Source organism: Anguilla rostrata, chromosome 11 (assembly GCF_018555375.3).
Source record: "Anguilla rostrata isolate EN2019 chromosome 11, ASM1855537v3, whole genome shotgun sequence".
NCBI lineage: Eukaryota > Metazoa > Chordata > Actinopteri > Anguilliformes > Anguillidae > Anguilla > Anguilla rostrata.
Genome location: NC_057943.1, coordinates 27,192,011 through 27,336,189, shown reverse-complemented (window position 1 = coordinate 27,336,189; position 144,179 = coordinate 27,192,011). Strand labels below are relative to the sequence as shown.

The 144,179-nt window shown below is 46.3% G+C and overlaps 3 protein-coding genes and 1 long non-coding RNA gene across 7 annotated transcripts; 2 read left to right on the top strand and 2 right to left on the bottom strand.

Annotated features, from left to right (window-relative positions):
- Window positions 1-300: 300 nt before the first annotated feature.
- Window positions 301-7,793, bottom strand: tac3a (tachykinin precursor 3a). Its single transcript, XM_064299124.1, has 7 exons — window positions 7,579-7,793; window positions 5,375-5,492; window positions 4,953-5,052; window positions 4,510-4,539; window positions 3,738-3,791; window positions 2,955-3,027; window positions 301-694 (listed from the first exon to the last, which is right to left on the bottom strand). Exons 2-7 carry the CDS (start codon window positions 5,474-5,476, stop codon window positions 676-678), a joined length of 378 nt encoding a protein of 125 aa, XP_064155194.1. The 5' UTR covers window positions 5,477-5,492; window positions 7,579-7,793; the 3' UTR covers window positions 301-675.
- A 31,149-nt stretch (window positions 7,794-38,942) lies between these two features.
- Window positions 38,943-128,362, bottom strand: znf385a (zinc finger protein 385A). 4 transcript variants are annotated; one of them, XM_064299122.1, is made up of 8 exons: window positions 127,977-128,362; window positions 83,188-83,333; window positions 70,714-70,824; window positions 62,184-62,355; window positions 50,964-51,305; window positions 45,843-46,027; window positions 45,526-45,618; window positions 38,943-43,887 (listed from the first exon to the last, which is right to left on the bottom strand). In XM_064299122.1, exons 1-8 carry the CDS (start codon window positions 127,987-127,989, stop codon window positions 43,660-43,662), a joined length of 1,290 nt encoding a protein of 429 aa, XP_064155192.1. In that variant the 5' UTR covers window positions 127,990-128,362; the 3' UTR covers window positions 38,943-43,659. The 4 variants fall into 4 exon arrangements, with proteins under 4 accessions (XP_064155192.1, XP_064155189.1, XP_064155190.1 ...); XM_064299119.1 differs by having other exon boundaries at window positions 38,943-43,908; window positions 127,977-128,361; XM_064299120.1 differs by lacking the exon at window positions 127,977-128,362 and adding an exon at window positions 118,416-119,218 and having other exon boundaries at window positions 38,943-43,908.
- On the top strand, window positions 44,408-69,147 carry LOC135234472 (uncharacterized). Its single transcript, XR_010324115.1, has 4 exons — window positions 44,408-45,140; window positions 55,277-55,444; window positions 61,688-61,883; window positions 62,339-69,147. It is a non-coding gene; the product is annotated as an uncharacterized LOC135234472 (long non-coding RNA).
- Window positions 128,363-134,600: 6,238 nt separating the features above from the next.
- birc5b (baculoviral IAP repeat containing 5b) lies at window positions 134,601-139,127 on the top strand. Its single transcript, XM_064299118.1, has 4 exons — window positions 134,601-134,947; window positions 136,610-136,719; window positions 137,217-137,334; window positions 138,860-139,127. Exons 1-4 carry the CDS (start codon window positions 134,813-134,815, stop codon window positions 138,968-138,970), a joined length of 474 nt encoding a protein of 157 aa, XP_064155188.1. The 5' UTR covers window positions 134,601-134,812; the 3' UTR covers window positions 138,971-139,127.
- The last annotated feature ends 5,052 nt before the right edge of the window (window positions 139,128-144,179 follow it).

Below are 144,179 nucleotides of genomic sequence, written 5' to 3'. Positions count from 1 at the left end.
GCAGCCATACCTTATGACTTAAACTTGTTAGTGCCTCCTCCATGTTTTCTTTAGGGTGTTTTGTGTTTTGTTATGGAGAGCTAGAAGTCTCAACGTTGAAGTTGGACAGGTCTTTATTTTGACTGAGCCTATAGGGTCAACCCAGCGATTAATACAATGGCGCAAACATGTTCCATGGGTCCTGTAATTAATTTTCAAGTCAAAGTCACCAACCACACTTCTGTTCCATTCAGTGCAGTTTATAAATGTCAGCACATGTTAAATTTAGTTCCCTTGTCATGTAGGGTAAATAAGTCAAAATATCAATGAAATAGCTTGTTTATTTACAAAAAATGTACTGTTATTGAACATTTTTGAAGAAAAAGGTAATTGGATGGATATTACTGCAGATATTATCTTTGTGTTTTCAGATAAATATCTGTTACATACAAAAATATATACAAATTTCAGACATCTTTGCTACCGGGCTGCAGTCGTGTAACTGGGCTTCTGGCAAATTCCGCATCGAGTTTTAGTCCCGCAGTCATTTCTTTCTTTCCTCCCCAAAAGAAATGGAAGCTCTTCTTTTTTCACTGCACATAATGACATCTGAAATCTGGAACCAAAAGAAGGAGCAAACTAGGCAGTATGCTAAGACGTTTCTGGTGAGAACCGCTGGGAGCTGCTGGGACTGGCCTACACACCGCGCTGAAACCTGAAACACAGAAAGAAAGGAGCATCAGTCTGACTCGCCTATGACACAATACTACCATCTACTCATGAAGAGCACCTAGGGGTGTCATTACTTTATAAAATCTAGGGAGGGCATTCGGGTGGATGGACCAAGCTCTTTCCATCCCGTTGAGGCCAATTGGCTTCATGGACACTCAGTAATGTGAGTTCAATTGACAACGATTTTGAAAATAATTAGACCACCTGGGTTTTCCCCAGAAAAGGGGAATTCATTTGCACATAAATGTGAAATGATGACTTGTTAGATTAGCTAAATTACTTGTCTGTCACAAGCCCTGTGTGCCTTTTAGAATCGTTCACGGTGCAAGAAACTGCAATCCATAGAACCCAAGTGAGACGAATAACTTTGTAATCAACTGCTTTAATTGATCAATAAATTGAGTATAAATTAAACCGGGTGAAAATCCAAGACACTTTGTGGCTCTCCAGCACTAGCCGGGAATCTCTGCTTTAAATACTCCACTAAAAGGAATCACCCCCTTATTTCCCTTCTTTCCATGTTCAGTGCTGAAACTGACTGCTGGGGGTGGCAGTGTGGTGCAATGGTTTGGCAGTTGGGCTTGTAAAGATGGCGAAAACCACTGAGAGTAGTAGGGCTTCAATCCTTTAATGGATGCTACCACAGTCTAACTTTGATTAAACCAATCAAAGCACTGCTATCCATCGCAAAACACTCAAACACAAGCTTGGCTGTGGGCTGTGGTGTGAAACAGACTGGTGACACTGTTTGACGGAGAACTGCTGATGTCAACACTCTCCCATATCGGCAGTAGGGATCATGCATGATCGCACCTGCAGTGGCATTCCAAATGAAGGTAGGAATTGGACATTTTCATGTTGGGTGCCAATATAAAAAAAAAGAAAACGTGAACTGGAATTAGGAAGGGTCAGCTATGGATTTGTGCCTGACTTGTACAGGAGCAATGAGATTGCATCTTGGGATTTGGGCCAGGGAATAATTGTTCCAAATGTGAAATCCATTGAATGACTTGGGTGTGTGTGAATGGGTGGATCTGCAGGTCATTCTTGCTGTGTGCTCGTTATAACTGGTTTTCATCCCAACTCAGTTCTTAATTAGACCTGCTTGAGCTGCTAAATTGAATAATGATTTTTGGTTTTGTGTCATGAGACAAGCATGTGCTGTCTGCCCCTTTGTGACAAGAATTTGTGTGTGGTTCATGTGAAATATAGAAGTGCCTCAATTCAAGATATTTTTCTCCTTATTGCTCGATTGGTAACTTAATAAATATTGTAGTTAATCTTAACTGTCTGTCAACAGCCTGGAATAACAGCCCATAAACTCTGTTTAGACCAATACCTCCTGACAGCACATTACTCAAGAGAGTTGTCCTTCCAGTAACTGTCTGGTGAGATAAGCGTCTGATGAAAAAGCGTGATCAATCCTGATCGATTATTAGTGGCTAAAAAGATGAGCGTTGTGTAAATGCCTGTCTCCCAGGACCAGGAAGCCGAAATCACGCTGTAACAGAGTCCAACGAGCATCTGGTGAGTAGAAATGTCTGCAGTGGGTCTCCTGCAAGTTCTCCTACCCTGCAGTGTCTCAAGGAAAGTTTTGCTATTCTCTATCTTTGGGTTTTGTTCTGTTGCTTGTTTTTTCCCAAGTTTGGAATTCACTAATGTATTCGTGGCTCTGACTCAGACAAGCATATCCTCTCCTTGAATAGAAATGGCAGCCTTTGCTTCCTTTCACTCCAAAGTCCACCAGTCAAGTTGTGCGGTCTTTGTCTTTGGAAGGACGGACTCCAACCCCCGGTCCCAGTTCACCTCCTGAACACCCCCTCTGCTTTAAAATACGCTTCATTGTAAGTATCACTCACAAGCAAGAGCTATCATCGAAGCGATAGGGAGCCCAAAAAGCAGCATTTGTGTGGGACATGCTTTTGGTCTGCTTCGACGAGAATTTGGGTCAGAATTTACAGACCGGAATTGACAAAGAATTAATTATTAACAATAATAAAACATGACCACTTAAAAGAATGTCACACAGCTACACACTACTCTATGGGGTTCTGGTCAGAACAGCCAAGATTATTACATTTCTGGAACAGTATTTTAACAGGATTAGGGCCAAACTAGGCCTGGCCCTTTGTTGGCCCTGGTGTTAATGCTGCTGCCTGGCACGGCGGGAAACCAACGTTCAGCCCCAAATCCGCCAAGTCAGCTCAGAGCCCCCAAACCACCTGGAAATAACAGAGCCTTACCTCAGTTTGCACTTGTTAAAGAAGAATCCGCCTGTCCGTGCTGGGCTCTCACTCCTCCATGGCCTCGTACTCCCTGCATGCAAGCACACTCAGGCCCATCAACCCTTCCTGAATATTCATACGTTAATGCAATGTAGCACCTGTAACTCCACTTGACACCTGGAACCTTGAGAAGCAGGTTAGTGTGCCAGAAATGTCTCTGGTCTTTGTTGTATTTGAGCTTGATTGCACAATTTGATCCCTAATAGTCTGAGCATGAATAGAGTCTGAATTGTGGAACATTTTGGAGCTCCAGTCTATAGTCTTCTGTGTTCATTAGTAAAGAATCTAGTTATGTAGTTATGGGTTCTGTAGTTATATCCAGTAGGCGACTGGAGAAAGCAAGAACCATAAACATTTTTGGTAGACCAGGTCCAAGGTTGTCTAGTCTTGTCCTAGAGTAGGAAGGAAAATGCAGGAGCTAACCATCTGGTTAGTATAGAGGAGTGTGGCACTACAGTGTAGGAGGGAAGGATCTCCGAAGACTGTATAGGACCCAAGGATGAATCTACCACAGTTTGATGAAAAAGCAATTGACTGTTTTGTATGATTCCAATTTGACACAGAACTGGCTAAACACACAGTAGTGAGGCCAATGATGGCAGCACTGGAGAGGTTTTACTAATGGATGGATGCTGCTGAGGTTCAAAGTAACAAATGGCGGCTATAGCCTCAGTATCCCTAATCAGGCTCCCAAAGATAAAGACTTGGGGTGGAATAGGTGGACCTGCCTTGCACACTTACCAGACTCTGAACTTCTCCGACCCATCAGGCCAACAAAGAAATCATGCATGTCTCCTGCAGAAACAGAAGAGCCAGGTCTGTGCATCTCATACTCGTACTCAAACACTGATTCATTAATGCTCTACAAACTATTCATTTCAGAACATTTCTTTACAGTGTTGCACTTTTGAACACTGCATGCATGTACATACAGTTGTATGCAAAAGTTTGGACACCCCAGGTCAAAGTCCTCCCACATGCACCCAAAGAAGGTATCCCCCAAAACTTCTCACGTCTCAAAATCAGCCATGATGTTCTTACAGGAAAGAAAGATGTCGGAAAGGTTGTCATAATCCCCAGGCATTATATTATGGAATATCCATGCAGAGATCTCAAACATACATGCAAAGACACCTACAAATAGTGCTAGCTATTTTCATGATTTCTGCAGAAAAAAAAGAATGGGAAAAATCCTAAAACCATGATTAGTAAGACTCATCTTGTTACAGAAATCTTTGGAAGTTGTTATAGATCTTCCAAAATCGGTTTTACTGAGTACCAACAGGGTTCCCAAACTTTGTTTTATTGTTTCGATTCTAAAATACAAATAAATCGTAATCATGCATTAATATATTCAACTTTGGATGATGTAGATGTCTGATCAACTTCTGTTAACTTAAAAAATCAAATTTAGCACATGCTTTGACCAGGAGTGGACAAGCTTTTGCAAACAACTGTACTTGTATATAAACAGGCAACAGACAAATGCAAAATGTTAAGAAGTTCCTCTTACTTTTCTGTGGAGGGGGTAAGTCATTTGAACCTGAAAAAAAGATCAGCCGACAGTCATGACTACTACAATGTTGATATGAAGATATTATAAAAAATATTATTATTGTACTTAACTGGTAACAATTAAACAATATATGTATATTACAATATATCCATGAACAAATAAATTATGTGCAAGTAATGTTCAAAGCCAAGGCAAATTATTTTATTTCATTTTCCAGTTTTGTAATCAAAGATCGTACGTAGATCATAGTAAGCAATTATTTCAAATTAGATGGATCGCCCAGTTTGGCTGATTGGCCCCACATCTCTTGTATAGCCTCCTAATTATCGGAATGAATGTAATGTAGTCTTGGTTCTGTAACATTCTTTATGTTGCTCATTCACCCAGATAATGCAAAGGATCCATCCAACCAATGTTTCGACACATCCCCGGGTTCTTACCGGTGCTTCTTCTACCCATAAGGCCCACGAAGCTGTCATAATCTATACCGTTATATCTCTTCAGAACGCCACGCGGGAGGTTGGAAAAAACCGGGCTCTTCTGAAAACGAAAGCAATATATAAAATGCTATTAATGATTTTAACTGAGTGGTTTCATTCATAACGACGACATCAATATCTATCATTTGTTTAGTCCTATATGAATATATAGGCCTTTTTGGATACCACTTTCCCACTTAATTATTAGCTCCCTTGTTTGGACATTTTAACATCAATTTCATTTGTTTGGTTTTGTCAAATGTAACATCTACTTGATAATATATCTAACAAAAACACAATGCTTTCGTGAATTTATGCGCGAGATATGAACAGGTTGCAGATATAAGTAGGCACAACAGCTGCGGAAGAAGCGTATTGCCCACCTGCGACTCCGGCTTGTGCGGTTCCTGCTCTTCGCAGCTGGACTGGCATGATCGGATTGTCATCATAAGGGACAGGATCGCCAACAGCAAGCCACTTCTCATCGTTTCTTTTGTTTTCCTGAGTTCGTTGAGCGCATAAAGCCACAATTACAATTCCCAGTACCACTATCACAACCAAATAATGACCATCTAGGCTACACAGCTAGCTGAAGAAATATAATTTGTGTGAATAAATAACTAAGACGTTAAAAAATGGTAGCATTAAACTACATCAATTATTAACTAGAAACCAGAAGCAATATCTCCCCAGAAAAACTTGCATCCGGTATTCGAGTCCCATACCACCGTTTTAGTCTAGTTATGGTGCACAATATGATATTTTAATAGTGGGATACTAACAGGATTCACTGGGCTATAAAATTAGAATAATGATATGGCACCGTAGCTACTATTTGTCAGCTATTATGGCGCTTTCTTCGCGTTTCTGTGTAGCAGTTAAACAGTTTAGAGTGCGTAAAAGAGGCTTTCCAAATTACGCACTCAATGGATCAATGGAACAGGTTTTTATCGGTTTAGACGTTGTATTCTCATCTCAGATTGCACATTAGAAATATTGGACGAGGAGGGGGCCAACTTGACGGTCACAGGAAAAATAAATATTTATATCTTTTATTCTTCAAGGCAAATGACCCATTTCCTGAATGTCCAAAAAAAAAAAACATGTGCAAAGCAGACATTAGGTTACAATGTCACAGAATAATTCCACTATTTCACGTTTTTTAACATTTGAAAATAGATTCACTTTCATACTTTGTAACTTTGCATAATGTATTACCGGGTTACTGAAAGCTTAACAATACGCAAGTACACTGGCAAATGGCTCACCAGTGGAAAAACGGGTTCCGAAAAAGGTATTTTGCGACCAACGGTTCTATATGGAACCACTTGTCTCCAAGGACCCTTTTGTACTTAATATGGTTTTTATCTGTTCAGAGAAGGTTTTATTTCAAATGCACTTTTTGTCATTAGAGTCGGTTTATATTAGGCCTACTGTCGACAGTTTATTGTAAGCCTAGTTTCCCCTAATATTCACAAGATAATGTTCAACATGCAACAGATTATTTCAAAATTTTGCTTCACATTACCAGCTCACTTTTGAGAGTTTATCTCAGCTATTTGTCATTTAAAATTTAAACAGCTCGTGCTAGTAAAGACAACCGTTAGAGAATGTAATGCCACCACAGTTAGAGATGGGAAAGAAATGCGCCAAGTGAATGTATTATCTAATTAATTTCACAAATGAACAAAGAAAATATTGTTATGATTATGCATGTAGTCTACTGCATTTTAGCCTCAACGTTATGTGATGTACTATGTAGCGTTGCCTATTCCAGAACATGGTAACGTAGCTAATAGCTAATGTGGGCCTATTGTTTTCTTGAGGTCGCCATCTAACATGGGTAGTGTGATGACACCCAGAGGGTCTGAACATCCTTTAGTGACTGTGCTCCAGGTAAAAAGATAAAATGTTTGCACTTTATTGGTAAGTACATCAACAAGTACTGGATGTCTTACCCATGCTATTGAGGTTTACACAGCTAGAAATACTTGTCAATGGCTGGAAAATCAAATAGTGTAAAATTACTGTATCTAATAATCTATTCTGTCCTCCTTCCATGATTAATGAATAAAACGTGTTTAAACGGTAAACGCATCAAAATTTGCACCCAGATTCAGTTGTCTGAAAGGTACAGCATGCAAACATGTTGAGGTGTTTATAATCTATATATTTCAGCTTGTTTAGAACATTAGCACGTTTACATATTATTAATTCTGATAAGTATTTACATGTGTGTTTATACCTTTAACATATGCTTTTGCAAATTTCTATATGAAACCCTATCCTTCAGATCTTTCCAAAAAGGGTCATTTATAGAACCATATGAAGACTGTCCTTCATAGTCCTAAAAAGGGTTCAACCATGATGACAAACCAAATAACCATTTTTAAAGAGTGTATATTCCTGTGAAGTGGCAATACAGACAGAGTTAATATTTTTAGAACTGACAAAATGTGGTACATTAGTGATAAAACGGTAAAGCACAGAAACAATATGAACAATATCACCCACAAACAGCGCAATTGCTAACTAATAATAATAATAATATTAATAATGATAATAATAATAATAATAAAACTGTTACCTGTAGATTGTGTAGCTCTTATTGGTGGCAATGACAACTCAGCACTGGTGCAGATAATGCGCGCGCTCTGATGTGGAAGCGGAGAGTTCAACTCGGCAGTCTTCGGGTATACAGTGAGAGCTGCACTGCCATCCGAATGCTGAATTTTAAAGCCGAGTGTCTGCGTAATTCCAATCAAACGCGTCAGTGTAGGTGTGGTTTCTGCTTTCTGGGCACTTTGGTTCTCACGTGTCACCGATGGGCAAGTCGTCGATCTGACATCAGTTGCGTTCTGACTTGCGTACATTCTAGAGAAAAATGGGTGATAAAGCAACTGCACTGGCACACTCGTCCGAAGGGTTAATTTACGGACAGCACTCAGATTTAGACGAGGAGTCCACTTTTCCCTCTGAGCAGTCTACATTTGACATCACAAGAGGTGTCCCAGAGTCGTGATGAAGAGAGCATTGGTTCCCCGGACACATCTGATTAAAGTTTTTTTGCATGCCTTCCAAGTACGCGCATCACAACGTTAACTTTTGTATTTAAGGTTTAAAAATGACTTGCTGCCAAGTGAGAAAGAGTTAGTTGCTCAGATATTATGACTAATATACAGTATGCCGTTTTACTTATAGTGTATTACGTATACTCTGACGTCACAATTTATTGTTTTGTAGTAGGGTAGGCCTACCATCACAGTGCGGTTTTACCAATTTCTTCTCTATATTTCTATGAACTACAGTTAACAGTTGGCTAGGCCTGAGACAATTTTGCTGGAAAAAGTAACCATGTTGTTTTATCTCTATTGGCTTTATAATGCTGCTCTTTGCCAGGTTGTGATTTAAGAGAGTGATAGCAGAGATCATTTTCATGTTATTTCTTTTTATGGCTTTATCCAGGCTGTGTACTTTGCGGAATAAGTGCGCCTGCTAAATTACTGAATGCATAATCAGACTACTTTTTATAGTTAGTAGCATTAGTCGTTATAGTAGAAATATCATTTTATACTAATACATAGTGATAATCGACATCTCAAATCTGAGGGAAAAACATTTCCTTTTTGTTTTCTTCCTCTTTGTTGCCTAATTGGAACTTTTATTGAAGAAACCATTGCTTCCAAGGAAGCAATTACACAGATAGCAGCTTTAATAAACGCATGCAGGCTATTGACATCTTGAAGGCATTTATCTCCTCTAGCCTCGTGCAGAGTTGATTAGCGAGGATGTCCATCATTACGCGCCAACAAAGGAGAGACACAGGGAGCAATTGTCCGGTTATAATCGTGCCCTGTGTATGTATTCTGTTCGCTCCACGTTGGATTCATCTGTCGGGAATTCACCGTGTTCCTTTTTCGTGTAATTCAAATAAGAGTTCTTCTTTCTCTTCTTCTTTAATGATATTGAAGTTAATTGAATATAATAATACTTAACAGTTAACTAATATGTGTTGATAACATGTATTGATATGTTGAACCATGCAGATTAGGCTCAGCGCTTTCCTAATCTAGTTGGTATCTAATCTCTGGTATTTTCTCTGCAGCGCGGCGTTTTCATTTGGCTTCGCTCACCTTTTTAATAGCCGAAACAGTGGTCAAACGTGTAATTAATTGGTAGTTTGCGCAGCAAATTTCTGGGATTAAAAAATCTGGAGTTAGACAAAAAATGGTAGGTTTCTGGAGTTTAATTTCAGACGTGTATTCCAGCTTGTGTCCAGGGTTCATCCTTTGCGGTGTACTATTTTGCTGTTTTTGGCGTTTATGAGCCTGATTAAACTCCACACCGGTGTTGATTACACACCTCATGCTGTGCTGCGCCCAGTGAACGTCATGTGCTCTTCGTGTTGTGAGGCAAGCAAAAGTGAAAATTTGTCTATGACCAAATAGCTGTCTACTTTGTAACGTCGGGCACATAATAATTCCAAATTTACACTTTGTGTTCAATGTAACGTTTGCTAGCAAACAGTTATCTTAAACTTTCTCGTCTCTAAATTCTCGCATAGCATTTAACCATGTATTGCTCAGTGGTTTGCTAGGGTTATTTTGCTGGTTTACTCAGTAATATTTTCCTTTGTTTGGAAGTAATATTTTAACTCCCACAAAAATGGTCACACATGTAGTCTAGACGCAATTTGAGTTGATTCTGACTCTTTAGGAGTTCATTACAAAGACCAACATTTGTTGTGCGGATGCATGGCGGCATTCTAAAACTCAATTCCTACTTGCATTTTTCTTGTTTAGAAATAAAATTGTTATTCATTATATTAGCTGGGATATCATCGCACTTGGCTCTTCATAATCGCTAATGAGAGAAATCGAGAAGTGATTATGCACTTTCGACACGCTATTACTCTAGGCGACCGTGTGTCACGTGATAGATATTATTTCGTCCGGGCGGAGCCGAAAATGTGCTCTGAGCGCGCGATGGAAGGGATTTGGTTTTTATGCTTTACGCACATCTCTCCCCGCGACAGGGATTCATGTTCCTGCAATGCTGCCCTGTGAAATTGCTTTTCTTGCCCTTAGATTTATACCTTAAGTGGGTCTGACAGCCATCGAACTGAACCCACAGAATAATTATTGACCTTTTCCCTTCAGTGACGGTGGATATATTGAAGTTATATTTTTCTGACATTTAATAGCAAATGCACAGAAACGTGCGAATATTTAATTCAAATACCCACTTGGAATAGAGAGCAAGTGCTAAAACCACAACCCAGACGTTTCTATTTATTTGGCAGATGTTTTTGCCTCAAGAGAAATGGAAGCCCTCAAATCAATAACATATTAGAAGATGAAGCAGAATGGAACACTGTAAAATATTCTGTTTCTGTAATACAAGGAATCTATTTGGCAAACTGTTGGTTATCAAGAAACTTTTCTTAATTTCTTCACTTTTGTCAAGAAATGTATCCCTGCTTGTCACAGACTACTCTGACCGTTAGTGTCCTCTCTGTGCTGTCGAAGAGCCTCGGTGCTGAGGGTTGTACAGACACTTCTGACCAGCACTTGACTGCTAGAACATCAGGTGTCATACAGCCTAAGTACTGAATCCATCATAAAAAAATAAAACATATATTGCCCCATTGTCCTTATATTTCCCATTTGGAATACTCATTTGTAATTGCCAGAGGTGGGTAACCCGGCTTCAAAGAGTAAAAAGACTGACCATGTATTTGCTCCACCACCATGCACTAAACCAGCTGATTCTAATTAGCATAACTCTTCAGCATGATAGGAGAACGAATTATTGTAATCAGCTGGTTTAGTGCATGGTGGTGGAGCAAATACATGGTCAGCCATACATGGTTTACTCTTTGAAGCCGGGTTACCCACCTCTGGTAATGGCTAGCACATGCAATCGCTTCAACCTCTGCGAGCTCGCGCTATTCACCGGCAGTACAAAATCGCCTATATACAGTAACGCGTGCAGTTGGCGCGGCGCCATTTCGCTCTGCAATTCACCGGCTGAGCTGTGCCGGAGGACTACAGAACTTCCGCGTCTGGCGCAGGGCAATAACAGAGACATCACAGATTTTAAAGAGATTTTTAGATGTTTTCAAACTCAACCGAGGCTAAGAGAATTTGTGATTAAGAATTTTAGGCTGAATGTAAATGCACTACCTCTGGCCAGCCTCCCTTCTACAAAATACTGCTTCTTCTGCCAATTATCAGTTAATTTTTGTATTAATTACATCCAACCAAAGACTGTGCTGTCTCCTGAGATGAGTAAGTAGCAATAAAAACAACTGTTTATTCTGATTCAGCAGACATAATCATAATCATAATCATAATTTATTGGACTGAATAAGCTTTATTGACTAGAATGTCTAGAACGGCAATACACGCTTGAGCCTGTCTCAGTTCCTTAGCCTTGGGCCTGGGGAGCTGGTTTCTATCCTGGTATTTTGATACTGTTTTTAATGAATCAGGTTTGATTGATTTGTTTGTTTAATTATGAACCATATTTTAGCTAATCTCCCCTGTCCTGCATTAGGTAAATTAGCTTTCACATATATTCTTACAACAACACAATGGTTGCTTGATCCATGTACTTGGTTTTGATTGGTTAGTTCAAAGAAAATCAGTACAGTCCAGTGAGGACAATGTTTTTTTTTATTTTATTTGTTTTAAAAAAAATTATTTATCTAGCTGATAATGCCACCCAATTAAATTGTTGTTTTGTGCCCCTGATAATTGTAATATTGTCATAGAAAAGGTATAAACAAAATGAAACTCATGTATTTACCACAACGTGAGAATTTATCTGAAATTCTCACAGCCAAAGGCGTCCTAGGTCATGAGACTGCCTGTTGACTGGCTATGCACATCTCCTATGGAAATCCTGCTGTTAAGGGCATATTATATTGCCCCATAGCCTGAAGGTTCTTTAAGGACAGGACGACTGATTGCTATTTCCTTCATTTATGTAAATAAACTCTAATTAAAATTGAAAACCAAAAATTCAGAAATCCTGCCAAATATTTCCTCCACTTTATTTGCCAAGACTTGACGCTGTTGGAGGCTTTAGGTGTTGGAGTGGTTGTTCTGAAATAGAATAGCTAGCCTACAGAAATAGATAGAATACATTTATTGAAACCATCAATACCATACAATGTACACTGTTTACAGTTATTAAAACCACACTGTACTCTAAACTGTACATTGTTTTATACAGGAAAAAGAAAATCTGCATAATCAGTATGTACCTACTGTACACGCTGTAACTGTTATGCTTGTGTTAAAACATATGTGAGTCAATCAATCAGATCAGATCCTGACAAATCCTGATGTGTTTAGTGCTTATAGAAGCCTGTAGCCCCCTGGAGTAACATATGATTGGCTGTAAAGTCACCCAGATGGGAGGTGACCTTACCGCCACTTTGTTGTGCAATAGCGACTCCTTATCCTGTTGTGATTAGCGCTGTGTCTGCAGTCTGCGTGAGCCCTGTGTGGGGCCTGTCTGTACCTGCTATATCTGTTGTGCAGGGTTCTATTGGCTAATGGTTAAAAATGACAATAATCAAAAACTGAAGGGTCTAAAATGAAGGGCCTTTTGGTGGTAATCTGATCTCATTTTCTTCACAGGTCAAAAATATATGGGTTATTTTTCACACTGACCTCTGGCTTAACTCCCATTTCAAACCAGTTATAAGAAATGTCTTAATAATTTTTGAAAGTTCAAGACACCTACCCAATGTCTAAAAAGCAAAGACGTAGAGCTGTTGCTCCACTCCTATATTTTGGCCCATCTGGTGCATTGTGATTCTTTGTTAACTAGATTACCAGACAGTAAAATGAATAGCGAGAAATAAGGCCAAACACACTTCAGACCGTCTAATAAGAGGCCGAAACAGGGGCTCGCAGCCACCTCAGACCAAGAAACATAAGAAAGCTTGCAAACTGGGTTATTTTACTGGGTCGTCCCTGAAATAAGGAATGCTTGAGTAGTCAAAACTCAGAAATACAACACTTTTAATAAAACAGAGTGACTGATGCTTCAGCATCTATGCCTCCATTTCACAAAGCAGGATTAGTGAGTTAGCGGGAAAACTGCACTGAGTTAAACTCGGAACTGTCCCAAATCTACAACATGGACAGAAGTAAAAAAGAGCTGTTCTGGGTTTTATTCAGCGCAGTTATCCAGCTAACTCAGTAATCCTGCTTTGTGGAACAGGGCCCTGGGACATATTCCTCAGAGTCAACAGAGAAGCTGAAATACAGGGATTGCACCAGGAGGTTTCTATATAGCCTCTTACCAACTGGCCCACGTAAAAGCAGCATGTCATAGCGAACATCGACGAAAATCATAACAAAAATATAAAACATATGAAACAGTCCTTGTCAGAATTTCCTCAAAGCAAAATAGTTTATTCGTAATGAGGTAATGAAAGAAGCAAATAATAGAATTAATGCTGTTGTCCAAGAAGAGAACCTATCACCTAAGTCTATAAGGCTAGACATGTAGTCATACATTGTACGTTTCTGAACTTTGAGAACTAAAACTGTTTATATTTAGTTTTAGTCTCTGTGGGTAATTTGGGTAAGGATCCTTCTTTATGCACACTCATTTAAACTGAGTACCTGTATTCCAAATTGCAGCTGCTAGGTTATGGGTTGTCTGAGGTCCTTCACTTGCTACATTCTGCTGTTTGTGGAACTCTGTTCCACCCTAACATCAGAAGTGCTGAAACAATTGTCATTTTTTTAAAAACCAGCTGAAATTATTTTTCTTTGATTGTGACTGACTAAATTGAGCCTTTCCTTTTTTCTATTTGGTTTTAACTGTTCAGTGGCCTGGGACACATTGGAGTGCTATATACAAATACAATTGATTGATTGATTGATTGATTGATTGATAACTGATCAGCTGGTGGGCTGCATTGTGAAAATAAAGGATTGATTGTCTTTGCCTGTTTCATAGGGTACGCCCACTGGCCTGCACCATCCAAACTGATGGAGGGCGTTGCCCCAGTCAGACATGATTACGTTGTCACTGGCCATTCCTACATGAAGAGTTTTTCAAAAATTGGTCTTAGAACGCAAACAAAATGGATGAAGCACAAAGTTTACAGCACAAACAGAGACACCTGGCAGGATGAACAGGCTAACGCCTCCATGAGAGCGCGAGTCGCTGAAAAGCTCGTTCCAATCAGAGATGCAAATCCGTAATCATTTATGCCATCGTTCCGATAATCGTAAACAACTCCGAGCAAAGGTTATTAACGCATGGCGGTACACGGATGCGCATGACATTAATTTTTCAAAAGGGCAGCGATGTTAACTTTGAACCGATCTCTCTCCGCTGAGGGAACGGTGAAGTAAACGGGCTTCCTCCCTCGGGACGATCATGTGACCAAGGACAGCTTGCGTAGAACAACAACAAAGGACACTCTGATGACTTTGGGAGAGCGTATTTGACAAAAAGGTTAACAAATCATCATTTCAATGATTTAATAATGAAAGCGCATCCACGTCTGTCAGTGCCTGGATCCAGTAGGGTTTCGGTGGCGGAGGGACAAGTGGGGAGGGGCGGGGTGGAGCAGGGGACTGAAAGATCTAACAGGACCGGGGGCGGATGTGAAATTAATTGCATTTTTTGCATCATTTATGACTGTTCTTTCCCTTAATCAAAGAGCCGCCTCCCCCTACACTGTCAGCTGTGTCCCCAGGGGTGATTCACGCAATCTGTTTATTTGCAAAAGCCAATATAGGAATCACTTATATTCTACAGGTAGAGAGCTGAAAAGAGTGATAAAGAGAGAGTGTGTGTGAGAGAGAGAAAGGGAAAGAGAGAGAGAGAGAAGAAGCGACGGTAACTTAGTGATTGAGATGAGTTCAGGAGAAGACACAGGACATGCTTCTGCCTGTGGTGACCTGTTTCATTTCCAGAGGGAAGCCACACAAGTGTCCTGTGACGGTCACTCAAACCCTAAAACATGGGTCACATCCGGCTGAGTCCACATCCAGTCCCATTACTTTTCACTCCTCACCTCCTTTTCACTCCTCCTCCTGAGGAATGGACACGAGTTTGAAGCCACTTCGCTAACACAGTTCCGTGTGCTTTGCTTGTCTCCTCCAAACCTGGGACGCTGGAGGGAGGGATGAGGAGGGATGGGATGGGGCGCAGGGGAAGGCGACATGGAGAACTTGGTTAATGTCATCCATACGACATAGAGCCGCACAGCTGCGTGGAGGCGGTGAATGTTTCTGAGTCAGGCGCGGTGAGGCTGTGACACCTTAGCTGTCGGGCCCGAGAGTGTTCAGTGCCAGACTGGCTAACGGTATGTGAGTCAACCCCAGATATGAGAGCAGGCCAACCCAGGGCCCAGGTGAGCCAATGGGAGTCTTAACCATACCTTTTTATTAGTAAAGTAAAGGTTGTGGGTTCAATTCCCCAGTGGGGAGCACTACTGTTATAGCTTTGGGCGAGGTACTTACCGCTTCAGGAAATATCCAGCTGCTTAATTGTCAAAATTTAAGCTTGTTAAGCCATCTACCAAGCAAATACAGAATGCAGCAAATAGAGGAATGGGCCTAAGTTTAATGGAATTTAAAGAGAGTAATAATGTTCAGGTGTTTTGGGGTATATATTGTTTGCCTGTAGGAATGAGGTGAAACCGACCTCACAATATATGTCACTGTTTATACACCTTGCATGTGAATGTTCACCGTAGCTGACAAACGACATGTCTCTGATGAAGTCAGCGCGCCAGACCTTGAATCACTCAGCCGGGTCTTTATATAAAAAAGTGTTGAATGGGGATTCTTTACAAATTCAGGAGTTAGGAACTCATTAACTGCCTGTCTGAAAATGGAGGCACTGATTGGCTGTGTCTCTCTTATTAACTTGTAGAGTTGTGGAGATGCCTATGAGGCAATCATGTAAAGGTTTCCAACAACACCTTTTGCCTGACTGAGGCTGTGTGCCGCTATGTTTGAGCCTTTATGTCTTGTCTTCACAGAGTGAGAGAGACAGACAGAGAACGAGGGAGAGAGAAGGAGAAGGAGACAGAGAGACAGATAGACAGAGAGAGAGAGAGAGAGAGAGAGAGACCATAAGACATTTGGACATATTTAGTAATAGGATCAAAATGGACAACTGTGTGTGTCTGTTAAGGAGAAGCATGTCCTCACAAGTTCTTCTGTGTGTATACATAGCACAGAGCGCAAAAGCCACAAAGTCAGTGAACGATGTGAAGACATTCTCAAAGGCGCTAGACTTCAGATGCAAGAATAGCCCATAATATGTTGCTGCCATACTACCAGGTCTGGTCATACATCCCTTTCCATCACCATGGTGAGTTGTCAACCCATTGACACCAAGGACTTCAGGCCTGGTTGCATTCTCCAGTCTGAAGTTTTTATAAGATTTTATGGGGGTGACCATCTTGAAAAATATCAGCCTCTACTCCACTGAGGAAAATTGGGCTGCAAAGGTCAGCTTTGACATAAAGCTGTCACTTTTGAAGTTGACTAGTTTGCTGTATTGTCGATCTGGTCTTGTGCCCTTTGCATTGAAGGTTGCGGCTTGACCACAGAAGTGCAAAGGGAAACATTGCATTTATTTTGCAGCCCCTCTTATAAAGAACGATTTACAGTGCAAACGAGAAGATATGTGCATCAGGTAAGCAAAACTGGCTCCAACTGTGCAAATTCTCACAGGCTCGCTATGCCGGTAGGTACAGTGGCGACTCTCACATAAGCCCAAACAAACTAATTTAAAATGCTGCGGGTGGAATATCGTTCACATTTACATTAGTTCATTTGCTCGATAGTTTTGCCAAAAGCAAATTACAAGGCCATTTTGGGAAACAACAGTAAGTGCAAATAACAACTGGTAGGGAGCATTTAGAAATGTAATTGCAAAGCTAATTTGACTCAGCTGCTATTCAAGTTAATGGCATGAAATGTCAAGTAGCCACACGCAGATATTGCATACGACATAGTGTTGAATAGGCAGCGGCCTTGGTAGGCGGTCCGGGGCTCTGTGAGGAAGGGTGGAGGGTAAGAGAGGATACAGCTACTGCTATCTGTATCCCCTCTACAGTCACACAGGGATGATATGTCTGTCAGTAGGAGGGTGCTCTGTGTGTGTGCATGTGTGTGTGTGTTTGGAGGGCGGGGATGGATTGCAATAACATACAAATAGGCACTCTCTTAGCAAATGTGAAAAAAGGCAGCTCTGAGGGCTTGTATTGCTGTGCGTCTTTAGCATTTCCCACAGACACACATTTAAGGCCTGCAAAAACTGGAGTGACTCCCCTTCTGCTTCGATGCACCCCCATTCCCTCTTTCTATCCAAATCAGATCAGCTGATGTGGAGGGCGGGAGGGCACTGGAAGATAAGGAGTAAAAGGATGAATGGAGTAGAGGATGTCGTGAAAGAAGATGAACACTGGAAGGCCCTGTAGGAGGGGACAGTTCGGGGGCGGGGGGTGGCGGGGGGGGGGATTGGAGGGTCTCTTTGCACGCAGGCTGTCAGGTCAGCAGTGCGTCGGGAGGAAGCCGAGGAGGCAGCTGTGTGCGGACATACCTCCCCAAGCCCCTTGTGTCGGGGGGGGGGGGGGTGTCAGAGATGCGCCAGACTGTAATAACTGCCCACTGACCCCCCCCCCTCCCCCCCCCCCATGCCACGCCACCCGCTGCTCATCTGTCCCCCTCCCAGCGATGACACGCTGGCCCAAAAATAAAAGCGGATGAGAAATGCCCGGTTCATCCTCGCGGCACGACACCCGGGCCCCGGCACGTCACCGGGCGCCCCGTGATAAAGTAGTGCCTGTTTATGGGCTGCCTTTCGCACGGAGGTGGGTGCAGGGGTCCTGCCCCAGGCTCTTAGCAGCTCATGTGCGATTTATCACACTTTTTTTTTTCTTTTGATTAAAAAAATAATAATCTCGGACATGAACGGAAGGGACATTGCTGTGGAACAGTTAGCGGACTGGACCTCTTACCAGAAAGTAAATGAAGTCCTACATGTGTAAACATTTACCTCTGAGCTAAGGTACATAGCTCTGAATTTCCCAAGTCTACATCAAGCTGCTTATTTGTGTGAATGTCAATTGAAAGATAAGAGTAAGAATAAAAGAAATGGCTTTTTTTGCATCCTCATCTACGATTCACATTCAAGTGTTTTTTCATAAGACTCCTCCCCCCCCTTCAAGCTACGAGTCGCTCTGTGGCTCTGTCTTGGCGTTTGGGACATGCTGATGTTACGGTTTGCATGCTGAGTGCTGAGTGCTCAAACGGCAGAACACAGAACGGGGGAAAAGGACACTTCTGATTCCGCTCCTCAGAGCCCTATTTTCAGAAAGATGCTTCTGGTAACACGGCACTCTCATTGTTCGACACGCACTTTGTGAGTAGAGCAGGCCAAGAACAAGGGACAAGGCAAGGCTCTTATTGTGTCTAGTTTATGCAGAAGGCAATCAGCCTCTCTCCCTGCATAATTTTCCAGTAACACTGCACTACCTACCATCTCCCCATACGCAAATGTTTGGGGATAACCTTCCGTTATATTTTGTGCTCCAGATCCAGACATTGTCACCAAATATCTAAAATATTATCTCAAACATGTCCAAGAATATCACATCACTCTACGGTTGCCTGTACCTTTGACATCACGCCTGAAATGAGTAGACTTACTGGGTCTTACTGTTCCACAAGCCTTTAGAAATCAATAATAAAGAATTCAGCTCACATTGCTCTGGAACAGCTAGCAGACTGGACTTCTAACCAGCAGATAATTTGTGCGTATTTGTGTGAACTGTCAAATGCAAACTCAGAGTAATAATGAAAGAAGTTATTTCGATACATGGTCCCTTTCATGGTATCAAAGAACTTTACAGTCAAGAAGACAAATGCACCTCAGCCACCACCAATGTGCAGACCCCCCTGGGTAATACTGGGCAGGGACATGCACACAAATCGTAGGATGCAGGGGCTCAAAAAGAGGGGAGAAAGGCAACCATGATCTGACATCGGTCCTTTTCACCCCTTTTATTGAGTAACACATGCGTATAGTCAAGTAAAGGAGGAATGTGCACACACAGGACAACTGTACGCACCAACTAGAACTTACGCTGTACCTAAGCTCAACAGTTCCTCTCTCTTTGATGACAAATGGGGTGAAACCATTTGGGGTGAGTGTGGAGGTGCTAGTTTTTATTATGGCTACCCTTCTTTTAGTCCACACTTTCTACTGATCATGATAATAAAGACAAAATGCATTCCAAAAAAAAAAACCCATCCAGGAGTGTACTTTCTGAATGATAAGTAGGGACTTCATATGCCCCAAAGAATGGTAGGGACTTCAAATGCCCTCTGATCTTTATCAGGATGTGCCTGCCATTTTGTGCCAGAGAGCTCACCACATATCAGCTGTGGTAGAGAGGGAGGAATTTATTTAAGCCAAATAAGGTGGTGGAAAATGAAAATGGACGGTTCATGGTCATCGGCAGTAGGATGTGTGCAGGGGATATGAGGGGTAGAATGTCATTCTTTTCAAACAGGTCATGTTGAGCTGCTAATTAGTACTGTCAAGTGTGCCAAATTAGGTCTAAATTGAAAACCTACAGCATGGTAGATTTTCAGATATACAGATTTGCTTACCAGGATCTACAGGGTGTGTCTCTTATGGTCCACTTAGTGTCAGAGATGGGTGTAAAGCCTTTTCCATACCTCTCCAAAAGTCTCATCATTTTGGCAGAAGCTACATCATCGTCCTCTTCTTGCTACAAATAACAGCACCATTCATTGTTAAAAATGAATTTTTGGGAGGTGTGAATGTTTTGGTTTCAATGCACATGACACACTCACGTGCTTACAGTGTGCAGTACCGCTGACAGACTGTAGGTGAAGCCCTGAGTGACACAGCTGCAGTATCGTTACGGTAAAGCTATTTGGGTGCGGTGGAGTGACAGGTGACAGGGATCTGATCTCCCCATTTCCTTGGGCTGGGCTCTGGGACCACTTATTCGTCCTGCTGCAGATCCATAGGCATCCCATAATACTATGACTGTAGGAAAAGAGGTGACTAATGCACACCTGTGGAGAAGGTGTTGCCTGGCCTTAGATATCTGGAATGTGGCTCTCTATTAAGGAGGAAATAAAAAGGCGATCAATAAAGTCTGCGTGGTTAATGGTGGAAGGGATTTCCACTCCCGATACAAGCTGTCACTGACGCCAACGATAAATTTGAGGGAGGCAAAAGCGTTGCTGTGTTTTACCACAAACAGGGTTATTAAGGGGGGTAATTAGGGTTGAGACGAACTCAGGAAATAAATCTTGCCATGTATTGAAAAAATGATGTTGCCATAACTAGAGGTGCTTACATTATGTCTTGCTTGTGTAAATGGATGTGTTGGAGTCTGCCTGAAAACCCTGTTTTAATAACCCTGATCATAATGAGGAAGTAAACTACCTGACTCAGTGGGCAAAGAAAGTGCCCCTTCGTAGGTGATGCAATCCCATCATGCCTTTCATGGGCACTCAAGAGGTGACTTGACCCAAAAATATCATGGGTTCTTTAGTTCCCTACACCATCCCAGACTCTGGTCTGGGACCTCCAAGTGAGTTGGGGTAATGACTGAAGTTGGTGGTGACTTGTGAGGTACGCATGGATAGCAGTATGATTATGTAACAGCATGACTACGTATACCATTATAACTACGTGTAACAGTATGACTATGTGTAATATTATAACGATGTATACCTGTTTTATTCAAGTGGCATGTATGTGCAGGCTGTGCAGGCTCTAAACTGTGTGTAGGAACTGTTCTGGAGGTGCATCTCCCTCGGTAACCCCCAGGATAGCCCTCTTTGGGGGGTTGGGAGGATGTGTCTTTGATCTGCGGTACCCTGCAGGAAATTAGCCATCTGTTTTCATCAGAATTGGGAAAGCCCAGTTTCCCCCCTCCTGAGCTCTGACCTCATCCCACCCCTGCTGCCCCAGTTTCAGCTGCAGAGCTGCTCGTTCTCCCACGGCGAGTCAAAGGCCTTCCGGGAGCTTCCGCAGCGTGCACCCAGAGCAACTGAGCAGGGTTTCCACTGTGCTACTGCTTCTCTCACATCAAAGCTGTACTGAGATCTCCTCATTTCCTCCTCTGTAACTGTACTCAGGGATCTCCTCACTGCCTCCTCTGTAACTTTACTACTGAGAGATCTCCTCATCGGCTCCTCTGTAACTGTACTCAGGGATCTCCTCACTGCCTCCTCTGTAACTGTACTGAGAGATCTCCTCCTCGCCTCCTCTGTAGCTGTACTGAGAGATCTTTTCATCACCTCCTTTACAACTCTGTAAAGCAAGAAAGAAAGAAAGGGATAGGATGGGGTGGGTTAGTGTCTTTATCTGCTCTGATATTGTTTCTCCTGTGTGGTATGCGCATCAGATGTACAAAGAGGCCTGCTTTGCTCCTTGATTTACAGTACAGGTATGTCATAGCGGGCAGAACATGATGTCCCATATCATGTGGGCGGGAATGACATGGCTTTGATGCAGCTGGAACAGTGAGTTTCCAATGCACTCAAAGTCTGCACAGATGAAAGGGCTCAAAAGCCCTCTCTCCTGTACTACAACATGCTGGTCAGATGCATCCTATGTCTGTTATAAACAGTTTCTTTGGAAAGTTTAAATATAAATAAGACTCTTCTGTTTTTACTGCTGCATTACTTCGTCCTACGGACATTGCAGTTAGTGTTTGTCCACTTATTGTCTAATTTTCATGTACATTCTCATTTACATTTACATTCAAATTTAAGAGTCAACCGCGCATTGTGTTTCTCCCTAACATTTTCTTGTACTTGCTGTTTTTATTGCTTTTTTTTACTTTGTGTTGTTAGCCATAATGATGGTGGAATGTGTCTGGACAATAACACCTGCCAAGCAAATTACTGAATGAATGTAAACTGCTAAAAAAAGATCCCTGCTTGCTCCCTGTGCGTGTGCCTGTTCATCTGTACATACATATATGTGTGCATGTGTGTATACTTGCATTTCTGTTGTGTGTATGTGTGTGTGTGTGTGTGTGTGTGTACAGTGAAGTACCAGCAGAGCTCTTGATCGGGGCCAGAATATCTGAAGAGGCTTTGTTCCATCTGGACGAGTGTTTGGGGTGAAATTGATTCAGAGCAAAGGGTATCATTTGTGCCTTGCAATTTCCCTGCAGCATTCTCCCTGCAATCCTTTCCAACTCCTTCAGCATTTGATGGACAATTTGTCCTTGGAAGAATATTTCTATGATGTGCCTTTTTGGTCATAAGTTGGATTTAAGTTTTCTGAGTCAGGATCCACAGTGAGCGTACAACAGATTGTTGAAGCATGGCTGTCTTTTATATAGTTTAAAAATTCAGCATTATAACACCTTTCTCCTGAATTGTGAACACTTCTTTCAGCTACCTGGAGAAAGAAGGATTTTGTCTGAGGAGAGAATGCACCCTGGAATTTAAACCAGTGGTTACATAACATTTACATTACAATCACTTAGCAGGCACTCTTATCCAGAGTGAAATACACTAGTGGAGAACATCAGCGTTACTCTCAGGAATACAAAAATGTGCTATAGCCGGGAAGGCAAAGAGGCCCATTTATAGCCATAAGTGTAAGTGGTACCCTAACCACAATTTATGTTGTATCTACAAAAAAATACAGTACCGCTAGACAGATATCTTTACACAGATATCTTACACCTACAACATTATCCAAAAGAAAATCTAAAGAAAAACAGACATAAAGAAAAGGTACCTAAGGGGGTCCGGGAAGCCATTGTGCAATCTGAAGAGGTGAGACCTCAGTCTGCAGGCTGTGCCAGAAGATGGGCAGGTTCTGAATTTGATGCCAACTGTACTGCAACAAATACTTCTACTATGACTACTGCTATTACAACAGCTACAATTACTACTACCAATAATACTAATACTACTACAACTGCTACAACTACTACTACTGATACTACAACTACTACTACTATTACTACTACTACTACTACTAATAATAATAATAATAATAATAATAATAATAATTAATAATAATAAATATCACTCATCTGGAAATCCCTGCAGTGATGTGGGACTGACCCAGTTTAACCACCACCAATGAACTGCACACTGCACGTAATAAAGAGAGATTGCGTGTTTGTGTGGCCGTGTGTGCGTGTGTGTGTGTGTGCCTATGCCTTTTAATAGGTAATGACAAAGACAGTGTTGCAGAGAAAAATTCAGGCTTCAGGTAACTGCTGTGTTGGGTCTGCTTCAATGACCAGCTTTAGGTACATGTGTTAATACCTCAGAGCTCAACTGGGAGGCCAATGTGCAGGAGGATACATATGTATGCCCCAATTACTAGTAATTCATTAATTGCTAGTATGTCATGACAAATGTCTGTTCTCTGGCTGAGCTGGTGACTCACCCATTGATTACTCAATATTATGCAAACTTAGAGCTTGGTGATCACCATATGAGTTGCCTGGCTTGATAAATGGCAGGTGAAGGTAAGTGAAGGTCCGAAAAAGAGAAATTATCCAATGATCGGCAGTTCTCTGGGCGAAAATGCCTTGTTGATGGCAGAGGTCAGAGGAGAATGGCCAGACTGGTTTGAGCTGATAGAAAGGCACCAGTAACTGAAATAACCACTCCTTACAACCGAGGTATGCAGAAGAGCATCTCTGAATGCACAACATGTTGAACCTTGAAGCAGATGGGCTACAGCAGCAGAAGACCACACCGGGTGCCACTCCTGTCACCTAATGAAGTGGGTGTATATGCAACAGTATACAGTATAAATAGATGAAATGTAAAGGCTATGTAAAAAAAGTTGTGTAATTATAGTAATTCCATTTTCATTACTGTTTATCCAAATGCCAGTAATTGGATAAACAGTAATGAAAATGGAATTACTATAATGCAGGTAAGTGAGGGTTGGAAAGTAAAGTGACACAGTTAAGTGAGGTTAGGGAAGTCCATGATGTAGATTAGTGAGGGTAGAGAAGTATAGTAGCACAGTTGAGTGAAGTTTGGGAGGTACAATAAAACAGGTATGAGAGGATAACAGGGTAGGTAAATGAGATTAGGGATGTAGAGAAAGTTAGAGAGTTGAAACAGGCAAGTGAGATGGAGCAGGTAAGGCAAGTAATTGATGATTAAAAAGTAAAGTAAGATAAGTAAGTGAGGTTAAGGAGTTGAGACATATTAGAGAATTGAGTAAGGTAAGTGAGTTTAAGCAGGAGCAGCAGGCAAGCGAGGTTAGGTAAGTAAGGCAGGTAAAAGAGTTCAGACTGGCAAGTGAGGTGAAACAGATAAGAAGGTGAGAGAGCTGACATCGAAAAAGCCCTGGAAATGTGAGTGACAGCTGTCTGTCGTCAGCCCTCTGAGCATCGTGCCTCCTCCAGGTGCGGATGAGTCACCACGGAGCCCCGTGGAGCCCCGTGGAACCCTGTGGGGTCCGTGCAATCACACTTCTGCCCCAGCAAGTCTCACTCTGTCACCACATCTCACCTCTGCCCTGGAGTACAGAAGTACTGCACAGCGCACTGGCAGAACCGACTTTTACACACACACGTGCGCACGCACACACACGCATGCATACACACACACATGCACGCACACACCCACATACACACACCCACACACATACACACATACACCCACACACACACACACTTATTGTGTGTGTTGCAGCCAATGTCTGCTTTTAGTGCAGAGCTCTGTGAGTCTTGTGAGTTTTAATGTTACTGGAGGTCTCATTTCAAACACTGTTGCCATGGTAATCCGTCAGTTAAGACTCCAGAGGGAGTGTTCTGCATAATTACTGTGATGCTTTTGGCAATAATTCTACTAATGATGCTCTCACAGCAATGTGTAAAGCACACCATCCCCAGCACCAAACAAACAAGATACATTCATTAAAGTCGGATACTGTGAGTGTAAAACAGAGTACCAAGACAATGGACCCAAAGTCTCCCCCCCAAGTCTGTCCCTGTCCCTCTAGGTGGAGGTGAGGTTACTTTTTCCATTGACTACATGCTTGGTGCCTGTTAATATACATGTGGGATTCCATGATCCAGCTTCACACACGCACACACACACACACACTCACACACAGATATGAGGCTCCTGCCCAGGCAATGGCAGGAAGCAGGAAGTAGAAAACACATGTCCCCTCAGCCAATCCGCTGTGTCAAACTGTTGCCAGACTGTGGTCTTCCTGTTTGATTTCCTCATTTATTTCCGCGGTGACCAGCGCTGAAGATAAGAGATTGGCACGATGTGACGTCCAAGACTCCCGGCCCCACAGAAAGCCCTGCAGCCTCCCTCCTAATGGACAACATTTCAGGGAAAATTGATGCGTAATGGAGATCGCTGTGGGTCAGGTAATAACCCTGTACGAAATAGGAGTGAACCAAACATGTCTGTGTTGAATTATACATGGATTTGTTGCAAGAGCAGTCCATGGTGTATGTGTGTGTATGTGTGTGTATATGTGTCTGTGTGCATGTTTGTGTGTGTATGTGTGTGTGTTTGCAAGTGGGAATGCCTACACGTGTTTGCGAGCGTGTGTGGTGTGAGTGAGTCTGTGTGCTTGTGAGTATATGGGTGTGGTTGTGTATCTGCATGACTGATTGTGTGTGTGTGTTTTTTTGTTACAGCTTGTATGTGTTCAAGCTTCTCACTGCTTTACTGGTAAGCCTGCTTTGCTTTGACTGAGACTTTGAATTGCATTACAGAACCATGGGAGTAACACATCCAGCTGAAATCACATGCTGCTAGCAAGGCCTGCTCCAGGAGGACTTGGACTACGGGGAACAAGGGCCTGTGTCCTGAACCCAAACTGAGCATGTACCTCTCTTCATCTACAGGCTCGGGTTTTCCGTGGACAGACGGAGACGCAGTTATCTCCAGTTAGGTCGAAACATCGTCCTTTTCATGCCTTGGAAATCACTGGAGGTGTCTGTCGGGCTTCCTGGCAGTGGGTAAAAATCCCAGAACCCTCAGGGTCAGAGTGAACGCAGGGAGGACGTTAAACAACAGCAACGACAAACCGCAGGAGAGAAACGAGAGGATGTTGTAATGGCTTGCCGAAAAAGCATCACCATGGCAACATATTACCCCTCACGGGGGCCAGGGGTCAGGCACCTGCAGGTAATTGCGGAATCGGGCGTAAGTCTCTCTCTTACTTATTGCTGTAAATATTATTGCGTTTCGCTCCCTTTCGACAACGGGCAGAATGCCGGCAGAGGTCTATTAGACGTAATTCACGTTACTCAATTTGTGGACCCATTATGGCTAAACAGTGCTGGATATTGCTTTGGAAGCCCTTTGAAATAACTGCTAATGACTTGCAGTTCGGCAAATGAAACGCCCTCCTCAAACCTCGGTGGGCGAAAGGCATTCATATGCAGTCAGTGCCGAGGATGTGCGTGCCTCCGTGCGTGCGTGCGGAAGTTTTACCAAAGTTTTGACTCACTGGCCACATTTTAGAATTGAAATGACATGCTTCTACTGCCCCTATTTAAAAAAAAAAATTCCCCCAGATTTCATTGGCCAGTTCCATTTGTGGGTCTAGTCCACTGATATACCCGTGTTAACTCACAGGCAAACACGCGCATGTTTCACCAGCCACTGCTTCTTTTCTGTGTGTGTATGTGTGTGTGTGTGTGTGTGTGAGAAAGTGTGCATCTGTATGTGTGTGTGTGTGTGTGTGTGTGAGAAAGAAAATGTGTGTCCCTATGTGTGTGTGTGTGTGTGTGTGTGAGAGAGTGTGTGAGAGTGAAAGTGTGTGTGTGTATGTGAGTGTAAGAGGTGGCACTCTGTTGTGTGTGATGTCAGCATGATGCTGTACTCTGCGGATGTGGACAGGAGCTCTGGATTAGACTCCCACACCCGTCAGTAAGATGGATGGGTCTCTCCTCATGCACCACCAGAGCAGACAGCTGCCCCTCAACCACAAGCCCACGTTTCCCAATCAAATTACTTTTCATAACTTTCACTGTCTCTGTGAGCACAACAGCCTGATTACTCTGTCCTGCCTTCTTTTCCCTGGACATTCAAAGCAACTCTATCAGACACACAAACACCCACAGACACACACACACACACAGACACACACACACATACACTCACGCACACACATGCACACAGACACACACACACACACACACACACAGACACACACATACTCACATGTGCACACGCACATACACACGCAAATAATCACTTACAAACACACACACATACACACACGAGCACAAATACACACACACATACATTATTTCATCATTCTTGTATTCTCAATGTGAAAAATGTGTCATCCCTTTAGAGTTGCATTTCTAATTGTTTATTTCAGTTGTGAAATAAAGGATGATTGAGTTGTATTTTGTATGCAAAAAGTTTGCAGGCAGAGAAGGTTTATTTTCAAAATAGCAAAAAGAATTAAGAGAGAGTGAAAGAGAGGAGAGAAAGAGAGATGGGTCTAACCTTGCAGACTGACAAAATCACTTGTGTGTTTCTTGAGATGCTGTATTACTTAATTAAAAATGATGTGCAGTTTTTTAATAGCTGTCAAACATCCAGCAACAGTATAGCTCTCAGCTATACTGTCATTTCTTAACCCCCCCCTCCCCCCATGCCGCTCCATATTAAGCTGCCAAGAGCTTTTTTATTAATAACATCAATAGAACATGACCTGAGAGACACTGTAGAACTCACACAGTCGCAAGTCGCAGAGATAACGGAACACATTTGTATTTGTGTGTGCAGGTGTGTGTTTGTGTGAGTGCACGTACACTATTGCTTGCCTTTTATCTCTCTGTTTTCTGTTGTTGCTCAGTTTGTCCTTATTTTGTCTTTTTTATTTTACCCCTTTTTTATCCCCACCCCCACCCCCCTCCTCATGCCTTCTCTCCTCTTTTGACTCTTGCCTGGCTGTCATCGTAAATAATGTTCCCATCTTAATTGCCCTGCCTGATAAAATAAAGGTTAAATAAAAATGTGTGCTTGTGTGTGTTCAGGTGTGATTGTGTGTGTGTGTCTGTGTGTGTGTGTGTGTGTGGCAGTGTGCCGGTGGGAGTGTGTGCATGTGTATGTGTACTAATGTCCAGGTATGTGTATGTATGTATATGTGTGCAGATGTGGGTGTATGTGTATATGTGTGTATGCAGTACATTATATTTATTTGGCAAACGCTTTTATCCAAAGCAACGTACAATAAGTGCATACCAGAGGTCATTGGAATTATTATAGAACCCAGTTACAATTTATACAGTAAGCATAGGCTATGTCAGTAGAGTTATGGCAATTCAAATTAGAAGTGGGCCATGATTACAAAAGAGACATTATAAAGAGGTTCTGTACAACATCAAGATGACAATACAAGTGCAAAATTAGTGCTAGATGAAGATGCAAGTGTAACATAAATAATGCAAGTGGCATGAGAGTAATCCTAGATTGGGAGTAACCCTGTGGAGGAGTAGTGTTAGAGTTAGTCAAGGTACAGTCTGAAGACATTCAAACCATGGCGAAGAATGGGCAATGACTGAAAGGAATGAGGAGCTATAGGGTGGAGAAGCTCCATATGCAGTGTCGTAGCTAGGAATTCTGGGTCACCTGAAAGACTATTGCCCTGGGGGAGGGGGGGGGGAGCATTTTTCAATAAACCAAATTCAGACCTGGGGCTCCCCAGTGCAGTTTGGTTTTTGTATTGTATTGCTCTTGATTGATTAAGGTTGTTAAAATATGGACGTTGAATTTGATTTATTCCATCATTTTTCACTCATGAACACAATACAGTTTTGGTTTCGCTTTGAGATTTTTTATTTATTTATTTATTTATTCATTTGGTTTGTTTCGATTTTCCGTAAGCAGTGCAGTTTCAGCGCCTGGATCGACACAGTCTCTGCATTTAGGACCCCACTGTCACCTCTCAACATGTCATTTAATAGATTAAAAATGTACAAAAATTGAAAAATGTGTCATCTATAGGGATGCCATTTTGTCTCTATCACGTGACCTGCAGGGATTTAAACTTCAGTCGTATTGTAATTGTTATCCTCCAGGTGTCCCTGGAGGCACTTAAGCACCACAATCAAGTAACTAATTGTACAAATGACTGGCTAATTGTGACCTTTATTAAAAATTAAAAAAAAAAATAGTCGACAAGGAGTGTGGAAGGAAGGAATGATTAGTGTGGATGGAATGACAAATGCACATGCGATGAAAAGCACGTCTTTGAGTGAACAAGTGAAAACAGTAGGCCCCGCTCCCTGGTAGACTGCACAAAACACTAATTTTATTTACTTTACTAACCTTGCAACTTAACAAGAAATCACAAAGAATACAACAACAACAACAACAACAAAAAAGCCTCAATTAAGGTGTGAGACTGACGCAGAGGGAGAATTGTTTGGCAGTGGAGAAAATGAGTAGTGGCTGGATGTGGCTTAAAAAATTAGAGTTAGATATGAAACCAGAGCTAACGTGTTGAAGGCATTGTTGTTGTCCAGCTCTCATTAAACCCTGAAAATGGCCAACCGACAGTAAGACCTGAACTTCTTACAAATTAACAAGGAACTACCAGTGAGTCAAAACATTCAGTGAAGTTTCAGAGAAACTCACAATCTACGACAGCCCTGGTCCAAGAAAATAAGACAAAGACTGTCTAACCAGTTTACAATCTACAACTTAAATGAATCATTGGCACCAAAACACACAGAAAACACACTTCGGACTAAACTCACCAAGGACTGGATTCTGACATCTACGATTTCGATGAATGGGCTTGATAATAGCACACCTGTCAGGTCACCCATGCTCTCTCACCACACCTTACACCCTTAAAAACTACACACAGCCAGGAATTGCCACATTAGCATTTTCTCTGAGGAAAAAGCGAGATTTTATGAGATTCTTTCTTTAAAAGGATCCTTAAGTTGGCCTACAAATTCCAATATCAGCTCTAGCATAAATGCAGTTATTAACCACTCGGTCGTGACAAAACAAAACACAAAAAAAAGAAAAACAGTGGCCAGATGTTCCATGAGGTTCCAGTTAAACAAACAGTGAGGAGTGCACCAGCGGAAACTCAAAACACACCCTCGGTGCGCCGAAGACAGCGGCCGTACCGCGGGGCTAGCCCCTTGATTATAATCAGTGTAATGAGTGTCATTACAGGCGTGTGACGATGGCTCCTGTCGCGCTCACGTTAGATAGCGCAGCCACTTCTCAACACGCGGCGTAATTGCAGGAGTCGGTGAAGAGGGCGCTGCCAGCTGCCACAGCCAGGATGTGTGTGGTTCTCACCCCTTTGACACCAAACGCTTTTGGCAGCTCTGGTCTCCATCCATTGGAAGTAATGTATGGAACAGACCCAGTGACTACGTATTTCATTTTTATTTATTTATTTTTTTGCATTTTTAGCTGTTCATAAGTTGATCCTGTTTCTAAGTCAAGTTATATAAAAAAAAGATTAATGCTGTGGCGTGCCATAACCATCTCTGGCCCAAAGTTTATTTTAATGTCAGCGGAGTTACCCAATTTCATTTGTGTCTTGCTTTAAATCACATTCAGCTCAAGGGCTTAATGCCATTGGTGTGCAGATTGTAAACTGTAAACTCTGCTGGTTAAACTCCAAGTATTGATTGATTCTTCTGTTGTGTTTCGTCAGCTTATCCACATTGAGGGGTGATAAAACAACAGTCAAAGCAATTAAGACAAAGAAATGGACCCATAATCTAATTCAGACTGATTTGCAAATCTCACCTCAAAATGACCCATTTTTTAATTGCAAAAAGGAGTCATGATGAGTTCATTGACCCACTTGTAAATGATTTCAACTGCAGTTCCAAAAAGCAATGCCCCCAGTGTGTTCAATATGGGCAGGACCATAGTAATGTGGGTTGCAGTTGTAGGGTCAGGTTTTGGTGGGTGGGATTTATATAGAGTGGAGTCATTTGCAGAATGAAGGCCTCAAACATACCCTATGTAAGTATGCAAACGCAAGCACTTCAAGCTACGCAAAGTCAATTTCATGCGTTGTTGCGTTCTAAAAATGTGCCATCTGAAATTTTTAACGCAGTACAAGTCACGTGTTGCAGCGAGGGGGCGCTATAGCACTTTGCGCGTTGCGTAGGGCATGTTTCAGGCCTAATGCACGTATGCAGCCTGTGTGGGCTTACACTGGAAACAAACTTGATTTAAATTACCCAAACGCGTAAACAAGATTTCTGTCACGTGTATTCTTCAGTCGTTCAGAGCTTTGTGTACATCCTCAAAATGAACGCTCCGTGTCTGCTAAGTGCAATACCCACGTAAACCGAGGGGCCAGTACACATGTTATGCCTAGTGACGTAACAGATGTCAGGAAGCCAAGAAGGAATAGCATAATCATTTGCAGAGAAGGCCCCCTCCTGTGTAAATACCTTTTAAACCTTCTGTCAGACAAAAAGCAAGCAGACAAGTATGTAAACAATGTCAATCAATCAATGTGAAGCTGGTTTAACTCATTACTCGTGTCGCCTATAAGGGGCAAGTCAATCAATACTTCTTCCAGTGGTCTGAGCAGATTTATCTCAGTTAAGAGCACAGTTGACACCAGACTTGTTTTTGGTTAAGAGTCTTGTGTAAACATACATGAACACACACATACAGGTACGCATACAGATACGTACAGATGTGGGCTCACACATTCACAGGTATACACAAACACATGTACATTCACACACACACTCATGGACATGGGAAAGCGAGGTAGGGAATGATGGGTAAGATCATTTCATCCGCTGCTCAGAACTGTGTCGATAAGGGACACGCATCCTTCCACATAAGAGAGTGAAAAACATGCTGCCACACGCTGACTTTGAGCACCGAGATGGTAAATTGCACCAATGGGGGAGGGGGGTGGGGTTTAAGGGAGGCTGAGTGCCATGTTCAGCCCATGAGGTGGGGGTGTGGGGCTGCCGTGGGAGTCACAGTCACAGAAGAAGTGGGCGGGGCCTCGGCAGGTCCATGATGTGCCCTCTTACAGGTTGCTTGCGTCAGGCTTCATGGGCAGGGGGGCTGTATATGTGGGGCTCTTATGGAGGAGAGCGGAGATCAAATGGCAACAGATGAGGGAAGAAGTCAGTGTGGGGTGTGGGGGGTTTTGCGGGTGCTGCGACTCAACAGTTGAGGCCTGGATGACCTGCAGCGGGGCCGTGTTTACTTACAGCGGACCCGCTGTGTGGGGGCGGGGTATCTATATGGCGTGGGGCTCTGGGTTTTGTTCTTCTCCGGCATGTTCCAGCATGCCACGGATCGCTCCATTTGCCAGTTCCCCCATCTCCTCCCCTCTCTGCGGGAATTTGGGGAGACGGGCTGTTCTGCAGCCTCTCTGTGGGCAGCGTGCCGGACATCTGCGTCCGTGTGCATTTCTGCCCCCCCCCCTCCACAGCTGAAGGAGTAGTGATTAATATTCATCTCTCGGTGGGTGTTGTCTGAGCTGCTGTGTCAGGCTGCTGATGCTGTGAGGAAGTTTCTCTGAGCTCCTCGGGCAAGCCTGCAGTTATCTTGGTAGCCCAGCAGCACTGAAAGCAGGTTTACGCATGTACCGCGGTGCTCAACATCTGAAACGCATTAGCATCATCTCCATGGCAATCCCAGCTAATTGCACAAAATCTTCTGTAAGTGCGCGCAGCCCATGCAGCGTGTGTGTGTGTGTGTGTGTGTATGTGTGTGTGCACACGCACACACCTAGACATCTGTGAGTGTAAGAGAAAAAAATCTGTGTTAGTGTGAGTCCGTTTGTATGAGTACGCATGCAACTATGTGTCTGTGAGTGAGGGCATGTATATGTGTGTATGTGTGTGTGCATGAGAGAGTGAGAGAGAGATTGTGTGTGTGTGTGTGTGTGTGTGTGTGCATGAGAGAGTGAGAGAGAGATTGTGTGTGTGTGTGTGTGTGTGTGTGTGCATGAGAGAGTGAGAGAGAGAGTGCGTGTGTATGTGTGTATGCATGAGAGAGTGAGAGAGAGTGTGTGTGTGTGTGTATGTGTGACCACTTGCTGGTGCAGGGTATACTGACAGGCCTGATGATCAAGTATTCAGCCTGCTTTACAGGGATTCACTCATTTCCTAAGGGAGCCATTTTCTCCTCTTCCGGCAGTAGTTCATTTGAGAGATTCAGGCAATGAGCTGCACAGAGACACAAACAGGAAGTTACACACTCACCTCTCACATTCCTAAAAGAATCCCCCAGGACGGCCAACTTCCTGTGCCCTCCCACTACCTTGATTAAATCTCAAACTACTTACTGTACATTTAGAAGACCAGCCGCCATGGAAAATACAAAAAAAGACAAAAACGTAGATTTAAAGCCCGGCCAAAATAATAATACAGCACCAAAAGGTAAAACAGTAAAATCGAAGGAACCAAAAAATGACTATTTTTAAGAATAACAAAGTCCTCTGATGGGGGTGGTAGAGAGGCTGGGAGGCGCAGTGGCGAGATGGTAATTGTGGGAGTGCGTGGCGTTTCTTCTGCGCGGCGATCGGGCGTCGGTTGGAGAGGTCCCCCGAGACTCTCCGGCAGTGTGACGCACTCCGCCGGCTCCCGCGGGAGGGAGATCGTCCCCGTTCTTCGACAAATTGACTCTCTAACGGTTCCATTCGCGCCGCGGCGAAATTGCCGAGATTGCCGCAAGGGCCCTTCTCCCGGCAGCGCCACTGGTGGTCTGCAAAAGGCTGGGGAGAAAAGAATAAGATTTGAGTTGTTTTCTTTTCACCGGTATACCATCCCTTTCGCTCTAAAGAAGTTTCTAGAGAGAAGTGTGATTGTAAGGTACATACAAAGGCCTTCAAAATGAATCATAGCCATGATAGCAAAATAGACAAAAAATAACAGAAATACCTGGCTATGATTTAATTCTCAAAAATGTGGAGATAATCCTACCTTAATAAGGATTCAATAGAAGAATGCATATTTCTGCGCAATTTTTTAACTTTAAATCATTGGATATAATCATGACATCATTTTTTGCAACAACAAAAAAAAATTTAAAACAAAATATTTTCAGCATACAAATGAGCTCATTACCCATATTGTTTATTTTATTCACCCCTCTTTGCTCATCTTTATCAAGAGCGTGAATAATTCAGAAGGATGATGTATTTACACCACTCAGGAGAAATAATACTCACGGCAGACGGAAGTGAAGTTGAAGCTGGAAAGAATGTTTAGTAGCTTTGGGGGATTCTTTCAACTTCACACAGTCCACCAGATAATTGAACTACTAGTTTCAAAATGTGTCACGTATCAATTTGTCACGCATCAGTCATTTATTTTTGGTGCAAGTTGCGCATTTTCAATGAATAAAATTAGCAATATGCATACCTGTTGTGTCCCAGACAGACAGGATATAAAAGATAGCATGTTTTTTGAAGAACAACATGCAAGTTCATTTAAGAAAAGGTACCTTTAATTTAAAAAGCAAAATCACCACATTGGGCAGCCAAAGGGGAGCAGGTGCCCATGTACTGGGTAACGTGTTCAGGAAAGCTCGGGACCTCACACATGGGCTCAGCAGGGCAACATATCACTTCACGCAAAGCGAGCAGCCTGGTTCTTTGCACAGGTGACAGGGGCGGTTGCCAATGGCGCAATTTGTCTCAGGGAGTACAAAATGAAGGGTAAAAAAACATCCAACTCCAGCTGTTCTACTGTACCTTACAGTTCCTAGTAGGGTACCACTCCAGTGATGGTTCTTTGTACGTGTTTGGCAGGGAACATACTGCTCTCATGTGCATAGTAAAAAGTCTTACCTCATCAGTACCTCTGTATGATCTCGGTGGGTTTGGGAGAGGGAGCGATGATTTGATCAGGTGGTAGCATTGTAATTTTACCCACACTGGGTGCATCCCAGTACTCTTCACTCCCACTTCCTTTCCTCTCTCCCCCACCACCACTCGTCTCCTACATGGAGGTATGTGGAGGAAAGGAGGGGAGGAGTCGAGTTTGAAGCCGCTTCGCAATACAGTTCTGAGCACTTCGCTCATCTCCTCTAATATTGGGATGTTGGGAGGACGCAAAGATCAGTTTCCAGGGCATGGAAGAGAAGAGGTGGTAGTGGAGGAAAGGAGGATACATTTTATGAACATTAGGGCATACCCACTGTGACTCCGCAGCCCCGCCATGACGGTCAGCCATTTTGGCTTCATCTTCAGCCTTGGGCTCTCTCAGTCGCAACCTGTCTGCATCTCTGTGATGTGCAAACAGCTGCGTGAACGTCTCATTCCGAGGGAGGGGGTCTTATTCTCTGCCTCTGGAGCACGTGTCAAAGGTACAGCCTTCGATTAGATGCGTTTCGTTTCCCTTCAAATTCATCCCTTTCTTCACACTCGATCCTTTTATTAACACAATACATCTACGGGCCCAGGGCTCCACCACATAAAGCACGGTCCTCCGATGCACGAGTAATCATCGCAACAACAGTGGTGAAAGCACAGGCGGTGAAGAGATGAGTGCGCTGGGGCCACAGATGGGGCCGTTTGTGAGTCCACCCCCTCCCCCCCCCAGCCCCCCCACCAAGCGCTGGTGCCTCCGCCCCTCTGCTTTGCCTCGCTCTCCGGACTCCAGGCGGGCCATATGATGGGCCTAATTACACTTTGCGCCTGGGAAGCACCTGAACCAGCCGCCGCCGATTGTTTCTGATGGGAGAATGAAGAGTAAGACTGGGGCCGTAATTAAAGTCAGGCAGGAGAGAGAGGGATAGAGAGAGAGAGAGAGAGAGAGAGAGAGAGAGAGAGATAGACATAAAAAAGGGGGGGGACCTTTCATGCCCTTTCATTAAAATGCTATGAGAAGAACAAAACAAAACCCATTTCATACAGCGCATCAAATAATTCAATCGGAATTTTCTTTCTGAAAGGAAAGGAAAAATACAATAAAGTTGTATAATTGAGAGTGAGAGAGAGAAAGAGAGAGAGAGAAAGATTATCATCTAATTTAATATAATTCCATTTTTCACTCTGGTTTTGTCAGTTATATATGTTTGTACAATTTCATGGAAATGACTGAATTTATTATGGCTGCCACAGTCTGAGGCACTGTGATTGACTGCTTCACACAAGGCGTCTTAAATGCCTCAGGTCTGAAGCAATATTTATTTCCTATATTTGCAATGAAACACAGTAAATAAGTGTATTGCGGAATTACCACCTCATCATGATGCAAAGCATTCTGTTTTTAAGGTGTTGGTGGCTGTTGCATTGTGGGGCTTCTGCCAGGAGCCTGCTTATTTGGGTTGTTTGTTGTTCTTTTTTGTTTTTATTGAAGTTCTATTGCAATGGCTCGCTGTATTCATAAGTATGGATGCACGTTTTCATTCTGTCATTTGAGAAGTGATGCCTCACTTTCTCACACTCTCTCTTTTTCTCCTCTCTCACGTAATTACAGTTTTGGTGAATTGTGTTTGTCCAAGCGCAAAATTGTCCCTGTGTTGTTTGTGGCTTCAAACGGGCAAGAAAAAATTAATAAAATAGAATTATGAACCTGTGTGTTGATAAGGAAACATGCCGCTATTTTTCTCTAGCAAACTGCTACTGTAATCTACCGTGGAAACACACAGATATAGCTGGAGGTTCTGACCTCAGGATAGAGGAAAGTATTACCCCTTCCCCATGCTGCCAAACCCCAAATAGGAGGGGTGACCTCAGGGACCGAGGGCCTTTTATTAAAACATCCATGGTGGCAAAACAGTCACTGTTACGTGTCTCTTACGAAACAGTCACTGTTACGTGTCTCTTACGAAACAGTCATTGTGCTGTTTTTTCCCCCATTTACGAACTGTCCACCGTGCTGTGTCCCTCGTTAAACAGCCACAGCAGCGCGCCTGCTAAGTCTCATGAAGCGTGTTCATACAGTCAGCTGCTTAACCACATGTGAAGCTTGTTCATACAGTCAGCTGCTTAACCACATGTGAAGCGTGTTCATACAGCCAGCTGCTTAACCACATGTGAATTGTTCGATTACAGATCTAAAATGGTGGAGTACAGAGCCAAATCATGAAGAAATATGTCTTTGTTCCAAACATTATGGAGCTCCCTCCTTCATGAAATGTGGTTATAAGGCCCAGTGCTGCTGGAGGAGTTATTCAGTGGACCAGCAGACAGCTGCTTGGTGAGGTTAGATGATGGGCGAGATGGAAAGGGTTGGATGTGGAAGATGGCGGCAAGGCGCATATATGTGGAGTCGCGAGTGTGAAACCATCCCAGCTATCAAGCACCTACTGGGCCACTGTCAGGAGCCGAGGTGGCATGCCAGCATTTCTCAATTCGGCCCAGCGGCGGCCCTCTATCAGCAGGGCCTTCACCAAATATTTTGCCTTCGCTTCACAGCTGATTTCTCTCACACTCTGACAGGTCACCCCTCCTATTTGGGGTTTGGCAGCATGGGGGAGGGGTTAACACTTTCCTCTATCCAGAGGTCAGAACCTCCAGCTATATCTGTGTCTTTCCACGGTAGGTTACAGTAGCAGTTTGCTAGAGAAAAATAGCAGCGTGTTTCCTAAATTTATTTAAGATATATTGGGGGGGGGGGGGGGGGCCCAATATATTTTGTCCCGGACCTGAGAATTTGTAGCTGCAACCCTAGAACAATGTGTGCTTGCTTGCTGGGACAATTAACACAAAGGTCTGTGATAAACACATTGAATGGATACAGGTACGATAAAGTTTTTATTAACCTGCACCAAACTCTCACAACAGAGATGTGGTTATCAGACTCCTCTGTTATTAAAGGCTATGGGGTTGGTCTGCCAAGTGCAGCTCAGGAGTTTGAGAAAGGCACTTAGCTCCCAGGAAAAGATTGTTTTTGTAATGGAAAAATGGAAACAAGTGCAATTCACTCGACAGAAACCTAGATACATCAATGACACTAGACCTTATAGCTGGTGTGAGTCCTGCAACATGCTTTCTTGGGTTGGAGTGCTCTTCCACTTCCATTTGATAATCATGAATTGTTATTTAGGCAGATGTAAATTATGCCCTTGTTTTCCTGGAGTGTGAATTTTAGTTCCTGCACTTGCTCTAATGTGGGCATGTGTAGCTCTGAGAATGCGAAGCATTCCATTCCGTATCGGAAAGCACGTTAACGCGCTCTGTTCTTACCACAACTGCTGAGAATTGCTCTTACGCAGCAAACAGGAAGATCCTGCAGAGAAGGGGACGCCAATCTTGTGAATGTGAACAATCAGCATCAAGTTTATTGGTTCTGGATCAAAGCTATGGCACGGGGGGTTCTGTAAGAGTGAGACCCAGGGCGGTGCACAGGTGCTCTTAACACGGTGCTGACGTGTCGCCCACGCCAAATGAGGCTTCACTCCCTCATGTGTCCGCTGAACAGTTTCTTTCTCTCTGTGATCCTGTTACAGTCTTTGTAGTGGAGCGCTAGAGACAAGGTTGCAGAGCACCATCTAGTGCGCAGTCAAGGGTATGTGCCTGCATTGCTCTCTCTCTCTCTCTCATAGACACACACACACACACATATATATATATGTTCTGAAATGCAACCACTTTCTACCTCAGGGAAAGTGGTTGCAAAACTGGCCTTGAAGCAGTAGCCATACAGTATATCTTCAGGAAGGATATAAAGGGATCTCAGAACATTATGACACACTTTTGTGTTTCCAACCACTGCTTGATCGCCACTGTGATTGCTGTGTTCACCCTAAGAAGATCAAAGATCAAAGATCAAAGGTTGCACAAAAAGGGAATGAAAGGCATTTAGCCTGTAGTGGTAGTAACTTGTGGTATTGTTGCTGCTGACCTTCGTGTGGTGAAGAAGCATTCAGCCACATTCAGAAGCAACACAAGCTGAATTGAAATCAGATTCTACATAAAGCAATAAAACACAACCTTCCCCCCAAACAGTCATTCCATTTTAAAATTCTTTATTTTCTTTTTTAAATCATCAAGAACAAAGCTCTAGAGGTTTCATATTCTTATAGACATTTACAGATTTGTTTTGTATTCAGTTCCATTATGGTCTCAAGTTGCTCTTGGTAACAACATTTTTAATATTTAAATTACATCTCTTAATTTTTTTAATTCATTTATGTATTTATTGATTGATTTACTTATTGCAATAAACGAGAGTAGCCAGTAGGGGTAAAGTATTGCTACAATTCAGCAAACGTAAGTTACACTTTATTTTTCCAAAATAAAAAATAAAAACAACATCAACAAAAATAAAACACATTAATTGGCATGAGAATTTTGTTGCCAAAGCACTTTCATCTCTCTATGTCCCAGGAGACGTGGGAGGAAGGGGTTAACCCCTGACGGACTACGACTGAGATTCACAAGCACCTCAGGACAAATAAGACAACTGTCCTGGAAATGTGTCTTTTTAATTTTTTGCATTATTTTTATACAATTTCTACTTTTTTCAAGACAAGTCAGCTGCGCATGTATTATCTTTTGGAAGGCTCTGTAACAAACAGATACTTTTAAAATCATGTTTACTATGGTGGAAAACAGCCATGCTAAAGGAACTGCCATCTCTCTCTCTCTCTCTCTCTCTCTCTCTCTCTCTCTCTCTCGAGGACGGAGGGAAATGGTCAGGAAAAGCAGGTGCCTGGGTTTTTGTTTTTTGATGTCAGAACACTCCACACAACCTCACTAATCCTGGGTCCAGCGTGGTTCTGCTGCAGATCTGGGCTAGCTAGAAGCTTACAAGTTCCATCACCACTTACACCACACCAATTAATGACAAAGCGCGTGGCTAAAGTGTTGATGTTACCAGAGTCCCTGTTGCCTGCTGCGATTTGTTTCTTGCTGTGGATTTCCTTGATCCCTCACCCCCAACCCCAACCCCAACCAGCTCTTCCAGTTTCCACCAGCCCACTAGGCTCCTGTCTAAAAGAGAGGTATGTGATTGGCTGTCTTCGGGCAGATATGATCTTCAGATCCGGTTTCCGATAGGCAGGGTCCCAGAAAGGGTGAGGTCTACAGTACTGTGAAGCCAGTATGTCCAAGAATGATACACGTTTTAAGTATAAATACAGATGTGTACATACATGTATACAGTGAGCTCCATAATGTTTGAGACAAAGACATATTTTATCTTCACTTGGCTCTGTATGCTACAATTTTAGATTTGTAATCTAACAATTGACATGGTTAAAGTTTTGTAGAATTATATGTACACAGATTCTCAGCTTTCATTAAAGGGTATTTTCAATACTGTACATTTTGGTTTCACCATGTAGAAATTACAGAATTTTTTATACTTAGTCCCCCCATTTCAGGGCACCATAATTATTTGGACAAATGACTTCACAAGTCCTTATGATTAGTCAGGTGTGTTCAATTGATTCTTAGTACAGGTAGAGAGCTTTTAGAATCTAGTCTTGATGCTAAGCTTTTGATTAAGTCTGTTATTGGCAACTGTCAACATGAGGATCAGAGTTGTGCCATAAAAAGTACTGTAATTAATACATGATGAAACCAAAATGTATAAAGATAGCCTTAAATAAAAGCTGAGATTGTTCACTTTAGCCACATTGTAATAGATCAAAATCTAAAATTGTGGAGTGCGGTGCCAAATCAAGAAAAAAAAAATCTTTGTCCCAAAAACTATGGAGTTCACTGTACATACACACACAAGACTTTCCTGATCAAAACAAAGATGAAGGTTCACCATCTTCAGCCTCAATTCATTTCAAATGCCATCAGTCAGCACAGATAAATCAAAACTGAACACAGGATACCATAACTTTTCTGTTCTTACTAATATGTTTTACTAATTTTGTGTTAAGCCTGAACAGATCTCTTCAGCATCACTTCTGACTATGATTACCTCACCCGCTTTATCTGCAGGGCCAGTCCACTTGACCTTTGAACCTGTCCCATCACCTCACACTGGCTGACTAGCCTCAGGAAGGTAGGCTTTGCTTGACCATATACGCTCCTCAGTTAATTTAATTTATTTAACCCTGTACAACACATTTAAACTCAGACAATGATGGTCGATATATAACTTATAACTTACAGCTCCGCACACATCCAAACAGACGTAAGACACTGTAACACGATGCCCTTCGGCGACACTGATGCATGTAGACCCCCTGTGAGCCGACCCTCTCCCTCAACCACGGTGTGTAACATGTTGTGCGTAACACACAGCAGGCATGCACAGAAACGCACACAACCTGGTCATTCCATCCCAAAAGAGATCAGGCATTCCCCCCAGCCGGTAAGTTATTAAAAAAAGTCAATTTCTTTTATAGCTTGCTGCTTTTATGATTTTCAAATTTGCTAGCTGCTCATAACAATTATTCTAAGTTTTCTAAGGAAATACAAACAGAAAGAAAAAGATAGGCTAACCTGTGATTCTTCTTAAAGGAAAAAAAATAGAAACTATTTTAAAAAAATAAGATGCATTGCATGGCTTTAGACTGGAGAGAGAGGAAGTCCACAACAAACAGGAACAACAACGATTGACCACATTGGTGGGTTAGCGAGGCGGCAACCTGTAGCGGGGGTGGATAAACTGCCTATTTATCCATCATCCACTTGTGTGTGCATATCAGCGATTGGAAAGTGAGGCTTTCGGAACCATGAAAGTGGGCATAGCTACTGTCTGCTGTCAATCATTTGCGTAAACCAATCAGATCATTTTGCTCATTTTGTTTCCTTAATGTGATGAACTTGGCGAGCCATCTGTCTCTCTCTCTCTCACAGTGCAGGGTTGTTTGGCGGTAGACGGTGCTGGAAGGAGTCAGTGGCCTGAGCGCTGCATAACCGCCTCACTGGCCGAGAGGAAGAGGGAATAAAAGGCTGTTGAGGTTGGGTATGGTCGGCTGTGCTTCTGATTTGTTTCAGGACTGCATATATGGACACACAAAAACACGCCAAGCAAATCTGTCCCTGTGTCTGACTCACAGTGTAATTACCAGCACGGGCTAATCTCTTCCTGTGTCTCACTCACAGTGTAATTACCAGCACAGGCTAATCTCTCCCTGTGTCTGACTCACAGTGTGTTTAAAAGCACAGACTAATCTCTTCCTGCATTAAACTCACAGTGAGATTAACCGAGTGAACGGGAAAATGAGACTCCCAGTACAGGGAAGTTAGATCCACTCTGGGTTTTTACCAGCATGGCTATCTCACCAGGGCTACACAGTGTGAAAACTGCTCCTGTAACCAGACTGTTGTTTGTTTAAATCCCAGGCAGAGGCCCTGCCCATTTCTAAAAAGCTCCAGATGCAAAAGGTCTGAAAGCACATGAACCATATCAATGCCATTTTGAAGGACTAAAATCACTGTTCTGCTATGAGACGGGAATCTAATGTTGACCCATTCACTCAGCTCTGGAAGGGAATATTTTCCCCTTCCATTAGACTGTTGGCTTTGCTTACAGCGCCCTCTATTGGCCATGGTACCAAACTGAGGCGAGGAAACTAACCAATTTCCAGCCTTCCCTGGATCTCCCCACCTTTTTCACTAGCCAACATTCCTTTCTCCCTATCTCAGGCTTCATTTATCATGAATGAAAGACGAGAGTTCTCCTAAGTGGCTCACAGGTCACAAAAAATATAACAGATTATTTACTATCTCTGCTGTTGTCTTCTCTTTCAGGAACATGCTTAATCCGTGGTGTCCGTCCTGCTCTCGCCTCCCCCCTGGTGGCGGGGTGGACATGAGTCCCTTGGGTTAATGATTCAAACAGGCTGCAGGTGTGCAGTTCCGTAGTTCAGCCTCCAGTCTCTAGTGCGTCCCATCACAACTATATTCAGAAAATGGACTTATTGCTTGTCTATCTGACCCCAGAAACAGGAAGTTAATGTTTTTCTTATATTTAATACAGTGTTTTTTGAGGCCAAAGCTACACAGGGCACAAGTTTTTTACAGCAAAGATCACTTGAAGCGGCTACCCTACAGAAGTAACGTTGTGTCTTAGTGTTGAAGTGCATAGGGGTGTGCGCAAAGACACTGAACCAGGAACAATGGGGTGCTCTGCTGCGGCCTGCAGTCTGTGTGAGTGTGTGCACCACTGTGTGTGTGTATGTGCGTGTGTCTGTGTACGTGGGTATATGTGTGTGTGTGTTATCACCATGTGTGTGCTGGTGTATGGGTGTGTGTATGTGTATACTGCATCCATAAAGGTGCAGGTTTGCTGACTGATATGACTGTGGTTTGGAAATACAGGCTCCTGTAATGGTCTCACAGTGTAAGGGAGGAGGGGGCTGTGGAAATGTGGGAGGGGTCAGTGTAAATGTAGGAGGGGCCTGGCCAAACAGCTCCACCCGTTTCACCCTGCTGTTCAGACACATAGGAGAGAGTCCTCCGGAGTGTGGCAGTCTGGGAGAAGGGAGGGAAACAGCTGTGAGCTCTCTTCCCTCAGACGTCCTCTCCCCCTCTTTCTCTTCTTCTCCCATTCAGTCGTTCATTGAACTTCTCAGAATTGCTTTGTTTATGGACGACGTTCCAAATTCTTGACGTTCATTTTGTTTATTCCCTTGATTGTTTCTAGGCTGAAACTCTTCACAGTGTGCTTATTCGGAGGTGCTCCTGATTGGCTGAAGCTGGGTGGTGGGAGGGGTGAGATGGGAAGTAGCTGGGGGAAGGGTGGGGGTGTGCTGGTGTGTCAGTACGGGGAGAAGAGGATTGGCCCGTGGGATGTGCGGATGGGCCCCGGAGCAGGCCTCAGGAGGGCGTGGCTGAGGGGCGGGCCCTGCAATAGATGCGCGTGAGGGTGGTGGGCAGGGCCTGCCGCGCGTAGAGCCAGCGGGCTGGAGGAGGCGGCCGCTGCCATCGCCGCGGCGACAGCCAGGGGGCTGGGCAGGAGGCCGGCGCCGAGAGCCTTGGTGAGGTCCTTAGAGAAGGGGAGAGTGGACTGGGGGGTCAAAAAGAAGGCAGGGGACCAGAGAGATGGAGAGGGGTATAGACAAAGAGAAAAACATAAAATAAAATCTAATATTGAGTCATTTTTAAATACAAATGCATACTATATGAGTGCCACTCATTAAGCATGGTCGTCATGGTAACTTAAGGCCATGATACACAGCAGGGTTTAGACGTATTTTGCAGGGGTAAAACAAGCGCGTAAACAAAGTCATGGTTCAATCGCGAAGGACACTTAAGTTTGGGAACACTATGAGTAAGATATTAACCCGCTTCTTCTTATATCCAGCTTATCAAATGGTTAATGAAGCAATGCTGATTAAAAAGTGCTCTAGTCGCTCTGTAGAGATGACATGCTAGAAATAGCTGCCATGGAATAACATGTAAGTTGCATACCGTCTTTTTGCATAGAAACCAGAAATATGTTCAAAGTTTCACCAAAACTTGTGATCAAGTAAAAAACGCTTCGTCAGAACCAATGGAACAAAAAAATTACTTGCAATATTTTCCCTTTTTCTTTCCAACTGAAAAGCCTTAAGTTTTACTGTTGAAATCAATATTTTTTTGTGCAACATTTATTTATTTGCTCTCAATCAGAAATGCTTTGCTTTAAAATTTTGACACAAATCTTTCCGAATACATACAATTAATTTTTTGAACCAAATGACCGTCACGTGACTACCGATTACAACAAACAATCCTGCCAGCGGGGTCCTTTGTTATGATGAAACGGTTTCCTTCGCAATCAATCTGTACCTTTCACATTTCTGACGTCGAGTTAAATAAACATCGTCAATAGCTGATAGAGCGGTAGACCATTCTGTACAAAATAGGGCTATTGTAATTTCATTTCCCAAGTTGAACTTCAAGATTGGAAAACAGTAACAGTTTGATTTGGCAAGATTAACTTTCTGGCTTGCAGGACACAATGAACCGCTATCATCTAAACGAGTATCCAAAGCGAAAATTGAAGAAACATAGGGAGGTTTCATTTGGCGGAAATTCTGTTGAACACTAAGGTAATCCTGCATCAGCTGTTCTATTTTTATTTTTTAAGTCGCTGCTACTACCTGTTGACGCTACTACCAGGAACACCACTTCTGCTAGTAGCTTGGCAACTAGGCCTACACTCCACAATGAGACAGCAACGCCTGAGTGTGCTTTAGCCTACTTATAGTCCCGTGGCTTCTGCTAGTTTGAAGTCGAGGAAGAAGACGTTCAAGGGTAAGACATTTTATCTATATAATGGTGGTGGTGGTATTTTGCATAGCCTAAGACACTATATAACTAAAGGTGTCTAGACACCCCTATGTCTGGGGCTGTTTTTCATGGTTTGGGCTAGGCCCCTTAGTTCCAGCGTGAGTAAATCTGTATGCTACAGCATACAACGAAATTCTAGAAAATGGCTGCCGTACAACTAAAACAACTCTTCACTTTATCCGTGTGTATTATTAATTTTGGAAACAGGGTCACAAAGGTAATCAGTTTTGAGACATTTTTCTAGGCTGGTTTCAATGTTTGGAAGGTGGGAGAAAAGGAACAAAATGAAGTTTTTTTTATTTGATTCCACCTGGTTCAGGAACATTAAGTTGCAATGATCAGTCAGTACCGTCAGGTCCGGGGTCCTGTGCTTCTTGTGCCGGCTAAGAAGAGGGTTCGGCTTTCCGGCCACCCCATCCCTGTGCCTCCGACTCGATATGTGCTACAGACAGACAGACAGACAGACAAAAGGCAGGCAGACAAACAGACAGAGAGACAGTCAGAGAAACTAAAAGCAATTTTACAAATCAAATCCAGATGCAGAAGGTCATATACTTGGATTTAGTACTGAGAAAACTACATAGAGATAAAAGTGCTGGGAGGGGCCAGGTGGTTCTGGGCGAGGCTAAGCAGTGATGGGCAGGGCTTGGCCCCGCCCTTCCTCACCTGTTTGAGTTGCAGCTCAGAGTTGACCCTCACGTTGCAGATCTCACAGTGGAAGGTGCGTTCCTGAGTGTTGGGGTCCCCCGCACCCCCTCCCGGCTCCCCGCTCAGGCTGAGGCCCAGGCGGGGGTACGCCTTAATGGGGCCCAGCCCGCTGCGGGCCTCCAGAATTGTCTTGTGTTTGGTGCCTGGAGAGGGGTAGAGAGGGGTAAAGAGGGATAGAAAGGGGTAGAGATGGGTAAAGAGGGATAGAGAGGGGTGGAGAGGGGTAAAGAGGGAGCGAAGGAGGGAGAGGGAGGGAGAGAGAGGGGTAAAGAGGGATAGAGAGGGAGAGAAGGTGGGAGAATGAGAGAGGGAGAGGGGTAGAGAGGGAGAGAAGGAGGGAGAGGGAGAGAGAGGGATTGCAACATTAAAATTAGTTCAATCAAGTTTTTTTTTAAATAAGTTGAATAATTTTTATTCATTTCTTCATATATGAATTAAAATTATATATACGTGTGCCTTGAACTTGAAATAAGCCCCATTTTATACCCTTGTACTGTGGTATTCTTCTGTGCTAGTCTTTCTAGGGTTAAGCAGATTGCCTGTAATTAGAGGAAACTAGCACCAATGTCCTTCACTCACTCACTCACTCATTCACCCATGAACATGTTTACCAAAGTGACTGAGTGGAGCTTTATCACAAAGTCATGAAACTACTCTGGCCTTACCACTAGATAGAGAAAAAGGACATGAAGGTATGATATAGCCTATTATTTGGCAGATACTATTATCCAGAGTGATTTACACAGATGTAATTTTTTTCCCACATACAATCCATTTATACAGCTACACATTTTCACTGATGTATTTCAGGATAAGCACTTTGCTCAAGGGCACAATGACAGCACCCCAGCTGTAAACTGAGCCCACAAATTTTGAATTATTAGTCCAGCTGCCTAACCATTACACTAGACTGCCACCCAGCAGTTTTGGTAGCTGTGTAGCTGGATTTCAGTCACAGCAAATCAGATGCAAAACTAGTTCAGTACTGATTTTAAGCTACACTGCTTCTATCACATGGTCACATGGTACAAGCTATAAACATACTTGGTAATGCTTGCACTCCAGACAGTACATTTTGGTAATTAACCGCTTACCAAAGGACAGTAATAACAAAAGACACAATAAGCGCTGCATGCTCAAAATGAGGTTCGCAGGTTGACTGATGGTTTCGTCTCGGTGTAGCAGGCGCAGTACTGACTGTTGACCACTAGATGGATGCCGTGACATGTCTTAAATCACGGTCTTCAATCCAGCTTGCCCTCTGAGCTGCCTGATGTAACACAGTACCAATGACTCACTGTCCTTGAGGTTTGATAAAACTGAAAAAAATACAATTCCTTCTCATCCTCTTTTTCTCTTCCAGCAGTATATTACATTAACGTTTTGCAGGGCTCTTAATAAATTCATTTATTCATTTTATAGAGTCAGTTGGAATGCTCTGTTAATGAAAGTGTGCGTAATAAAGCCAAATGCTCCTTGGTCGTGTGGTGAATTTAAGTATCCGATAATTAGCTGCAGTTGGTCCACACCTGCTGCCTTCTGTCTATAAATACCCTGTTCATAATATTCAGATTGGAGATAATTCATTGATGTCGGTTTCAATGTCTGCTGCTTACTGGAGCCGACAAGCGGGGACTTAATTCTGAGCCCCTACGGCCAAATCCTGAAACAAAGCAGAGCAAATGCCAACGGCTTAAACGACTGGTTAAATGACTAATACCGGTGTGGTGCCCAAAACAGACTGTTGCACATTAACGCACATTATTGTTTTTCTCCTCTCTTTCCTCCCAATGTGGAAAGTTGTTTTGAGTAACAAATAGCCCCTTACACCTGCACACTGAGAGCACTCAATTTTATTTTATTTTTATAGCCAATTTTACAAAAAAATTGTTGTGGCAAAATGCTTCACAGTATATCGTGGCCTAAACCCCTAAAGTACATGTAATTCTCCAATGCACTTTTTGTGGTCACGTGGCGCGAGGAAGAGAGCTGTGAGCCGATTGGAGGACACACCTATCTCTCGGTGAAGCCAGCTGGTAGCCTGCAGGCACCTGGTGTCTCGTTGGGAGGGTCTAATCTAGCGGGAACGTGAGGAACTCAGACTTGCACCCACTGTGCCCATGGTGGGAAAGGGCAAAACGCGATCATATGACTCCCGGTCAGTTGGCTGGACGTAGCCTGGGGCTGAGACTCAAACCCGCGACCCGCGTGACCCGCTCTGACGCGGCTTTGTTAACAAAGCCACACAAGACCCGCTTCATGTCTTCCAGAACTGTTAACCGCCGTGTTTTGATGGCGGTGCAAATACCTCGTTAGCCACGAGCCGTGACTCAGACGAACACGATGCCGGTGTTTGCGTTGCAGTAATTAAAAACCTGCGCCAAATTCTTCCTTTGCAAGCGATTACATGTTATGCTCTCGGCTGAAAAATTCCAGCATTTTTTTTCGGGAAAAAAAGAGAAGAGAAGAAAAGGAAAGGGCAGAAAGCAGGGCTCGCGCTCCCCAGCGCGCCGGCTGTTTTGTTTTGGCAAGCCCGTGGCGACGAGCCGGGCTCGGGCTCCCAGCGGGGGCGGCGAGCGCCTGGCGTCCCGCCGCATCGTGTGGAAGTGATTTAAAAAAACATGCACACAATCCAAATGTTTTTCGGGTGGTTATTTTGCTGTTATTTTTGTCCTGTTTTGAAAGAAATGAAGCGTGACCTTGGGCTTTCCATCTGGTTCGGGGTTTCGCCTTTCAAGCCTGCATGTTCTAAACTCAGACAAAAGAAAAGTTTAAAAAAAGTTTAAAAGCACAGACACTGGGCACAGGAGAGTGAGACCACCCCATTACCTCAGCGGATAATGCTTTCACTTCTCTTTGTTTTCTCTCTCTCTCCCTCATTTCTGGTTGTCTTTCTGTCTATCCTTCCCTATTCCTAATCTCCCCTTTTCTTTCCATTTTTGTTGTTTCTCTCTTTCATTCTCTCTCACTCTGTCTGTCTCTTCCTCTGTCTCTCCCAGTCACTTTTAATTTGTTTTAATTTAATTCTGTTCGTTCCAAGATGTTTTACTGGCAAGATGTGTAACTAGTACACGTTGCCAAAGCCCAAACAGTCATTAATAAGCATGCGCTGTCTCTCCCTCGCGTCTGGTTTAACTGTACACATGCTTTTGATTTTTGGATCTTAGTTAATTCATATTTTTAATTCTTTTCCCCCCTGTTTTTCCAGGAGGGGTGGGGTGTATGTAGGGGGGGTATTAACTTGTTCCATACATCCAGAGTTTCCCCTGGCTGGCAGTCTGATAAGGCATCCACATGGCAAAGGTTTCAGAACTGATGGTGTCAATCAAAAGCGAGACAGATCTCGCTGACTGCATATATGTCTGCGTGTGCAGCATTTGTATATGTGTGTGGAGCAAACACACGGGGTGTGTCTACGTTTACGTGGTATGTGTGTGAGCATATGTATGTGTACGTGATGTGAGTGTCTATGTATGTGTATGTGTGTGTAAGGCACGCACACAGAGTATATGCACATGGAGTGTGTGTACGTGTATGTGTGTAGCACACACGTGAGCTCTGTGTATATGGTGCTTTGGGGCATTTGTACGTAATGTGCGTGTTTGTAAATGTGCGTGCACACGTGTAAATGTGTCAGGCCGTCATTGTTGTGATTGGACCCAGATCACTGGGTAATCATGGTTATTTCTCAGTAATCTGTGACTATTATAGCTCCCTAAATACATGTTCAGGCTAGATCTGCAGGAGCTGATTTTTGGAACACGTGGAATGCCATTAAAGAAGCATTTGCACTAAGTACACCATCGCAGGAAACCCAGTCACCGTTAAGCCTAATTTATACTTCTTTGCACGACACGACTTTTGAAGTGTTGCTTGACAAAAATTATGTATTTTGAACTGAAAGTGTCATAATTGTGTTATGTCCCAAACGCCATCATACTTTACAAATGTAAACAAATGATCAGGAGTTTGGCACCTCGTTACCGTAGAGACAACAGAACAATCTGCAGGCCTTTGCTGACGTGTGAATGGCAAACGTTGTGCGGCCTTATGTCGAGCAACACTTTTTGAAAGAATAAATGAGCCTTTCCATTCTGTTCCTGTGACGGATTCATGCCCTCAAGATTAAGGGAGCCTCCCCAGAACTGTGGAAACGTTAAAAACAATTCGGTGGTCCTGATGACATCACTTCACGTGGGAGTGGCCAGGGCCAACGTCCTGGATTGTTTTTTAGCGCGTTAGCGCTGCGGCTTGAGAGGACCCTGCAGGGGGTGGGGGGGTTGTGGGAGCGGTCGGGGGTCGATCGGGGTCCGCATGCTCCAGCTGCCCAGGTGCATTCCAGAGGGAGGCGAAGCAGCGGCTGGCCGCGCCCGTTTCAGAGGGGCTGCGCACGCTGGGCTGCGCTCTCCCAAACTGACACAGGACGTTACAGCGATCAGACGGGGCCCAAAACCACAGCTTGGCTTTCAGAATCAGGGGAACCAAACAAAAATTGTTGAGTTTTTGCGCTTTTTAAAAATGGAAAGTATGAAAAACAATGTTCGCAGGTTTATAGTAGCATTCACAGGTCGGTGGAACGGTAAATTCATTCCTCTGTACAGCTGTGTAGGATGAAATTTGGTGCCCGTGTCACTGTAACACAAAGTCATGTGGCAGGAAAGAGAGAGAGAGACCCCTTACCCTCACTATGAAATAAGCCACTCTGCTTTGGCTGATTTAGCACAGAGCTCTGTGGTAGATTTACCCATATTGCACTGGGAGGTGCGCAGCCCAGGGTCATAAATCTTTGAGGGGCGGGTTTCTTTAAATTCTCCTTGCCCCTGGTCCACTGCGCAGAGGAGCCTGTGGGCTGGTTACAGCAGTCATGCAGAAGAGGGAGGCTCAGTGAGTTTGAATGGGTCTATGTGAGTGTATGTGCACAAATGTGACTGTGTGTGTGTGTGTGTGAGTGAATGTGAGTATGTGAGGTTATGTATGCGTGTGAGTGTATGTGAGTGAATGTGACGATGTGTGAGTGTAGTGTGTGTGCGCGTGTGAGTGTGTGTGAATGTATGTGTGTATGCGCGCTCGGTAGATTACCTTTGTTGTGAGCCTCCAGCTGTGACAGAGAGTTGACGGCCACTTTGCACAGTGAACAGTACAGCAGCTTCTTGGCTTTGTCCTCCTCAGACTCCGGGGGACTGGGGGCGGGGCTGGAGGCGGGGCCTCCAGCGGGCCCAGGGGTGGGGCCTCCCTGATCAGGGCGTGGGGTAACGCAGCCGGGGGAGGAGGAAGAGGAAGGCAGGATGGGGGCAGTGGGTGGGGCTAGGGCTTGACAAACAGGAAGGAGGGTGGAGTCTGGAATGGGAGGGGTCGCCAGAGGGAGGGAGCCAGGGGCCAACTGGGGGCCATTCAGTTGTGGGAGGGGTTGTGACGTTTCATCTGTAATTGAAAAAAGAAAAAAGAAACAGTCAAAAAGCTGAGTTTTGGAAGACTGCCGTTTTTTTGTTTTGCATACATTTCATAAAGCTTCTCCGACGCTTCTGAAATCCCCGTTTTTCATTGCTGATGGATTTTACGACAGGGAGGAGTTTACATCTCCAGCGTCTCAGCCTGAGGGAGGGTCGCGTCCCCACCTGCTCCTCCTCACCGCAGCTGGAGGACACGCCCGACGCCCCGCCCGCCGTCTCTGAGTTCCAGACTGTGGAGACGGGCCCGCCTCTCCCGGGGGTAGCGGCTTCAGTCGGCTTTGACGAGGCTGCGGTCTTTCGCGCCGCGCACCCCCAAATTACAACGTGCCCTTTTTAAATTTCAGAAGGGAAGGCGATTAAAAAGAGGGGGCGGAGCCGTCCCACCGGGCGGGTTCGGCGGCTTGGCGCCCTGGCTCTGTGTCTCATGTGGTTTCTGCGTGTTGGGGAGTCTCTGAGAGTGGAGAACAAAAGTCATCCACCCACTCCCGCAGCCTGCAACATGCACCATAGAATTACGCTGTATACCCCACGCTCTACGCTCTCACCCTCTGGCCTTCACTCTGTACCCCATGCACGCACACGAAAGCCATGTCTTGCAACTGACACCCTAAAAATGCAATCCACATCCTGCATCCAAACAATTACTTCCTGCTGTAACATCTGAAATCAAATTTGTTTGTAAAAAATACGAATCTTACGAATACTGGTTGAACTCCAAATTTTACACTCCATACCCACAGCCCATATGCCACTTCCTAATACCTTCTTGGGTAGGAGAGAATTTGTTAAAAATGATCATTTATGAATCTAGGAGTTTTAAAAGTTAACATCGTCCTTTATTGTTTTTTGATTTGATATATTAGTTATTACCAAATATCAGTTAAATTGCCTAATGTACTGACAGGCAGAGCAACCTAGTGGATCAAACTTAGTGAATATGTATAGCTCACAGTCTGATTAAAATTAAGAAAAGGTTTACTAAATAATACAACATATGGACAAAAAGCATTCCACTAATCTAAAGCTGGAGGTTTAACTGCTTAAGGAACAATTAATAAACATGAGAACTAAGCGCAGTAAAATCATTCATTAATATTAATGAAAGAAGATACCAGACCACAGCTTGTCTCTCCCATGGCACTCCAACATGCGCAAAGATCAAAGGCCAAGGGTCATAAACAGAAAGCAAAATCAGAGCTTTAGGTTAGGGCCTGGAGCCCCAACAGGCCAAATAGTGTCTCCTCGGACAGGGCAAGCAAACGCATAGCTAAGACAAACGCCCTATACCCTACACCGTGTACCTCACAAAACACTTTAAACCCACGTCCTGCAGCCTACCCTATAAGGCACACTTAGGCTTTATACCTGCAGCCTATAGCCAGTAATCTACACCTTGTATGCCACCCCCCAATACTTAACCCACACCATGTGCCTCCATAGTATATATACCACAGCCATGCCCACCCTAGGCACACCCTATTATATCCAGCACTAAGTACCCTGAAACCCTGTACCACACACTATATGCCCCATGCCCTCTCACACGACACCTACCCTCGTCCGAAGCCAACCTCCCCTCACACCTACTGTGCCACTCAAACCTCAGCCCCCACCCCCTGTCACTCAACCAGGGAATCTGCCTTTGTTTTTCTTTCTGAGGTTATTCTTATCCCAAGGGAAGGAGGGAGGTGGAGAGAGAGAGAGAGAGAGAGGAGGGAGAGAGATGTCACCAGATTCTAAGAGCTAAGATGACAGATAATAGGTTGTTGCTTTCAAAATTGGAACCTTTAAACCAGAGAAATACTAGGGGGTGGGGTGGGGGGGGGGGGTGTAGGCGGCACGCCAATTTGAGTGGGGAGGGTATTATAGGGCTCCGCCTGTTACTGTCAGTGCATCCAGCACAGCTTCCTGAGTGTCTGTGGGATCTGACGGCTGGGGGGGTGGGGGGTGCTGGGGTCAGGAATATATCCCGGCCGGATTGAAGGTATTAAAGGGATATAGGGGAGTATTTCTGGGAAGAACATAAATATTGACTTTAACTGTTCAATTTCCTTTTTAGGATTACGTTCGCTGTTCTCGTTTATAGAGTCATGTGGGCAGCTCTTCGTCTTTGTTTTCTGGGTGGAGGGGGGAATCACATGCCTGGAGCCCGATCAGCGAATGAGACTTCCCTGCTTTTCGAGCGCATTTGCAGATGGTCCCCAGCGATGACAGCCGCCCACGGAGGCTCCCCACCGCTCGCGGCAGGTCTCGGGCCCCAGCTCAGAACGTTGGGTCCCTGGGGGCCCCCGCTCTGCACGGGGGCCCACAGGACTCTCAGCCCGACACCCCTTAATTACCGCTTGGCACCTCTCTCCTCGGCCCCGCCACGAACGGTGGGCCGAGAGGGAACGTCTGTTGAAAGAGACTGAAAACCACCGCGGTCCATTGCAAAACCGCCCCCACCCTGCAATCACTTATAGTAAACAGGTTTTTAAAATGTGTCTGCAGCTGAAACAGTTTTTCACGTTGTCATGCTCCTGTTTCCTGTTTGCGGTCCCGCATTACTTATCATTATGAGTGGGGCGCTGTACAGATGACTGTGGGGGGGGGGGCTTTGAGGCTGAGATTTGGGGAGGGGGGTGGTCAGACCTCTGACTCCCCTGTGCATTTACCAGACACCCCCACTCCATCATGGCCTGTCACGGGACCAAGGCCTCTGCCCCCACTGTCTCCTGTACACACGTCAATCCAACGCTGGCCATGTGGTGTGTGTTAAGCTTCGACGGGTGACAACAGAAGGGGCAGGGCAGAAATGGGGGTGAAGCAGCAAAACAGAGGAAGGTTTGTTTTTGTGTCTGAACATTGCAGGGTGTAAGATATATTGCGTAAGTATAGAGTGTGGGGTACAGGGTGTAGTTTGTACGATATTGTTAAAAGGTGTTGGTATAGTACGTGAACGTTGGGTGCAGAGGGAGTTTGTAGCATGTAGTTTGCAGGGCGTGAGTATCTAGTGAGGGATACAGGGTGTAGTTTGTATGGTGTGAGTATAGAATTTTTGGTACAGGATGTAGTTTGTAGGGTGCCAGCACAGAGTGTGGAGCACAGTGTGTAAATTGTATGGTACAGGGCGTAGGGTAGGTAATAAACAAACATTACCAAGTAAGACACTCCGCAGACAACAAAAAGCATGACTGCACTCTCCCTGCCTCGATAGTAATTATGCTGTCAACAAATAATCACTGAGCAACTGTGGAGTTGCTTTTCATTTTGCATGCTTTGCATCTGGATATCTGAACCCCCCCCCCCCCCAAAGAGCATCTAATATCAAAAGAAATTCCTTCCTTATTGGAGCTGAGACCGTCCAGCTGTTCGTTGCATCTGAGTACAGTTTTCCAAATGAAGCCGTGTCTAAATTGGAGGGTGCCATGGGTCCACAATCCAGCTCTTTTAGCGCTGAGCGACCACTTTCCGGAGCCCCTGGCACCGGGATCGAAGTCATGTCCTTGCGGGGTAGGCCCGGACAGGGTAGATAAACATGAGAACATTCAAGACAGCTGCACAGTGACTGCAAAATATCACATGCAAGGGACTATAACATTGAAAAAGCCAGGTCAGTCATCATCGCACAATGCACATACTTTATCTGTGCATCTGCATGTATTCGGTTTCTAAAATTGGATTGCCTGCCATGTCATTCCCATGAAACCCAAGCCAGGTTACGACACGCAATCCGATCCGTGTGTGTCACACGAGCTAAACGAGCAGTCCTTTCCTGTGTTCCCCATGGTAAAGCAGAACTTTCCACCTGTAGCTGTAGCTTTTCATCTTACCATCTCGGGGGAATGTGGCTATTTCCAAAGCTAGGTGTCTGATCCAACATATGAAAAGTTGGTGTGTGGTATATTACGCTGTTCGCTTTAAACATTGTTAAGTGGACTCTGTCTCTGCTGAATTTTTCAGGTGACTGTATGTGTTAAAGGATATGGGCAACTGCCAAATAAAGCAATAAGGAGACTCAGTTGGCCATCCAAAAAGTAGCAACTGAATCAACGAATCAACCAGACAAAACTAATCAACCCACTAAACTTCCAGCCAACAAGCAAGCAGCCAAATCAAGGACCAAATCAGGTATGATTGGAACAAATTCATTTTCTTTGATGTGTGTTTCTCGCTGCAGCGCCCCCCGGTGGTTTGGAGTTAATGGTAGCACTGCACCACTCAGAACATATCATTACACCACATCCATACACCGTTATCCGGAGCCACTTACAATGCAGGACCCCAGAACAGCCCTGACTAAAGCTGAATAAAAAAAAAGACATTTATAATTTATATCTCATTCATTAAGAGTGCGGGCTCCCGTCTTTCCTTTCTGAAGCTGAATAAAAGCCAGATGCCAGACAGGAGCACCGCCACACGGAGGAAAAATGCAGACGAACTGAAAGCCGCTACGAAGTAAAATGGCAGTTTAATGCAAATGCTATAAACGTCCATTTGACCCCTGAGGCTGTAGCGTGACTCTCGAGGCTGATATGGAACAGATACGGACGGGAAATGAGAAAATGCACGGCGCAGGGCAGGCTGTCACTGAACGCTTGAAAGCTGGCTCATTCGATGTGACGCTAATGAAAGACAGCACAGAGGCAAAATCATAAGTGTGCTACACCCGGAGCACTGGGACTGTAGCCTTCAGGGTGACCAGACTGAGCGTACACCGGGATGGTATCAGGGGTGTAGGGGTGACGCTGGGGGTATCGGGGCGACCCCATCAACGCTGACGACATCCGGTGCCTGCTGCCCCTCCGCTGGGCCCGGCACATCGTTAATGATTAACGAGCGGCGAAACGCTACTCCTCCGAGCTCTGGCCCCGAGGAGCAGCTGATTAATAATGGAGAGGAAGGGCGTCGTCTGTCCCGGACCGCCGAATCGCGAATGGCGGATGGCGGACAAAGCTGGCAACTGCAGGCTTTCGTCCAGCAAACGGACACGTCCAAACCCGGAGGGCCAAAAGTGCAGTATGCTGTTGCAAAGTCACCCCGCCCATGGGGACAGAGGGAGCAGAAGTGTTTTTTTCTTTTCATACTGTCTGAGAAGCCGGGATGGGTCTGATTAGGTCTGAATGCGGATCATTTGGAGCGAGTAAGCACTCAGGAAAACAGATGACTTTAATCTCTCCGTCGTGGGTATTTTGAGCCAGTCCAACGCGCGGAGTGACGCAACGCAAGTTTACTTCAGGCTTGACATCACGGCCACTCCACCCTGGCGGGTCACTGTGCCAGCACGCGCCAGCCAATCAGCTTTCAGCAGGGCTCTCAGCAACCCGTCCCGGCTAATAGCAATCTCCGGTGAGGCCGGCTGGCTCCCGTCCCCCAGCTCTGAGAGAGTGGGTGATTTTGAAAGCTTATTGGATCGCAGCCTTGCTGGTGTCAGGGCTGAGCTGTGCATGAAGCGAATGTGAATTCCCTCCGTGCGTTCTGTTAGGAAGCAGCAGCCGAACGGCTAGCAGCGCTCGCCATGTGCAGGCCGAGCCCTGCAGCCACAGGTTCTAGAGCGCCGCGCCGCCGCCCGCGGTGCTCTCTATGAAGCCGACAGCCGCACCGTGCTCAAAGGCAAAAACGGCGGTTCCAAATATGTGCAGAAGAAACTGTCAAAAAAGGTTCTCAAGCGGAGGGTGTGGTCAACCTATATGCATTCCAGTATTATCTGGCTCAAGCACAACAGGACCACCCACATTTTGTTAAAAAACAATATAATACTAACCATTGTGAAAATAAAAGAAAAGCACTGGATGCAGTATGTGCTGTGTGTGCACGTGTGTGAGAAAGAGAGACAGAGAGAAACAAAGAAAGATAGAGAGCGAAAGAGATAGTGAGAGTGACATACCCATGAGCATTTCTGCAGATGTCTGCGTGTGGTTTGTGCGGGACGCTTCATTACAGGGAGAGAGAGGGCCGAGGCGGGGTTAGGGTTAGGGCCCCGCTGCCCTCAGCCTCACCCCCGAATCGCCCGGCACACCCTGCCAGACCCGCAGCCAGTGAGGGGCCTCGGTCCACAAAGGCAACCAGCCACACCGCAAGTCCACCCCTTCCCGTCAACTGCCCCCGTCAAAACACTTCAGCCCCTCCCCTCCAGGAATAACCCTCATTTGGGGGTTCATGAGGCCTCGTTATAAAGGGGTTAGTGAAAAGCAGGCTGAAATAGTATGCAGTGTGTCGAACCAAACCCAGAATCCCGGTTCTGTTTTTGAATCCCAAATGACATGCTGTGTGTGCCGTTAAACAGGACACTCCCATTGCTACAGCTGACGGAATGTATTAAAGACAAATTTCAATTTAGATTTTAAAGTCTGCAAAGCAAATAAACTACTATAATTGAATACTCTGCTTATTCACCATTCCTGTTCAACTCACAAATTCATTAACACAGAGGTAGCTGTTAACTCACGTAGTTAGTTAATGTTCGCATATTACTAACTACCGCACATTACCTCAGAAAACTACTCAGTGGAGGTTGTGGAGGGGACACACTGTGTATGTTCTGGAAGAGAGCTGCTGTGATTGTTCCGGAAAGGAGACAGATGTCTTGTTTTGTTTCTGAGGAAGCTGACAGCCCCTCGGGGCTGTCCCCGCGTGGTGTCTCTCCGATTCTTCAGAGCGCAATCCCCGACAAACTCGGGGAGCAGAAGGCCTCGGCATCTTTAAACAAACACGATGGGAGCCGGAAAACAAACAGAGAGCGGGAGAGCGCTCTGCCGCCTCATGTAGAGAATCGTGGGAAATGCTCGGCCCTCTTTCCGCTGCGACGCAGGCCCCTGGACCGCAGCGCAGGAGCTCGTCGGGGGCTAAGCAAGTGACCCACCCTCCTGCACAGACCCAGACTCAGAACCCCCCCAAGACGAACCCCTTCCCGCCAGATGGAACCACAGCTGTTCCAACCCAGTCATATCCGCGGCGAGCCTGTTTTGGAATTGGAGCTACAGAATGACATCGTAAAAATAAAGGCCTGTTCCAGCTCACAAACAACCAACCGAGATATACCGAGGGAGAGAGGGGAGTCGGGGAGGGTGATGGGGGCGGGTAGGGCAGGGTCACGAGAGAAGCTTTTGGACAGGAAAAAGCATTCTTTTTCAAGTATCTGGTTTCAGATTTAGATCAACAGCGGCCGGCAAATTTGGCTCTCCCCTTCGGAATTTCTTCAGACTCCCCTGTTGGCGAAGAGGGGCCCTGGGGGTTGGGGCGGAGCTACAGACGAAGAAGGTCACTGCACATGTGAGCGAGACGTCCCGGTACTGACTGGCTACAATAGCACCCTGTGGCCTTCTTCAGCCTGGTAACTAAACCAATCAGGGCTGGGCTTGATTAACGCTGATTAGCACGTGGATGGGAGACTTCGAAGGCACTAGAAGTGATGTTGGTGGGCCAGTAGGAGGCGGTCTTCTCTCAAGAAGAAAACCCATGTCCTAATGCAGCCAGGGGGACACTGTGATGTGGGTAGGAGAGGGGTCTTTCTGAAGAAGCATTAAACCATGGTCCTGACTCAGTAACACTAAAACTGCAGTCATTAAAGATCTAGTTGGGCTTATTGGAAAGAATAGGGTTCCTCGCTAAATTCCCAACTAACCTCTCTTGATTTGTCCATGTAAAGTAATGATCCCACAGTTAGTGACCTATGCTGGCATGTCTCTTCATCACATAAATCAGGATTCAGTCAGAAACACCAAGCCATCTGAAGGGGAAGTACTACTCCAAAAGAAAAAAAAAACACCCCAAACCCAACCAGACTTGCTGTGTTACAACAAAGTGACTCCTGGATTTTGTCAAAACTAAAGCAGCCTGTCTTAAGAGGGAAAAAACATTCTTATCTACAGTTACACCATGGCAGATTAATCTGATACTTCTGTGCTCTTTCTGAAGAGCACTTTCCCTCAAGATGACTTCACGTGGCTTGTCAGGTGTTGATTGAATCCAGAGACCCTCTTTTTCCACCTCATGGAAGCCTTAACCCTTAACTCTCTGTAACTTATGGATATTGACCCAGGAACCTGTTCTCGTTTCTAGTACTGTGTTGAGACACCCCCTTCCCCCACACCTCCAAATGCCTAGCCCAAATTTGGATTATTTCTGATTCAATTAAGACCGGCTGTGCTGTTTCAATACGAATACGCCCTGGTTTCACTTCCCATTTGCCCTCTCCCCATGAAAAGATTGGTTTCAGCTGGAGTGGTGATAGAGTTTATGTTCTTTAACAAAATTGTCCACATGGAGCTGGAATATAAAAACATTCTTATCATCTTGATCTGTATTGATTTTTTTTACCGTGACAATACAGACAACATCAAAAGTAATCAAAGTCAATCTCCCTCCATCTCTCTCTAAGGATGGGTCGGTGCAAAGCTCAAAGCACTATGTGGAAGGCTCTGTTTCTACTTTAAGATGCTGTTCAACTCGAACATGCTGGAGTCTGTCTCAAATCAGAATTCAAATTCAAATGAGCTCTCCTCGCAACAAGTACAGGGTATAGTGTTGCCAAACATAAATAATGAAAACCGCAAAATCAATAAAAGGACACACACTAAACAAACTCACTCTCTGTCTGTCCATCTCCTTCTGCCTCACCCTTGCTTGTGATTCTACATTCACTTAATTTCAGTTGGCTTTACAAGCAACGCATTTCCTGCAATAACAAAACAACAAGAGACAGTCAACAAAGAGACCCTGAATATAGCCTGGAAAAGTTACAAAAATAAAATTAAGTCTTCATTTTGCCTCTGAATCATCACTTGCTGTCTCTCAGGCTTTGGTAAGTGGCAATATACTGCTATGCCAAAAGCCACAAATTCCTCTCAAAAACAATAGCAGCCTCTCTCTCTCTGTCTCTTTTGCCCTGTCTCTCTGTCTCTTTGTCTCTCTGGGGTTTTCACCTCATTCAGTCTCTCAACCTGGCAGGTCTGCTGGTCTCCACAGCGAAGCTGTGCTCACTTTCTTGGCGATGTTTTCCCATGTTTAGAACTGTTCATTACATCGGTCTGCCATGTTTTATCCTTTTTTCCCAGAGTCGGATGGCCTGCTGTTTCCCTTTGTGTGTTTGTTTGGGTGTCGCAGGAAAAGCTTGCGTTGCCTTCAGATCTTCTGTGATTTTCTGAGGCTGTCTGATGTCTGTGTGTTGGGGCTATCAGTCTCAGGACCAGCTGGCAGAGGGAGTTTTCTGGGGAATGATGGACTTTTATTGCTGTTCTTTTTGATGCATAAATGAAGGGTAAATATTGCCTTAGATATCTGCCCTGTGTTCTTTATTCGTTATTTTTCTTTGAACTTCTATTATATTTTTCGGAACTTTGAATGCGTTGGTCTCTGTTCTCTTCTTATGTGCTCTCTCCCTCCATCTCTCTATCTTTCACTTAGTACAATTATATTGAGAGAGAGAGAGCAGTATATTTTAATGATTTCTGTCAGAATCTTCCTTTAACAGGCAACTTGTCAGAGATCACGACTGAGTACCCATTTTCTGCTGATCTTATGAGGTCTTTATGAGCACTCAAAAAAGGATGAAAGCTTGATTATGTTCCAATAAAACTTCTTCAGTCCCGGCAATTCATTTTTGTCCTCAGTAGGGGACATGAGTCTTAATCTCAATAACCATATTTTATTATGTTGAAACTGATGGTTTTCACCATCTCTGACAAAGCCCCTCCCTCTGAGGGCTCTGTAACCGTGACCACTGGGCGAGCATAAAACTTCAACCAGCCACACCTCTTTTATACCCCGAAATGCACCGCTGCTCGCATCCATGACTATGTCAGGTTAATACTGAATAACGATCATCTAAGACAAGGCAGGGACCTCGTAGTAGTCACCAATCACACTTCACAAGCATTTAAGACCTCCTCCCAAAAAACATAAAAAGGACCAATAAATGTGTGCTTCTGTGCTGTAGATGACCGTGGCAGCACTGTGGAAATTCCCTGGCAGAAGGCTTTGCTATTGTACCTTTGAGAGAGGTACAGTATGCACTCTGAACCTCTTCACTAAATATACTGGGCTATATAAACAGATAAAATGTAAAACAATACAAGCCCTGGCCTCTGGATAAGCTCTCGGTGGGGGGTTTGTTGACCAGAGCCCTGGCCCCTGATCTGGCCACCCATAGCGAGACGGCAGACACAGTGAACTTCAGAATGTTCCAGGCCTTTTCATCCGATCTGACAAGGCTCTGTTATCACGCAGCTGTGTGTTTGTTCGCCTATTCCGGTCACAGGAGTATCCGAGTCGCTGCTGTGTGTTTCTGACAATGATGCCAAAATACAACTGCCACCACCACATCACCTGCTCCAGCCCCGCTCTCCAGGATTCAGGTTTTATGGTGTGTTTCAGGTCACCCCAGACGTGGTGGAACATTCTGGAAAAGCTCTTGCACGTCCGGCAAGAGGAGTTGAACCGACAAGATCTGGGCCCCTCTCTGAGTTCTGAGCCACCAGTAGGCACTCCCACCAAGTACTCAAGCTTCAGGAGTTACCCTAAGACCCCAGAACTACCAGAACATTCTTGAATGACACATCTTTGAGACCGGGTAGGACCTTTGAAGTCTATAGACTGAAAAATGTGTGATATTGTATGCCTGACAAATATCTGTACAGGCTAATATCCAGAGATCCACTGTAGTTGATCAGAGTGACCAGCAGTAGTGGAGAACATCAGTCTTATTCTGAGTAAAGCAGAAATGCACCATCACCACTGAGAAAGGCCATTTATAGTCTTTAGCTCCTTACAACAGCTGACTACCTGTCCAGCTTTCATACCCTCTGTTTATGTGGAGTGTAGGTGGGGTGTAGATGCAGGAGAGGGGGGTGTTGGGTGGTGGGAGACTCACCTGGCTTCCCAGGCTCAGCCTCTGGGGCAGATGAGGGGGGTCTGGGCGGGGAGGGCGAGGCGGTGGGGACGGGCGGGGCCTTGTCGCCGTCCTGCGGGCGGCTCTTGGAGGTCTCGATGCCCTTGACCCGCCTGGCGTGTCTGTTTCCCTTGTAGTGCGCCTCGGCCTGGCTCTGCCGGAGAGAGAGGGAGGGCGTGACCTTCAGCCTCGCGGGGTCACGCTCGGCGCGGGGAAGACGGGCGCGTTCGATTCGTGGAAAACACACACGGGCTACCGCAGACGCCGTGACGCACGGGGCGCCGAAATACTACACCTGCTGTCTGGCGCGTTGACGCACACACACACACACACACACACAGACGCACGCACACATACACACAGAGACACATATACACCAGAGCAAAGTCAAGCTGTCCAAATAAGGGAGTGTTACTGGAACCAGATATCTGCTGCAGATAGTCTGACTGCGACAAAAAATGTGAGACCAAGACTGCTGAGAAAACAGACCACCTTCAGTTTTACCCTCCATTATGACCTCACTGCCACCATGACAACAGGGCAGTGGAACAAGAGCCCCCGCCACTGATCTGAGATCAGCGCGGAAGCTACTCTTTTTCCGCTGTCCTCCTGGCTGAGGTTGCCCAGCCACTGATCTGGGAACAGCAGGGAAGCACCCTGTCTCGTTCCTCCCTCCCGACACAGCCGGCCTCTGCATTATTAACAGGGGCTGAAAGACACACCGGGCCAGTTGAGCCGGGGCCAGTGGAATGACACTGCATCTGCTGATGTCCCCAGTGCTTAAGCCTTCGCCCCTGGGGACCCCTATATCTCAAGCCTCTCATTGTAAATTTACTATCTGCGAAGTGTCGGGGGGGGGGGGGGTGGTTGGGGGATTGGGTAGATGGGTAGGAGATGTGACAGAAATACAGGGGTTACCTTACAGCTGCCGCTTTGAGAGAGAGACCCCAGAGAGCATCATCCAGGACAAACAAGCAGTCAATCATTTATACAGTGCACTGTAAACACTGTGCATCCATGAAATGCGTTATAGTTACAAACTACTCTAGAGCATATAGCTACCTAGCATTATGTGTACACATAGACAAACAAAAAATATTAAATTATAAGTCCATATGTGTACACATAGACTATTCCGTACTTACTATTTTGTGTTTGCTTTTCGTATTACTTATTTGTGTTGATTTAGATTTTTGATCTTCATTTATGTTAATTAGGATTGTAACAGTTTTCAGTGTTATTATTTCTTGTTTTTATTTAATTTTTTATACATTTTTCCATTTCCTCAGCACCATTGAAGAACCCCGGTGCGCTGAAACGGCAGCTGTCTGCGGTATCGGCGGCGGTTAGCTGGCCGTAGCGGTGACGCCCGGCGCGGTCGGTTTGGTCCCATGAATAATGCACCTGGCTCGCCGACGGTTCACTTGCGGCAGACGGGCAGGAGGATCGGTTTACACCGGCGACAGCCGCTCCCCGAGCTGCGTGCTGAAATTACCGTCATTACGGCTCGTCGCCGCGGCGCTGACCGTAACCACGTAACCACGCACTTAATGCCACGATGAGAAATTTATCTAAATAATTTTGGTCAAATTCTGAAAATTTTGTACGTAATTTTAAAATGATGTTCTTTTCCAGACAGAAAGTTGCTAAAGTGTAGAACAGCTTGCCAAGAAGCAGAGGCCCTTGGGCTGCGTGAGATTAGGCTCGACACCGTTCTGAACACTCTCTGCTCAACAGAAACGGAGACAAGCTGAGATGAGCTGAACGGTTTGTTCTCCTCAGCAAATATTCATGTCTGAATGTTCATTTTCCCTCAGGCAGTGTCCTCCTGCACCCAGGGCTCATAGCTGAGATTCTGTGGGGGGGGGAAACAGCTCTTTGGACGAGAGCGCTGTGAGTTTGTATTCAAAGGGTCTGAGGGGCATAGGGGGCGTGATGGGGGCACGGGGGGGGGGGGGGGGTGTTGACACTGGTATTGTGCCGCCGCTTTAATCAGACCCTCGCCTCGCCACACAGACGAGCCAGTCCGCCGGACCGCTCCTTATTGTGTTATTATTGGATTAGGACAACGACCGCAATTAAGTGACTGGATTATCATCTCTCGCTCCTCCTTTTAAATTAGTCTGGTGTGTGGTGTGGTGGTGGGGGGGGGGGTGTGCTGGTGCTTTGGGGGGGTTGGCTAACAGCTGCTGCGAGCGGGTGGATGGGCCGTTGGCCAGGCAGACGCAATAAAGGAAGAATTCGAGTGCCATCGAACCACGCTGGCACCGGTGTGGAGGGGGTGGCGGGTGAGGTGCTGGCACACGGACGCTCAGCTTGGCAGGACGTGGGACAGCTTTTAAGCTAGACGGGGGGGGGGGGGGTAAGGGGGCCCTGGGATGGCTGTAATTGGCGATGAGTGACAGAGGCGCGTATAGCCTCCCTTCGGGGTAATCGTACCCGTCTCGAGGCCTGAAGAGGTCGCGGTTCTAAAGCCTGCAGATTAAGGAAAGACAGCAGGGGCGTAGCTTAAAAGGCTGGATGGGGGACAGAGGACGAGGCGGACGGAGGGGTCTGTCCGCCGCTGGTTCAAACCGGGGAGGCTTCTTAACCTTGAGCACAACCTCTGTGGAAATCAGAGATAGCAGTGGGCTCATGGCAAGGATTTAGCGGGAAAGGGTAGACGAAGGAGGGGTGGGACTTTGGGAATTAGTCGGAGGAAAGGGGGATGGAGGGAGGAGCAAAGAGAGAGGGATGAACTGTAATAATGTAAAAGAGGCCCGGGGTGCCTCGCGAATACACTGTGGGTCATGGGCTCCACCAGCATGGTGTGTTACACTGACATTGTCAGCACTGACCACGGCCTGGCAGGTCGGCGCAGTGGGTGGGCTGCCCAGGTTGGGAGCGGTTCAGACAGCCTAAGTTCCAGCCTCTGCCTGCACTACCTGGACATGGAGCAAATTCCTCTGAACGACGGGTGCATCGTTGGCGGACCATGAAGTAAAAGAACAGATCAGCTGCTTGGTGGATCATTTGGTGAAGGCTCCACGCTGCTGTGCATGGAGGAGCTCCATAGTCTCGGATTGAATCCAGACTGCACCTGTGCCAACTGTGTCCTGCACCTCCACAGGGCGACGTGCATTTGCCCAGGGTACGAGAGGGTTCAGTCGGTTCGTGGTCCGTGTTTCATTATTCTCTAGGAAGCCCCACTGGTCAAACGGGCCCCCATGGACTGCATGCTAAAAAGCTGCATATGAATGGTCTTCCTCCGACCCCACTCTATGCAAGCTTAGCTGTAGTCAAATCGACAGTGGGATTTGCGCATGAATGCGACTGCGGTTGCTGACAATTGGACTTTCCAAATTAGGGTGTTAATTGGACATATACAGCCCCACCAAAATTACATGTAAACTAATACTACTAATAATAATAATAATATAAAGAACCAATGACTGGTTTTTTGGCTGACAGCCTGCAATATTTCCGTCTGCTGCTCTCCCGGATCATGAGATGAGACCAGCTCGGTGATACAATCAGGCATCCCAAGTTGGGAGAAAAAGAATGAACTGGGGACGAGAAATTTTTAAAAGAAATGGAGAGAGCAGTGAAAAGAGAGGTAGAGAAAAGACGGATGCGGGTGGTGTGAGTGCCAAGCGGCGGAAAGAAACGGCTCCGGATTTTTCTCGGAAAAAGTGGGAATCTCAAACAGGATTATACTCCCGCAGAAACTTCATGGTACTGAGTGAGGGATTAGTGGGTGGGGAGACTGAGAGAGAGCGAGAAGAGCAAGAGGTGAGGTGAAGGGGGGAAGGAGGATGGGAAGAGAAGAAAGAGAAGGGTGCATACAGAGAGAGAGGGAAAGAGCCTGCCCCTTTCCCACCCCCACCCCCAGGGGAAAAAAACTGAATCCAGAGAGAACTGGTCAGAGAAAAGAACAGCTGCAGCATCCCAGTGATAGACAGGGATCGGGAAGTAGATAGAGGATAGAGGGAGAGAAGGATGAGAGGGGAGAGAACAAGAGGAAGGAGGAACGAGTGACTGACAGTACGAAAAGAGGAAGAAATGGGAAAATGAGACAACAAAAATGATGATATAGAGAAAGGGAAATAGGGAGCTTTACTGAAAGAGAGGGATGGAGAAGGAGAGAGAGGGGGGAGAGTAACAGAAAGAGAGAGAGGGGGAAAGAGAGAGAGAGGCTTAGAGGGAGGGAGGCAGCTTGCTTGTGCTGCGGCAATTACGTTGGCTAATGCAGTGGAGAACTGGCTGTGATGTCACCCTCTGCAGAACAACAAGGTCACTTGAACCCCCAAAGGCAGAGTCCCTCCGCCTCCTCACACCCCCCCACCCCCACCCCCACCCTACTCCCACTCCACCACTCTCCTCAGTCCTGCGGAGAGACCTCGGTTTTGGGCTTAAATGAACCAACCACTTTTAAACCACTGTATAATTCAAAACATGGGAGCCTAGCCACTCACCGACAGAGCGCATGACCCTTTGCTGTGTGTTGTGCAGGGAGATCAGCTGTATCCAATTTGGGGGGGGTGGGGATCAAACCTTATCTCGATTTCTTTATGAGGTAATTCGATCTGTAGGTTCACCCTCCAAGCGCAGTGCCGGGCAGGGTACTTAATGAGGAGTGCCCGGCACGGGGGCAGCGGAATCTCCTGGTACTGAACTAACAGCCTTCCGGGAATGGGACCCGCCACTTCGCTTGAACCACAGAGCCACAGATCCTTCTCCAAACAAGGCCTTGCTGCGGTGCGCAGTAACAGAACAAGACCCAGACAGCAATTAAGCGGAGATGGAAGTTTAACTGGTTGTTAAATGAGAAATCCCCCCCCCCACCCCAGATGCAAGCTAACATGCTTTCGATGTGCTTTCAGAAAGGCCCTTCATCCTTGACGAACAGCTGCTGATGCAGTACTGTCACATGCACCTAAACCCCACCCCCCCACCACCCTCATGGATGTTACTGGATTTGAAGAGTCAGAAACTTGCATAAAATGTGAAAAACCCTCCATCTAAACAACCTTGAAGTGTGTTTACGCGTGCAGCTCCCTTCAGCAGCCCGTCTGGGCGAGAACAGCGTTTGATCCCCTGCAATGAAGGGACGCTTTACTTCATAATCCGCAGCTTGCCGCAAAACGCACTTCTGGGAAACAGAAAACTTTTCGGGCTTTACGCTGCCAGATTTTTCCCACACTGGAGGAAATAAAAACACAGGACTCGGTGCAAAACTTTCCTTGTTGAGTTGTACTGGTACTTCCAGGAAGGAAACAAGCTGAGTTTGAGTGCCAGACATGTGCGGAGCAGCATGTCCACAGGTTAAATCAGGCCAGACCCAGGCTTGCATCATCACAACAGTATACCAAAGGCAGACACGAGAAAGAGGAGGTTTGACAGCAGAAACCCCGATGCACTGTGTGGACTTTCACCTTTCTTTTAAATAATCAATGGGCCTCATTCACAAAATATGCGTACGATCACATTTGATCGTAAACTGTATGTAAGAACGTTTCCACGAACATTTTGGCATTCAGTCATTTTTTTCTCATCTATACTTGTTCTGTACTTGGCTGTTTCATTATGCTAATCACATGAACAGGATTCCAGAACAAAAAGAGTCTACCTTAACAAGTGTTGGTCTCTAATATTGTTATCTCAAGTAGAAAATATGTGTGGCCAAGCCTGCACTATGGGACTCGACCTGCGCTGTGAGGCTCGACCTGCGCTGTGGGGCTCGCCCTGCACTGTGGGGCCCAGCCTGTGCTGTGGGGCTCGCCCTGCACTGTGGGGCCCAGCCTGTGCTGTGGGGCCCAGCCTGTGCTGTGGGGCTCAGCCTGCGCTGTGGGGCCCAGCCTGTGCTATGGGGCCCATCGTGTGCTGTGGGGCTCAGCCTGCTCTATGGGGCCCAGCCTGTGCTATGGGGCCCAGCGTGTGCTGTGGGGCTCAGCCTGCTCTGTGGGGCCCAGCGTGTGCTGTGGGGCTCAGCCTGCTCTGTGGGATGGGTGAGGGGGGGGGGTACTGGATTGGGGCTGTGTGGTAGGAAGATAGATGTTTGAGGAGGTGGTGATTTGGGGGTGTGTAGTGGGCAGGTGGGGGGAAGGGTTTGGATCGGGGGTCCGGTTTCAGCAGCTGAGTCGGGCTCTGCTGTCGGGTGAAACCCCAAACCTGGCACGTGCCCCGTCCTCTGGCATGACCCCCCAGGAGAGGCGAGGTTGGGGGGGCGAAGGGAGGAGCGTTGGCGAAATCATTTGGAAACCCAATAAAGCCAACAGCTGTTAAGAGTCATAGAACTCCCTCACCCCTCCACCAGGAGTTAAAGTGCTTAATGGTTTATTGGGTGGCCTGCGTCAGTGTTTACAGACATGCTTATGTGTCAAACTTTGCATGGCTTAGGAGCGATACTGCAAAAAAAGTCTGTCTTAACAAGTGTTGGTCTCTAATGTCATTCTGTCAAGTAGAAAATACCTGCTTGTTTTAACTTGACAAGTGAAATTTTCTTACCCTACTGACAAATCCTGAAATGCGTCAAACTGTCACACCTCATTGGCGATCCTTTTGCCTTATTTAGCAAAAAATTTTGGCTTATTTTTTGGCGAGTTGCAGTGGACAACCATGAGCTGTCAAACGGGCTTTGCCACCACCGGATGGGCCCCCGGCACGCCTGCAGCGCTCCAGCACGTTCACTTCGCACGTGCGCTCGCTCAGAGTGCCTGCTTCTGCTGAACGGGGCGCACGGATTCCCTTCCAGCATCTCAGCGTGGGGGAGCTGTCCGCGGTTATGATTGATGTTTACTCACGAAATACTCGCCCTGATATTTTTGGTAAACACCGATGCGTTTGGATGGTGTGTCGTTTAAAACAGCAGCGACAAATGGTATGTTCCTCTATAAACCAGTGCGTTACACCGTGCATAATTTCAAATGGCCGCGACAAACGGTATGTTCCTCTATAAACTATTAAAACTGCGACGCCGCGGTGAGATAGAAGATACGCTTCGTTTAACATGCTTCGCCAAGAAAGAGATTTAGAGAGAAAGGTTTCGAGGCAACAGAACAGCACACCTCAAACACTGGGAATTATGAATATGGTACCAATGATGCAAATTCTGGAAGGAAACCCAAGAACAGCCTCACAAGCCTCTTGTTTCCGACTGTAATGCACTATATTTACCGCAGTATGACATGGTGCTAGGCCGGGGCTCACAGATATCGGGAGCAGCAGCGAATGTCTCTCCGTCTGCAGCTTTCTTTAATCCATCTCATCTTCCTCCTTCTCTCTCTCTGACATGGCTTCTCCCGTCAACGTTAGCATTTGCGTTTATTCCTCTTGGAAGACGGACCAGGCCTGTCCTCTCTACAAGCTCTTCTCCTCTATCTTATCCCTCTTTCTCCCCCACCATCATTCTCAATATTTTATTTTTCCATTCCTCCTCCCGTTAATTTTTCCCCCCGCTGGTACGAATACACAAATGTAGTGCGCTTGTCGGCCTGAGGGTGCGTTTCTCTTTCTTCCAGTAATATTTAAAAACCTTTTTCATTTTCACTCATTTTGTTGAAACAGTGAGAGGGGCGATTGCCCTGAACTTTCAAAGCGAAACCTTTCTTATTCTGTGGTGTTTTTCACGATGTAGCAGAACACACATTTCTGTCTCTACCCCTCCACAGAGTCAACTTTGTCTCAGCAGCCATGGTTTCCTGTGACAGGTTGCTCTCCTTGGTGAGGCTGGGCTATATTTTGCAAGGATCTCTCTCCCTTTTACTCCCTCTTTCTCTCCCTATCTTTCTCCCAGTCCTGTCAAGGCGAGCGCTCCGAATGTAGCTTTCAGGAAATATTATAACCAACATGAATAATCTGGCACTTGGAAGAAGTGAATGTGTGGATTCCGGAGGGAAGGAGCACTGCAGGGGAAATAATCTGAAGGTTTCAGGAAGGGCAGTTCACCGGGGTTTGCGTAATTGTTTCCACAGCGGGGTTGGGAAGGAGTGTGAGGGACACTGAAATCGGGTTAAAAACACACCCAAGACTCCAATGAGCTCTCTGCTGCACTGACACTAATGTGCGTCTGTAATCCCGGGGGGGAAAAAAAAAACTCTTATTTTTGTGAGCTGGTTCACGCTGACCTAACCTCGGCTCAGCCCCGCCCTTCGAGCTCTGTGAGGCGGCCAATCCATTTCTCCTCTGACGCAAGGGAGGTCAGATGTGCACCTGACTCACAAGAGATGTCATCACTTCCTGGAAACCGTCAGCTCCACCAGAGGCCCTCCTCTCATTGGCCTAAGTGCACACACATGTGCCATTATACCATTACTGCATTATTCAGTTACAGTGCTGCTCTGCTATGCTGCTATTTTGTTACACTGCCTTTGTGTTACGATGTGATTGTGTTACGCCACCACGGTCTCACACACATACGTGCAGGGATTCGCCACTCATGTCGGGTGGGGGTGAGGTTGGAGGTTGGGGGGGGGAGGGGGCAGGAGAGCGCAGGCGTGTGAGGTAGCCCATACCCCCGACCCTCAGCGCTCACCTCGGAGTTGAAGCGGATCTGGCAGACATTGCAGGAGATGACGGGACGCTTGGTCTTGACCAGCGGGACTCCGAAGGTGTGGTTAATCACGGCCTTCTGAACCGGGTCCATCTGCGGTCAGAGAGGGGGAGAGAGGGGGAAGAGGGAGAGGGAAGAAAAACTTCAGAGAAAGTTTCGCTTTGAGCCAGTCGTTGCAAGAATCTTTAGCCATCAGGCTCGATAAAATCAAATGACTGAATAACTTGACTGTGATTAATATAATCATATTGGAACAGTATTTGCATTCATATTGCATGAATACTTGGCTGATGTGATATGCCATGACTGAGTATGGGCGTAGGGCGGTGCAGAGTGTGTGTTATTGTTGGCTGTGATGGGGCACGCTGATGTACATTACAGGCATTTACATTACATTGCAGGCATTTGGCAGACGCTCTTATCCAGAGCGATACGTAGTGATGTAGTGCGTTTGTAGCCTATAGTGTACAGTACCAAAACTCCACAAGTGAACTGGTTCCATCATTAGAAAATAACACATTAGTTTTACAATAGAAATGGTTAATCCTACTGGGAAATCTAAGCCAGTACACATTATAATAATAATTGCAGTGAATAATACTGGCCTTTATTTGCCACGTGTACTTGCAGAGAATAAGAGCAGTGGGTTTATTCATTAATTGTTCTTGATTTATCTTAGCCAGGATGGTCCACTGGGCAGAAAATACTGCTGTTTTCCAGTAGTTTTGTGTATGATGCACAAAACAAAATTAATGCCTACAGTCACATCCATACAAAATGCACACCTACAGTCACATCCATACACAATACACATCAACAATTACAGCATCACAAAATACACATCTAGTCATAAAAACGTAGTACTGGTGGAATCTCATAAGTATTTAAACTTAGAGCACACAATTTTTTATATAATTGTGTAATTCTGCTCATTTGTCTTGTGGGCAGGTCCAAATCATGGCAGCGGTCTATGCTGCTGAAGGCTGGCTTGGTTGGCCAGGGAGGTATTTCATGAAGCAGGGTTACTGAGTTAGCTGCACTGCACTGAGTAAAACCCAGAACAGCTCTTTTTATCCAGTACATGTTTCAGATTTAGGAGGTTCTGGGTTTTACTCAGTTATACAGTTTTACTGTGGGTACCCAGCGGAGATAAGTAATCCTGCTCCGTGAAACAGGGCCCAGATATGCAGCTCCAGGCTGCTTCAGTGAAAAATGGCCCCATTGCCCTGGTCACTCATAAGCCCCAGTTTGCGCTGGTATGAGGACATGCTTTGGACACAGTGTCTGTATCTGTGCTCACTGCCTGCCTCTCGCTAACCGTGCTCAGTGCCTGCCACTAACCGTGTTCAGTGCCTGCCACTAACCGTGCTCAGTGCCTGCCACTAACCGTGCTCAGTGCCTGCCTGGAGCTAATTGCCCCTCCACTGCAGCTGTAGTCGCTCAGGTGCCAAGCCTTCAGTGTAATTTTAACTGGCTAGCGTTAGCGTCCGTGGGTAAGCCCCTGCCTCCCGCCGCCCCCAAGACCCAGAGAAACAAAGACCTCGGGGAGCTATTTCTGGGAATCCATCAGCATGCCGGAGTCTTTCATCTTTGTGGGTTAGGGGCCACGCTTTATTTTGGGGTTCGCAGAATGCGTTGTGTAAGCTCACAGGAACTCTAGCACTATTTGACTAATTATTGGCGTTATTGTCGTGACAGGTCCACTGTCTATATTTGCGTGCATGTGCACGCTGATGTCATGAGCCAAAAACTGCCCATAAGTGGGCTGGCTAAATGAGACAGTTCTGATAGCAACAACAACAAAAACTACTACTACTACTACTACTACTATTATTATTATTATTATTATTATTATTATTATTATTATCACTGCAGCCCAAGTGTGTGAGCTCCTCTGAATCATTTTCCTCTTCCCTGGATCCAGTGAGTGTACAGTATTACCCCACCCAGTCCATGCTGTACTGGCAGATGTTCACCATGTACTTTTCACTGAGAGAGAGCAGGCCATGGGCCCCAGGGCATGTCTTCAGGAGAAACTAACATGGAAGTAACCTGAGAAAGCCTGGCTCACTTAACCACACCGCGCCGCTGAGGGGGGGCCAAGACCGACTCAGTCTCGCCACCGCGGGCACCCGGCCCCGGCCCCGGCCGGCGGCGCAGCGGAGGACGCGCTCGCGGTCAGCGGCTGTACCGACCGCGCCGCTCAGCAGCCCTGAAATAGCACGCTCTCCGTCGACTCGAAATAATGCGCCATACTTTAGCCTCGCTGAAACTGAAAAGATGACAGGCATGTGTTTCTTTCCCAGAGCAATAAGTACAATAACAGCAGTGGGCAGAAAGAGCAATCTAGAGTATCTGGGGGGGGGGAGAGACAATGATGTGAATACTTCCCAAATCAAACAGAAATCAGCAGAGGGAATGGTAACCAAGCAACCACCCCCCTCTTCCCGAAAAAAAGTAAATATACAAATGTCCCCCAGATGGAGAATGAGGGGGAGGGGAGGGCGTTGGGCGAGGTCCCACATCAGGGCTGACATACAACATCTGTGGAATATCAGCCCCCCGGTGCCAAAAAATTCCCAAATTCACCCCGTTCCAGTTTTACTCGCCCCCCTGCCTAATCCCCCCCCACACACCTCCCATCTCTCCCCTCCTCCCATTTTAATAACAAATGAAGCCACACCGGGGTGTGCAGTCCGGTGGCCGGCTTTCGCTTTCGCTGCTCATTACCACGGCAACGTAAACGCCAATCCAGCCGTTGCATCGGATTTTAATTAACCCGACAAAATGAGCCGCGGTCTGAAATCCAGCAGGCTGCGTTCTGAGTGTGGGTGTGACAGGGTGGGTGACCGACTCCTCAGGGACCCTGGTGGCAGGAGGGGGAGGGGGAGGAATGGTGGGGTGCGGTTCACCTCCCGGGTAATTGGCGTCTGAGAGGCCGCGGGTCGGTACTGAGTCGGTGAATTCCTTCGGGCCCGTGTTCTGGGTGTCGCCCAGCTCGGCCTTGGCCAGCGCGGACAGAAATAGGGCCGATCGTTAGGGGTTTTTATCGTCCCTTTCATTACCTGAGCTAAACTGTAATCAGCAGCTCCGCCATCGTTTCCGCTCCGAAGCCAAAAAGAACAGAGCAAAGAAATAACAAACTCCATCTTGGGCTCAGAAGCCAAGAAACACTTTACCTAGTCGCAGATGATTACCGTCAAAAACTAACGTAAAAAATTATGAAAACAAAGACTGATGTTTGCCACCCATGTTTCTCTCAACTCAAAGTTAAAAAATTACCTCATTTCTGATTCTGTCCCAAGAAGTTTGCAATGACATTCACAAACACTTAGAAATATAAACAGTAGTGTGAGATCATAACTCTCATAAACAACATCCAGATAGCCAAGCTAGATAAAATCAAGGACACACACAATGCGTGTTTCACACAGATTAAGATATTCACAATCCTCTGCTTCAAGGGCACCATTTTCACATCCCAGTAGAGTCAGTCACTTTTTATGAACATAGCTGAACCCTCAGTCATGACCAGTACCTGTTTAATAAAGGACAGTGCATTCTGTAAGTGAACAGGGGTACATGAACAGGGTTGATTAACACGGACCAATCAGGCCAGGGGTGCTGCACGGCACAGTTCCCATGACCCCACCCCCTCCCCCCCCAAACACCTTCCTCCCCCCAGAGCTGGGTTTGACACACCTGGCTCCCTCTGTCTCTGCTCCTACACACCCATTTAGCTTCTCACTCTTTCATCTCCGAGATGTGGAGCTTTTTTTTCAGTCTCCTCTCCTCCTCCTCTCTCCTCTTTTGTTTTTGTCCTCCCTGCTAGTCCCGTGAAGCTTTGCTGTCTCCTATTCCACAGAAGGAAGGAGTCTACCTTCTGGTGCACAGTTCAAAAAGGCTATAGGACAGTAGAACTCAGGGCAAGTGCTAGGTTGCTAGCATTGCATAAAAATACACACACATACCATAACCAGCACATAAATGCATGACCTAGCATATAATGAAACAGCTGAATCCACCTCACCCTGAAGTCCAACTGAATACCAACCCTGGAGTTTAGCGTAAAATGAATGTCAAGCCGGTACATTTACATGACCGAAGACAGCGGCGAGGCACGCTGTGGACGGCAGCGGTTTTGAAAGTTTGCGCTCGAGAGACGGCCGACACCGCAGCGCATCTCTCCCCGCGACACCGGCGTGAACATTCCCTTCTCACCGGAAAAAAAACCCCTGGCATTTTCTTTCCCTTTCCGTCTCCGGTAAGATCTCCGGATTAATTTCTGCAGATGAAGAAACATTCCATGGAGTCATCGCTGAATTCCTGCCAGCACGAAAACGGTCTGATCCGCCACAAACTCTGGGAACACCCTGGACGCCGTAGCAACAAAGCGGATTAAAAGATGCCTTTTGCAGCTGAGTTTCACCCCAGAGCACCTTCAGGTTGCCATTGCCTTTAAAAAACAACAGCAACCGGCCCTTAATGGGCTCTGTCTCTGTGCCCCCCCAGCCACCCCCCCCACCCCCCCCCAGACCCCTTAGCCTGCGCTTTTTTACTCACTTCTTTTTCATCGGCGTTGCCGGGAGCCTGGAGCTGCATCGGTCCCCTGAGTACGCGCCAGTCCGTGTGAGCGTGTGATAGAGTGAGCGGGAGAGCGTGCTTGTGTGTGCGTGTGTGTGTCACTGAAACATGCTGCCTCTCTCTCTCTCTCTCCTTTAAATGATAGGTCTGTGTACAGTATAATGCAGTGTGCTGATGGTGGTTCTCTCCTCTGTCAGTCTGTCTCTACTATAAAACTTCTCTGCCTTTGCCGGGACCTCGCTGCCATTCAGTCTCTCTCTCTCACCCCCCCTCTCTTTCTCTGTGTGCTGTGCTTCTCTCTCTCTGCTCTGTTTCTTTCTCCCTCTCTCTGCTCTGCCTCTCTCTCTCTCTCTCTCTCTCTCTCTCTCTCTCTCTCTCACAAACTCTCTCACACACACACACACACACACACACACACACTGTCCAGCTGCAGTAAGTATGCTGTGTGATACTTCTCTCACTCCCTCTTTCTCCTTTTTTTCTTTTTCTCTCTTCCGCTCATCTCTCACTCTTAATCAGAATTTTGTGATCCTTGGCCAGAACTCCTTCTCCACCCCCTCGACTCCGAAAGTCAGCTCTGACCTTCTCAAGCCCCTCTCTTCCCCCCTCGCCCCTTCCTCCCTCCCTCTGGCTGAGTTACAGGTCTCTGCAGGTGCACTGGGACTCAAAGCAGTGTGGTGGGGGGTGGGGGGTGGGGGGGGGAGGCGTGGCAGGAAGCAGGGGGCACACAGGTGCAGCCAGGTGACAGAGCCTTAGCAAAGGTACACAGTGTTAGCATTTGCTCTAAGGCTGTTGCACACTGTACAAGTAGCCATCTGTTTCATTTCTGCTGTTCTTTCTGGTTTATTTGGCAGGCGCCCTGATCCGGGGCAAATTACAGAGCACAGGAGGCTACAGAGCAGAACAAAAATAGCAAGTATGCAAGTATAATAAACAAAACATAAGTTATTGCACTGACACCCATCGAGACCAAGGCAGAGCCACGTTATCCAATTAAAGCAAAAGTCCCTTTAACGTTCAGCTCCGGCACGAGTTTAGCTAAGCGGAACTCCAGCTCTGGTAACTGAACGTCAGATGTCAGTGTGTCGAAAAAGCCCTTGACCAGCTCACCCCCCCCCATTCTCTGAAGTCAGTGGGCAGATTGTGTATGATCCGACACACAGTGACCGGCTCAGCCTGAGCAGAGCGTGGGAGTTCATTTCCACGTCTTATCTTTCTCTGAGGACGCCAACCCCCGCCCCGCCAAATCCAACAAAACGCTATAAACGCTGCGCTCTCTCCTCTGGGTATATTTACAACCCTGATTATGACATTTCCCCTCAGGCTGTTCTCTCCGTGCGCGCGGGTCGTCCGGAAAAAACATTTTTTTTCATCTTTCGCCGCGAGACTTTGTTAGTGAGGAAACGATACAGGGCGTCTTGCTGAGGCCCCTGCCATGGTTTTAATTGGGTAAGACTATAAAGACACCCGGGTGGGCCTTTGATCTTTGAAGCTCCAATGAGACGAGCTCGTTAACGGGGACCGCCAGGCCTGCAGCTGACGGCTTTCTGAGGGAAACGGCCTCGCGCGTCCTTTTATGGTGGCGGCGCGACATCGTTAGACAATCGCAGGCGACATCATCGGCGATCGCGGGCCTGCTGGGAGGGGGTGGGGTATGGCTAGGGAAACAGGAAGTCAGGGTGAGGTGGATCCACAGATAAGGTTAGCAGAGCAGGGCTAGTTTGATACAGATACAGTCACTGACTAAAGGGACTGGAGGCAGATTGCTTACCTGAGCAGTCCTGACCGCTGATCTACTGCTAGCATCTCTGGATCCAGACATGAGTTAGGGCTTAGTGTGGGACTGGATAGAGGGGTTAGGTCAAGGAGAAACTTCCTTTCTCGTGTTTTTCTCTTGAATTTGTAAGTCCCTTGGGAAAGGAAAGGTTGCACTACCCGTCATGTTTGGTGTGACTCCAGCAGAGAGGTCTGTTTTGTTTGGTTGTTTCTCCAATAAAGGGATACCATTAGGCCCTGTTGGGACTCTTGTGTTTGGCTTGTTCACTGTTCTATTTCTGTCCTCTTCATTTGGGCTTAGATTTAAGGGCCAGGGTTCAACCTGTGATTCAGGTTCAAAGTACGAACGGGTCAGACCTCCCATAGAGATCTCCAACGTCCAGCAAGCTGTATCAATACCAGGCTTAACTTCAAGATTGCATGGGGATTAGCCGGTCTGGGTCAAGTGATCTGTGGGGGGGGGGGGGGGGGGTGAAGACTGTGTATTGCTACATTCAGATAGATCAATTTCAAAAAGAAAAAATGAAATCTAATTTCAGTGACCTTGAGAAGGAATAAGAGTACTTAAGAAATTACAGTAATCATAATATGACCCGGGACAACTGAAGTCTAAAATTTGTCATTAATGAAATATGGAAATCTTTTTTTAAAATCATAAAACCTAATTTCACTGAGCCCATGACATTCCCTAGTTTTGGAGCCCCAGGATGTACACCGGAGAGCTCTAGGCCCGAATGGCATAAATCCCATAATGCCTGAGGAAGGATCCTGTTCACCCACTGCCTGAGACAGCCAAGTGCTCAGCTATAAAACCCAGATCCAGAAGCGTTAAAACCCAACTCAGACCAGCGCAGCCTGCTCTCAATGGGCAACGTGTCATCCAACGGCAGTCGTGTTTCTCTTTCTCACTCTCTCTCTGTCTCTTCTGCCCTTGCCCTCTTACTCAATTTCTTCACCTCTCTTTCTCACTCAAACCCATCCCTGGCTGGCTAAACCCATCCCGTCTCTTGTTTACAGATCTCCTCCGCGGGGAGGAGTCGGGACCTGTAGAAATGTCCCCAAAGCTAAGAATACTGCCCGGCGAGCGGGCCTTCGGAGAGGGGGATTGTGGGTGTTTACAGAGTTAAGCTGCCAGGGCAGAGATCCACCCCAGCTTAAGGGTCCCACGCTGGGTCTCCGCCATGACGGGCCCAAATACCGCGCGTTCTGTTCCGGGGTCGTCATGACAACCTACGCAATCGACGTGGCTTCCACGCACCCTAACCCCCCCTCACCCCCCCAACTCTGGAACAACTAACCCTCTTTAACTGACTTAAAACTGAGATCCAAAAATCACCATTCATCAAGGGGTGAGGAGGTCTTTAGAGAACAGGGGTACCAAATTTTTTGGTAAAATTTTCTCTGTCTCTGTCATGGTTGTTGTTTTTACCGTTGGCGTTTTCTAAGCTTTGCATTAGAGAACTGCTTACTGGGAGTTTGGTGTCTTGGCTTTTCCTCTTTGCACTGATTAGCACACGCATTTTGACTTATCGTGATGTCATCGCTTTGAATGCACGCGTGTCCCTCTGCTTATAGGCACGTCATGGTCAAGGTTGTGCAAGACGGTGTCTTTGCTCGTCACACACGGCTGACCTCCTCATCAGACATTGGGGTGGACCTGTTCAAACGGCAGCCAATCTCAACAAGTTCACTTATCCTTAGGGGTTAGGATCAGGGATAGTACATAATGTGGAATGGATTGTATAGGTGGAGATGATCTTTCTTGGGCAGATACACACGTGCATGCAGCATCACCTCTGCCTGAAAACTGCTTTAACATCCCCACCTGGTGGAGATGTGGGTAACTACACCAGTTGTTCTGGCTGCTCTAAAGATAATGCAGAATGATAACAGTGTTGCAAGATCAATATTTGGCCTCTCTTTACTGGAAAGAGAGGTTTAAGGAGCCTTACCTAATGCCTTCATAAGCACTACATAAGGCTACGTACCCAAATTCATAACTGCTCATGACAGAATACTAAATTTTCAATAGAAACATGAAAAAGGGCCTGGTCAGGCCGTAAATCAAAAGTAAACTTGAGAACCTCAAAAACAAAAAATAAAGACTGTGGGAAAATATGCTTGTTTTTGTTCAGACACTGTGCAAATGCATGCAGTTGCAAAGTGATTTAAAAGGAGCATCAAGCGGTTCAGTCAGGAATGACCTTCTGCTATGCTTCTGAAGGCAGTTTCAATAATCACATTCTCTTCCAGCGCATTTAATAATAATTCATAAACATTTACAGCCACGTATCACCACTGACGCCAAATCAATGGATCATAATTTTCTGTCTTCGCTGTGAGATTTTATGTGAGCTGTAATAAGCGCGGATGAATTAAAAACACGTGCATTGTGCAAGCCCTGGCTGCAGCTCTGACGCTATGGTCTCAGGCCAACGCGGATAAATTCTGACGTTATTTTTGCAAATTTATCCGAGACATGTTAACGCTCAATGTGTAGCGTGTTAGAGGCAAACCTGGGTCAAATACTTGTATTTTAATATTTAATAATAAAACACAATTTCTTTAAAAGTTTTCAAATGCTAAAAAAAACCAAATATCCTGTTCTTACGTATTTGTATTTGTATTTGAAGTATTTCATTTTATTTTATTTCAACCTTTATTACAACCAGTTTTTTTTCCTGTAATACATTTCAAATACCCTGCAAGGACAATGAATTATGTTATACATGATTACCATATATAACATGATGCTTGAAGTACAAATTTTCCAAGACTGTACACCAGAGTAAAATTAAGCCAATGAATGGTATTAGTTATAATTCCAGATATGGTCACTGATAATATTTAAAAGTATTTTCACACACACGCTCAAACTCTTTAATTGACAGCAATGGTTTTCAAATATTTACAAATATGAAAAAGTTTATGTATTTTATACATTGAAATACCTCTTAATGCCATTTCCAGATACATTTCTGCTTTTAAGTACAAGAGGCATGACACTCGCTCTATATCATGAAATAACCATTATTACGGTACTAAAATTATGAAGGTTCGGTCATAGCCTTCACCTGATAAAGGCTAAAACCGTAACACCATGTTTTTAGTACTATAATAAAGTTTATTTTTATACTGCAGAGTGAATTTCATGCCTCTTTGGCTTCCTCTGTGCGGCTTATTTGAGGGCAGGACCCTGACTCTGGCCGTCGGAGCACAACTGATTCGTTTCCAGTGCATTTAAATTCTATACATTTTTAAATAGCACACGAAAAATACTTCCCATGATATTTAAAAGTGACTAAAATACATTGCATACATATTCTAGGTCTCATAGAAGTTAGCAACTTTTCTATCAAGAGTAATTATAACTAAGGAAACCATTGTATTATACAGACCACCATGAGCTTCATACTACTTGTCTCACAATTTCTTATCCCTTTGACCCCCCTTAACCTTTCACCTCTTCTCTGAAGCAGCCTCTAAACTCACATATCGCCCCCTAAAGGCCACTGCTGTAATACCCTACAGACCACAATGGCACAGTGAAATGCCATGTTTTTATAGTCTCATTTTATCCCTGTTCTGTGATGGGACATAGATGTCTACATGCAGCTGAGGAGCAATGTAGACCTGTGTCAGTGTGATGAAACCACCTCAACGAAACGAGACAAACAGCTTGTGTAAACAATCCATGACCTCATCAATAATGGACAAGCGTGCAACCTCATCAATAAGAACCAAAAGGATCTATCGCCCCGTTTGTACAGCTCACCGGGTTACGCAAGGCCTTGCCTCACGAGACTGACTCAGAGTTCGTTAAAATTTCAGCCAGGCCGAAAAGAAGCTTGAGAACCTGAGGGCTCGGGCCTCCCAGCACACGAACCATGGCCTGAGCTCACTGACTGAAAAAATGGAGTGATCATTCCCCAGTTTCATTGGCTAAAATATTTCTCTCCCTCTCCACCTCAGCTAATGTGCGGTGAGTGTTCAGGCTCAAAATGGCTGCTGTGCATCACTCAGGTGGGTGCTTACACATTGGTGGTGGTTGAGGCTGAGTTTTCTTCCTCATCACTTTAAACTGCTTTGAGTTTGTGAAAAGTGCTCTATAAATGCAAGCCATTATTATCAGTTCACAAGGAAGGCTGTTGGCAATAACTCCCCTGGCTAAAGTATGGCAGATGGTGTCACCATCCAGCTTGGAAGTGGAATCAACAAACATTTTGAAGAGAAAGCACCTGAAGTACTGATCCAGGACCGGCCTTCTGTATTACGGCACAGCGATCTACAAACATGTCTTCTCAACGTACATTTATGTATTTGACCTCTTTAAATGTTGATGTAGGAATGGGGAAACAATAGTCAAGTGTCCATGGCATGATTAAAATCATTAACAAAATGTTATTGAATCAGCGATAACATTCAAAATAAACGTTCTGATGGTTAGAAAAACCACACGCAATGCTTTTGGAATGCTGTGACATGCATTTGGAATGCTGTCAGTTTGTCACAGATTTGTTTATAACCGTGGCATTCATTCATCTTGAATACCATTCATTATTCAAGTGATGTCACTCTCGATTACATCAGTCTTTTAAAAAGTGCAGCAGACACACAAACTCCGCCTACTTTCTAAAGATGTCTGAGAGAAGAAACCAAAAAAGTCTCTGCCAACTTTAATAGCCGGTAACCTGGTTATCTGAGTCTACCTGGAGGGCAGGTGAAGCACGGGCCAAATGGTCGCCCCATATAAGCACTCAAGCATGTGACTTCATCAACGGGGGACAAACGGCATCCATTAACGCACAAGCACACATGACTTCATCAATAAAGGTCAGACTGCACCCATAAATAATTGGGCACGTGACCTCATCAATAAGGGCCAAGCTGCATCTATAAATAATCGGGGCAAGTGACCTCATCAATAAGGGGCGCACTTTGTCTGTGGACGCTGGAGCGCATGACCTCATTAGCGAGGGACACACCGCCTCTCTAAGCACTCGGGCAGGTTGCCTCCTTCCGCTCGGCCCCTTCCTGACCCGCGCGTGCAGCGCAGTGCAATCTGGAAATGCATAAAGGAAACGCTGACCGTGTGAAATGCTAAACGCGCCCCTAATCAAAATGCTGAGCCATAGCTCATGGTGACGTGTGCTAGCAAACGGGGCATATTTGTTATGGGCAGGACATGAGGGCCACCGATTGACCGAAGCAAACAAATGCCATGGAGGCGTTTCAGAGGCCAGCGGTGGAACTGCAGGGTGTGTTACAGTGAGCTGTACTGATCTAGGATCAGTGCAGCTGCAGGGTGTGTTACAGTGAGCTGTACTGACCTAGGATCAGTGGAGCTGCAAGGCGTGTTAGTGAGCTGTACTGATCTAGGATCAGTACAGTACAGCTCACTGATCCTACAAAAACTCCAAACAATAACTCCACCACACTATAGATTAACCTCACAAATCAAAACAGTAAACCCCACCTCTCTATAGATTAACCTCTCAACTCCAAACAGTGAACTCCACCACACTACTAACTTCTCAAGTCCAAACAATAAACTCCACCTCTCTGTAGATTAACCTCACTACTCTAAACAGGAAACCCCACCTCTCTATAGATTAACCTCACTACTCTAAACAGGAAACCCCACCTCTCTATAGATTAACCTCACTACTCTAAACAGGAAACCCCACCTCTCTATAGATTAACCTCACTACTCTAAACAGTAAACCCCACCTCTCTATAGATTAACCTCACTACTCTAAACAGGAAACCCCACCTCTCTATAGATTAACCTCACTACTCTAAACAGGAAACCCCACCACCCTATAGATTAACCTCACTACTCTAAACAGGAAACCCCACCACCCTATAGATTAACCTCACTACTCTAAACAGGAAACCCCTCCACCCTATAGATTAACCTCACTACTCTGAACAGGAAACCCCACCACTCTATAGATTAACCTCTCAACTCCAAACAGTGAACTCCACCTCTCTATAGATTAACCCACCCCAGCTCTAAACTTCGGTCGCTCAGTCTGAAGGGAAAATGGCGGCACCCTGTCAGGCGGTCTAAAGGCTGGTGGTTGTGTGACTCACAGCGCTGAAGTTGTGGAAGAGGCCGATGCTGGGTGGGGGCGCGGTCTCCATGGGGAACTGCAGGTAGGACTTCATGTCCAGGTGGGGCTGTATCATGGCTGGGGTCCGCAGGAAGGCTGGGACGGGCCCTGCCCGGTTAATGCCACCTGTTACCACAGAGAGAGAGAAAGGACAGGGATGATGAGTTTATATTAAAATGCATTACAAAATTACCTGTAAGATGCATTTGGTGTAGTATGTACAGTAAACACAGTGTTGGCCCTAGCATTTGAGGGACCCTAAGCAGGATTTGATTTGGGCCCCCTCAACCCAGTATTTTAAATAATATATATACTGTATGTTTCAGAATAATTATGGGGCCACCTGGTGGTCGCAGGGCCCTCTGCAGCCACTTATGTCATTTATTGGGTCGGGCTGTAAATACATGCACACACACACACATACCAACATACATGCATGCAGGCGCACGCACACGGACACAGTGATTCTTGCATCCCAGAATCCTTTGCACATCAATAACTCAACTCAACTCAACGGCCCCAATCCATCACGGTGAAATACTTCCCTCACAGGTCCTGTAGGCCAGCCCGATTTACAGTCCTTTAAAAGATGCAATACGTCTTATTTTTTTTCTCTACATCAATACCTCCGCGCACAGTCTGAAGTATATTGCGAAGGTGAAAATCTTATACCGTGTGACATTAACGTTTAGCCGGTTTGTTAGTCCTTGGACAACTGTGAATTCTTAGGCACCGCACGTTTTCTCCGCAGCGCGAATATGGAGTGGGCGGAAACCACGAGAGCGCAGGTGCGTCTGACGGGCACGGCGAGCCTGGCGATACGGCGCATCGAACTACCGCGCTGTCACGGCTGCGAAAGGAAATTACAGCGTCCGCATTTAAACGCAATTATTCTGACTGAGCGGCGCATTGAGCGTGCTGATCCCCTCTTCCAAGTTTTAAAAAAGTGCCCACTTCCTGCGTAATCCTCTTTTCCGTAAAACCGCAGCCAAACGCCGTCTTCAGAAGAGCGGCGCTGGAAAATACGCAGCTAACGCGTTCTGTCAGAGCCCAATCACCCTCTGAAAAGGAAGCTGAGAGTTTCATTTTATTTTCTGTCCCTCTCAGTCTCTCTCTTCCTCTCTCTCAGGCAAACACATATGCACACGCACGCACGCACACCGCACGCCAACTCCTCTGCCTCCCAAACGTCGGTGTATTCCGGTTAAGTCTAAGCAGGGAGCAGCAGACGCTTTAAGGTTCCGCTGTGCTGAGGCAGGAAGACTTAAGCTTCTTAAGTTTCTGTCATTTTGAAGATTTCAGCTTCATGGCTCTCTCTCTCAGCTCATCATTTTCCCCTGCTATTTCACGCCCTTGCTCTGATCTTTCCCTTGTTCAGCTTTCCCCCTCAGTTTTCTGTTCATTTCTGGCTCTTCTCCGTGCGTGTGGGACACTTTTGTTTGAATTTACAGTAACCACACATACACACATGCACACACACACACACACTTGTGTGCACACACAAACACACAAACGCAGACATTACACACACACAAACAACACAGCCACACAAGCACACGCATGCATGCACACACACAAACAAGCACAAGCGCGCACACACAAACACATTCACACTCAAACAGGCACGTACACACAAACAGATTTTGCTGAAGCAGTGATGTACAGCTGCTTGTGTGCTGCTGGAAAATGACAGGCCATCTGACCAAGACTGCTGTCTCAGCTGAAGGCCAGCTGCTTGGAGCATGTGCAAATCGCAGGACCTGAACGGACTTTGGCCTCGCTAACGCTTATGAAATATATATGCTGAGACATAGGGAGAGAGGGATGTACAGAGAGAGAAGAGAGGGAGAGGTAGTGAGAGGGAGTCTTTGTCATGTACGTGCATGTCCTTGCTAAAATGCTTTGGCAGCACTGAATAATGCCTGTCATGCTTGTAAAACCATGAGTGTTAATCATAGAGAGAGAGAGAGAGAGAGTTTAGGTTTTAAAGACTTTATTGTACAAAACGCAGACATAAATAAGACTAACATATTTACATATTACAAGTAAAACAAAAAGTATCCACCCACTCACACCCTGAGAAAGTGAGAGAGAGAGATAGAGGGGGGATAGTAAGGCTGTTATAGATGCTATAATGCCAGACCGCTAACTCTCTGTCTCTGTTTGTGGTATCACTCTGTTGCCCACTTCCAGTCTGCTCTCCATCTCCACTCTACTTCCTGTTTCTGCTCTCTATAGTTTACTTCCAGTCTCTGTAGCTCCTCTGCATCACACTTCCTCTCTGCTGTCTCTTTCTAGCTTACTTCCTGTCTCTTTTGTCCATTTCCACTCTACTTCTTGTCTCTGCTCTCTCCCTATAGTCTACTTTCTGCCTGCGCTGTTCCTCTCCACTCCATTTCCTGCCTCTGCACAGTCGACACCCACGCTCTCTGCAATCACTCCATCTCTACTCTCATTCTCCCACTGCTGTTCCCCAACTCCGTGAGCTAACTCGGCTGGAATTTCCCCCTGCTCTTCACCAGCTCCATACGCTAACTCTGCTCTAATATTCCCCCTGCTCTTCACCAGCTCCATACGCTAACTCTGCTCTAATATTCCCCCTGCTCTTCACCAGCTCCATACGCTAACTCTGCTCTAATATTCCCCCTGCTCTTCACCAGCTCCATACGCTAACTCTGCTCTAATATTCCCCCTGCTCTTCACCAGCTCCATACGCTAACTCTGCTCTAATATTCCCCCTGCTCTTCACCAGCTCCATACGCTAACTCTGCTCTAATATTCCCCCTGCTCTTCACCAGCTCCATACGCTAACTCTGCTCTAATATTCCCCCTGCTCTTCACCAGCTCCATACGCTAACTCTGCTCTAATATTCCCCCTGCTCTTCACCAGCTCCATACGCTAACTCGGCTGGAATTTCTCCTGCCCTCTGGGTGCCCTCCACTCTCAGTCCGCTAGCATGTTTTGCCGTGCAAGGGGTGGGGGACGTACTTTGGAGCATTTTTAATGCAGATGGGGAGCAAAGGGTCTGCCGAAGACACCTGGAGAGACGGTGTTGTTGTTTTTTTTCTTGGGGGGGGGGTGCGGGGGAGGGGCATGGCAGGATGAGTCGAGGCCGCCGCGATGGGACGACCTTTGCTCGCGCTTCTCCGTCGGTCAGCTCGCGTAAATCAGCCGACTGCTGCTCGCTGCCTCCGATGTATAATTAGCTCATTAAATGAAAGCTTGCTTTGGGGGGCGCGCTCGCACAGTAAATCTGCCCTGCCTCAACACGCTCATGCACTCAGTGCCTGCGTGTCTGCGCGAGCGTGTGTGTTCTTGAGCCATACACAGACATTCCTCGGATTTAATTACTATGCCTAAAATAATTAAGAACAGCTTTTTAAAAGAGCGCTCAGTAAACCACTGAGACAAATGCATTCATCTTATACTTATTATTACTTTTGTTAGCCATGCAGTAATATTAATAATATATAGCATTGTTATCAATCACAATTATACTACTGCTTCCATCACTAGTATTACTTGAAGAAAAAGAAGAATGCTTTTACTAGATTTCAGTATCTGTCAGTGCCTCAAACATAAATACTATTTGGCTGAATCAGCTTCAATGGCTAGATGAAAAAGGGTGGTGGCAGCCAATCTGACCAGATAACAGAGCAAAGCTCAATATTTTGAGGACTGTCAAAACAAAAATACCCCCCCCCCCAGAAAGTCTGTAACAGACAGAGCAAGCTTGGGGGAGAGCACAGGAGAGTGGACGAGCAGAGACTGGGCTGCCGTTATTTGACACGAAAGGAATGCCACCGTGCACAAGCCGGCCATAATCACACGGCTCTAACAGAGGGCTGACACCTCGCTGTAACAGCCAAGTACATCTAAATTTACAGCCAGATACAGCTAGAGCTGCGGCCAGACACAGCTAGAGCTACAGCCCGATACAGATATACAGCTAGAGCTACAGCCAGATACAGCTAGAGCTACTGCCCGATACAGATATACAGCTAGAGCTACAGCCAGATACAGATATACAGCTAGAGTTACAGCCAGATACAGCTAGAGCTACAGCCAGATACAGCTAGAGCTACAGCCAGATAGTGCTAGAGCTACAGCCAGATACAGCTAGAGCTAAAGCCAGATAGAGCTAGAGCTGCGGCCAGACACAGCTAGAGCTACAGCCCAATACAGATATACAGCTAGAGCTACAGCCCGATACAGATATACAGCTAGAGCTACAGCCCGATACAGATATACAGCTAGAGCTACAGCCCGATACAGATATACAGCTAGAGCTACAGCCAGATACAGATATACAGCTAGAGCTACAGCCCGATACAGATATACAGCTAGAGCTACAGCCAGATAGAGCTAGAGCTAAAGCCAGATACAGCTAGAGCTACAGCCAGATACAGATATACAGCTAGAGCTACAGCCAGATAGAGCTAGAGCTAAAGCCAGATACAGCTAGAGCTACAGCCCGATACAGATATACAGCTAGAGCTGCAGCCAGATAAGCAGAGCTAGCAATACAGCTAGAGCTACAGCCAGTACAGAATAGCTAGAGCTAAGACAGATACAGCTAGAGTACAGCCAGATAAGCTAGAGCTACAGCCGATACAGATATACAGCTAGAGCTGCAGCCAGATACAGCTAGAGCTGCAGCCAGATACAGCTAGAGCTACAGCCAGATAGTGCTAGAGCTACAACCAAATACAGCTAGAGCTGCAGCCAGATACAGCTAGAGCTGCAGCCAGATACAGCTAGAGCTACAGCTAGATATAGTACAGCCAAAACCTTGAACCAAAACTTTCACCAGAGACAGAGGGAGAGAGAGACAGAATGAGGGAGGGGGAGAGAGGGGTGGAGGGAGACAGAGAGGAGAGGGAGGAATAGATTATGCCCATTACTGACTGTTGATACAATTATTTATGTGCTTTGATGTTTGTCACACTATTAAAGCTGAACTGAATTTGATTTGGATTTGAGAGAGAAAGACGCCAAAATGTGTGTGTGTGTGTGTGTGTGTGTACAGAAGTCATTACAGAGATAAGAATCTTTCCATCCCAGGATGGTTGTCATGGTGAGGAGCTGGGACAGGTTTCCACAGAAACCGCAGCACATGGCCATAAAAGATGGACACCCCCCACCCTTACCCCCTCACCCCCTCACCCCCAACCCCCTCCCACCGCACCTGCACCTCATTTCATCTCGCCCTCGTTTCAGCACCCTCGGCCCCTTCCCCAGTCCCCTCGCCCCCTTCCCCAGTCCCCTCGGCCCCTTCTCCAGCACCCTCAGCCCCTTCCCCAGTCCCCTCGCCCCCTTCCCCGGTCCCCTCAGCCCCTTCCCCAGTCCCCGCGGTCCAGCCCTGACCCAACGCCGCGCACGCAGATCAGATTACAATGGGAGTCTACAGGTATTTATAAACGGGGCGTGCGCCGGGGGCAGAATTCCCCCGATCTAAAGCCGTGTCAGAGAGCAGTGCGTTCTCCCATTACTCCCCCGCGTTCACACCAACGGCCAACAGACGGGAAACACAGCCACCCGTCACGGGGCTCCATAAATCCTGCCCCCTCTCTCTTTTATTCTCCCTCTGCAGCACATCCCTCACTCATTTCATCACTTTTCCTTTTAATGCAAATGTTTGGCGAGGGGCAGATCGATGGCGGCTGAATGGCGTATTGGATTGTGCGAAGATGGCGGGGGGAGAAGACAGGACCGTATTGACCTTGAGTGTAATCTACTGCACCGCCCCCTCGCTCTACACCAGCGGCAGCCCCTCTGAACTGTGAATTACTCCTCTATCATTACACTGCAGCCGGACCACGCGCTGGATATACGCATGCACACACGTTCACACACACACACACACACGCGCACTCACGCGCACATACACACACGCACATACACACAAACACAAACACACACGCACATACGCACACACACACGTGCGCGCACACATGCACATACACAAGCACACATGCACCGAGACGCACATTAACACACACACACCGTACAACCATACACAAATACAGCCCACAAATAAGCACACAAAAACCAAAACACAAAAACACACACGATTATCGATCCCATGTGTTTTTCTGTCCCATGCGGGCTGCTGTCCAGCCTGCCACTGCCCAGCCCCTTGAGAGAAGCCTTTGTCCTCGGGGAGGGGCGTTCTGTCAGGGTTTGTCACCGTAGTCACAGTTGCACGGTTACACAAGCCCAGGCCAATCCATGCCTGCTATCCTGCAAGCTTCAGCCTCACAGCCAGAGAACAGGGTTCTAACTGCTGCACCACCGCAACGCTACAGCAAGTCACACGCATACAGAGGACTGCAGCAATATAGATATGAGTGAGTGAGTGTATGTGTAAGCACCCGAGTATGTATATATGCATATGTGTGTGTGTGTGCGCGTCCGGGCATATATGTGCATGCGTGTTGAATGTGTATGTGTGTGTTTCTCTCTATCTGTCCAAGTCCAGTGTACCTCTCCTCTCAGCCACACCCCTGTCTGTGCAGCCACAGCCTAGGAAAATTAAGAAAAACTGAAACATGTCTGAACATCATTTTTATGGACAGATAGTCACTAACCAACACAAAGCACACTAGATAGACATACTCAGGAAACAGCACCTGGGCTCACCCATGATTAACATTCAGAATCCCTGACACTTGAAATAATGATTGACTGGCATTTTTTGGCGTTTGTGAGACACTGAGCGACTGATTAACTGAGCGCCTGAGATGTCACACTTTGACTGAGATTCACTGAAAAATACACTGTGACTGATGCTGCTGAGTGACTGGAGCGCTTAGTGCACGACAAGCTGACAGACAAATGCACTGATTGGCTGAAAGTGAGTGACTTGTTCACTTTGTCGTTGACACACAGAGGCCCGTACACTAGAGGCTGACAGTGCGATTGCCCTCATTCTCTGGCACGGTGGCTTGTGCTGTTTCACCTAATGGACCCAACCCCGTCCGCCTCTCCCACTCTCTCACTCTCTCTCTCTGTCGCTCTGCCTCTCTCTCAATTCAATTTCATTTTGGTTTAATAGCAAACGTACATTCACATTTCCACAATGCACACACACAGATATAAAAATAAACCAGCATAATATAATAAAAAGAAGAAAGCAGTTTACAATTATGAGATAATAAAATAAAACTGAATAAGAACTCTCTCCCTCCCTCTCTCTCTCCCTCTTTCTCTCTGCGGACGTGAAACTGCAGGAACAGGAGATTAGTTTCCTCTAGCCGCAGCTGAATTTCCGCAGGGGGCCGGATCACCTGACCCCAGCCCCCCGCCCCCCTCCCCGGCCCCGGGGCGCCCGCGTTCCGCACCGCACGCCGGCAGACCCGACCGTGTCTCAGAGACCAGGTGCGCTCAGGCAGACAGGAACAAAGAAACCGCCGGCTTCGTTTCCCTCGGGGCTGCGCACAGGGGTACTCCGTGTGTCCAAACACGTCACTCTTCCCACCGAGCGCAAGGAGAGGAGACCCTCTTTCCCCGCGGCTGTGGGGGCGTCGCACGTGCGCTCACTGGTCTGCATCGAACCCGCCCAGCGGGGCACCTTCGCCGCTGCCCTAACCTGCGGAGACAGATGTAAAATTCGGACACGTGCCGCGCTTATGCTCCCAACGATGCCGTGGCATCCGATGCCTCTGGCCGATGCCTCTGGCGTGGGGACAGGTTTACGGGGCGTGCAGACGGTCCTCGTTCCGATGGCGGTGTCTGCCTGCCGGCGCATGTCGGGACCTCGTACCCACCAGCTCACCGCAGAGCCAGGAGGGAGCTACGTTCGCTCGGGGGGGGGGGGGGGCGGGATGCCGTTTCTAACGTAATTACCGTCCCCGAGGCCCACCTTCCAAAACGACTCTAACGTCAATGTGCCGTTCTCCAAGTTGCGCTCTCTCACGCGCACGCACACGCAAATGGCAGTTTCACTTATGTCCACAAGGGGGAGCCGGCGAGTCCCCTGGATCCTTATTTAAAGACGAGCTTCCCCCGGAGGATGAGCTGAACAGACTGGTAATCGGGGCTGCGTGCGGGGAATGCACTGGGCTCTCCGTGCCTCTGTCAGCTCGCTGGGCCCTGCCGAGCCGCATCCATTCACTGCCGTAATAAATAGCGCGATTATTATTTATTTATATGGTTGAATGCACTTAATAAAACAGGCAATTCACAATGCCTGCGCGGCGAGATACCTACAGTGCCTGTCGTAAGAGCTGCAAGAGCAAGACCGTGCGCAGAATAGCAAATAACACATCCGTGATAGATTGAGCGCCAAGCTAAAAAAAAAACACATTTTATAAACACACAGCGCCCAGATGAACTCACACAGTCTCCAGCACACTTTTAAGTGAGCATGCGTGAAGAGAAGTGAAAAGCCCCCGGTACGGTCCAGAACCTTCGAAGCCACGCATGGTTGAGAGTGTAAAAGCGGTCGGATGCAGGTGGGTAAAATGACCGTGAACCGTGAGAAGAGCCCGGAGCGGTCGCGCTGGGACAGTCTGGTCCCCAGGACCCGCGCCGCACCTGCTGTGGGGTTTTAGGCTGGGATGAGCTAGCCAGGACCACACACAGAGCACGGTGGGATTCTGAACACTGACCGATAACACACCCATACGCGGATGCTGTGCTGTTCAATGTAATGTAAAACCCTGGGGCTGCAGCTACACAGACCCAATGTACACACGTATTCCCAAAAAATTCAGCTTCCTCCTCACCCTTTCTCCCTCTTTCTCATTCTCATAATAATGATGATCATCATCATCACCATTATCATCCTCATCATCATCATCTCCCAGGAATGTGTCTCTGACAGAGAAGAGAAACTCAGCTAAAGAGCTAATGTGTTGCCTCTATTTAAGATCTAATATCAATCGCGTCTGTTTTGTGTTTTGGCTGCATCATTTAAATTATTCCAGATGAGGTTATATTTGTTTCATAATTCATTTCTCTTTCTCTCGCTCTAAAGTGTTCTTTTGGCAATTTAGCACATTTCCACTTTACGCTGTTGCCAAAGCATTTGAAAATAAATAAGATTGAAATGGAACAGGGAAAATGAAAAGAAGAAATACAATATAAGATATAGTACATATAAATGCATATGTATCATCATTATTATCCTCTCTCTCCATCTTTCTCTCTATCTCTTTCTCTCGCTCTCTTTTCCTTTCCCTCTGTTCTTACATCTGACCTTGCTGCTGAATTAGCTGATCTCTGTCAGAGATAAGTTTCTGAAAGCTGGGTAGTTTGAGGCTGCAGAGCTGCTGGAAGAAGTCACAGCATGTCTCTGTAATTCAAACACACACACACACACACACACAGCAGGAGCCACAAAATACAGACCGTTTTCTAAAATGATCTGCAACCATGATGTGTATAAGCACGCCTGAATGCGTCTGTGTGTGCGAGAAAGGTTTAAGTCGATGTGTGTCTGCATGTGCGCATGAGCCTGTGTGCTTTCTTGTATGTATGTGACTATGTGTGTTTGAGTGTGAGAGAGAGAGAGTTATGTATGCGCATCTGTCTGTATGTCTGTCTGTAGGCAGCGGTGCAGTACAATGAACTGCTTTGTGGCTCAGAGGTTGTGGGTTTGATTCCGAGCTGCTATGGGAAGGCAATGATCAAGACAAACCAAAGACCTTGAGAACACATTCCGCACCCTGCCCTTACCAGGGTCTCTAACCAAACCAAACTGAAGGGACCGGAGCATAAATACTCCAGCGCATGTCTTCTCCCGACGCTGATATTCTACCGGCGAGTAACATCCCATAATAAGCCTGCAGGAGTCATGAGACACCGTGTCATTGAGCCGGGCACCAGAGAGGGTGAAACACTGAGTCCAGCGACTCAGGGAAGTGCGTTAAGTCTAAGCACACGGAAAAAGATACGCAGCACATTACAAACTAAGTGCAAACACACAGTCACATATCTGTCTCGTAGAAATACAATTTATGGACTTCATGGGATATGAGTGCAAACAAGGGCAATGAGTGCAGGGAACATCCCCTGTCTGAGCACGCTTTCATGAGCTTGAAGGGTTTATGAAGACCTGCAGACTGAATCCCTCCTTCCATTAGGCTGTAATGTAGCTAATTACATGTAATCCCAGAGTCAGCGTTGGCAGGTACAGGACTGAATCTGGGCCCTTGGGCTCATCACAGTATTCCATCGACTCAATCGCTCATTTTCCCCCATACAAAATCTTTATAGAATTCTTTCCTTTCTTCCAAACTAACTCCTCATTCGCTCTCTCAAGTTCCAGTAATTCTTTCCCCACTGATTGCTATAATCGTCTGAATCTCGTTCCATTCCACCATCTCATTAAAGCCATTCTTCACACGCATTCCTCTTCACCCCTAGCTAATGCGTCTCTTTCTCCACACTCCCTTAATCCCCTCAGTTTACCTGCCTGCTCCTGCCATGCCAGTAACCAGCACAATCTTTCATTTTAAAATCTCATCTAATTCATTTGCTAACCCCCTGCCCCCCTGACTCCCCAACCTACCCCACGGCAAATAACATTCAGCATGTTATGAACCAGAACGTATTTCAAATTTCTAGCTCTCCGTTCTTTATTGTGAGTATATTTTAACCTTTATTTTTATGTTATCTTTACTGCAAACAGTTTTTGATGTTGCAGTTAATTATGATTAACTTCGCTATTTGTAACATTCCACAATACGGGAACTTGTTAAATCATTAAAGTAGTTACTGTCCCATAGATTTCCATCAGGAAACAGCAGCTCAGGATTCATATACAATAGGCGTAACATGAGATATAAACACTCCTAAAATTTGCATTTTTTTTTAAAGCTCCCGCTCTTATACCACACAGATGCAAAATAAAAACGTAAAGCATCTAATATACTGTAACCTCTTTCAGTAAACAAGACCAATACACAGCAAAGGAAATAAATGGATATGTTGACATGTATACACTTCTGAATTCCAACCATGGTCAGAACATGGAACCAAACCCCACAGACTCCCTCCATGCCACCATCCTGGCCCACCCTCCACCCCCATGCTGGGACGCTTGAATTTCAACTGTCTGAAACTGGATCAGGCTAGAACACCCATGCATTACATCTGTCGGATTGATTTCAGGGCTAAGAGGTAAGCTTCCACATTTTGTCGCTCGCTCTCTCACACACACAAATAGAGACCGGGATGCTCGGTTTTCAGGGTCTGGGCCCTTCACGCTCCTAAACGCTGCGCTGTGTAATGACAGCGTCTGCGGTTCTAATTACCCCCCTCGGGGATAACACCACCCTGCAAGCTGAACAGCCCCCAAAATGGACAGGCCTTGATCTCGTAAGCAGGTGAGTCGAGGCTATGAGAGCCTAATTACCCCACCGTCTCCCTGACCAGCGCTGACGCCAACTCCAGGGTATTAGTGAGAGAGCAGACAGAGAGGGAGGCAGGTTTCAGAAGATTGCAGGTTTGCTGGGTGCAAGCTCGGTTTGGCAGAGGTAAACAGCGCCTTCCCCCTTCCGCCTCCCCCCCGGGTGCCCCATCCCTGCCTCGTGCACGTGTTCCAAACACGGAGGCAGATGCGTGCGCTAATCCTCGGCTAAACCTGCTCCTGGCACCTCAGACTGAACAAGAAAACCTAGCACATGCTGGGCTTTTGTTACTGTCAGCAAGCAGGAGCAGGATGGGTGGGAAAGGGGGGGTTGAGAGTGGGGCTGGGGGTACAGGGGAGAAGCCCAGGCCTGGTGGAACCCCCGGGGCATTCGTGATAGCAGCTGAACCCCAGATCTCTGCTGCTCGGTCAGGCTAGGGCAGGACCCCCCAGGGGCCGATATGAAAGGTGTGGGGAGATTAACCAGGACGCCGGTAACAAGAGCTCATGTCCCGTACCCTGGGGGGGAAGGGGGGCGCACCGCGACTCCCAAAAAACCAGCCCTTACCCTTCCTGAATGGGAATTTGCTCATCGTACACATTTGCGTTAAACCTGTCTGTTTTAAAATGGTTATAGTTCTCTGAGTGTGTATTTGTGCTTGCTTTTGAAATGTTTTTTTTTTTTCTTAATTACACGTTTGTCGTCTTAAATTCTTCTTTGTTTTGTGTTCGTGGCCTTATCGGGGCTGTTATTATTTGTTATTAACATAAATCTGCGAGGCAGACAGTGCTCCAGTGTGGCTTACTCTACAAAAGCTTTCTATTCTTTTAAAGTACTCAAGGCACTCACAAAATCTTTACTTCTTTTACATTTTATTACCATGGGAGTGTGGAGGCATGGGAGTTATGGGGAATGCTGTGTACTTCAGGCTTGTAGCCAGAAGGTTGCGTGACCAAACCCTAGAAGGAGACTGCTGTTGTGCCTCTGAGAACGGTACCAAACCCTTCAGTAGGTACCCGGCTGTGCAAACGCACACTGTGCGAGCTGTGTGCGCTATGGTTAGGGACTCGGTAATGAGCCCTAGCCAAAAAGTGCTTCCATCAGCAGGTGAGCTCTGGTAAAAGCTGGTCTTTTTTTAAGCCCACCGTTATTAAAAGTAATGATGGCAATTATGACAGAAATATGGCTTATCGTGACGAGAACGCGAACCGGTTGTTGCGATAATAGCAGGGAACCGGAGCGACAAGAGGCACCTGGTCAGCCTCCTCTGGCATTGGTTGCGAACGCCCCCAAACTTGTTCGCACGCGCTCAAAAAACCCGAGCGCGCGAACGGCACCAGCTCCATCGCCGACGGAAACCGCGCCGCTCCGCGCCGGATGAGCGGGACCTCGTCTCAGCCAATTAGGAGTGATGAGGGGAGAGGGGACGAAGCATGGGAGGGGTTTCGAGCACTTAATGATAGAGAGGGCACTGTTATTACATTATTGTATTACTATAATTGTATATTATTATAGTGCATTAGATGGTGGAGGGCAGGTAACCGCACAGGAAGAGGTAAAACTGGTCTAACGGCACCTGGCATGTAATACCTGGAGTACTGACACAGGTAGACGCCCAGTACGGTCACATGTGACCCTCTGCTCAGGCTAGGGACACAATGGGACATTGAGACACTGTCACACACACCCTACATTGTTCTGTTGCATAGACATATATGGTGGCCATAATGCCCAAAGAGATCTTTGTCCCGCACAAACGGGAAGACAAACATGATGTCAGCGGACCAGATTTTACCTTCCATTATTTGCTCTCATCCTCCACCATTATTTTCCTCCCCGTCGCTCTCTCACGCTCCATCTCTCTTTCCTTCATCTCCTCTCTTTTCATCCGGCCTGTACGGGGCGATCTCGGGTTTCTGCCGTCTCTGTAATTCGACGGTAATAAGCGACGCCTGCCCGCGGGCCGGGGTGCGCTCGGCTCGGCTCGTAAGGAGATACGCCCGCCGCCCGCTTGCGATGCGCCTGATGGGCGGGCCGCCGTGGGCCGCTTCGGACTGAGCCGCGGGTGGGCTGCCCGGCGGCGGAAAGCACATTTTGCCCCATTTTCAAGCGTGAAAAGGCTCTGAGGTCGCCACGGGGGGAGAACCAATCGGAGGAGCCGCAGAGCCCGCGGCGTCAGTGCTGAAAACTCTCCTTCAGTATTGAGAGAGATGGGGAGAGAGAGAGACTAGGGGGGTGGAGAGGGAAAGGGAGTGAAAGAGAGTCATAAAAAAGGAAAGACAGAGCAAGAAAGATGAGAATAGAAGAAGGAAGAGTGAAAAGAAGGGAGGAGAGAAAGATTAAGAGCTAGGGAAGGGAGAGAGAAAAAGAAGGAGGAGGTTATGCTGTGAGGGAGATAGATAGAAAGGAGAGAACAAGCCTACCTTTTTACTTGAGGCATTTTTCCCAAGCTTTGATTCTCTACCACTGCATCACACCATCCCGTTCTTTTTGCTTTTCGTTCCCTTCCCCCATCCCTCTATTTAGAGTTAAAAGAGAGAGACACACCCCTGTGTCGGTACCCTTTGCTCTCCACCCCCTCCTTCCCTGTTTTCAGTGTGCGCACCATCTAAAGAACTCTGCCCCCCAGGTATGAAATTCTATCACTCAACACAAAATGGGTGGATTAACCCAGTTCAGGCTGAAAGGAGAGAAGAACAGCCCTCATTCCGCCTGGAGGGTGTGAACAGAAAGAGGGTGGGGCAGCGAGGGAGGGGAGGTCAGGTGATGTGTACTGGCTGGCCTTTGTGCCAAAATGGCTTCAGATTTATGTTTAATGTGCATAGCCTTTCCAAGGAAGAGCTAAAATCAGGCTGGCTCATTATGCCCCTTTCCCATTTTAGAGCTGGAACCAGACTGGCTCATTATACCCGTTTCTCACTGTAGAGCTGAAACAAGCTGACTCATTGTACCCCCTTCCTACTTTAGAGCTGGAACCAGACTGGCTCATTATACCCCTTTCCCACTGTAGAGCTGGAACCAGGCTGTCTCATTGTACCCCTTTCCCACTTTAGAGCTGGAACCAGGATAGAATGAGTTAGAACCCACCCAGGCTGGTTTCCCCCTCGACTGGCTAAGTAATTAGAACAGGAAGCAATTCTAATATGAACACATCTGAGCCTCCGGGAGGAAGTCTCAGGTATCTATGAGCAGCGTGGTGCTGTAGCACCCAGGAAACTCCTACCATTATAGGATTTCAGACACTGACCCCGGCTGTTCCCGCCGAGCGAATCAGAAAGTCATATAAATTCTATTCATATCATAATGTGCGCTAATAGCACACCAGTGTGGACTCAGGGCACAATCAGGCCGCACGCTTTGGTTTAAAACGCAGCAGGGCGGGTCGTCCGTCCTCACAAACAGCAGGACTTTGTCTGATTTTGTTTGCAGGAAAAACCGACAGCTTGGTCGCCACGCTCAAATGAATCGATATCCATATGATATCAAAATACCCGAAGCCGGGACGAGGTCAGGACGAGGGCGAGGGCGAGGGCCACCTGGAGAGGTGCAAACAGCGTGCCTCCGTAGTTCAGCTCCTGCAGCCAGCATTCACGACTCGCTCTCAAACATTTCGTCAAAGCGGCAATTTCTCAGTGAAATAAATGACCCGGAAAGTCGATTATCGGAAACTCTGCTGAGAATTTTCGCCCATAAAGTGCGAACTGCAACGTTTCCTCAAACTGTTTCTTACCTCATTTACCATCTGTAGTTCAAGGACTCCTCAAGATTAAAGATTAGCGCTACAAAAATAGGCCAGACTTATTAACGAACATTTTTCTGCCTTAGATTCCACTAAGTACTTAAAGGGAAAACACCATCTTTAAAAATGATCAAAAATATAATTCTGCTGATTCAGGATTCAGATTTTGCCCATTTATCCCTCAAGGTTATTTTAATTCAGAAATGAACCCTCCCTCTGAAGAAGTGCACCGACAAAGACAGAAGAATAACCAGCAGAATGAGTCCAGCTCCTCAAACTCTCTCAGCTGTCCCCCAGTCCCCTCTGTCCTCAGTGGGTAAACTGTCGGTCAGATCACGCAGCTTCTTCAGTCCCCCGGCTGGCAGTGTCACCCATAAAATCACGCCACTTTTTGATTCGTCCCCGTCTATGGTCGCGTTCTGAAGTGCAGGCAGATGGGAGCTGAGCTGTAAAGGCTCCGTATCCAGGCGGGAGGCATCAGAGACGCGCGTCCCGGAGGGGGTTTTCTGTCTCAGAAAGCGTGAATCGCAGCCTGCGCTTCATCGGTGATGTAAGAACCAAGGCTCCGCGATTCACAGAGAGGGAGGGAGGTGTGGGGCGATGAAGAGATGCGATCCGACAGGCGGGCGGACGAATAGGAAAAGTTGACGTGGGTGTGTGTCATAGCGTTCGGGCGATTGTGTGCGTGTGTGTGTGCGAGTGACCGTGTGTACGTACATGCGTGTGTGTGCGCGAGTGACCGTGTGTACGTGCATGCGTGTGTGTGCGCGAGTGACCGTGTGTACGTGCATGCGTGTGTGTGCGCGAGTGACCGTGTGAACGTACATGCGTGTGTGTGCGCGAGTCATAGTGTGCGAGTGACCGTGTGTACGTACATGCGTGTGTGTGCGCGAGTGACCGTGTGTACGTACAGCGTGATCGCAGCTGCGCCATCGGTGATGTGAACCAGCTCGCTGATTCCGGAGGGGGAGGTGTAGTAGCATGGGTGCGTCCGACAGCGAGTCGGACGTAGTGAAGTGACGGTGTGTGTACATGCGTGGTGTGTGCGTGGGGGTGACCGTGTGTACGTACATGCGTGTGTGTGCGCGAGTCGTAGTGCGCGAGTGACCGTGTGTACGTACATGCGTGTGTGTGCGGGGGTGGAGGCGCGCATGTGCGCATAAGCGTCCCCAAGATGGTGGTCGGGGGTCCTGCAGCAGCCGAAAGCTTTAACAGAGCGTGTCAGTCATCGTTATTATGACTTATTTCCTGTTGACTGTGTTCGCCTCCCCCTTCCTTCCTCCTGGAGGGCTGGCAGGGTCTGGTGTGCGCGCCATGGCGACGAGGCCCCCGCACAGCGCCGCTGACTGACGGCTGATAAAATTTGAGCAATTACCCCCCTCCCCACCCGCCCCCCGTCTGTGCCTAAGCTGGAGCGCCGGACCTGGGCGGGGTGTGCGCACTGTTCAGAGAGATGGTGGGAAGGGGCCGTTACAGACATTGGGCCGTGGCCGTGGTGCTGAGAGAGAGTCTGTGTTGTGACGAGGCAGCGACCCGCCGTGCGGACGGCGTGCACGCGCGGAGCTGTGTGCACGTGGAGCCCAAGTGCCCTCGCAACGTTTCAAGCCATGATTCATCTCCTCGCTCCTGCGTCACCGCTCCCCCCCCCACCACCACCACCACCTCGTTCTCCTGTTCACTGTGCAGGTCGCTCGCTCCTCTCCCCCTCCCCACCCCCGCCCTCACCACCGCTCGCTGCAGTAGGGGATGATTGAGCAAACAGCACTTCGGAGAACCGCAGAAAAAGATGGTTATCCCCAATCTGCGTGCCGTGCATCCCAAATCAGACCTCCCTCTCTTTCTCTCCTTCCATTCATCGTTTTTTTCTTTCTCTGCTGCTGCTTCTGTGCTACAACACATACACACACACACACACACACACACAGAGACACACACACAGGTACACACACACCTATATACTGTCTGCACATGTGGGTGAAGATAGACTGCATGACTTCCTCTTGCTGGACCATTTCAAAACAGTACCACTCCCTTCCCTTATAAACTGAAATGCATTTATAAATGCCCAGGCACAAACACTCTGCAAAGAAAAGACTTCCAGGTAATGACTGATACTATAAACACTACACAGATTCTAAACAACAGATCCTAAACCTGTTACAGACAGTAAGAATGCTAAAGACACTATAAACACTGCAGATGTTAAACCTGCTACAGATAGTAAGAATAGTACAGATGCTAAGAATTCTACAAATACAAACACAACAGCCAGTAAGAATGCTTCAGATGCTGAGACGTTAGCGGTTGGCTCGGATTAATTGGGCAGTATTAGGAGTTGTGCGTCTGTTTTTATCAACACACCTTTAAACAATCTCGCTGATGGCCGTTTGACAGGTAATGCTCCCATAGCTGCTTATTACATTGTTTGTCTGAGGAGATGGTAATAGATTGTCAGTTCAGCTAATATAAGGTACAACTATCGCATCACTGCCACGTTCCACTGACAGCAGCTGTCTTGCTACAGGTAGCGAAGAGAAAATGGAAAAACAGTGAATGAAGGACAACAAGCAAGTGCAAGGCAGAGGTGCCATATAGGTGCGGTTCATCCATGACATCCCAGCATGCATTTGGCTGTGTGTATAAAAATGCAAAGGGGTCTGGTTTTTTTGAGCTTCAGTAGCATGGCTGCAGTTGACCAGTAACAGGCCGTCTGTTGGAGTGCGTGTGCGCGTGCGTGCTAGGAGCACAGGCGTGTTTCATAAGCTGCGGCGTCTAATGTGATGTAATGCGATGAGAAAGACAGCGTCAGCAAAGGGCAGCAGTGGGCGGAAACGGGCGCTCCAGAACCGTGATGTTCCAGCGTGGTGCAGCGATCGATGACTGCTATATTTCTGCCCGTCATGAAAAAAAAAGTTTTCATCAAAAACAGTGGGGGCCCAACACCATAAGGCCATGGTCAACGGGGGGGAATCACAGGTAGCTTCTTATAAAAATACTGAAGTTAGCGGCCATGGGTGTATGACGTTAGCACTGAGGTGGCATCATTTGGGAGGGATTTAGAGAACTACTGACAACTCCAAAGCCTGACCCTGGAAAAGCCAGGGGTCTGAGGCCTGTATTGTAATGGCATTTGTCAACAACAATGTAAACATACATTTTTCTACACAATCTCAATTACATAATCTCAGGCGAATGAGTTTTGGTGACTATTTAACTTGCCAACTGTGTTCATGAAGAATAAAGTATTGCTTTTAATTATTAGTCAAAGTTAAGAACAAATATTGATTGAATCTCAGCCTTTCAGAGTCTTTGGTACAAGGTTTTATGCACCCTAACTTACTCAAGCTTTTGGACTCCAGACATTTTGCAGCTTTTAGGAAATTTCACTGTCATAACTGCCATGTTTGTTGAAGCACACCAGGTAAAGTACTGTACTTAAGGTTGGGTACAGCAGGGGCTACCCCACCTCCCAGATTTTATCCTGCAACCTTCTGGTTACAAGTGAGTTTTTGCCTCAACCGCAGCATTTGGCTGCCAGTCATTTAGCTCTCAAAGACTTCAACAGACACCTCCACTCTGATCATGCTAACTGATTGCTGTACTTCGTGGGACTTTCCCGATTGGTAGCTTATGACTCCACAACAAGTGATGCCATCACTGCTTTGGTAAATACAGATCTAAGGGCTCGTTCTGATGATGTAGCGCCCGAGTATTTCTCTCTTGAGGGAACCCATGCCCGCCCATCAGCTCTTTGGGATTTGTAGTTCTGGCAGAAAACGTTTGTCTGTAGGCCTTTCGGACTGGGAGATGAAGCGCAGGGTTACGTCTGTCTGCTCAGTGCTCTGCTTCAGTGCAAACAGTTACAGGGCAGATTAGCCAGCCAGTAATCCCGCCCCCTCACCCGCTGCGGTTATTGTAATTCGCCGCACAGCAGTGAGCAACGTGCGCTGTTCGTCATGCTGTGATGTCGCAGTGTTGCCGGGCGTGTGGAATTTGGCAGGGTGCATTAATGCCAAGTAGCAGTGTTGCCAGGTTACGATGTTGCAGGCTGTTGTGCTCTCAGGTTGCGGTGTTGCAGGCTGTTGTGTTCTCAGGTTGCGGTGTTGCAGGCTGTTGTGTTGTCTGGTTGCGGTGTTGCAGGCTGTGGTGTTGTCTGGTTGCGGTGTTGCAGGCTGTTGTGTTGTCTGGTTGCGGTGTTGCAGGCTGTTGTGTTGTCTGGTTGCGGTGTTGCAGGCTGTTGTGTTGTCTGGTTGCGGTGTTGCAGGCTGTTGTGTTGTCTGGTTGCGGTGTTTCAGGCTGTTGTGTTGTCTGGTTGCGGTGTTGCAGGCTGTGGTGTTGTCTGGTTGCGGTGTTGCAGGCTGTGGTGTTGTCTCGTTGTGATGTTGCAGGCTGTTGTGTTGTCTGGTTGCGGTGTTGCAGGCTGTGGTGTTGTCTCGTTGTGGTGTTGCAGGCTGTTGTGTTGTCTGTTTGTGGTGTTGCAGGCTGTTGTGTTGTCTGGTTGCGGTGTTGCAGGCTGTTGTGTTGTCTGGTTGCGGTGTTGCAGGCTGTGGTGTTGCTGGATTGTGGTGTTGGCGGACAGTGATGTTGCAGCGTTGCGGTTTGTGTTCTCTGGCGGGTTGCGCTCATGCAGGGACGTGCTGCTGCTGGGTGCTGCGGCGTGACCGGCCCGCGGCGTTTCGGGGCACGGCGGTGAAAAGTCCGCGCTGTGCTGAGCAGCGCTGCAAGGTAGCGCTGCGGTCATGCAAATTCACCAGGGGCGGCAGAGGAGACAGAGATGATGTCATTCCAATTATGCTGGGGGGGCTGAGGGGGTTGGGGAAAATTTGAATGTACTTTTTTCCTCTTTCAACATCTTCTATTCTCTTGTTCTTAAGTAGTGATTAAAGATCTTAAGATCTGTGCCTCTCTACCTTCACCCTCCATTACCTCACTTCATGCATCCCAAATCAGTTCTCCCTGCCTCTCCCCCTTCCATGTCCATCTCTCTTTCTTTCTCTCCTCCCCTCTCTCACCCCCCTCCACTCTCCTTCTCTCTCTTCCCCCTCATTCTATTGCTCCCTCCTGTCCCCCCCATCTCTCTGGCTGCGGCAGTGCTGGGCAGCCAGTCGGAAAATCCACTGATTGTTTCTGACAAAAATAGAGAGGCAGAGAGAGAGAGAAAGAGAGAGAAAGAAGGGGGTGAATGCAACTGCTGTGTGATCGTGTGCGTGCTTGTGCACATGTGTGCATGTGTGTGTGCGCACTCGTGCGTGCGTGTGTGTGTGTGTGTGTGCAGGTGTGCGTGTGTGTGTGTGTGTGTGTGTGTGCGTGTGGATTGTTGGGTTGGGGGTTGTTTGTACAAAGCCTCGTTTCTGTCGTTTTTTTCCCCTCCGCATTGTACACCGCATTGTTTTAACATTTATTTCCAGCGCTGGACAGTCCACTTACGTCTATCAGCCTGTTGGAGAGCGAGGAACAGCCAGAGAGAGGCTGATGACGAGGGAGCAGTGGAGCGAGGAGGGCACAAACGAGAGCGGGAGGGATGGGGGAAAGAGAGAGGGAGGGAGGGAGGGAGGGAGGAATGGGGAAAGGCGGAGAGAGCGAGAGACAGCAGTTTTAGAGGTCATAGGCTTGGTTGGGCCAAGGTGACAGCTGAGGTAGAGAAGCTTGTTGGGACTCTTCTGAGCGAAGGTGACAGAGTCCGCTGACGGCGGATTGGCCAAGAGGTCACTTCCTATGCAGGGTTACCTCTGCGTCCTCTCCCCCAAAGTCACCTTCAAATCACATCCTACCACCATTAAACCCCCCATCAATCACCCTCCAAACCCATCTTGCCAACATTAAATCTGCCAATCATATCCTACAAATCTTAGCCAACCCCCCCCCCCCCATGACCCTCCAATCACATCCTACAAACATTAGAACCCCCCAATCATATCCTACCTTGTCAGACCTCCATAATTACCGCCGATCTTACTCTACAATGGCAGGGACCCCTGCACCTCCTAAACACCTTTGATTTTATGCCACCTATATTAGACACCCATCCCCCCCAAAATACCCCCGACTGCTACCAATCAAGGCTTACTGCACCCTCCTCCAACCACCCCCAATCACATCCTATAGAATCTGGGTCAGTGGCAACAGTTAGCCACCTACCCACCCCTTTTACTGCCATAATTACAATCTGAAACAGGCTGCATTTCATCGGGGGAGGGGGGGGGGGGGGGGGGGGGGCGCTGTGAGTTCTCATCAGCAGGTCCACTTCCTCAGCTAGAACTTTGCTGGGCGCATGTTTGGAAGCCCGGAATATTCTAGAAACCAGTGTCTTCGTCGGGTGTGTGTGTTTTGACCGTTGTTTTGATAGACCTCAGGGGCCCAGGACTGGTCAAAATCTCTGCACCTGCTACAAAGAGTCCCTGGGTGAATGTGTGAATGTGACCCCTCCCCCCAATCCCCTCCCTCCCCCCCTTGTCACCTCACGGACTTTGCTCACTCACGCAGAATCGGATACTTGACCTTCAGGTGATGACCGGCGCGTTAGTGTGTGTTTGTGTGTATGGCAGCGGGGGAGGGGGGCGCAGATAGAGCCAAATTTATGAGTAACACAATATCAGAACCTTCATCCCCAAATATTCTGCAGAACTGTTATCAGGCTGTGTCACAGATAGGAAAGGTTACAAAAAGGTTTCCTCAGCTGCATGCCTTGCATAAATCCTTATGGCCAGCTTTAGAGCAAGGTCATTTTGCTTGCTGGCTGTGTGCCCACTTCCTTGCTCTTAAGATCTTAAGACACAAGCTGGCTTGGTAACTTTGCAGTGAACATGCACCATAATTGAATGCATACAGAAGTATTATGGCCAGTACAAACAATTGTCTTGTAACTGCAGTACATCTCGCGTCACCAGTCATAACTCCTCTCTGGCAAGAAAAGGTAAGAAAATTTTCAGAGCACTAATTAAATTTAGCTTTGTTCACATTTGATCTACCTTCACTTGCACCTTTATGTCCGGTTAAATATTTCAGTTTTCTTAACTGCATTCTTCCAGATTTGTAGGTCTGTTAAGTGTGAGCCTTTGGTTGCTTATTCTATGGACACGTATTGCCATGTGAAGCCTAAGATGACTGAAAAGGCCTGAGCACATTCGAGGAGTTAAGAGCAAACCCGTTACAGCCCAAGTACCCGGGCTCCAACCCTCCTTTGGTTGGGCGCTGTTCAGGGGAACTGGGTCCATAATGTAAAGCTTGGCGATTCAAATCCCAGAAATGGCGCAGCAGTTTTATTCTTGCGAAAAAAAGTCTGTGAAGCGGCACAATGCTGATGAGCTCAGCGGCCGCGTGCGAGGACGTGCGAGGTGCGGACAGTCAGCCCATCTGGCGCGCGGGGGGAGGGGGGCGGTGCTGTAACCGACGCTGGCGTCTCTGGTGGCATCGCGGGTACGGCGGGGACGAGAGCCCGTCACCGCTGTGGACCCAGCGCCTCGGTCCGCTTCTGACCTTAATTTGTTGTGTCTCGTGTCCGTGTGCCCGCGGTGGCGCTGACGCTCCCGGGGAAGGGAGGCGGGGGAACCCACGGCCAGGCCTTCTGACATGGAGGGGAGGGGTCAGGGTTGACGGAGTCGAACGTAAACAGAAGCGACACGAAGAGGAGGGCTGCAGTGAGTCACAGAGACTCAAAGGATGGAAGAGGAAAGGAACAAAATCAGAAGCTATCAAGCTTCTGTGTTTCTGAAGAAAGAGGCGGGGGGTTGGGGAGGAGGGGAGGAGGGGTGGGGGGGTGGAGTGATTCAGGTTTAGGCAAGCCCGCACAGGGAGAGGGAAAGTGTGCTACAGATGGGGAAGGTGGGGGAGGGGGTGGGGGGTAGGGTTCTCTACAGCATTTCATATTAGATGGACAGTCTTGAGACTCAGCTGTGCATTCGCACTGAAGAGATGTCATGCGCAGGTTTAAATTTATAGAGAGGAGGCTCCATAAGCAGGCTGACAGAGCAGAGATTCCACGCACAAGTTTATGTTGACAGTGAGTGGATTCCATGCGGTGGTCTAAGCGTATTAGAAAAAAATAATGCAGAGATCTGCCACGTTCGGGCTGCGGCTACATTCCCACTCAATTCAGGAGGACGCCCACGTCACGTCGCATCACGTCACATCAAAGCACATCAGAACCCGACGTGGGTGCGATTGCTTCTGTCTTTCTGCACTCTTTGGCCCAGCTGACTGGATGGAAGTCGTTTTCTTTCTTCACTTGATTTGCTGTCTCCGCAGCATCGCTTCACGCACCTGCCTGACTTACTGTGCAGCAGACATTAAAAAAACGAGTGTGTGTGTGGGGGGAGAGAAAGAGTGAGGGAGGGAGAGAGAGAGAGACGGAGACTAGGCACAGAAAACCTACATTACAGCTTCTGTTCTACGACAAGTGTATCTATCAAAAGGGGGCACCTCCTACAGCGCTGTGTCCCTGTCTCCGCGCTAAGAGAGGAAAAAGCGCCTCCTGCTGGACCAGCAGCTGTCTGCATGCGCAGTGCAGGGCCTCAGAGAAAGGGATGCAGAACCGCATAGCAACCTGCGGGGGACCAGAACAGCCTCTGACTGCGTTTATGGTAACCAGGCCCGCCCACCAGGCCCCATAGAAACCGCGGCGGCTTGAAAGAGAAGCCGCTCCCGCGTCGTGATTAACTAGCAGTGACTCGGCAGGTCTACTGCCAGACAAGCAACTCGCAGCGCTATGATGATGATGGCATTTATGGCGATCGATGATGATGATGAAGAATGGGACTTAACCTTGGATCAGCAGCTGTGCGGCAGCCGAGTGTTCGATCGAGGAACGCAGGCGCCAGATCACCTTTGTCTCCCTGATAGCCTTCCCACTCGTGGCCCAAAAGCCCTGCCCCCTCTCCCCCCCCTCCCCTTTACCCCCCAGGCAGGGGCAAAGTCAGCAGTGCTACGGCAGGCCAGGGCACAGCCCCAGCTAATTTTCCTTAACAGCACTGCCCCCCCCGCCCCCCTACTTATCCCGCTCTGGCTCACAGAACACAGAGGGCAGGTGTGCATTCCACACGCTCCGCACAGCCACCCCCACCTGCACCATTAACACTACCTGCCGGCCAAGATTTCCCGGCCCACCTCCAAACTCAGCGAGGGTGTGGCTAATGGGAGCAGGGTGGTGGAGTGGGGGTTTTGGTGGGGGGGCAGGTGTGGCTAATGGGAGCAGAGTGGGGGGTTTTTTTGGGGGCAGGTGTGAGTCTTTCTTCTTCTTTTATATTCATTTCGAATCATGCAGAAGGTGCTCAAGAACATCTGTGATTTTTGTTCTGTGATTTTGATCCGTTTTTTTTTTCTTTTTCATTAAAAGATGCAGCTGTTCAAACTCGTATTCAAAGAACATTTCTCTAGAAATTTAACTCACAAGTGAATGCAAGCTTTACACTTTTCCCTCATGAATTTCAAAAAAGTTAGATTCTCACCAAACTCACCAAACTGTATGTGTGAAGAAGAAATAAAAAATGCTTTTAATTGTCAGAGACAAAAGTTGATCGACTCCCAGCCTTAGTTTCAGTAGCCAAAGTTATTCGTTACATCACGTCACATTACTTAATTGAGTTCTCAGATTCGGTCCAGGGGGACACCTGTGTATGCTGGTTTTGGTCGCAGCCAATATCTTGCTCGATTAAGGTTGCTGAACATATGCGTTTACGTTCTTTCATAATTTTCTTCCTTAAAGTTGTTAACCCAATGCAAGTTTGACTCAAGTTTGGCTTTGTCAAATTCTTCATGATCTACATAGTGGATAATTTTAGTGTCCCGATGTCCACATTTCACTTATTAGGAGCCTATTGAGTCACCTCGGTCTTTAATTAGATCAGTTAAAAGTTTTGCCTCTTTATATGTAATCGTTACATTTGCAATATAGCAGTGTGAATATGGGGCTTTCATACTTCATGACATGCATTGCTACTTCTGACATAACAGGCTATTAATGAAAAGTTCAAGAAAATCAAGAGAAATTAACAGCTTGTTAAAATTCTGGGATTGCAGTTGTGGTTGGAATGAAAACCCGGATACGCAGGGGTCCCCCAGGACCCAGCTGGAGAACCGCTGACTTAATGACCTTTGCGCCCGGTGCACTGGCTCGCTCAGACGGGCTGGGGTGCAGCCGATGACTCAGACGGCCGAGAGGTCGCTAACGCAGCGCAGGGCCACATTGATCCCCTCGCTCGAGCCCTTGATTACAGCGAATCGTCTCGGCCCTGCGAAACCGCGTCTGTAACCTTTTAGGCTGCGTTCCCAGTTCCGCTAAACGCTACGCCGCTACGCTAGCTCCCATCCGTGCAGATCATTCCATTAAAATAACCGCTGGCGGTGTTTTGCACACAGACCGGTTATTTGTAGCCGACCGCGCTTGTGTCTGCAAACCGCCATCATCCAATTCAGTGCTACCCACAAATCTTACCCGGACCGTGGACGATGACCAGGAATCCCCTTAAGCGTGAATCAGCTGCCAGCGTGGGGATTTCAGTGCGTTATTTGGGGTTTTCTGCTAAATGACTGAGCTGTACATGCATCTTTGTGTGTGTGTGTGTGTGTGTGTTGGGAATGTATGGGTGTGTTTATATGTGTTTGTGAGAGTGTGCTGTGCGGGTAAATATAGAGAGTGTGTGTGTGTCATTTATGAGTATATTTGTCTGTGAGTGTGTGTGAGTGCTGCAGATGTGAGATGTGGTGCGTATGTGAGAGCGTGTGTGTGTGTGAGAGAGAGAGACATCCGTGTGCATGCCAGTGTGTAATGAGGTAAGGTCTATCACGGTCTTGTCCATGAACTCTAAGCATAGTGAAAAAATCTCTCCCAGGGGCATTTTCCACATTGCCCTACACACACACACACACACACACACACAGACACTAACACATACATGTCCACACATGTACGCACACACACACGTGCACACATGTGTACGTACATACACACGTGCGCACGCACACACACACACACACACACACACACACACACACACACTTGGCTTCCTGTAGCCCCCTCCGACCTTGCTGTTGCTCCAAGGAGAATCGATGGTGCCTTTCTGAAGTGAAACCTTAGCTGAATGACAGCAGGGCTCACAGGAATGCACTCCTGCAAATCTCTGCAGAGCAGTAACCCCTGGGATAAGAGCTGTCCTCCCCCTCCCCGAGAACAGGAGGCATCTCTCTCTCTCTCTCTCCCTCCCTTCCTGTCTCTCACTCTCTCAGCAGACACAACTGTAGTTCAGACTAAATCAACCCTTCAATTAAGGATTCAGTCATTTTACAGGTTCTGTCTGTGTTTTTGTGGGTGATTATGTGTGTGTGTATGTGTGTGTGTGTGTGTGTGTGTGTGTGTGTGTGTGTGTGAGAGGGCACATGCAGGATAAATGAGCCTGCACTGCTCGCCTTGGCACTGGTAATATGGAGAATATGAATATGTGCTCAGTCTTAGCCTGAGCAGTGACCTTCATGGGTCACAGCGTTGAGTAGTGGGACATTTGAGCCTCCAGAAACACGTCTGTGATTTAAATCATTATGCGGCTCCAGCACAGTAAGCACAATGCAGCAGTCAAGCTTCCCTGTCCTTCCCTTTTTAAACCTTTTAATCCGGGATTTTCTTTATACCCCTCATTTGTTCCCCAAACGTCCCGTGGTTTCCTACACCAGTCTCACTGCTGTCTCATCGCTTCCGCTCTTTTTGCGAGAGCATGTCAGGGACCTATCAGTATGCCGCTGGGGCCAGCTACCGGCATGGCAGCGTTTTGCAAGCTGGCACCACAGCGGTCCGATAGCAGCCGGACCATCTCTTAACAGCTGAAACTCATCTCCGCTGCCATGTATCGGCAGTCTGCCGGTGGGCCACCGCTGTGCCGACCTGCAAAACGTTGGCAGACCGTCGGCTGTGCCGACGGCGGGCCGCTGCATGCTCGCTAGCTCGATAGAGCAAGGGTGTAATCTGGAATCAAGCGCTTAGCGAGAAAAGAATTAGCCGCAGACTGCAGGTGAAGCCGAGGCAGTCATCTCGGCTGGACAGATGCCAGTGTTTATGGCTGAAGGTGATGCAAAAGAAAAGCTATCCAGCTCTACAGTGAGACAGGGGTATAATGAGCCAGCCTGGTTCCAGCTCTACAGTGGGAAAGGGGTGTAATGAGCCAGCCTGGTTCCAGCTCGACAGTGGGAAAGGGGTGTAATGAGCCAGCCTGGTTCCAGCTCGACAGTGGGAAAGGGCTATATTCAGGGAGTCTGATTCCAGGTCGAAAGCAAGGTGAATATTTATGAGCACAGCACAGAACGGCCTGATCATATGGTAGATTAACCAACTAATGGCAAGAATTAATCATCTAAATAAAAACCTGTACCATCTGACAGCTCGTGGCAGAGACTGCAGAATAAGGTACGAGCAAGCCAAAACAGTAACAATGACAGAATGAAAGAGATTCACCAAGATCCAAAGTCTGAATATGTGTGCGTGTGTGTGTTTTTATGTGCATGCATGTGTGTGTATGTGTGTGAGGGTGTATATGTGTATGTGCGCACGTGTGTGTGTGTGTGCGTGTGCTTGTTTGCGTGTGCATGTGTGTGTATTAGGGTGTAAATGTGTGTGTGTGTGTGTGTGTGTGTGTGTGCTTGTTTGCGTGTGCATGTGTGTATATTAGGGTATAAATGTGTGTGTTTTTGTTTTGCATGTCTGCATGTGTGGGTGTGTTAGTGTGTGTGTGTGAGTGTATGGGCGTATGCGTGTGTCACTGGGTGTGTTCGTATGTAAATCTCCGGTGACATCACTGTGCTCCAGTGAAAAGCCCGCTGAAACTCTTAGCGCCATTGAGCCGCGGACAGAGACAGAGACAGAGCTGTAAATCAGCATCCTGGTACATTCACCCTGATTAGCCCAGTTGAGCTGCAGGCCCGGTCAGCCTCCGACACAATACAGCCCCCCCCTCACGCACCCCCCACCCCCGTCACAGCGCGGGAGTTATAGCCAATCCATTACAGTGAGATACGCCTGCTACTGACAATCCACTGACACCCAGTCACACTAACATGGACAGATGGGAGGCAGGGGGGACATTAGCCAAAGTGCCTGAGGACTGCAATTAAGATCGACAACACCCCACCCCCCCCCAAACACTCATGCACACACACATACACACACATGCGCACGCACAGACACACACACCCTCCCCCATCTCCTGCCTGTACGAGACCAGGTTCCGCAATTGATGGTGGTGGCTCTGGTTTCAAAGGTCAAAGGTCACACTGGGGAGGGAACTCCAGTTACAGTAATGGGGTATGTGCCTTAGCCCCAGTGCTGCTTAAACTGCTAAGAGCAGGGGAGGAGGGGTGTAAACAGCGGGGGGGGGGGCCACAGTGATCCGGCCAGGTGTGCAACCTCCCACAACAGGGGGCGTCAGACTACAGCCCTGGAGGGTCGCAGCATCCGCTGGCTTTCAGCACTTAAGAGGGTCGTTTTAGTCACTGATTGGTTAAAGGAACTACACACTCGGTGTTCAAGGCCTGATGATTGGAAATAAATGACAAAAGCCAGTATTCACACTGGCCTTCCAGGACTGGAGTCGAACACCCCTGTCCTACGACGAAGCTAAAAATGCACACACGCACGAACTTCGGCTGACTTCTCTGTGACGTCAACAAGCAATCATGCAGGACCAGAACCTCTCTGTGAAAAAATCCAGAAAAAAAAACAAATTCTTCACTTATTTATGTGTGTGTGTGTGTGTATTTACAGACGGGCAGACGTGAATATCTGAGCACTGGGCAGAGCAGAAAGTCCTTACTGTACGCGCATTAAAAATGCATTCAAGGTCACGGAGCGTGTTTCGGCGCGGGGAGGTGAGCCTAATGGGATTCCGCTCAGCGAGAGGTCTTTGGGAAAAGTGCGGAGGAAGCAGGGAACGCTCCAAACCTCTTTAACAGCGAAAGAGTCGCTCTTTTTTTGCTGAACGGGATTGGAAAGGATAAGGGGGTATTTATAAAAGGAGTCAAGCTGAGGGGAGCGGGGACAAGTACAGCGCCAATCTGGAAGCGCTGGATAGATAGATAGATAGACGGCCGGATGGATGGATGAACGGATGTGTGGAGAAAAGCAGGATGGAAAAAAAGATATAAATGCTGAGCTGTTTCTATAAAGGATCCTTTTAGTTTCTCTTTCACCTGACCTACAAGGATGGGTGAGCATACCGAATGACAAAAGCAATGGGAGGGAGGGAGGGAGGGAGGAAGGGATGGGGGGAGGAGGAGAGAGGAAGGAGGGAAGGTGGGGGAAAGCGAAGAGAGAAATTGGGGGAGGGAGAGGGGGAGAGGAGAAAGAAAACATATCAGAAGAAAGATATAAAACAGGCAGACGGTCACTGGGGATCAGGGTAGAAAGACAGAGAATCAGACGGACAGAAAAGACCAGCAAACAGGCAGAAATAGACAGACAGACAGACAGAAAGAGCCTGGGTAGATAATGTTGTAAATGACACGGTGCGAGTGAGAACTCGGCGAAGGCGGAGCTGGCAGTTTGGACAGGTCACGCAAACAGAGCCAATCCGGAGCGGCGGCTCGCGCGCTCAAACACGCACGTCCTGCCACCGCGCATCAGCCGCGGCCGCCACGGAAACCGCGGCTTCTCCGGGCCCGCCGCTTCCTCCTGTCCTCACCAGCTGCGAGGGCACGGGGGCGGGGGGGGGGAGGGGGGCGGGGTTACAGCTGGGGTGCTGCAGCCCGGTCCGGGGCTCCGCGCCAGGCGAGCAGCGATCGGATTACCCAGAGTGCCGCAGTTCCCCGCTCTCTCCCTCTCTCCATTTTCTGTTTTCCCTCTCCGTGCGACGCTGGCGACTGCAGAGCAGGAGACGCGTCTCCGTGGTGATCGCGGGCTTGGTGCAGAACGGCACGCAGCGGTGTGGGGCGGGGGGATGGTGTAAGCACCCCTACGGCTGTTTCTGTGGTTTCGCTAAAGGGGGGGCGGAGTTCTGTTGACACCCCTCAATCAACAGCAGGACGAAGGGAGGTGGGCTGCTCAAGGTCATTTGGAGGTTGTGGGGATTAATATGTGCACACCCTCACATGATTATCAAAAATCACTCTAATAAAACATGCACACACACACACACACACACACACACACACACACAAAGGCACAAGACTCACTGAGCCCTGCACTTACACTTAAAACATCCATTTTTAAAAAAAGAATAGTTTCATTCAGGTGACACAGAGTATATGATAGTAAAAAAGAAAAGGAGACACCACATACATATTCTGAACAACGGTCCTATTTATCAGAAACATACAATAACATTATTTTAAAAGAAGATAACATTTAGATCGAGAAGAATCACTATGGTTAATAAGCAGTGCCCCACACTGCATCAAATGTTCAGGGTCCTTAATCAAACACAGCTATTACAGTAAACATGCAAATGACACATATCAAATGAGGACAGAAGAATCTAAGGTTTGTTTGTCCTGATTGACACCATAAGGAACTTTAGAGGGCACATGCGTCAAAAACCTAAAGCAGGAACCCAGGGAAAGGCAGATTTCTAATGGAGAATCGGAGGAACCACGGACAAAAATAACATCGTACAGAGCGTGTCCGGTTTTTTGTCCCTCGTCCTGTCTGTTTTCTGCTTGTGAGGGTAATTATTTCACAGCCAGTGGAGGGAGGCAGACGGTGAGATGGCTGCATCACACTGATATCAGCCCCCTTAGGGCTGTCAGCATCAAGCTAAGGATAACCTTCACATAACGCTAATCCGGAGCGAATGCCAACCCCCAGCCCACACCACAACTAACGCTAACCCACAGCTAACACTAACCCAAAGCTAATGTTAAGCTTTTGATGAAGCTATCCCAATGACACGATGCAGCTATGTTAACCCACAGCTAATGCTAACCCAAAACTGATGTGAAACAGCCAATGCTAACCCAAAACCAATGCACACTGTCAATTAACACTAAAATGCCAATAATGATAACAAAATGATTAGCTACTTCTAATTAGCAGCTAATGCTAACCTCCAAACACAGGTCCTCACATGATCAACCACTTCAATGACAAATCTAAGCACTGCATTGAAAACGTACTTAAAACAAATGCTAATTATTATTATTATTATTATGTATTAGCTTAGTGCACACTTCTACCCAAGGTAAGTCATGTGACTTATTTTGCCGTTTTTACTACGTAAAATGCATTTCTACAGCTGTATATTTTACTGCAGCTGTTACGATCAGGGGCATAGTGGCAATGCTAAACCTTGGATATGAAACTGCAACCTTTACTGGAATTTAGTAGATCCTCTAATCCGGGGGGTTGAGACATGGTGACAATTCTAGCGTCCCATAATGTTCTATAGATACTGCAAAAAGGCATTTGATACTTCAGAATAAAAATAAACCCTCTTATGCAACATGTGATGAAAGTAGTTTTCATTTTCCAATCCACACCCCCCTCCTCCTCCAACAAATTGGTTTGGTTCTCTGCTACAGCTTCTTATACTTAACTGCAAGCAAATAGTAAGATAGAGGTCATGAGTCGGGTTCATTGTAAGCTTCATGATGTCAGGCAAAAAAAAAAAAAAAAATCAGGCAGCCAGAAAAAGGAAGGAGAAGGAGGCCAAGAGCAGTGCAGGGGCACAGTTAGTGAATGCATTCTTTTCTATGAAAGGTGAGTTTATCAAGAAATATTGGCAAACAATTCAGTTAGCTAAGACAGGCTGGCTAGGCTGGCTGCTAATGTTAGCTATGTAACTTTGTTAGCCAACTTGTTAGCTAATTACCGTTAATTACAGTACACAGTGAAAATTCAATAAAAAGAAATGCCTATTCCCCATTGCCATTCCATTAAACTCTATCTTTCAAATTTGAATGATAAACTCTGATAAAAAGGGTAACACACTCAATAAAGGTGCTGAAATTAAAGAGTAATTGCACTTACTGTTTCAGCCTGGCTCCGCCTGTTACACAATTTAGAAATATTTGTGGGCAGCATCAATTTGCTGAATATCCCGATTGGCATTTATATGATGCTGTAGTACCTCTGGCAGGGCCAGAGTGGAATACAGAAAGCATTTTTTTCAAACGTTTTCTACAAGTTTTTTCTGCCAAATGATGCTATTTCAGAAATGTTGAAATAATGGCATTGATTAAAATCTTTCAGCAAAAAGTAGTCATGCAAACACGTTTACAGCTAAAATAAATTTTAAAAAGTGATACGCAATTACCCTTTTGGCACTAGCCTTAGGCTAATATTGACGTACTTGCTGGCTTGCCAGTGTGTGGGGGTTCTACCCGGCTCTCCTACAATGCAGACAGGCAGGGGCTAACACGCTCCGTGCCCAACGCAAAGTCTAAGTGCATTTATTTCTTAATTACAGCGTATTTTGGAGCGTTATCATGTTTGTGCCACACTTGCCAGAAATTAAACAGTACACATTTCAGAGAAAAGAAATAGCACGTTAGCCTTTTCTGTTAGCTTATTCTGTAAAGTTGTCATAATGAAATGATGACACTCAGGTTCCTATTTTCATTTGAGTGTTTTTTAAAGCTATATAAATAGTCAGCATAAATGCATGCACAGTGAAGCGTGTATTTCATGTACACTCATAAACAGTGATGTTGTGGCCTTTCGCAATTATCGGCTAGCAATGGCATTGATAAGGCAATGTAAACTACCTTGACACTTAATATCAACATTAATAGGCACTTCTTGTACGTCGCTTTTGATAAAGCATCTGCCAAATAAATGTAATGTAATGTAGGCAGTTGTAGATAAATTGTATAAAAATGCATTTGAGTTTTGAGCCCACATGCAAAAGCATAATTCAGTTGAAAAATATTTGTATTAAATATACCCTTTATATATTTAAAAAAATGTTTTATTAAAAAAAGGGGGGCCCCAGAGCAATATTCTTTCAGGGGGCCTAGAATCCATAGCTACACCCGTGCTCTAATCCAGAAGGATTTACAATGCAAACACAGGTGCAAATATGTGGGATTACTGTAATGTTTTACAGGAGGTAACTGTAAGCTCTTAACCTACAGGCAACTGTAACTGTAACTGCTACCACAAATTAAACAACAATCTCCCATCCAAGTACCACCCAGGCCCGACCCAAACCCAGAAGAAATAGAGTTCATGGTGCAGACATGGTATGGCTGCAAGGCCATTATCTAACTAAGGAAGCAAATTATCCCTGTGTTACTGAACTGTAATTCAGTGGCCAAACTTTTTTCAGTTTTTTCCCCTCCAAAAGGTAGACTGTCTTCCTTTGTCCACTCATGGAAAAGTGCTGAATCAGGGAAGCCTCCCTTCCCCCCCTCCACAGACACACACACACACACACATAGCACTGAGTGAGAACCCTAATTGCGCAGATTCACAACAATAACTGCTACAGTGGTGCGTGTATGTAACACACAGGCTCCCAGGTCACTCTCAGACCCTCGCTCAAAACTGCAGTTCTATGGACACTAAAGTGCGCTCCCCTGAGTATCTGCCCTGTGGAAACAGGGAGCACGGCGGAAGGTTCCCACCGAGTTTGTATTCTTATTATGTTTCCTTTCTTTGGCAGATGGCCCATACCGAGGGTCACTTACATAGCTTACATATCGTCCTTAAGCAGCTGACTGCAGACGAAAGCCATAGGGGCCTTACTCAAGGGTACAGTAAAACTGTAGTGCCCCCACTTAGCAGTCAAACCCGCAGGCACGTGGATTAGCAAACCAGCTCCTTCCCACCGGAGTTGGTGAGCAAAAAATATCCTCTTCCAAACCAGAGGTCATACAAGTTCTCCGACCAGTGGTCTCCTGCAATACATTTACAAATCATTCCTCCAACGTTTATCTTAGCTTCTCAGCAATTTTACAGTGCCCCCTCAATGTTTACTTAATGTTCCTTTAGCATTTATCTATTGCTACCCTAACTTCAGCTTAATACTCCAGCACCACAAACCCAGAATTTGCTCAACATTTACCTATCACTTCCTCATCATTGTCCTGACACCCCGCAGCATGTTCCTAGAGCTTCCTCGAAGAGCTACCTAACACTCCCACAACGTAACCCTACCATTCTCCAAGCATGTACTCAATGCTTTTTCAATGTCTACCTAACGCTCCAGCAACATTAGCCAAAAGCTCCCATAGCCCAATGTACCCAATGCTTCCTGAACATCTACCTAATGCTCCCACAACGTTAGCCCAATGCTCCGTCAGTACTTAACCTGACATTTCCTCAACATGTACCAAGTGCTTACCTAACATTCCCTCAGCTTCAACAAAACATTCCCTAACCCTGCAGGGCTCATTTGCTGATGAGGGACTTTGGTCACAGCCCCCCCCCCCCCCTCCCACTGACACCCCGTGAGGAGAGAGTCTGAAATAGCAAGAGAACACCGGTGGCGCATTTATACGGCCGCGGCACTTCCACGCAGGAGCAAAATGCTCTATGGCTCAGCACAGGGAAGCCAGCAGCTCTTCCTTTTGCCTCCATTCCATAAAAACAGAAAACACCGCAGACGATTCTGAAACACCTGAGCCACCCTTCCTAACAGTCACCTGTGAGACCCTTCCTAACGGTCACCTGTGAGACCCTTCCTAACGGTCACCTGTGCCATCTTTCCAAGCAATCACCTGTGCCACCCTTCCTAATAGTCACCTGTGCCATCTTTCCAAGCGGTCACATGTGCCACCCTTCCTAACAGTCACCTGTGCCATCTTCCCTAATGATCACCTGAGCCATTTTTCCAAGCGATCACCTGTGTCACCTTCCCAACAATCACCTGTGTCATCTTTCCTAATGATCACCTTGCCACCTGTCTTAATAGTCACCTGTGCTTTACCGGGTTCAGGCAGACCCACGAAATCTCCTGCCTACATTTTGCTACCTGCAAATTAAAGTGCGTGAGAGCGTCCCACAGACTTGCACCACACTCAGTTGCACTCCTTCATTCATACGCCTCCGTGAGTTTAACTTGAGAGAAAGAATGCACAGGCATGTTCATCTGACTTTCAGGGCCCAAAGTCGGGCGAACTGACGGCAAACGCTCTTGTTGTTTTTAATGAAGTGAGACGCGATGCGACGCCCAGACTCGACGTGTGCAAAAACTCACCCAGAATCATCCCACAACTTCTCCTCTCCTCTCCGGGCCTTTTCCTCGCTGCCGCGTTCCTTCGTTCCTCCTCCTTTCACTGCTTCTCGGCTGCCCCCCCACCCCAAAAACAAGAGCTCCGAATCCTCTTCAATGCAACTCCTTGCTCAAAGGAAGGTCATTTTTTTTAAAAAAAGAAAAAGAAAGAAGCAAGTAAAGTCGAACACTTGTAAGACTGCCTCTAACCCCCTCCCCCCTCTTCAGCCGGTTTCTGGGCACGGTGGGGGAGACTGAGAATTTTGGAGAGCTGGTGAATTCCTGCAGTTGCGCTGTTTTACGAAGGGGGGGTTTGGGAGAACAGGTAAGGAGTTAGTCCCGCGGGGATAAAGAATAGCAATAATAATAACTGTAAAAAAAGAACACAGAGGAGCCCCAGAATATTTAGGGAAAGGATTAAATCCGCATCAGGAAAAGCAGGATGTGCGGTGGTCCCCTGTTAAAGCTCGGCAGGCAGGGTCTCCCTCTCAGCTGGAGCATTTCGGAGAAGTACAGGAGAAACGACAGAGGCACACTGTCAAGCTGGTGTCTGCTTTTTTCCTTGCAGTCTCTCTCTCTCTCTCTCCTCTCTCTCTGATTCTGTTTTTTTTTTTGTAGGGTTGGGTATAACCTAAAGGCACCTTACATGCCTGTGCTCTGATTGGTGGCAGCCCCGGCCAATCGGAAAGCCAGCAGCCGCTTGTCATCCTGCAGAGTTTAAGTCATGAAAGCAGACAGTGCGGGACTAATAATGCCACTGTCCCTCGCTCCCTCCCTCTCTCTCTCTCTCTTTCTCTCTCTCTCTCCCTCTCTCTCTGCCCCTATTTCCCTTGCTCTCTTCTCAGCTTGTCAGAACGGCTTGCCTGCGTGTAGGTTTAACACCCCTCCCTCCCCTCCATTCTTTTATTGTTTGTGTCTCGCTGCCTTCCCCTCTCTCTCTTCCCTTCATCCCTGTGACTCTGAACTTGCTGAGTGTCTAATCTGTTCACATCGTCTCTCCTCCTCGTCTGTCAATGCAAGACTCTGCGCTCCTTCAACCTCTTCTGTGTCTGCCTTGGGGGTGCGGGGGGGGGGGGGGGGGGGGCTAAGCAGGGGAGCATGGGAGGAGGAAAAGGGTGATGAAATGGAAAATGACAGAGCTGGGGGGACTGAGAGAAATGAGGAGGGGGAGAGATTAAACTCAGGCTGACAGAGAGATGGAGAGGTATAGAGTGATGGAGTGACAGAGGGGAGAGAAGAGAGCAAGAAGGAAAGAGTGAGAGAGAGAGAGAGAGAGAGAGAGAGAATGTGAAGGAGAGGCTGAAAGAAATAAATAGGCTGGGGGGTGATTAATTGTGCCATAGAGCTTTTTCAGTACTTAGCTCGGGACAAAAACACGACTGTTGGCGGACTAAAATTGAAGGAATAAAACAAACAGGCCCAGGGTGTGTAATGGCAGCGTGTGCTCGGCCATGCGGGAGGGCTCTGAAGCTCTGCAGCTACTGTGTGCTCAGAAATGTGTGTGTGCAGGATCAGAGGGCCTGAGCGCTATGGAGAATCCTTCTGACAGAGACTAAGCAGAGCTATTACAGCCTCAGCTGTAAGTATGAATACGCACACACACACACACACACACACACACATTGCACAAGAACACACACACACACAAGCCTGGGATAGAGAAGATTATTTTGCCTCACCTCTCTGATGGTCCTATCATCCATCCCTCCCTTACTCCTTCTTTCTCTCCCTCTCTCTCAGGCTAGTGCAGTGAGTCAGAGAGAGGGAAGAGAATACTAAAGAGCCCCACTGCACACACACACACTTGCACACACACACACACACACACACACACACTCACACACACACGCACACACACACACACACACACACACACACACACACACACACACACACACACACACACTCACGCTTACACAGACACAAACACACTTACACGCACACACACTCGCACGCACACACATACACACACACACATTTACTAGTACATATACTTGCATATATTTCAATAATTGTACGTGTGTAGTGTCACACATTGTCAACTAAACTATGAAATGTGATTGGATGGCTGGAAAAATATTTGTGTGTCATCCATATACAACCAGTACCCCCACAGTACAGGATACCTGTGGTCCACATCTGGTACAGTACAATAGAGTTTGTGGTGCAGTAAGGTTTATGATGAAGTACCACACTATTGGGGATAAAGTGGGATTAAATGGTTCTGGTGCAGAACAGTCGATTTTGGGTTCCAGTCCAGGCGTAAAGGTTCTGGTGTGGAACAGTCAATTTTGGGTTCTAGTCCAGGTACAAAGGTTCTGGTGTGGAACAGTCGATTTTGGGTTCTAGTCCAGGCACAAAGGTTCTGGTGCGGAACAGTCGATTTTGGGTTCTAGTCCAGGCGCAAAGGTACTGGTGCGGAACAGTCAATTTTGGGTTCCAGTCCAGGTGTAAAGGTTCTGACGCAGAAGACAGCGGCGTTTGGGGCCCGGGCCGGGTCCCTGTCCGTATGAGCATGTGTGGCGGCGGCACAGGCAATGGCGGTGCTCGGGTTTCCTCATTAGTACTGCGGCTATCAATAATTCAGGGCGGGGTCGTGTCACGCTCAATGGGCCGAGTGCTAATGTGCTGTCCCACAGGGCGGGGCCCCGGGGCCTGCAGGACTTTAATAGATGTCACCGTGAGAGGGGGAAATCCGAGCCGGGGGATCAGATCTCGGCCCTCGGGGGGGTGGGGTGGGGGGGGGGAGGATTGGGAGGGTGATTTCAGCCAGGGCCTGGGACGAGTACATGGGTGGAGGGAGGGGGGGAAGGGGGGGACAGGAACATAATAATGGGAACAAGAAGGCTGAGGACAGTGGCTTCGGTTATTGATTGTTTCCGCCATTGAGCGACCGCTAGCCGGCTTCCTGGCACGGCGGTAGACTCCGGTTGATTCCGCGAACCACGCGAACGCCCCGTTCTGCAGGGTGCTGCAGGACCGCGGGAGCAGACGGGAGGGGCAGGAAAGCACGGGGGGGGGGGCTCTGTTAACGACAGCGAAGGCCAGCGTGGCTTTGGGGACGAAGGCGGTGACAGTAAGGATGCTGACTGGCGCCTAGGTGGCAGGGTAGCATGACGGCTAAGGAACTGAGCTTGTAATTCAGAGGTTGCAGGTTCAAATTCCGACTTCTTCAGTCTATATCCAGCTGTACTGTATAAAGTGATTTATATATCCAAAAAAGGTAAGCTTTTCCAAGTGGCTCAGTATAACAGCATTTATTTAATGGGAAAACGTAACTTTAGATGTCTGACAAATGACCGTCTGGCCAATCGAGACTCAGATTTAAAGCTTTGCTTTGGCACCTCCGCCAGGGAAATCAGTTCATACAAGGCGTCTGAAAACACAACAGCACAGCAGTGACCTGACAAAAGGAGACAGCACGGAGGCCTTCCCTACTGTGTGTAGTTTAACAGATTCATGACCTACAATCAATTCCTGCACAATTTGCTTGCATCCAATCAATGTTATTTGAGTTTTATAGGCCAATGTTTTTTAAATACTGACAGACTGCAGTAGTGTCTGAGACACACAAACACACACACACACACACACACACACACAAAGCAAAAAAAGAAAACCTGCAACACATTGTTCTCTAAAGATCAAGGGAAAAATTCCACATTGCAGTTAGACTGAACAGAGCCCTCCCTGAGACCACAGAGGCTGTGATGGAAGAAGGTCGCATTATGGTGTGATCCACTGAGTAACATGAAACTTATCCTTTTCTTGTCAGTTTTTCTGATCTTTTAGATGAAGAAACAACTTTGGAGTCAGGAAAAGGTTCTCTGGCGTGGGGGCACATTATGGAATGAATAACTTGGGGGGGGGGGGGGGGGGGAGTGGAGTCCTTAAAGTGGAATGCCTCAGGGAAGACACAGCAAAGGCTTACACACAAACACTTCTGCAGAGAAGGATATTAATATGAATTTGCTTAGTGCCCTTTGCCAAAGTGACTCACGCATAGTACCGGCATACTGACATACTTATTATTCATGAATGCTGGAATTTCACTGCATATATACATTTGTGAGCGTGTTCAGTTCAAAGGCATTACATTACGTTCATTTGGCAGTTGTGTTTATCCAAAGCGGCGTACAATAAGCGCATACCAAATGTCATTGGAGCAAACACAAACACAAGTCAGATGAAGTACAATTCAATAAAGTAGCAGGCGTCCATAGCCATGAACATCAAGTCTAGTTCACACAGTAAAGTTATGGCTAAGCCTTCAGGCTCAGTCAGTAAATCTGTGACACCTGGCTACAGGGAACAGCAGGCCCTGACTGGACCCGCTCCACCGGGTCACGAGGGCCCCTCGAACTGTAGCACCCATCGCTGTTACTACAGCGAGGCGGGGCAGGAGGATGAACCGGTCACATGATTTAGGTGAAAGCCCTCATCCCATCTATCTCCACCCATTCGCATATGTTTAGGGGAGACAGGAAGAGACATCACCCCCAGTGTTTTCATACTAATCATTTACTAGACTAGCTAGTGCGCTTGTGAGACTTGGTGTTTAACTACGTGAGTCTAGGGGGTCCAGCAGTGTATCTCCCCCAAAGTTCAAATTAAACCTGCCTCGACCCCCCCAGCTACTAGCACCCCAATGTGCGGCCCACCGCAACACCTTTAAAACAACAATATCCAGACAAAGTGTCTGGTGGGATGAAGAGCCGCAAAGATTTTTGAATAGAGTCCTTTTCAGAGCCTTTGGTATGGTGCATGCTGGTACAGTCCCTGAAGGCCCACCACTGTGGCCCTGATTTCCCATTTCAAAAGCTCTTTGCTTTTATTTCCTAGCACAGTGAAGATTTAACTGAAGCTCCAAATGAGTACACAGGTTTTATTAAAACTGTGCAAAGGATGCAGACCATGGAGGCCTTTATACCTCGAAGTCCACAAATGGAGCTTCCTACCACAGCCAAAGGCAACACTGGAAAATGGAGTCTTCTAGAACCATATAACAGCAACCATGAGCTGTCAACCACTGACTTGTGTGAACCAATCAAAAGACTTTTGAATTCTGCGGCTAAGCATCATGATTGGCTGGAGCCAGTGGGAAAGTAATAACACATGACAAGACAGCCAAACAGGGAGGGGATGTTATCCACAGCAGAAAATAATGACTCCATTCTGGCTCTAATTTCTCTACTTAGCCTCTAATAAGTCCAGGTCAATGACAATGCGACACTGCGATTCTCTACCTTGCTGCTGAAGTCAGGTCCATTTCCATAGGGTTTGTCACCCCCTGGTGGTGCAGCAGAGGCAGCACAGCACCACACACCCTGTTTTGCGCCATGGTTTTCACCAGCACCCACTTTTTTACAGCAGGATGTGAAAGTTCTGAAGTAAACTGTAGAAGAGAACATGCTACACGCACAAATTCAGACTGCCACAGCGGGGCTGTGTGCAGGAATAAGGAACACTGCCAAGGTAACGGTGCTTATAGTGCATGCAAAGTGATGTGCTGCTCAAACACTGACTGTGGAATCCAAACATACGTTTTGTTTTTTTTGTTACTCTATTAAACACAATAAGAGCAGTAATGCAGCTGAATGCAGGATTCAGTGGGGACACTTCAAGGAGAAACCTCACTTGCACAAGAAAAAAAACACTACAGCTCAAATAAGACAAACAGACTATATGCAGAGCAATGCAGAATAGCACAAATTTACGCGTTACTACTACACACACACACATACACACATTCAGACACATTCACAGAATCTTGCACACTATACATGTGTGTTTCTGTGTGTGCTCACATATACTGACGCACACACAGATTCACACCCACACGATGGAACTCGTACCAACACACACACACGCTGAAATGCACTCACAGAAACTCACACATACTATACACACAGTAAAACGCACACATGCGCACTCATACACACAATGAAACACGCAGTGAAACAGACACATACACACAGCAAAACGCACACAGGCACACACATACACACGCGGGCAAAAATTCAGTGGAATCCGCATGAGCAATGTAGATTAATCCCTTAGCCGATGTTCCAAAAATAATTCTAAATCCCCTTAAACTGAAGAGGCCCAGAGCCAGGGCTCCCATTGATGGTTTGTCCTCCACCGTGGCAGAAATCTCAGGGTTAGGATCTATTTCTCCTCTGACAGTCACAGAATGAAGCTTCAGTAATCTCTACTCAGCTAGAAAAAGAGGAAATTACTGCAAACTGCTGTGTGTGACTGTTCCTTTTTTATTTTTTACAAAATCAGGTCACCAGACCAAACCTGCAGTACGATGAAATATTTAATGTGAAAAGACCAGGGTCTGCGCTGCAGAAAGGGTAGCCTAGCGTTTATGAGCTTCAATCAGCTCGCAAGTCCTGAGCCAGTCACTCCAGAAACACGGATGATAGGGAGAAACTGAAAGGACAGTTGAACAGTCCCTGTTGTGGTCAACTGGAGATTTAACCACATAACCCTCCTGCCATTGGTCAGGGGATGTGGCCCCTGCTCTCCAATCATGAGAAAATGTTGTCCCTATAGAAAATAAGAAAGGCCCTTATGTCCCCACAGTAAATTGCCTTCACAGAGGGAACGCCCCCATGCAGCTCTACTCAAACAAGCGCTTTCCTTGGCCTACTTAAGTCGCACATTTATTCAGCTTAATCTCTGAAACTCTTTCATCCCCTTATTCTTTGGTCTTTCGCTCCATGCCATTATGTTTTTCCTGGGCACACATCATACATCAGACCTTGTGTTGCCTGCAGCACCCTGCTGATGAATTTAGAGGCCACGCAGAAAGGTCAAAGTTGAAGTGGGCCGGCCTTATCGCTAAAGAGGTTCCTTCCTTTGCACTTGGCCAATCAGAGAGCCGGGAAATAGCGAAACAGTTTCTGAATAAATAAAAAACGTTCAAGTGGAAATCAGTGTCAGTCAGACATAAGCATCAGTTTGAAGGTTAGTGAGTGGAAAGAAAGGGATTTATGAATATGAACTGCTTATTAATGAGCATGGAGCAGTCATCTTTATATATATGTGCACGTGCGCTTTCTAAAACTTAAACATTTGTTTAACTGACATTTTCCACATGGTGCTGAATTTGTTATCTGTTAACATCTGTGATTCTTTTTGTTAAAAGATGCTTGTGAGTATGTGTGCCCAGGTGCTTTTGTCAGCGTGTCTGTGAGAGATGTGAGTGTGTTGATGTATGTGTTTGAGAGAGTGAGTGTGGGTGTGTCTTTGTGTGTGAGATGTGAGTGCATTCATTTGTGTGTGTGTGTGCGTGTGTGTGTGAATATGTGTGTGTATGTGAGTGTAAGTGTGAGTGAATATGTGTGTAAGTGTGTGTGAATATATGTGTGCGTGTGTGTGTGAATCTGTGTGTGTGCATGCATGCATGCGTGTGAGTGTAAGTGTGTGTGAATATGTGTGTGTATGTGAGTGTAAGTGTGAGTGAATATATGTGTTTGTGTGTGTGTGTGTGTGTGAATATGTGTGTGTGTGTGTGTCTCCATAGTCTGCATAGGGGAATGTCGATGTTGACTGTTACTCTCTCACACGCCGATGGCAGTTTTACACTCACGGTCAAAGACAAACGCCTCTTTCCGTACTCTAGCTAACCTTCTCTTTCTGCCCACCCAATCCACAGCACACAAACGTAGGAACGACTAGGCTGATCTGCCCGCAGCCACGCTGCCACGTCTCCGTCCGCGCCCGCGGTTTACCAGCTGGATGGCGGACGTCCCGGGCGCCATGCTCCAGCTCGGGCTCCAGCTCGCGGTCGAAACGGAAACCTTCCGGCTTCAATGATTGATGAACAGAGGGGGGCAGAGGGTCCCTTATTTTGGGGATGGTGGGTGGGGGGGTGGTCTCAGAGGCCTTGCGCTGTAGACAGGCCCTTCTGCTTCCCTGTAAATGATAAATGATGCAACTTCTTTTTCTTTCAATGAAGAGCCTGCTGGGGTTTTTTTTTTTACTGATTGGCACTACCAATTGGCAGCAGCTGATTATGAGCCTATCGTTTGGCATAATGCTAATTTGTCTACCAATAACCGAAACTGGAAAAGGCTACATTAACATCTAACACAGTAGCTGGGTATGCCGTTGGGAATTTTATTTAAATTTTTTATATTACATCGGTAGTCACCACGTCCAGAGCAAATTGTTTTTTTACATTATCCATTTTGCGCAACTGGGTCTCTCAGGTTGAGTATCCTGCCCATAGGTGTAATGGGACCTGACTCCAAATCCAGCTTGGAAGTTCTCTTATGGCTCAAACGTATAACTTCGGTGCTTTGACACTTGCGTCAAATTAAATTAGCGCTCCCTTATAATTGAGAACAGGCATATGGCTCCCAAACAGAGTCAATTTCTAAAAATTAGAACTCGGTTCCCATCATTTCCCAACAGCAGAAAAAGACAGACGCAGTTGCCAGTATTTCCAGAACATTCATCAGTCTACCCCCAGATGTTTTTGGTTATCTTGTGTAACAGTGTGGTTTGAGGCGCTTACACCACATGTCATATCTCTGATTGGCTCAGGGACTTTCCCATGAGTACGCAGGATTCTATGGGAAGAATCTTGTGTAAACGGTTTACCTCCTTACAGCACGGACCAATCAGGTACAGCTGACAGCTATGTCATTGACCATTGGGTAGATGTCCACTCCTTTTATGGCTAGCCCATAGAACAGCAAAATTCCACTAAATGAAACAGGTACGACGGCTAGCTAGCTGGCTAATGTGAGGTAAAACGCTCGCTAAAGGGCAAAAAGGCAGCATCATTAAGCAAATCCAGCTTTACTTCTCGTACATTTGAGACCGAAACGGTCCAAAAGTTATGGTTTTAAAGAAGCACGAACAGCCTGATGTTGAAGTACCGTTTGAGCGCAGGGTCTATGAATCGGGATAGAGAGAGAGCACAGCGCCTACCCCTGCATTTAGCACAGGCCATGAGACGGGCTTGAGCCTCACGACAACAACCACGACAACAACCAAGCGAGTCATACGCATTCTCTCTCTCCCCACAACGGTTATTCTCGCCCAAACAAAACGCCTACATCAGTCATGAACAATTGACCATCAATACCTGGAGAGCAATTTTCTGTGAGTGTATTTTCAATTCAAATGGTTATAATATCAAGGTTTTTAAAAGCTTCAGGTGACCAACTTGCCTCATTAATCTACTAATCTGTGTGGCCGTGCTTCGGACAGAGCTCCAAACAAGCAGGTAGCCAGTCAGGTTTTAAGACCAACAACTCCCTCAGTGCATCTTCCAATGATTTTACACTGATTAAAATAGATGGATAAAACAGTTTAAAGTTAATGGCTAAAAGCAATTGCTTCATCAATGAAATATTTCACATCTTCGTCATCAAAATTGTTATCTTCTGACTGCATCTGAATCGCTGACTGCATGGTTTTTGGGAGAAATCGTCGTTGGTCACAGCAGGTCCATGGGATTCTCTCCCAAAAAAAGAAAAAAGACAGACATACGTAAGAGGAGTAGAGATAGACCCACAGCCTTACCTGAGCCCCACATTAACAGCCTCTGTCCTCTCTTCGTCCTCCTCTCTTTTCTTTTCCTCCAGCTCTATCCGATCGCTTAGCACTGTAGATTTTTTCCCCAGGGGTTGAGTCTTGGCCTGTGGGTTAGGGAGCACCCGAAGAACTCTGGGAGACCCGGCCTCCGCTGAGAAGCAAACTGGGAAGAGTTCCACGAGACGGGAAGATCCCAAGTGCTTTTCCTCCAAAGACCCGATGAGAACTTCTACACAACAACAGCAACATGCAGTGTCCGGAGAGGCTCTGCCAGGCGGGGGAGGGGGGAGAGAGAGAGGGAGAGAGAAAGAGAGAGGGAGAGAGGGAGGGAGAGAGAGCAGGAGAGCAAACATGCTGCACTGTCACCCTTCTCTCCCTCTACCCTCTCGAGCTTTTCACCCCTGTGAGAAATCGCAACAAGTGCAAAGAGATTCCAGCAGCCAATCAGGTTAGGGCTTGAGTAATTGGGGACAACTGTCAAGGAAAGTTGAGGGGGGGGGGATAGAGAGAGGGTCAAGTGTCAATGGGGGAGGGTGAGTGGGGGGACGTTCCGACTTACAGTAGGACTACAGGAGAGGAGAGCAGGGAGATGACCAGGCAGAGAGAGAAAGGTCTCATTCCTCGTCCATCTGAGGATTTTAGCACGCTTGCTTTGAGGCCCACTCCCATGCACTTCCTGTCATAATGATTTAATCATATTCCTATCATACAGAAACCCTTAACCAGACAGAGTTGCACATCTTACATTTTACAATTATACATATTTACAGCTGGATATTAACTGGACCGGTTCAAGTAGATTAACTATATAGATTAAGTAAGAGTGCAAGGACGCCATCGTAATTTAGGAATCTAACTTTCAACCTTTCGGCTACCCAAGACTCATTCAACAGGCACTGCAATGTGTTGGGTTCAGTAACTCAGCTCATAACCTGAAGGTTGCAGGTTAAATTACTAGGAAGGAAGCTGCCATTGCACCATTGAGCAAGCCAGGAACCGGACCAGAATGACTCGGGTAAATATTTCAGCGAGCGCCAGTCCTTAAAACCACAACGCAGACAGGATGCGAGGCATGCTGGGTAAAACACCGGAGAATTTACGCGCAAAACCCACCAGGCCACTGCCTGCGCACTACAAGGCACTGGAGCTGTACTGACCACAGCACTGACCACAGTCACAACTGAGAGAGCGCAACTGTCCTTATCATCCCAGGGTTCATTCCTCATCACATGCTCATTGGTTCACAGGCAGACAGACAGATGTACACACAAGAAAACACTGACAAGACAGCGCGCACGGACACGCACACATGCGTGCATTTGCACGCACACACACACACAGACACACGCACACACACACACACACACACTATAGTTGTGGGTACATTTAATGTCCAAAGTGATTATTTTTTGCTGCCTTATTCAAATATAGGTATTGCCCATGATTTGAGTAAGTTCTTATTAAAGTATTTTACTTTCATCGAACACAAGGTCACATTAGATCATCACTTTTCTTTAAAAAAAAAAGTGTCCTGCATAGCTAGAAATCCTTGCCACCACATTGCATGACAAGTCTACTTTTCATGGTTATGGATCATAATTTAGTTGATGCGGTTCCTTATTGGGGGAGTAAATAAGATAGAAGATGTCAGGGAAAGTTGAAATAGGATTATTAAGAAGCAAAAAAATTACCTGTTATGTCAATTCTGTTACAAAGGTCAACTCTGTTTATGGTGTATTTTCACACAAAACTGATGGAAATCATTCGTTTAGTTTCATAAAAATTACTGAAGTACTTGTGCGCTCTCAGAATATTAAGGACCATTTTGTTTTTTATTGAATTTTTCTGAAAAATGTCCTACTTTAATGGAGTTCTGTAAAGATGTGCAAGTTTTTTTCATGCATGCTCACTTGAAATATTACACAAGTTTTAACTACTGATAGGTTAGGACTGTTGATATATATATTATTTTGTCTATGTAAGGACAGTTTATCTATTTTTAAATATAGGACTTTGAAATGCTAAATCTGCCTAAAATTATAGAATCACCCACCCACACACACACACACCCACAAACACACACACACACACACACACGTTTTGCGCTGACTGAGTAGAGAAGAGTACAGGGAGGAAGGCAGTGATTTGGAGCAGTAAGCACATTTCACCAGCTCAAGGCCTTCATATTGGGTTACAGGGAGACTGTGTACTTCCCTCCCTCTGATAAACAGATCTTCCCATTAAAGTTATCCTCAACAACTCTGGGTAATCCTTGAAAGGATATATTTTTATGATGGTACATTTACAGAGGTGTGAGTGTGTGTGTGTGTGTGTGTGTATGTGCGCACTATGAACACAAATAAATACACATACTCATGTACAATTTTGCCAGTCATTTAGGTATTGGTCCATGTTCATTATCAATAGCTACTTTTCAGCCTTTCTGAACCAAATTCATGCTAAAGAACATACAAGTGTTATTACTTTGTGCAGTTCAATATTACTGCAATAAATGCATGAAATGCAATAAAACTATTGTAGTCTAAGATGTATATACATTAAATGCGGGCAGGCAGTTTCTACTATGTTAAACATGGCTTATCATTTAAGCATTTGATTGTAACATTAGACTATTATATAATGAGCTCCATAATGTTTGGGACAAAGATATATATCTTTTTTTGATTTGGCTCTGTACTCCACAATTTTTGATTTGTAATCAAACAAGTGCACATTCTCAGCTTTTATTAAGGGCATTTTTGTACACTTCAGTTTCACCATGTATAAATTACGGTGCCTTTTTTAAATAGTCCCCTCCATTTCAAGGCACCATAATGTTTGGGATATATCAATGTTATGAAAATGAAAGTAGATATGTTTAGTAGTTTGTGGCATATACTTTGCATACAATGACTGCTTGAAGTCTGTGACCCACAGACATCAGCAGGTGCTGAGTATCTTCTCTGGTGATGCTCTGCCAGGTCTGTACTGCAGCCATCTTCAGATCCTGCTTGTTTCGGGGGCTAGTTGCCTTAAGTTTTCTCTTCAGAATATGAAAAGCATGTTCAGTTGGATTCAGATCGGGTGAATGACTTGGTCAGCCAAGAAATTTCCCTATTTTAGCTTTGAAAAACTCCTTTGTTGCTTTAGCAGTATTTATGGGATCGTTGTGTTGCTGTAGGATGAAGCATTTCCTTTAACTTGAGCGGTAAGATGCTTCTTTACACATCAGAATTAATTCTGCAGCTAACAGCAGTTACATCATCAATATAGACGAGTGAGCCAGTACATGCAGCAGCCATACATGCCAAAACCATAACACCCCCACCACCGTGTTTCACAGATGAGGGGGATGCTTTGGATCTTGGACAGTTCATTTTGGCCTCCGCACGTGGTCTTGGTCTCATCTGTCCACAAGACCTTTTTACAGAACTCTGCACAGCTCCTTTAGGTACTTCTTCACGAACTGTAACCTGGCCATCCTGTCTTGTGGCTAACTAGTGGTTTGCATCACGCAGTGTAGCCTCTGTAGTTCTGTTTGTGAAGTCTTGCGCAGGCAGTAGTCACTGTCACATCCATGCCTGTCTCCTGAAGAGTGTTTATGATCTGTCAGACGGGTGTTTGGGGGTTTCCTTCATTATGGTGAGAATTTTTTGATCATCAAATTCAGTCTGCTTTGCCCTACCAGGCCCTTTGCAATTACTGACCTCACCAGTGCTCTCTTTCTTCTTAGTCAAGTTCCAAATAGTTGATTTTGGTAAGTCTCCAATTGTTTATTTTTTTCCAGCCTCATAATGGGTTCACTGACTTCCATTGGCACAGTTCTGGTCCTCATGTTGACAAATGGCAATAACTCCAAAGGCAATCGAAAGCCTAGAATCAAGACTAGACACAGAAAGCTCTCTAATACCTGCACTAAAGAAGCAATTGAACGCACCTGACTTATCAAAAACACCTGTGACCCCATTTGTACCAAACATTGTAGTGCCCTGAAATGGGGTGACTGTATATAGAAGTGTTGTAATTTGTACATTATGAAACCAGATTGTATAAAAATTCCCTTTGATAAAAACTGAGAACCAGGACACTAACCACATGTGCATTGCTTTATTACAAATCTATAATTGTGGAGTACTGTCAGTGGCAAATCAAGAAAGCAAATACGTATTTGTCCCAAACATTATGAAGCTCATTGTGTTACACCATTATTTAACACTAACTATCATTGTCAGTGTGTTAGCCATACACATACTGTACATCTGCAAAGTGTTATATAAATACGTCTAACTTTAAAAATAGCCTACCTCAAAAAAAAAAAATATATATATATATTGACATTTTTAACATGACATTTTGACATTAGACGAGCAGGTTCGGTGCAACCAGGCACAGATTACAGGAATCTCGTGACCCATCAAGGCCTTTCAACAAAAATATGACACTGATATGTCAAAACTACGTCGTTATGCGTGTACGATTCTGGTCTTAATATTTGATTAAAAAGAAAAGATCGATTTATTGCCAAAATTGTTTATCGTGGCATTTAATTTTCTTCTGTTGCAGTATACTTCCACCTAGCGGTAAGACTAATGAATTACATTCTTGAATATCCCAGTTCGTGAGCACGCACGCGTGCCCAGGTGCGCTCAGCATGTTCTCTTTGCAGCACAAGCTAAATTCTCTAAGCTAATTGAAACCCAGGAATACAGTCAACTACCCAAGTAGCAACAGTTGACAAAACTCTTCTTACTTTCAATCACTCAGACAGGGTAGGCTGTGCTATATTTTGCATTTATGACCGTACACCAACGAGGGAAAGAAAGGTTGGAACTGACAACAACCAGATAATTCAGGAATAAATCAGTTGCCTACTGAAAGCCTGATTTGAAACCTCTCTGATGTTTTTACGTTGGACTAAAACAAAAACTTGCTCCCGCATGGGCCCTTTTCGGATAAGACTGGACACTCCTGCTCAAAATACTTGTTTCCTGCAAGATGACCGTAAAATTCCATATCCGGCTGTCGCAGATCATTTCTGGCTTTGGCGTCAAAATAAAATCAGGTGTCTCAATCAGTTTAACTGGCTCCTTTGAAGCTGAGAAGGGAGAAGCTTTCCCTGCCATACTGGATCCGGTTGAGGGGCTGTGGAGAGGAAAATCCTGCTAAGAGGACCTTAAATGACTGTTGGGAGTATTCTAAATTTCAAAGTAATGGATTTGGATGGAGGATTGGTGATAGAGCAAAGGAGTATGAAATGGATGCCCTAGAATTTGGCCCGTCCACTCCGATTAGTAATGTCCCCCCTTGGTTGTTTCCAGAAATTAAAATTGACATGGGTATTCTAGAGAAGAAAAGAGATTGGGGTGAAAATTAAATGGGTACTTTGACAAGTAAATATGTGAGGAATAATTATTATAATTATCTCAGTATTCATACAGATGGGTCCAAGGATAAAGACGATCATGTGGGGATTGGGATTTATGTACCTGAATTTCAAGTTGCTATTTCCAAAAGACTGTCTGACAAGTTGTCGGTGTATACAGCGGGATTATTGACAATCATTATTGGTTTACAGTGGGTGGAGGAGGTCAGACCAGACAGGGTGGTGGTGTGTTCTCATTCAGCAGTGGTACCAACAAGCTTACAGTCAGCAAAATCAGTAAGGGAGGACCTGGTAATAGAAACGTTTCTAATATTGTTGAGACTTCACAGAATAGGGATAGATGTGCAGTTTTTCTGGGTTCCAGCACATGAGGGAGTGGAGGGAAATGAGTGTGCCGATAAACTGGCTAAAAGGGCCTTCTTCTACATCTTCGGGTAACTTTACCAATATCATTTGGCAAGAGGGGAAGGGAAAGCCATGGTTAAGAGGAAGGGGTTGGAGATGTGGCAGAAAAAGTGGGAGGAAGATAGGAAGGGAAGAAGGTATTTCAATATTCAAAGGTCAGTCACAATAATGACAGACAGTAATAAAGTACTACAAAGAGAAGATCAGGAAGGAAGAAATGATCTTGTTATGACCAGCTAATGCAGGTCACAACAATTAAAGGGAGGTCCACACGGTAAGCCTTAGTTAAATCAACATTTTAATTCAGTAAATTATAAGAATGGTGCAAGAACAAAGGAAAAACAAAACAAGCAAGCCAGAGGGTGCCAGGGGTCCATATGTCCAGGGAGAGAGCAAGAGCTCACTGAGGAAGCCTGGCTTTTAGCCCTTCCTCACAGGTGTAGACGATCACCAATCAAGGGCAGGCGGAGCCCCACAACAAACAGGAAGCCAGGCAAGCAAATGGGCGGGCCCAGCACCTACACAGAAACCAGAGAGACAAACAGCCTGGGAAGAACAGACAGCTGGGGCCGTCACAATCTCAAGTTTAAATGGCACAGTGTTTATGTTGGGGAAAAGGGACAGTCACGACTGAAATTTGTGGAGTAAAAGAAAATGTTGAACAAGTTTTATTGCACTGCACCAAGTTTGAGGTAGAGAGGGAAAGATTGTGTAATAGGGTAAGAGAGGTTGGACGGGGATGGGATCTGGGAGTGATATTGGGCAGAAGGGGGAAGGGATAAGGGACGTTAGGAGGGCACTTTTTTGTTTTCTAAATAACACAGGGTTTACTTATGTGACGCTGCACACTCCGCTACGGTAGGTGGCGGTATGCACCTTTAAAGTTGTGTTAAATCAGCCAACAAATCCCAGAGAAGAAGAAGCTTAATTGGCTACTTGTTGAACGGCGTTGGTATAGTAAAAGCAACACCCGGCTTATATTTATCTATTGTCAGAGAACCCCCAGGATTCATCTTGTCGTCGATTGCAGGAAAGCATGGGTGAAGAGGTTAATTTCAAACCGTTCGTGGACAAACTGTACGCCTACGACCAAATGTACAATTATGAGAAGCGGCTGCAAACCTTCATCGATTGGCCTTTTCTGGAAGACTGCAAATGCACTCCTGAACAGGCAAGTACTCAGTGTAAGAGTCGATGGTGGTTTGGAAGGCGCTTGAAAGTATGGTGCGAATCGTGCTGAGGAGTCGCGATGGCCAACAAGCCGCGATGGTGGTCTTTTCTCTCGCATAGGCCTACTTGGCATAACACACTATATGTCGTATGGTTTTAGTTCATTTCCACCCGTAAGTTTTAAGATTCAGGTGGAGGAGCAACCGGTCGACACATGAAATGAATCGATCGTTTTTTTTTAATTTTTTTTTTTAAGCATTCCACCCACCGTGTCTAAATCATTTTATTCGCCAGCGTCCACTGTATGTGAAAAGGGACGTTAGTGCCATTTTCTCATGATTGAATTGCAGGCCTATTTGACATAGGCTAATGCTCTGGGGCTGCACGCGTTGGTCCTTTTTAAACCACGGTCTCCTGGCGTTGAAATGGTCGTTGAGACACTTGGTTGATTAATGTGGTAACAGGTGTAGCATTTGCTGCGTTTGTCCGCCGTCTCATTTTCACTCTGCTGCAAGGTGAAGTGCCTGTTGACAGGACTCTAAAAGTGACACCCTTCACGTGATTTGCTAATGAGACCGAATGTTTTCATTGGTTCGACACAGTTGTGTGCTTTGGACTAAAATTACTGGTACAAGACTCCAATGCATGTCGCACATACTTTCTATACAAGTTCCAGGCTCATTTGCAAGTTATGCGAGTGAATTGTATTTCAACTTATAAATGGACAATAACTTATTATATTCGAATTTCTCCCAATAACCGTTATTGTCTTTTATTGGGTCTAGCCGTTACTAAGTTTGTTGGCTTGCGCTGATGAACCAACCTATTGCCTTCTCGAGCTGAGCGACTAAAGCTGGGCTTCGTTAGTGCTAGGATGGGAGTTGACTTAGGAAAAACTGAAGTGCTACTGGAAGAGGACTTGTCCTTCTGGACCAACTAAGCAAAATACTGTGGTGGGGACATTGAGCACTAGGAGACTTCTAGATGAGGTTATTTCTCTAGTCATTTTTCATGGCACTTAGAAATTGTTGGAGTTACTCTATTGACCCATATTTAACTATACAGGTAAACACACCTTCAAATTTCATTAAAGTGAATGGGGAATATCAAACTTTTGAAGGAAAAATAAAACGTCCCTGATGGTATTTTTAAACTCGATTAACGGCCATTACGTTTTGTATGAAAAGCAGATTGCACAAACATGTATTGGGCAATAAAATATGCACATTTTAATAAAGATTTTGCAAAGAATTTTGGACCAAAATACCTGTTGCACATAATTAAATTTCACACACAAAAATTTGACCAATGAGGTTTTTTTGGGTTGCTAAATCACATTTGGTTTTCTACATTGGATTCAGTGGGCAGCAAGCGCTTTTGCCCTCAAGCACACGTAGAAGAGTCTAGGCTAATTCCTAATGCTTTCTAGGCTCCACCGCCTAGCCCCTCCTACCCTCTCCAGGTCCTATGTACCCTCCTGATAATCCCCCTCGGTTGATTGGCTGTGCTGTGTCTTGCATGATCCACCCATCCTATTTCCCCAGGCCATAGCTGTACATGAGGACTGGTTCGATCTGCATCAATACAGGGAAACTGATTGTGGACAGCTGTGTGTTGTAGTGAATCATGGCAAATATTGTGCATGGCGGCTCTCTCCCCTTAGATGGCAAAGGCTGGGTTTGTCCACTGCCCCAGCGAGAATGAGCCAGACGTGGTCTGCTGCTTCTTCTGTCTAAAGGAACTGGAGGGATGGGAGCCCGCAGACGACCCCTGGTAATCTCCCGCCTTTTCCCTGCCCCCCAAAACCTTATTTCTGTCAAACTCGTGCAGATGTAGGCTAGATGTGTGTCTTGGTGCTTCTAAGTGAATTGCATCAAAGAGGAGGGAAGAAAAGATCTGAATCTGAATAATATTAGCCAAATTTGGGAGGAGAAAGCATTCGGACAGAATGCATTATTCAAGTGTTGCCGAATATGGTATTTGCATTTGGCATCATCCCTAGTAGGCACCCTGTGGTCTGGTATAGAATCCAGACCATGCCAGTGCTAATTGTTCATTGGCTCGGCAGTGTGGCGCGTGATTGGCCAGAGCATCTCCCGGAGGGAGGATTTCAGCCAGTGGGATCATCACACAGTTTAAAAACCCAACATGGCCTCACAGTATTCTCCCATAAGTCTGTTGGAAATGTACAGTTAGTCTAGTTGCCCAGTTGAGGTGGTTGGTGGTTGGTTTGCAGGATTCTTGCACTCCTCCCGCTTCTCTCTCTGCAGGTCTGAACATGCCAAGCGCTCCCAAAACTGCGGTTTCCTGGCCCTGAAGAAAGATATGGGAGACCTCACCGTAAAGGAGTACTTCAAACTTGAGCAGGAGAGACTGTGCATTTGTATTGTGAGTTTTCCCTGTATAACCTACCAAATGAGCAAATTCATTATACTTCTATTTTAGAAGCAGTAGTAACCAACCTTGTTCCCGGAGATCTACCATCCCGGTGGTAACCAACCCCTTCAACTGTAATTTGGCACAGCTGACTACTAACTATGAGCTCAAGATCTCTAGATGATGAATGAGGTGTGCTTTATTAGGGTTGGAGTGAAAACCTACAGGATGGTAGATATCCAGGTACAACGTTGGTTACCACTGTATAAAACTTACCATTTAAAGGGCATTTTTACTCTCGTGTTCTCCTAATTGCAATAAGAATGCAATGTTTTTTACATGTTGTGGAGATTTTTTTGAGTGAAAATGAGTTGATTTCTCTGCAATTTCATCTTGGGGCATTTGCTTACTGAGACTGTACAGTCTTATGGAGACTGAGACTGCAGTATCCATTATCTGTAGGCTCCAGCAGGGAGCCTATCCCTGCGTGCATTGGGCGAGAGGCTGGAATACGCTCTGGACAGGTCGCCAATCTATCGCAGGGCACACATACCATTCACTCACACACTCATTGACACTCAATTTAGAGTCTCCAATTGGCCTACTTGTATGTCTTTGGACTGTGGGAGGAAACCAGAGTACCCGGAGGAAACTCCACACGGAAAGGCCAAGGCTGGCATTCAAACGCAAGATTCTACCCATTGCACCAGTGTGCTACCCGAGCAGGTGTGAGGTACCCCTCGTATACATCTAATTTCTGCAATATGAAATCGTTGCATTGCAGTGTGGTTAAATTAAGCAGTGGGAATAATCAATTGGCATCTTGTGTAAAATGTAGTTACACGAGTTTCCTGGTGATGTCAATTATGTAATGCATCCCGGGCAACCCCACATGCATGCCATGTTGCACGCTGGCGCTCTGAACTTGCTGCCGAAATTAATCGTTTTAAAGCTTAAACTACGGAGGATAATAGGTCGATAAATCAGAGTACTAACGTCATAAGGTCCGAAGTTGTTTGAATGTCTTGTCTATTTTCGATGCTTTATAGCCCGATAAAAGAAAAAGATCCAGGAGTAGTTGTTGTTTTAACTAAGCGATGTATCCTTGAGCACGATAACGTATTCACATGGGCGCGTGCATTAAAAAAAAAAAAAAAAAAAATTCGACCTACGGATTGCTTTATTTCTATGCTGTTTGCAACATGAAAATAATTTATCTATTTAGGTACATCTAACCTAAACCTGAAAACAGCATTTCAGCTCGAAAAACCTCAAACTTTATGACGTTAGTACTCTCTTTTATCAACCTATTACCCCCGTAGTTAGTCTGTGTTTTGAAATGATTAAATGGGAGTGAATGGAAACCGGAAAACCGAGAGAAACGCTACTGCCCTTAACGGTCAACAGGCCAGGACATTTGATGTTGCTAGTATTCACGCTACGCAAATACAATAGGGTAAGTTCCACAGAATTGTGCAAACTTGCCATTTATGTTGCCTGCGTGTTTATTTATTTATTCACTTTTTGGTCTTTCCAGAGGAAAGCTTCCAACCAGAAGATCGCTCATTTCCGTGATGAGGTGGATCGCACAAACAGGGAACTTGAGCTGCTGATTAATATCAAGCCTGGACAGTTGGCAGAAAACTAAGCACCCTTCACAAAATCAGTTTATCTGCTTGTTGAAGTACCCTCCTGGAAAAAAATTGACTCCTGTGGTTTGCCATACTTTTTAATGTTCGTATTGTCTGTTCATTTCTTATTCAACCCGTTTCTTTTAAAATAAATGTACTAATTTTAACCGACAAGTGGTCTTTCATGAGTTTGTTGCAATGCATAATAATGGCCACCAGATGGAACTGTAGTATCAAGGGCTGAGTTCTTTCCACCATGATTTTGTCAGTCATGAACAAGATGAACAGGCATTTCAGAAATGGGCCCACCAGAGTTTAAGATTTCTTAAATGGGTATCTGCTTGCTTCCTCGCTTTTAGTTCCCTGAGCTGAACTTGGGGATAGGAGAACCTTTCCTCCCCCCTACCCTTGCTGAACTTTAACCTCAGACAGATGGCTGTTAAGCCCCTCCCCCTTGTTTCAGTACCAACTGTTGCCAAGTAACATCTGTCACACATGAGTACTGCTCAGAGTGGAAGAGAGGACTAGGTTGTCATGGGGAGAGAATGGGAAGAAAAAGTTGATTATTTGGTGTAAGGAGTGGGGACAGTTTGGGTCTGTGGTACAGAGTACTGGTACCAATGCCAGAGAGGAGGAATTAGATAGGGCAGAAGGAACCATCCGTTTACCTTCCCCACTATCTGAACAATTGACTCAATGGCACACTGCAAGAAAAATACTGGCTTTTTTAGGGGTGCAATTTGGTGTTTAGGATGAGAATAGTGTGTGTGAGAGAGAGAGAAGGGACAGAGAGAGGGAATGTCTTGTGATAATTGTGATCTGCCCCACTGCCCTGGATTAATGTCTAATGTGGAGCTTTGACATTGAGCTCTGATCAGCTGCTTAGCTCTCCATCCCCACCTAACCGCAAACAAAACAAATCAGTGATGTAACATTTACATGCTGGTAGATCCTGTTTATTGTCATTCATTGTCTCCCAAAACTTGCAACCATGCCATCCATCCAAGCTAGTAAAGTTGGTGTGCCTGGAGATGGCAGGTGAAATCCCTTCACCCCCACCCCCCCACCATATAGCGCTTGGCGGCTTGTTCCAGGCTGACCAGCTGCAGCCTCTGGGCCCGCCGGCACCAGGTGCTGCTAGGCTTTCCATGACTATGCGTTCGCGTGCGCAACACATGCACTTGCATTGATGAGGACGGCTTACTTTCTCACGCGTATCTGCAAGCTTGCGCCTTCCCCATTTTGCATACAACTTGTGCTTTGTCAGCAGTTACAGCCTAAGGTGCTTTGAGACAAAATGGTTTAAAGGCAGATGTAGGGGGTACTGCTGGATGGCTCATTCGGTTAATGCTCTGTGCCGCGGTGCATGGTCACGGATCGAATCTGGACCATGCCGGTGCGGTCTGTCCTGTAGCTCTGTAGAGCGATGCATATGGGAGGGTTCAGTCGGTTGGTGGTCCAAGTTTCATCTCCATTTAGCACCGGTCAATCGGGCACCTGCATATGAAAGGTCTTCCTCAGACTCCATGTGAGCTTACCTGTAGTCTGGCTCAAAAGAAACTAATTGGCATCACCCGGCAGTGGGGCTCCTGCATCCACATGGCTGCGGTTACAGACAAGTGCCATGTCCAAATCAGGGTGGGAAATGGACTAGCTCAGAGTTTTAGTGCCACCACATCAGAACTCCATATAAATCTTTTATTGGTGTCAACGTGTCAATCCATGGTGGGTCCTTGTCAGGTCAAGTTTTTTGTTTAAGCAGTCAGGTTTATTTAAATGGAAAAAAGCAACAGGCTATGAAAGTTGCTCTGGACACAAGCATCTGCGAAACGGCAGTAATGTATTATTAATGGAATTCAATTGGCGTAATGAAACCGTGGCGCGTCAGAGTTTAGTTAACCAGCACACCCGTCTGTCAGTTGTCCAGTGTGCTGACTGTACAGCAACGATGAAGACAGACGGACTGATAGCACCTGGGTCTGATTAGACATTTTTTGGGCTCGGAGTCCATGCAGCTCATCATTTCCCCTCTCCTCTGAGGAGGAGGGTGGATGCTGCACACATTCGGATTCCGAGGGTTCTCTCTTTGAAGTCCCCATTTCGACTCTCCGCGCATCGCTCAGGGGTTAAGCTCTCAGCTGAAAAGCTGCCATTCTGACCCTAGACCCTGGAATAGGGGAGGGGGGACGGGGTAGTACAGAGGACAGACAATAGGGTTCTGCAGGCCCCAGAGCCAACAGGACGGTGAAAGAGAGGCAGTCCAGGCCGTCTGGGTGAATAGGACTGATTTCGCCACAGGCCTGCACGTGCTTACGTCTAGCGAGGGGAGTGAGGCTTCACGTACCCTAAAATGGGAGGTGCTACCATGTGCCACTGGTATTTCACAGGTTCAAATGAATTCTAACGCTTGCCGTGTAAGTATTTATTGTTTAATGCAAATGCGTGGTTTACAGGATATAGCTTATGGTCGCTCTACAAATTGCTATGGCCAAGTGCATGTCGTTCCCTGAGACGGCCGATGGCCGGCAGAACCCACACAGCCACACACTGGATCCCAGTGGGTCAGTGTCTCGGCAGGACGAGCCGTTCTGCGGCCCCAACATGTTGTGCTTTTTAAAAATACACAGTAATCGTATCAAGCATTTATAAATTGCTCTTGTAAAATGCAATGGTGGACTGTGTTTGGAACGTTCCCCTGAAACCTGTTTTTGGGCTTAGTTTTTTATTCTTGCACACATATTGACTTACAATACTGGAGAAAGCCACATGTTAAATTATAACTGCAACTGTGCTAGAAATGAGATAATAACCCCCCCCCCCCCCCCCCCCCCCCCCCATAAACACACAAAAGTTCTTGGTTATCTTTTTAGGCAAGACAAGGAAGCTATACAGAATATTACATTTTTATCTAGTCTTTACGAGTAGGAACGTTCAAATGGTCCTTTATTTATGCCTCCATTATAAGTATTTAAAATGTAACCACAGTTCGCTGATCAAGTGGTGTTTTTTTGCTCAAAACGTTTTAATGCAAGGTACCAGGGCATTCAATATGTTGGGAGCATCTAGCCATGACAGATGGACAAACAGACAGACAGATGTTACCAACTGAAAGTTCACAACCTGAGACAGAACATGCCCCATCTGTCCCTCAGGTTCTTAAGCCCCTCCCCTGCCCTCTTAGCATCCACGCCCAGTATCCACCAGGACATTCTGCCCCGTCTGTCTAGTTTTATTCAGGAGCCCGTCTTGAGAAATATATCTTCCCCTGTTGTTTTTTTAATCTGTTCCTCCCCTTCTGAACACCCACCCTGTTTTTGTATACATGTGTTGACGTGCATTTGGATTCCATTCCGCAGTTAGTTTTTGTCTATGAACATTTATTGTAATTGTTCTTGTCCTTCTGTGCACATTACATCACTGCAGGTATGCATAAAAACTGAAATTATTGAAAGGAAGGCATTTTCCCAGCATTCTTACTGTGCCCACACATATACACACCCATACACACACACACACACATACACACATCCCAGTGTGGCGATAGCTAAAAGGACAATTGCGTTTACTGACCCTGACCCTGGATGACCCCTTGACCCCTGTCACCTTTCCGCAGACTTGGTGGTCTGTGTCAGACTGAAGCAGAGCAGGATAGCATGTGTGATTAGATCGTGCAGATATTTGATTAAGGAGAAATACTCTCTTAGTCCTCCGCACCACCTTCCTGTTCTCAAATGTGAAGAGCCCATTCTTCATTGCTTAAAATCTGGCACATCTTCATATTGAATGTATGCAGTCCCAGAACAGTTCCCAGAGCTTTTCTTGTTTTGTTGCCCAGAGTTAAGTGACCCTCGATACCTAGTATCTGTCTCCTGAAAGGTGCATCACAACTTGTTCATGTTAACTGCCAGGGCCCAGGTCTGGCAGTACTCCTCAAGCAGAGCCAAAGTGTCCCCGTCTATCTTTTCCTGCCTCTTTCTCTTTCTCTCCATTTCTGTCCCTCGTGCATACTGTCGAGCGGCTCTCCTTCAGACGGGCGGACCCTCCTACCTCTCCTTTCTTTTTGTGCCCCATCTGTCCCTCCTCTCTGCCCATTGTGGAGTCTCAAAGCCGGGCGACTTCCACAAAGAGGAGGGCGTGCAGCGGGGGGCCAGAGTAAACATGACAGCATCCAGATCCCATTAGAAGCTCTTTAACTCTGACTCACTCTTGCTCGCGTGAGCGTCAAGGGGGACCAGGCGTAACCCACACCCCACTACCCCTGAAAACTCACCTCTTCACTCTGCCCTCATTTTTCAATCTTTTCCTTTGTTTTTACTCCTTGTCTTTCGGTAGTATCTTGCTAAACCCCTTTGCCTTCCAGAATTACTTTTTTTTCATTTCTCCCTTTCTACCCCTTTTCTTTCTGTCACTCTTGCTACATGTCATTCTGGAAATGTTGCTAAATGAATTTGTTACTCTGGATAAGAGCATAATAATGATCACAATGTAATGTAATAATGTAAAGAGTTCCCAGAAGTCTATAGAGGCCACATGTTTAATTGCCTGGTGCAATTTAGGAATCCCCTGTTTATGTTGATATCTTGCTTTTTCTACTTGTCTGTGACCCCGAGTGGCAACATTTGGTTCCAGGGTTAATGACGAAAGATTAGTGATCAATATCTGAGACAGAGTTTCCATTCTGTAGGGTCATCAATCAGTGACTTTGCTTGAAGGCCACAAGTTCAGGGCACAGCTTGAACGGCGCAAACTTTCGATCACATTGATCCTGGAAATATTTTCAGGACTAACCCCCTGGAACTCACTGGCTTCCTCAAAACGATCATCTTTTCTACCACGAAGACGTGACACTTTGAGACCTTCCGGCACGACATCCTGCGCGGTGCCTCTTGCTTCACAATCACTTCTTTTTCTGTTCCCTTCTTTTCCTCACTCACTCCTCCCCCTCTCTCCATCCCGCCCTCCCACTCTCCTGCACCCCCTCAAACTCAGCTTCAAAATCTTTTTTTCCCCTTCGTCTCTGTGCCCCCTTCCCACTTTCTTACCCCCCGCTCTTCCACCCCCGTGCCCCACGTCTCCCTGTTCTTGCGTGTGTACTCTCGGCCGAGGAGGAGGAGGATCGTGGTGTTAGTCCCGGCTTAAAAGCGAGGGATTATCGAAGAGCAGACACTGATTAAACCCTTCCAGGCCCTGCTATGGCCCCATTAATACAATCTTAATCACAATGCT

What these genes read in the sequence shown, in the direction of transcription:
- znf385a (XM_064299119.1), bottom strand. An exon ending in AGATCCGCTTCAACTCCGAG is followed by an intron (nt 62,356 to 70,713) that starts GTGAGCGCTGAG and finishes TCTCTCCGGCAG; the next exon opens with AGCCAGGCCGAGGCGCACTA. An exon ending in GGCTGAGCCTGGGAAGCCAG is followed by an intron (nt 51,306 to 62,183) that starts GTGAGTCTCCCA and finishes TTTCAATTACAG; the next exon opens with ATGAAACGTCACAACCCCTC.
- birc5b (XM_064299118.1), top strand. Translation starts at nt 134,813, where the DNA reads ATGGGTGAAGAGGTTAATTTCAAACCGTTCGTGGACAAACTGTACGCC. An exon ending in GCAAATGCACTCCTGAACAG is followed by an intron (nt 134,948 to 136,609) that starts GCAAGTACTCAG and finishes CTCTCCCCTTAG; the next exon opens with ATGGCAAAGGCTGGGTTTGT. An exon ending in AGAGACTGTGCATTTGTATT is followed by an intron (nt 137,335 to 138,859) that starts GTGAGTTTTCCC and finishes TGGTCTTTCCAG; the next exon opens with AGGAAAGCTTCCAACCAGAA.
- tac3a (XM_064299124.1), bottom strand. Translation starts at nt 5,476, where the DNA reads ATGAGAAGTGGCTTGCTGTTGGCGATCCTGTCCCTTATGATGACAATC. An exon ending in CGCACAAGCCGGAGTCGCAG is followed by an intron (nt 5,053 to 5,374) that starts GTGGGCAATACG and finishes TTTCGTTTTCAG; the next exon opens with AAGAGCCCGGTTTTTTCCAA. An exon ending in TCGGAGAAGTTCAGAGTCTG is followed by an intron (nt 3,028 to 3,737) that starts GTAAGTGTGCAA and finishes GCTTGCATGCAG; the next exon opens with GGAGTACGAGGCCATGGAGG.